The sequence below is a fragment of the Callospermophilus lateralis genome, chromosome 11 (assembly GCF_048772815.1).
Source record: "Callospermophilus lateralis isolate mCalLat2 chromosome 11, mCalLat2.hap1, whole genome shotgun sequence".
NCBI classification, from domain to species: domain Eukaryota; kingdom Metazoa; phylum Chordata; class Mammalia; order Rodentia; family Sciuridae; genus Callospermophilus; species Callospermophilus lateralis.
Genome location: NC_135315.1, coordinates 33,635,637 through 33,779,815, shown reverse-complemented (window position 1 = coordinate 33,779,815; position 144,179 = coordinate 33,635,637). Strand labels below are relative to the sequence as shown.

At 37.4% G+C, this 144,179-nt stretch overlaps 3 protein-coding genes and 2 non-coding genes across 11 annotated transcripts; 4 read left to right on the top strand and 1 right to left on the bottom strand.

Annotated features, from left to right (window-relative positions):
• Positions 1-23,771: 23,771 nt before the first annotated feature.
• Positions 23,772-23,964, top strand: LOC143411124 (U2 spliceosomal RNA). Its single transcript, XR_013092832.1, has one exon. It is a non-coding gene; the product is annotated as a U2 spliceosomal RNA (small nuclear RNA).
• Positions 23,965-58,372: 34,408 nt separating this feature from the next.
• Rnft1 (ring finger protein, transmembrane 1) lies at positions 58,373-73,064 on the top strand. Its single transcript, XM_076871091.1, has 9 exons — positions 58,373-58,851; positions 60,297-60,755; positions 60,964-61,040; positions 62,494-62,594; positions 63,903-64,056; positions 64,915-65,073; positions 65,782-65,847; positions 69,408-69,509; positions 70,175-73,064. The coding sequence occupies exons 2-9, from the start codon at positions 60,353-60,355 to the stop codon at positions 70,307-70,309; spliced, it is 1,197 nt and encodes a 398-aa protein (XP_076727206.1). The 5' UTR covers positions 58,373-58,851; positions 60,297-60,352; the 3' UTR covers positions 70,310-73,064.
• A 2,185-nt stretch (positions 73,065-75,249) lies between these two features.
• On the bottom strand, positions 75,250-122,156 carry Rps6kb1 (ribosomal protein S6 kinase B1). 4 transcript variants are annotated; one of them, XM_076871086.1, is made up of 15 exons: positions 121,937-122,156; positions 113,033-113,082; positions 111,000-111,120; positions 109,743-109,811; positions 96,726-96,873; positions 91,893-91,950; positions 90,352-90,452; positions 87,512-87,602; positions 87,241-87,331; positions 86,182-86,289; positions 85,290-85,352; positions 85,031-85,108; positions 80,765-80,872; positions 78,179-78,291; positions 75,250-76,896 (listed from the first exon to the last, which is right to left on the bottom strand). In XM_076871086.1, exons 1-15 carry the CDS (start codon positions 122,075-122,077, stop codon positions 76,659-76,661), a joined length of 1,578 nt encoding a protein of 525 aa, XP_076727201.1. In that variant the 5' UTR covers positions 122,078-122,156; the 3' UTR covers positions 75,250-76,658. The 4 variants fall into 4 exon arrangements, with proteins under 4 accessions (XP_076727201.1, XP_076727202.1, XP_076727204.1 ...); XM_076871087.1 differs by lacking the exon at positions 121,937-122,156 and adding an exon at positions 121,337-121,419; XM_076871089.1 differs by lacking the exon at positions 75,250-76,896 and adding an exon at positions 76,990-77,483.
• Positions 112,760-112,835, top strand: Trnam-cau (transfer RNA methionine (anticodon CAU)). The gene has a single exon. It is a non-coding gene; the product is annotated as a tRNA-Met (tRNA).
• A 67-nt stretch (positions 122,157-122,223) lies between the features above and the next one.
• Positions 122,224-143,641, top strand: Tubd1 (tubulin delta 1). 4 transcript variants are annotated; one of them, XM_076869529.1, is made up of 9 exons: positions 122,224-122,257; positions 123,593-123,809; positions 125,915-126,062; positions 126,850-127,066; positions 128,409-128,640; positions 132,330-132,494; positions 138,078-138,218; positions 141,487-141,670; positions 143,453-143,641. In XM_076869529.1, exons 2-9 carry the CDS (start codon positions 123,638-123,640, stop codon positions 143,553-143,555), a joined length of 1,362 nt encoding a protein of 453 aa, XP_076725644.1. In that variant the 5' UTR covers positions 122,224-122,257; positions 123,593-123,637; the 3' UTR covers positions 143,556-143,641. The 4 variants fall into 4 exon arrangements, with proteins under 4 accessions (XP_076725644.1, XP_076725643.1, XP_076725645.1 ...); XM_076869528.1 differs by lacking the exon at positions 122,224-122,257 and adding an exon at positions 122,304-122,692; XM_076869530.1 differs by lacking the exons at positions 122,224-122,257; positions 123,593-123,809 and adding an exon at positions 122,304-122,692.
• Positions 143,642-144,179: the final 538 nt, after the last annotated feature.

Sequence of the window (144,179 nt, the reverse complement as noted above, 5' to 3'; positions counted from 1 at the left end):
CTCTTTGCCTATCAATATAGATACCTTATTGCAAGTTTGCCTTTTCTGGAAAATGCAGAAATAATTTATCTGCTTTGTTCCCTTGGTGATCTATCTATCTATCTGTCTATCTATCATCTATCTTTCTAATCATCTATCCATCTACCTATCCATACATCCAACCATCTATCTGCCCATCCATTTATCTATATTTTTTTAACCAGAAGGAAACTTTGGGAAAAAAATCTAGTTCCATCTCTTCATTTGATGGTTTATTTAGAAAGTCAAGGTCCCATGAAGAAATGTACCCCCAAAAAATGAATTTGGTGAACCCATATTCTCAAAGCCATTACCATTTGGCAAGCAGGATTTTCCTTCGACAAGGTAATAATTTGACTCAGGGCTTAGAGAACATTGAAGGTGAATGAGAAACAATACTATTGTGTTCAAAAAAGAAGCTGAAACTATTGTGCTTGAACTCAACTGTTGCTGGTGGTGTTTTTTTTTTTTTTTTTTATGAAAACTGTGAGCTCCAGAGAGAAGAGTCCATGTCTTATATATCTTTGCTTTACATCACCTCTTACACATAACAGATGGATGGATGTTTGAATAAAGAAAGGAATGATTAAATAAATAAGATTACTTTTAGTGGGGTTATGTTCTTGGTCCTTATTTAGATATGTACAGTTTTTCTAGTCCAATACAAACTTTCTCAACTCTGATGCCTCCAACCAACATCTATATTTCCTTAATCCTAGTAATATTTTTTCATAATGTAATACTTCTGAAATCATGATGTGTTTCTTATGACTTGGATAATGTAGTGTTATCTTTCCTGAAAAGCTGTTATTAAATCAATGGTGCATCTTGCAATCATTGACATCTCAGAGCTGAGGAAATTAACTTGCCAATAATAGCTTGCTGTAGAAGTTTTGCATCATCAGAAAATGTTGAAGGTGTATGTATAAGTCATTTGAAATTATTAAACAAGCAAAAGGAAAGGCAGAACTATTTAACAGAGATAAATATAAGATCCTGAGTTGGAGTCTAAAAATCACCTGCACAGGTTCAAAGTGAGGGATATACAGCTCAATGGCAGTCCAAGGGCAACAGATTAGAGTTTCAGTGAACTTCATGCTTGGTAGGAATCAAGGATGTGATACAATTACGCAAAAAGCTATCTATGCGACTAGTTTCCTGCTCAAATTAAGACTGGGCTCCTCCCTTTTCTTTATCTCCTCCATAAGTGCTAGACTACTTCTGCCCAAGTATTTGAAGAGTGAAGTTGTGCCCACAAACAAGAAAATGAAAAACAAGTCAAAACTCTTATTATATAAAAATAGTCAAAGAAGTTTGAGTTGCTTGTCTCTCCAATTAATTAAAAGGTGACGTTTTCCCAAATATTTGAATGGTTGTCTTAAAGGGATTGAATTCAAACTGATGTATGGAAGTTACCAGAAATATTGCTCAGTATAAGTTAAATCATTTGCTCTTCAAAAGTGTGTTGGGCTTCCTTCAAACTAATTTCCCATTTCTGGAGGTGTTTATGCAAAAATTAGATGTTGTCTTGTAGCCAGTCTCCAAGATGGTCCAATGGTCTGTACCTCTTGGTACTCATGTCTTTGTATCATCCCCTTCTTTTTTCTTTCTTTCTTTCCTTCTTTCTTTCTTTTCTTTTTTTTTATTTTTTATTTTTTGGGTACTGGGGTGAACCCAGGGACATTTAACCTCTGAGCCACATCCCCAACCCTTTTTTATATTTTTATAGAGACAGGGTCTCACTGAGTTGCTTAGGTCCTTGCTAAGTTGCTGAGGCTAGCTTTGAACTCAGGATCCTCCTACCTCAGCCTCCCAAGATGCTGGGATTACAGGCATGAGCCACCATGCTACCATGCCCCATGTGTCATTCCCTTCTTTAATTGAAAAATGGAATAATGACTCACTCCTAATGAATAGAATAAGACAGAGTGCTGGGATATGACTTAGGACAGATCATTTAATGGCAAGGTGGCATTGTTCTCTTCACTTTGTATCTTTTGCTTCAGGGGAAGTTTAAAGGAGAGACCCTCAAGATAAAGAACTGATATCTCATTCCAAAAGCCCCATGAGTGAGCCTGAAGCAGATCTTCCAGACTTGGTCAAACCTGAAGCTGACCCAGGCAACCAGTTTGACTGTAATCTCATGACAGACCCTGAATGAGAGCTGCAGGATTCCTGACCCTCTTGAACTGTGTGAGATTATAATTGTCTTTTAAGTTGCTAAAGTTTGGGGCAATTTGTTACACAACAATAGACAACAAATGAGGGTTGTTGTGGATAGTTCAAGCAGCTTTTTGGACTATTGTCTTTTATGGTCCCTTTGGCTTTGAGAGCCTGCGATCAGGAATGAGATGATATATTTATCTACAAGATTATTCCCCAATGAGAGCTAATGCTAAGCAGATGAAAACTAATCACCTGTGATATGCATTATTTTTAGACTACAGACAGCTTTATTGCGCAAAAGTTTGCTTTAGATGTGGTAATAAAATTTTACCTCTATGGACTTGGTGTTAGCAAGAAGGTGTGACAAGAAAAGCTCCAGGCTCAGGAAGCTCCAGGATTCCAGGGGTGAGAAGCAACGCTGATGGGAAAATTTGGGCATGTAAAGAGCTATTCTGAGAATCCTGAGCATCCATTCCTATTCTCTGCCTGCTTCTTTTATGATCCTTCCTTTCCTGAATCCATTTCTGGTAACCTGGTCCAGACATTTTTATTTTCAGGTATTACTTAAGTCTTCCAACAACCCCTGGAGGTAGCTTTATTGATATCATCCTTTTTGCTGAGGGTAATTGATCCTGGCTTCATCTCTGCTTCCTCATCCCAGCTCTCTACCCACTCCTGACTACCATGTCCCTGCTCTTAGCATCCTTCCTAGAACCAGACCCACTGTCCAATTCAGCTCTACTATTTCTTTACTGTTGGTTCCACCTTCGCACCTCCATCTACCTGGGCCAGCTTGACTTCTCTGTGTTTGCTTAAAAGTAGGCTCTGCCCTACCCAGTACCTGTGAGGCCCATTCCTGATCTGCCAGATGCTGGGGATCATTATCCACTCCTAGCCATGTTCTAGGCCTCGCCAGTATTCCAGCCCAGCCTCTCTCTTCTTACTGTCCTGGTCACTTTGTCCTAGCACATGGGCTCTGACAAGCAAGAAGGTATCGGTAATTTAGTCATCTTTTGTAGGGCTTTAGTGTCATCCATATTTTTTTTTTAAGAGAGAGAGAGAATTTTTAAATATTTATTTATTTATTTATTTTAGTTTTCAGTGGACACAACATCTTTATTTTATTTTTATGTGGTGCTGAGGATCGAACCCAGCACCCCGCGGGTGCCAGGCAAGCACACTACTGCTTGAGCCATATCCCCAGCCCCATTTTTTTTTTAAATTTCTTTTTGTCATCCATATTTTGACCACTCTCAGGTAGGACAATCATCAAGGTGTGTTCTATCCTAGAAGCTTATGTTTTTGTGACTTCTTGTCTATTCCTTGTTGTATGTATTGGATCTTTCTTTTACTTAACATCTTTTTTTTTTTTTTAAATATTTATTTATTTATGTTATCGGCGGACACAACATCTTTTTTTTTTTTTTTTTTGTATGTGGTGCTGAGGATCGAACCCGGGCCGCACGCATACCAGGCAAGTGCGCTACCGCTTGAGCCACATCCCCAGCCCTTACTTAACATCTTAACTGATTATGCAAGATCTTCTCCTTCTTTTTTTTTTTTTTTTTGGTACCAGGGATTGAACTCAGGGACACTCACACTCGACTATTAATCCCCATCCCCAGCCCCATTTTATATTTTATTTAGAGACAGGGTCTCACTGAGTTGCTTAGTGCCTCGCCATTGCTGAGGCTGGCTTTGAACTTGTGATCCTCCTGTCTCAGCCTCCTGAGCTGCTGGGATTACAGGTGTGCGCCATTGAACCCAGCTCAAGGTTTTCTTTTTAACAGAGAAAGATTGGAACAATCTTTGAATATTCATTTTAACCATTCATTGATAAAACTTTAAAGATGCTATTTGAGGGGCTGGGGTTGTGGCTCAGTGGTAGAGTGCTTGTCTACCATGTGTGGGGCCCTGGGTTTGATCCTCAGTACCACATAAAAATACATAAATAAAATAAAGGTATTTTGTCCAACTACAACTAAAAAATAAGTATTTTTAAAAAAGGGGGTTGGGGTTATGGCTCAGTGGTAGAGTCCTTGCCTAGCACGTGTGAGGCACTAGATTAGATTCTCAGTACCACATATAATAAATAAGGTTCATTGACAATATATATATATATATATATATATATATATATATATATATATATTTTTTTTTTTTTTTTTTTTAAAGATGGTATTTGAGATATGGCACTAGGGATTTCCTCTAAGGTACATAAGTTTAAAAAAATAGTAATGTTCCTACGAGTAAAAAAAAAAAAAGTAGGCTGAGTCAGGCATAGTGGTGCACACCTGTAATTTCAGTGGCTTCCAAGGCTGAGGCAGGAGGATCGCAAGTTCAAAGCCAGTCTGAGCAACTTAGTGGGACCCTGTCTCAATATAAAACATAAAAAGGGCTGAGGATGTAGCTCAGTGGTTAAACACCTCTGGGTTCAGTCCCTGGTACAAAAAAAAAAAAAAAAAAAAAGGCAAAATAAGACCCAAAGAAATAGCTAGTAGCTACTTTTATAAACATGTTAAGATCTACTTGAAAGTAACTAATTCATGAATCTGTTTACTTTGGAAATGTCTACAGGATTCATGATTTCACTCCTACTAATTTTCTTTTGCACTCCAATATGAAGGTAAATCAAGCAAATTCATACTTGTTTTTCTGAAGACTCTTGAACAAACTTGTGTACAAACCAATGCCAACAGCTGTATTAAAAGTAGATGACAGACTTATTTTGGATGAGTTTAGCACCTATAAAATACTCAAGTATATTGTGACTATTACTTTCATTCAAATAGATGATCAAAGACATCCTCTCCTTTTGATCCTAGTTGTCCTGATTTCTTTTGCCTCCTCATCAGCAGAATTCACCAGGTCTGTAGATAAAATCTGTAGAAAGCTCAGTAATCAACAGGCAACTCCACCATCTTTCAACTACATTGCTCTCCCTCTTTTTAGCACCTTATATATCCCTACCATGACATTTCTGCATTGAAATCATTATGTAAAATGAAACGTGAAGGGAAGCAGTTGTCAACCTCAGAAAGATCTGAGTATTTACACACCTGGCTCTTTCCAGTGGGCAGTTCAAAGGCAAAGCCATCTAGTCACAGAGGGAGGAGAGTTAAACTGAAATTATGACTATTCAGTGTCTATTACTTTGAAGACCAAAGTGTGTTTGATCCTTGTTCTGATACTTGCTTCCTGGGAACACTGAATGGAGCGCATTTATGCTTCTCGGCCTCCGAGTGAGCATTTATATCTTATGCAGATTTCAAGAAGGAAATGCTATGTTTAACAAATACAAGTGACAGTGAGGCAAATAAATATTTACTTATAATTGTAGGATTTTTAATTCACTTTGATCAATAGATGGCCATTACAGAATATTTTGAAAGGGTCAAAACTAAGAAAAATTTTTAAAAACCACATCCATACACCCTCCCTCCAAAAAAATCATCATCATCATCATCAATAATGTTTCAGTGCATTTTCCTTTGGGCTTTTATTCAAGCACAGTTTTTTTTAAACAATGCTGTGATCATTCTAAATATATATATAGTACATACATACTTTTGTGCCCTATTTTCACTTCCAATTATAACACAAGCAAAAAAAAATGCATACTTTGAAAGTTGATGTAAGTTCAGGGTTTAGTAAAAATCTGTGTTTCATTTGAATTGGAAGTCAGATTATAACATACTTTGAATATCATACAGTGTATTTCCTCATCATCTACTACTTTCTTTTCCACGAGTGAAGTTGAACATTACATCTTTTCTAGATTTTAGAGAATGCTGTTTTTTGACCAGTGACTACAATTCCTAGCAGTTATTACATTTTATGACAAAAAAATTTTTGAATTGTTTTAAATCTGTTACTTTGCACTAGGTCTGACATTTATTATCAAGAAATAATGTTTATTAAATTCATTAGCATGTTCCCAAACATCTACCATTATCTTTGAAATGAAATTATTCTATTTCCTATAGTAATTGACTTTTGTAAAGCAATGATTTAAGACTCCATATTACAAATATTTATTAAACTCTTCAATGTTATATCAGTTTTCCTCCCACACACCCATACTGCAGTCCTGGTATGAGACACATAAGGAGGAGTAATCAAAAATTAAATTTTTCTTTTTAAAAACTGTCAAAAGCTTGCTACATCAGCATCCAGCGACAGGAGGAGAAATGTCTCCAGTCTACTACACTCCCCAGCGAGCCAGGTTTTAATTTGTGAAGAACAGGGGAAAAAAGCCTATAAAAATCTTGGCAAAATACAGAGCTGCTAATTTAATCAATTTTAGTAGTTAAAGCAGTGATTTCAAGTGCTAACACAATCTGTTGGAAGAACTAATTTCCAAGGTAGGGGAGATTCATTTATTTCTACTTTTTCTTCCCAGTTTTCCAATCTAAGGATATGTGGGAAGCCATCATGCACTCACTGAAAGATCTTCTCTCAAGACTTAGGCAGCAGGCTGTGACTCCAGCCCTGAAGGAAAAACAGACTCGAGTTTTCCTGGGTAGGAGAGAGGGTCTTCTGGGTGCAGATGAAGTAGATCTCAACTGATTAGTACCTGATGTGACAAGAGATTTGCTGGAGAATGCAGAAAGAAGTAAAATCAAGCTGAGCCACAAGGAAGGGAATGCATTGTCCTTGAGAGAGAAGAGGTGTCTGAAATCTGCCTGTTCTGATCACCTCTCATCATTGAATTTCTTTTACTGCAGTATAGTGGTACCATATTTTGAAAACCAACATATATTTCTTGGTACCGGAGATTGAACCCAGGGCCCCTCAACCACTGAGCCAAGTCCCCAACCCTTTTTTATATTTTATTTAGAGACAGGGTCTCGCTGATTTGCTAAGTGTCTTACTAATCTACTGAGGTTGGCTTTGAACTCGTGATCCTCCTGCCTCAGCTTCCCAAGTTGCTGGGATTACAGGCGTGTGCTTCCATGCCTATCATAACATATGTTTCTAATTCTTGGTACTTTCTTTATATAGGCACTTACACCTATACTCTGAGTGAGGCCTCCAACCTGAGAAAGGTTGCTACAGCAGAAAAGACTTTTTGTGCATGGTAAAACCCTGGAGATCTCAGAGGAGGAACAATTTAGAAGATCTCTGTACTACCTCTGAAACCAAATAAAGTTTACTTGGACCAGAAGAATAATAAGGGTATCAGAAGAAGAGAAGTTTAGCTGGGCATAGTGGTGTACACATGTAATCCCAGTGACTCAGGAAGCTGAGGCAGGAGGATCTCAAGTTCAAGGCCAGCCTCAGCAAATGAGCCAGACCCTGTCCCAAAATAAAAAATAAAAAGACTTGGGATGCAGTTCAGTGGTAGAGTGCCCCTGGGTTCAATCCCCAGTACCAAAAAAAGAAGAAAAAGGAGAGGAGTTTAGATACTAGTGTGTCCCTAAAGAAGTGTCTAGGGTCATTTCCCAGCTCCAAAAAGGAATCCAGAATGGAAGAATCTGTGATGCAGCTCCAGCAGAGAGCCCAGGGAGCTTTCAAAACACCAGAGTGTACACGTATAATCCCAGCTCACAACAGCATGGTGAGGAGGAAGTACCCGGGCTGCCTGCCTCTGCAGGTAGGACAGAAGCAGGCTCAAGCCATCTGCTTGGGCCTTATTGTGCTATGGGGAGAAGTAAAATGCTTTCCACACAACTGAGAGTAACACAGACCAGGGGTGGGGTTGGGTCCCCACCGGGTTTTCTGTAGTCCAGGGATGGTGAAGCAGGGAAGTGGGGAAAGAGATGTTCAAGAGAGACTCCAGTGTTTAGCTCAGTGGTACAGTGGTCACTGAGAGAGGAGGGAGGGAGACAGAGACAGAGACAGAGAGAGCGAGGGAGAGGGGGAGAGAGAGAATCTGCTGTGAGGAGAGACAATGAAACAGCCATCTGTACTGAAGGGGGAAATGGGATAGGATATGGTACATCTGGCAGAAGCTGGCACAGGTTGAGGAACGAAGACAAGACGCTACCCGTCCCCACCCCAATGATTTGGCACCATGTTCAGTCCCAGATCTCAGAGGAAAAGAGCGGTGGCAACCCTAAACTGACAAAGATTAAGTAATCTATCCTTGGCAGAATAACACTAAAAAAATACTCTGAATTGTAAAAATAAATAAATAAATAAATAAAAATTGATATGTATCATAAGATTTATGCCAGTTATGCATGCCCCACAGACACCAATAAATGTACACCACAGACATGACACTTGTCATACATATTAGACCTTGAATAAGAGTTGGACATCATGTAGGAGTGGGAAGAAAGGAACATCTTTGTTGTATTCCAATCAATATTATCTTCAGATTGGAATCACAGCTTTACTTCTTCAAGGGGTGTAGTAACTATTTTCCTTAGGGTTTTTTTTTTTTTTTTAAAAAGAACGAATTGACTGATTCATCAAGATTCTAGAAATAACTGAAGGATTGTATTATACCACCTGCTTTCGTTAACTGCTCAGTTGGTGGACTGACAGAGCACTGTAATAATTTCTTCTCAATTTCTGTGGTAAAATAATCCCAAGTGTCACCACCATCATTCACCTTTCTATCAACTTCTGTCTCTGCCTGGTCTGGAGGACCTGGGGCAAAGACAGTGAGTGAGGCAGGTGTTGTCAGAAAGGGTAGATAAGACAAACCAGAGGAAACTTCAGAAGAGCATTTATTTCAGATCTTCAAACTGGTCTGCCAAATCGTTGGAGAAGAATGATGGTCTCTTCTATTTTTAAAGATCATCAAAGAAGGCAATCTCTAATAACCTGATTCAATGTTCAAACTATGTTTTGAAAATGTTCTTCCTCTTAATCAAATATATACCCAAACCTGTCTTTGTTCTCTTCTTAGTGAATTGTGATTTTAAAAAAACAACAAAAAACACATTATACAATTCCATTTTGAAATCCTTTTTTTGGCTTAACTATTGGATTTTGGCTCAAAGATAGCATTTATTCTGCCAGCGATGTTGGACCTTTTTGAAAAGAGTCTCTGGCTTAACTGGAGATTTTATAAATTGCTCTTTCAGAAGCAGATTACCGATAACCAAAGTGGTGATTTTGTCAGTGTGAGAAAGAAGGTGCTGGGGTGGCTGGACTCTTCTCTGGCTTCTCGTCTGTCCCTCAGAAACTGCTGGGTGGAAAAACCCAGGAGAGGAGCAGAAAGAGCTGTGCAGTCCTGGCAGTTATAAGGAAGGAAGAAAGAAACAAGAAGCAGAATCTGAGGTGGGTCAACTCAGTGTCACCTGATGGGCAGTGGCTGTGACAGGGGAAGCCAGACAGAGATTTTGGGGGCAAAATATCTTGAAGTCTTCACATGAACCTTGGATGAGCATTACTCTGAGTCAAGGATTTAAGATGAATTAGAAAAGAGTATTGACCCATGGGATTTTGAGATCATTGATCCAGATGTCCCTATCCCAAATTTCAGGGTCCCATTTTTTTTTTCTCAGGGCCCTAACATTGCTATGGTAAACATGACATGATAGAAAATCCAACCTTCTTTGGAACTCTGCTACTTTTATAATTAAGTCCTGCTCCAGTTCCTCAGCATCTTCTGTCCCCGCTACCTCACCCCACCAAGGAGGGCCTATGGTTTTCATACTTCACTTAGAATAGGTGAGTAATGACCTCAGCCTTCCATTGTCTTTCTCAATTGCATCAAATGCCAGGGAAACAGCCATTCAATTCCCAAGCCCTTATATAATTACAATTTCCCTTGAAACTCTCAAATGCCCCAGCAACCCAACCCCTTCCACCAGTTTTCCATTCATATTTCCTACTGTTAGAAGTTTTAACAATTACAAAACAACCTCTTGCCAAGGATCAACATCCTGTACTAGCAATCAAGGCTTCATTGTAAGCCGAGAGCACGATCTTGGGTGAGACAGTTCTCTTCAGCTGCAGGTAATTCTTAGGTACTCACCTGAGAACCTCCATCTGTCCATATCCTCAGAAGACTAGGGAAGGAATGCCTGAGCACTGAAGGGGGAATCCTGACATAACCATTGCACCTGAAACAGAATCTTCATTTTAACAAGACCTTCACTTGATATTTATACATATTAAAATTTTAAAAGCATTGGCATATTAGTCAGTTTCTATCACTATAATGAAATACCTGAGATAATTAACATAAAGAAAAAAGGTTTGTTTTAGCTCACAGTTTTGGAGTTTCCAGTCCAAGATTGTTTGAACCCATTGCTTTTAGCCTTGAATGGGTATGCCAGAGGGCAATGTCAGAGAGCACATGGTCATGAAGCAAAAGGCCAAAAGAGGTGAGGGTTCCATAATTCCCTGTGGGGGCACACCCCCAGTGACCTAAGAACCTCTTATCAGGCCTTTCCTCTTAAAGGTCCATAGTACCTCCTAAAAGCCTGAAAGCACGACCCTGAGGACCAAGCCTTTTAGACCACTGGGGCTCATTCAATATCCAAACCATAGCACTGGGGGTATAGCTCAGTGGTAGAGCAGCTACCTCACATGTATGGGGCCCTGAGTTCAGGCCCCACCACTGCAAAAACAATAATATCCAAACTATAACAATTGGCTTGAGGCTAATTCTCAAACTTCTGCATATGCCAGGCATCACCCAGAGGACTTACTAGACCCCAGTTTCTGGATTCTACCACTGCAACTTATGACTCTGTAGGTCTAGAGTGGCATTGAAGAATTTACTTTTTTTTTTAGATAAGATCTCTCTGAGTTACCCATTCTGGCCTCGAACTTGTGATCCTCCTCCCTCAGCCTTCAGAGTTGGTGGAATTACAGGCATGCGCCACCACGTGCAGCTGATTTTTTGTCTCTTGTATATTGCATCACAAGGACCTAAAACAGTGCCAGATACACAATAGACCCTCGTTAAATGTGTGAGAAAGTACAAAATCCAAAAAGAATTATTAGCTTTATTCATATATTTAATTTTTTTGGTGCCGGGGATTGAGCCCAGTGCCTTGTGCATGCTAAGCACATACTGTACCATTGAGCTACACAGAGTCCCTAGATTTATTTTTAAAGGTAAGCATATGCATTGGAATTTTCCAAAGAAACAGAACCAATAGAGAAAAATTTTGAAGAATTGACCTGTGATTGTAGGGGGATGGCATGCTGGAAAATTCAGTAAAGAGTTAATGCTGCATTACAATCTTGAATCCAAATTCCTTAGGACAGTAGGCAGGAATCTTGGTAGGGCTTTGATGTTATGGTCTTAAGGAAAATTGCTTCCTCTTTGGAAACTTCAGCGCTTGCTCTTAGTGCCTTCAACTGATTAGATGGGGCCCATACACAGTGTAGAGAGTACTTGCCTTACTCAAAACCTACTAATTTTAAATCTTATATCTAAAAAAAAATACTTCTACACCAACATCTAGACTGGTATTTGGTCCAACAACTGGGCACCATAGGACAGATAATTTGAAACATAAAATTAACCATCACAGTATAAAAAGGAAAATGAAAAGCTACACAATCCCTATTCTTGATGAGTAATGGGAAAGGTGGGAAATAAAAAAAATGAACCAAATGCTATGTTATAGAGGCACAAAGAAAGTTCTGTGAAAGCATTTTTTTTGTTTTTGTTTTTGTTTCGTTTGGGGTAAGATATTGGGAGTTGAATCCAGGGGTGCTTTACTGCTGAAACACATTCCCCAGCCCTTTTTTATTTTTTATTTTGAGACAGGGTCCCACTAAGTTTCTGAGAGTCTTGCTAAATTGCCCAGGCTGGCCTTGACCTTGTGATCCTCCTGCCTCGGCCTCCCAAGTCACTGGGATTACAGGTGTGCACCACCATGTCTGACAAAAGCATCGAGCTTGTAGTGGGGGCCAGTTGGGAAGTGGTCTTTGAATTGTTTCACAAGATAAATAGAATTTTATAGGAGGAAAGGGCATTTTAAACTAAAGAAATATAGCGGTCTGGAAATGCTTGGTATATTTGGTTAATGGCCAAGAGAATCCAGGAAGCAAATGCTTGTTACCATAGCATCCACCTCCTGTACCTTCAATTCAGTGCTAACATTATGCTGCCTTAATTTGTCCATTGTATTTATTTTCCTATGTATAAGTTTTGTTTCCTCATTCTTGAGAGAAAGGCATGTTATGCTTCTTTGTATCAATCATAATTCACAGTTCACAGAAAGTACTTAAAATTGTGTCTAATTAAAACAGCTGCCTAAACTGGACTTACCTGTGCAGGATTTTGTCATGCGATCCTGTCATCTTTCTTTGAGAAACCTCCTTCCCCTGGTAAGTCTGTGTCATTTCAGGGTATTTGATCCTTCCCAGGATGAGGAATGGGCATGTGATATGACTTTGGCCAATCTCTCTGAGAAAGAGGACTCGGGTGGAGTGCCTGGGATAGAAAAGGATCAGAACTGTTTTTTGGTTTTTTTTTTTTCACAACAATTGACCCAAAGGAGTCTGCCACTAGATGCTCAGAGATGTCTTTTACAAAGTCAGTGTGTTCAACTTCTGTGAGTACATGAGCTACTCCACATCTTTCCAGTAAATTTCTTTCTTGTTTAATTTGGCCAGAAAAACCCTAACTACTACAGTCTTATCAATCCATGTAATTTTGCAAAACACCACCGTGTACATGATAGTGGCTAAATTTATATGGATAAAAAGTGTTCAAGAAGAAAATTAGGGGCTGGGGATGTGGCTCAAGCGGTGGCGCGCTCGCCTAGCATGCATACGGCCTGGGTTTGATCCTCAGCACCACATACAAACAAAGATGTTGTGTCTGCCGAAAACTAAAAAAAAATATATTAAAAAAAGAAGAAAATTAATCATAGCTTCTCAATTGAGGCATAATGTAAAAAGTTACTCATTGATAGAATGTGATATTGGGCTAATCTGTAAGTGATTGCATCTTGCTGTGTTTTGGGGAGATACAAATATAAGCAAGGTATAGTCTTTGCTGGCAGGAGTTCATAATCTAGTAGGAAAGAAAGGAGCCCCAAATCAAACAGTCACCAACTAAAGGGGCAAGCTCTTCTGTATTCCCGGCAAGTAGCAGCAACCAATTCACACCAGCTTAAGCAAAAAAGGGGATTTATGGGCTCACACAACTGGGAAGGATGTGGTAGGTGGACTGAGGGTCGAAATTGTTGGATTCTCTCACACACACCAAAAACAAAGCATCTCTAGGCTAATACCACATTAGTTTCTTTTTCTAGGGCTTCATGCATGCTAGCAGAGTCTGACTCAGAGAAGAGAGAATGTCTCCTCACTTCTATATATACCTATATAATTACAGATCCTAGAGAAAAACTCTGTTCTGAATTGGTCCCACGTCCTTGCCCCTTGCCAATCATTGAGGCTGCCACCGTAGAGTGTAATGTTTGGCAATGCTGGGTGTGTGTTATCCCTTGGCCAGTGTAATGGGGCACTGTGATTGAAATCCACACCAAATTTCATGGTCGGAGGGGAAAAAAGATGGAGGAAGTGGAAAGGAACATTGGGCATGTAAGACAAATGTCCAGTACTCTTGCTGGGAAAGTGGTTTCTAGTACTTGGGAGTTCAGAGCAGGGGGAGAGAGTTCACTTCTGGGGTCAGTGAAGGGACCTATAAGAGGGACCTTGGACCTGAGCAGTTAGATAGGATATTAGGAGGCAGAGATGATGAGGAGGTTTAGGTAAAGGAAGAACCATTTAAAAAGGCATTGCAAGAAAGCACAGGGCTGGCTTTGGATATGTTTCTATTTGGTGGGTTCTAGAGGGGTCACAAAAGAACTAAGGGATAGTAGGGTTCAACTTTGAGCCTAAACGGGGCCCAAGTAGGCTATTTCCAGAATTGGGGCAGGCCAGCCATCTACTTATATGAGACTGAGCAGCCTCTGAGAGAGAATTACCCTAACTCTAATAACCATGTCCTGGGGGATGGGGGGGATTTGAACTTTTTAAAATAATTAATTCCTTATTTTTAATTAGGGTTCTTTTTTTTTTTTTTTTTTTTTGGTACTGGGAATTGAACTCAGTAGTGCTCTACCACTAAGCCACAACACACCCCCCCTTTGTTTTTAGACAGGACCTCTCTAAGTTGTCCAGGCTGGCCTTAAACTTGTGATCCTCCTGCCTTAGCCTCCCAAGTAGCTGGGATTACAGGTGTGTGTCACCCCATTGGCTAACTAGATTTTTTTTAAAAAAATATTTTAGTTGTAGGTGGACACAATAACCTTTATTTTATTTTTATGTGGTGCTGAGAATCGAACCTAGTGCCTCACGCATGCTAGGCAAGCGCTCTACTGCTGAGCCACAACTGTAACCTCTAGATTTTTTTTTTTTAATTGGAAAAGGAAAACGTGTGTTTTAACAGTCCAAAGAAATATTCAACAACAACAAAAAAATTCTCCCTTCCATAGCAGTAGGGAGGGAATTGAGTTCTTTCTAGGGACCTCTGCTCACATTAGATCTTCCAGTGCCCCCATGGGCTTGTGTTCAGGTGCCAGGGAGCAAGAAGTGGTCTGAAGTTAAAAGTGAAAAATCTGTCTTTACTAAAACCTATGAAAGCCTCCAGAGAGAAGGTCCAAGGTGGCCTGATATGTGAGTGTAGATCAAAGGGTGAGAATGTATTCTGCTCCCCTTGGTAGGGACCCCACAGGTCTGCAACAATAGGAGGTTCAAGAGTGCAGAGGGAAGTTTGGATACACCACAGCTCCCAGCTGATAAGCGTCTCAAATGGTGCAGGTCCAGACCTGAGGCTCTGGTGACATCAGGAATCAGTGACTTCTAAACAGGAGGAACAGCACCACAGGTGGAAGCAAGAGATGGCAACTTGTGGACGTGGCAGCTGTAGAAGTCCTCATCCTCAGTGGTCAGAGTGACGTCAGAAGGTGTCCTCATACAGTGGCACTCAGGAGCATGGCTTCTGGACTTGGCTTTCCCTGGCTTTCTCCTAGCATTACTACTTACTAGCTCCTCCTGGTATCTTCTCCACAGGGCGCTGGAAGGATTTGCTCAGGTAACAATGCTCAGTTAAACCCAGCGTCTTGTTCATATTTATCTTTTAATATTCTTCTTATGAAGGGGCTCAGTAGGATGTGGAGGCTCAGCAGAAGACACTAGGGAAGGACAATAGCACTAAAGAAAAGAGAAAAGAGCCACAGAATGATTAGAAGTCTTTGCAGCAAAGAGGGGAGGAGGTGGGAGACTGTTGGGCTTTTTGGTGTGTGAGGGAATTCATCATTTTTACTCTCAGGCCTGTGAGACCTTTGGAGACATGAGCTATGTGGGCCAGACAGGAGGGAAGCTAGAATTCACAGTGGATTCTGAGCCTGAGCTGAGAAGGCTGGATTTCATTTAAGAGGGAACTGTATTAAGATTAATCCAGAGCTCTGTGCAAAGAAGTCAGAACAGGGAAAGCTTGGGGAAACACAGGCTGATGAAAAGATTACTGCCATAGACTGTGGGGGGAGGCATAGGAGCTGACAGAGGATGGTAGCACTGAGAATGGAAATAAGGGACAGATGTAAAAGAGACGCTTGGAGACAAACTAACCCAGGATGTATAAAGCATCTGCTTACCCACGTCTTCAGTGTGTTCCAGTCCAAATCCTAGCATTCTAGAAACTATGCAGACCAGCACCTTGCCATATGCAATCCAATAAGCTATTAGGTTTGGTGTTCATATACATTGTTTTAAACAATTAAGTAGCTTTCCCAGACCAAACTGTTAATTATTTCATTGAACGACACATTGAATGGTAATTCTATAGCACAAATATCTGAATTGCTTTCCTATCCCCAGATCATTTTACATGTGAGATCTCAAACTATTCCACCATCCGCTGATGCATTATAAATTCAATAAATTATTAATAAGGTATGTGATGAGCAGCAAATATACTTAACATCATTATTTCTGTACTGTTGCTAACAAATGCCCATTTCTCACATCAGTGGTTTATTTTCTTTTTCATATTGATTTAAAATATTTATTCTCCATACTAAGGAAAGCTAAATAAATGGAAGAAATCAGGAGGAAAAGAAATATGGCAAACAAATTTACTAACAAATTATACCCAGATCACCTGGATTTGAGAAAGGTATATTAACATTAATGGCTTCATTGTTGCCATTATTTGCCACTATCCTGGAATTCAGAATTGTGATATTAATTTCACAAGCAAGAGTTAAAACTGTAGTGTATGTGCAAATCTAAGGCTACAATTTGTCCAGTTATTCAAGAATGAAACTATTTAGTACTACTATGCAATATTAAGCTTGATTTTTTCCTCATTAGCCATGGGCAATAATACCTACCTCCCTACACTATCATGAGGATTAAATGAAGTGACTTCTTAAACTATGGACTGTGACACACATGTAAAATGTTATCTTTCTTGTGCCCTGAAACAGAGACTTGGGGTATTTTTAATTAACATTCACTCTCATCCACCAGGAAAATAATACACACAGAAGGCAGGGAGCAGGTGAACCACAAATACTTTACCACTGGCATCAGCAGGCTTACAGCACAAGGCAACTTTCTACACAACAGGCTCTTTCTTTACAGATATTCTATGGATCCATTAAAAAGCAGTATCAGGGGCTGGGATTGTGGCTCAGTGGTAGAGCGCTCGCCTAGCATGTGCGATGCCCTGGGTTCAATCCTCAGCACCACATAAAAAATAAAGATATTGTGTCCAACTACAACTAAAAAATAAATATTAAAAAAAAGCAGTATCAGGGCTGAACGTGGTGGAGCACTCCTGTAATCCCAGATACCCGGGAAGGCTGAGACAGGAAGATTGCAAGTTTGAGGCCAGCCTCAGCAATTTAGTAAGAATCTGTTTCAAAATAAAAAAATAAAGGGCTGGGGATATGGCTCAGTGGTAAAGTGCCTCTGGGTTAACCCCCTGGAAAGAAAGAAAAGAAAGAAAGAAACAAGCTGATTCCACACTGTATTGGGATGATGTGAGAAGATAGACACTTTTTTTATTTTTTTGGTACCAGGGATTGAACCCAGGGTGCTTAACCACTAAGCCACATCCCCAACCTTTTTTATTTTTCTGTTTTGAAAAGGGTCTCACTAAGTTGCTTAGGGCCTTGTTAAATTGCTGAGGCTTGCTTTGAACTTGTGATCCTCCTGCCTCAGCCTCCTAAGCTGCTGCTATTAGAGACATGCACTACCACACCTGGCTCTCATACACTTAAAAAGAAAAAAAAATATATATGTATATATATATTATATATATATATATAATATATATTTAGTTGTAGGTTGAAATAATACCTTTATTTTATTTTTATGCGGTCCTGAGGATCAAATCCAGTGCCTTACACATGCCAGGCAAGCGCTCTACCACTAAGCCACAACCCCAGCCCTCTCATACACTTTTGGAGGGAATGAAAACTGACATATCTTTATAGGCTAGGGCCATTAGGAAACATCTAGGATCTAGGAAGATTACACTTGCAAAAATCCATTTCTAGGAATTCATCTTGTAGATATACTTTCACTGTGCAATATAACATGTGTACATAGATATCCACCATAGTATTGTTTATCACAGCAAAGCACTGGAGATTGTTTAAATAAAATTACAGGTATTCTCTGGATCCATTAAAAAGCAGTATCAGGGGCTGGGATTGTGGCTCAGCGGTAGAGCACTTGCCTAGCATGTGATTACACTGTTCAAAAAACAGAATACTATCTACTGATTAAGAGAGAGAAGAGAGGGCTGGGGATGTGGCTCAAGCGGTAGCGCGCTCGCCTGGCATGCCTGCAGCCCCGCTTCGATCCTCAGCACCACATACCAATAAAGATGTTGTATTCACCGAAAACTAAAAAATAAATATGAAAGAAAAAAGAGAGGAAAGAGAGAAAGGCTCTCTATATACAAATGTTCCTGTTATCTATTGCTATATAATAACTTTCCTGATAATTCAGTCGATTAAAACAATTTTTATGCTCTCTCCTAGTTCTGTGGATTGGTTTGCTAGGCTGGGCAATTCTCTTCTGGAATCTTTCTGCCATATAATGGTGGCTGCGATAGGAGTCATTGGAAGGCTCTCTTGGGATGCATGTCCAAGAGGGCTTCTTCACTCAGGTTGTCTTGTGTGTTGGTTGGAGCACATGGAACAGCTGAGAACTAGCAAGAATCAATCTCTGTCTCTCTCCAGGCAACCTCTATGAGGCCTCTTCACAGTGTGGAGGACTTCTGATGCGGGTGACTAGGGGGTGACTAGATTCTCTCAGAATGTGCATTCCAAGAGAAATTCCAAGAGATTGGGAACAGAAGCTGCCAGTCCTTTTAAAGCTGGCACAGTGTTACTTTGCTACATTTGATTGTGTAAAGAGTCACAGGGCCATACAAATTCAGGAAGAGGAGAAATGAACTCTATGAGGAGAATGACCAGGATTTTTGCAGCCATCTTTAATTTACAACTAATATAATCACTTCCTAGGTATATAGGGAAAAAAGGGATAAGTAAAAGAATGTGTGTTTAGTAATGTATATTTGTAGAAAAAAAAGAATATTTTTAATGTCTTGGTATATGCATAGATAATATCCGCAGTGATACACATAAAACTGGGAATAGTGTTTTGAGGAAGGGGAATTATCTGACTGGGTGATAGAGCTGAAGCATGGAGACTTTTATTGTATACCATTTTGTTTTAATTTTTTATCATATGCATGCATTACCTCTTCAAATTCTAAATCCATGTTTTGGTACAATATTTGGTACAATTTTTGTTACAAGTGAAATAAATGTTGCTTGTGGTGAATAATCTGACAATACTTCATGTAGTCAATTTTTAAAAATAAGTATGTTACCAAATTTGCAACTTCTTGTTCTTCATTGTGAAAAGCCTGTCTAAAAAGTGATTCTGGGGCTGGGGATGTGGCTCAAGCGGTAGCGCACTCGCCTGGCATGCGTGCGGCCCAGGTTCGATCCTCAGCACCACATACAAACAAGGATGTTGTGTCCGCCAAAAACTAAAAAATAAATAATAAACTTCTCTCTCTCTCTCTCTCACTCTCTCACTCTCTCTTTAAAAAAAAAAAAAAAAAAGAAAAAAGAAAAAAAAATAAAATAAAATAAAATAAAAAGTGATTCTGTTTAAATGGAACCAGTGGTCAAAGCCGCTATAACTGCATAATAGAACATAAAACACAAACAAATGTTAGCTCTTCAAAGAGTAATAAAAGGATTAATCCACATTCTTTACATTTTTCATATGCATAGTAAATGATTACCAAAAACTTCTTCCAACAAGTCACATGAATTTTCATTAGAAATAGTGCAAAGATGTCATGGCCACAGTGATAGCACCAGAGATTTGGAAGACTGAGGTGATAGGAACTCTTGAGTCAAGAGGTTTGAGGTCAGCCTGGGCATCATAGTGAGACCTAGTAAGACCTGTCTCTAAAAAAAAAAAAAGTGCAAAATTTCGTGTTTAACTATTTAGTCAGAATTGGATGAGCAATGAGCAGGAGCGAGGAATGAAAGGACAGAAAAGGAGAAAAGAATGGGAAATCTTGTTCCTATCTCTGTGGAGTATTTAATGAAAATCCTGGAGTTACAAAACTAGGTGTTTGGGAGCTGGGAGTGTAGCTTAGTAGTAGGATGCACACACACACACACACACACATGATCTTTTACTTGGTGTGACTGTGAATAGTTTCTTCACAGATTTTGAGCAAGGATAAGGCTTATTTATAAATTATTGGCATCTCAACTAATATTGCTAATTTGGAAGGCATTTAAAAAATAAGTATTAATAATAATTTTCCCCGGGGCTGGAGATGTGGCTCAAGTGGTAGCGCGCTCGCCTGGCATGTGTGCGGCCCGGGTTCGATTCTCAGCACCACATACCAACAAAGATGTTGTTGGTATGTGGTGCTGAGAACTAAAAAATAAATATTAAAAAAAAATTCTCTCTCTCTCTCTCTCTCTCTCTCTCTCTCCCTCCCTCCCTCCCTCCTCTCTCACTCTCTCTTTAAAAATAATAATAATAATAATTTTCCCCAAATTGTCAGATAATTGCAATAGAACAATAATGAGATTGACCTCGTTTTTAAAAATGTACATTCATTTTTAACGATGACATCTTAGTCCCATCCTGTTGACAGGAAATAGTTCAACTTTTTATCTTTCAAGTAAATTAAGAAGTTGAATTCTTTGTGATTCTTTTTCCCTGAAATGCAATAAAAATGTCGCGTTAAAATACAAGATTGCCAGGACTGATACTGGCTTTTGAAAGAATACTAATAACTTTTTAGTTGCTAAGAGTTTCTTTTTATACATAGAAAATACTCTTGCTATCCTTAAGAAGTATTTTCAAGATCCAAAGAAAGAATTTTGATTGTAGCTTTTATACAATGTTGCCATTATTTTTCATGATGCTGTTGCCAAAAAGGAGGGTACAGCATATGAGTACTATAAGCAGCTTGTGAATATCTTTGCTTACAACAGAATTTAGAAAAAGAAATGATAAATGTGTGCCATTTAAAGTAAGGATATTGTGAAAGAAAATTGCAATGCTTTATGGCAAAATGGATTCACTAAAATAGAAGTTTTAAGTAAAATGCAAAAGTAACTCACAATGGCTTCTCTTAATTTGCCTTGATTCAGTAGAAATAAGGGGAAGTTGAATGTAATGGACATCTGTTGGGTTTTTTTGGCTGTCCAGCATCCTACTCTTCTTTCTTTTCTCTTGCTGTGTAGGTCCCCCAGCACACACGTCCCCATGCAGATACCCACAGAACCACAAAGTCTTCTAGCTGTCCTTTGGTACCTCTGCTGAATAGACACATGTCCTGACTTGGGCAATAAAATATCAGGATTTTGCATTTTGAATGAGTGACCCAAAGACTGGGGAAATCTGGGATTGGATTGCTCTCAGCAGCAATAGCATGGTGCTGAGACTACTCAATCTCTGGTATTTCACCTCTATGGCTACCTGAATCCAATTTTTTCCAAGCTCTCAAGCCATCTTTCATTTTGGTAAGTCCCTAATGCCTACTCACATATGGAGATATGGATGCAATTTTATGTAACAGAAACCAAAAATAATGGGAACTTAAACAAAGTACAAGTGTATGTCTCTTTCACACAATAGTTTGGTTAGAGGCTTTTATTATTTTTTTAATTTTTTTTTTTTTAAAGAGAGAGTGAGAGAGACAGGGGAAGAGAGAGAGAGAGAATATTTTTAATATTTATTTTTTAGTTTTCGGCAGACACAACATCTTTGTTTGTATGTGGTGCTGAGGATTGAACCCGGGCCGCACGCATGCCAGGTGATCGCGCTACTGCTTAAGCCACATCCCCAGCCCCAGTTAGAGGCTTTTATGATGCTATAGTGGCTCTTAGTCATTTGGAACCCAGATTTCTGTTTTGCCACCTTTAAAATTTAGACCAAGCTGTCATACATGTGATGGGATAAAAGGAAGAAGTGTATGCTTCTGTCCTTTAAGGATAAGTCCAGGAACTTGCACACACTACTTCCACTTACATTCCATTAATCAGAAATTAGTCACATGCTTGGACCTAGCTGCAAGGGAAGCTGAGAAATGTGGTCTTTACTCTCATAGATCATGTCCCAAGTGCTGTACTACTGGGTAAAAAGGAAAAAAAAAAAATAGAAATTAAATAATAATAAGCTCTCTCACCACACTTTCCATAATTACTTTTTTAAACTTATGATAGCCAGAGATGGTTTCTATCAATCAGAATCATGTCTGATTCAATGAGGAAACTCTAAATGGAAAAACTTAACAAGGCAGCATTGCATTGCAACCCCAGGCATCACCACATGGTGTCAAGGAGTAAATCTAAAATGGGGCGTTGAGCTGGGGTTGTGGCTCAGCGGTGGAGCACTCACCTAGCACGCACAAGGACCTGGGTTTAATCCTCAGCACTTCAAAAACATAAATAAATAAAATAAAGGTATTGTGTCTAACTACAACTAAAAAATAAATATTTAAAAATAAAAATAAACAAAATGGGGTGTCATCCTTATTATTTATTCTCCTTCCATATTCAATCAACTACCCAAGCATGTACTAGGCCCTGGATTCAATCCCCAGCACCATTAAAAACAAAACAAAACTCAGTTCTGCCCCTTCCACTTCATTCCTGCAGCGTTGCCTCAGACTGAATGTTTATCATTCTTCCTACTTCTGCCCCCTCATCCCTCCAATTCCACTGCTGTCCTGTGGAACACATTCTAAAATCTAAATCTGCATAATGTGTCTCCAATTTCCCTGCATAATATTTCAATTAATTTTTCTTAAGGATAAAACCCAAACTTTCTGGTGTGGTAGACAAGGCCCTTCACTGTTATGTCCCTTTGAGTCTTGTTTCTTGACATCCCCCATTGCCCATATCCCTGGTATCTTGGATATTTCCCCATCTTTCAAACAAACCTGCTTTGATAAGAACTCATCCCTGCTTGCACATACAAGTCAGGTAATCTGGAACAACAAATGGCTCAGTCTGGAAGGGAGAGAGACTGCGGAGCAGCATGCTGTCCAGACAGATAAGAGACTATATTACCCTCATTTAAGGAGTATTTTATGAATGGGAGATCCAGCATGGTGACAGGAATGTTTGTGCAGGTTTCTACCCTCAATCCTAAATATTGGGCCAGACTCCAGCTACCATTCAACATCAGTAAAATGAAAGGTCACTATTATCACGCAGACAACAGTGGGTAATGATTTTCTTTGATCTATGTACATTTCAACATTCTTGATAATTTACTCAATGTATGTCATTTGTATAAACTCAAATTACTATCATCTAATATGGTCAGAAATTACATATAAAGGCATGAAGGCCATGTTTTTGTTTTGTCAAAATTTTGCACCATTTATACATATCAATTAAATGAGCGATGTAATAGATAATCATTATACTCTGATAAAATAGAAAAAAACATAGTTAATATGTGCAAATAACATTTATGATGAATATAAAGTAATGTTTTTGGCAATCCTCCTGTCTTAGCTTCCCAAGTTATTGGGATTACAGGCATGTGCCACAGTGCCCAGCTGATACAAACATTTATTGAAACTCATTGAACAGTATACTTAAAATATGTGCATTTTATTGTATGTAAGTTATATCTCAATCAAGTTTATTTAAAAACATTTGGGCTGGTAGTTAGTGGCTATCCATGTAATCTCAGTGACTGGGGAAGCTGAGGAAAGAGGATTGCAACTACAAGGCCAGTCTCAGCAATTTAGCAAGGTTCTCAGCAACTTAGTGAGACTCTGTCTCAAAATAAAAAATAAAAAGGGCTGGGGATGTGGCTCAGTGGTAAAGCACCCCTAGGCTCAATCTCAGTAACATAAATAAATAATAAAAACATTTGGAAGCTGATGATGTAGTGGATATAAGGAAAATATTCATTAGGGTTAGGACAATTTACTAAATCATGTCAATGATAGTTTCTAAATCTTTTTGGTTTATTTACAGCAAACTTTATTTTAAATGGCAAAATGTTAAAAATATTCTCTTTATTTTAATTTTTTTCACATTTTTAAACTTGTGCAATATAGTTGAACATAATGATGGTATTTGTTGTTACGTATTCATATATGCACATAATATAATAATATAGTTTGGCCAATAGCTTCTCAGCCTTTTGGCTAAGATCATGTATACTATCTCTTAAGCAGTTTAACATCTGATACATCCTCCATCTGAGGACAATATATTAAGTGGATTTTTAGAGCAGAGGGATGGAATAAGGGCTTGATCCATCCACTCCACACCACACATCAACATGGTATTGCAGTATCTTAGGAATTGTGCAATCTATCCACTTAAAAAAAAAAAAAAAAAAAGTCATGTTTTTCTCATTGGAGTGATGGTAAAAGGAAATGATGAGCAGGGTGTGGTGATGTATGCCATAATCCTGGCGGCTCAGGAGGCTGAGGCAGGAGGACTGTGAGTTCAAAGCCAGTCTCAGCAATTTAGCAGGCCCTAAGCAACTCAGCGAAACCCTGTCTCTAAATAAAACACAAAATAGGGCTGGGAATGTGGCTTAGTGATTAAATGCCCCTGGGTTGAATCCTCGGTATCAATAAATAAATAAATAAATGATGACATAAGGACATTTATTGCATAAGCTTCCACAGTGGGATAAATTTCTGTATGTAGCAGAAAGTCAAATGAAATGGGATTAAACTGAAAGAAAACAGCAGAATCAGACATAGTAAAAAAAGTTTCTGGTGAAAGATCATTATAGAAAAGGATTACTGAACATGTTATAGACTCTCACTGGGATGGACAATTACCTGTCTAGGATGACTTAATTATGGTTTTTGCCTAGAGGCATGAGGCTGAGTTGATGACATCTGCACTAGGATTTTATAGTTCTATTGAAAAGAATATAAAACCTGCATAGTTTTAAATTTATTACAAGGCTTATGGTGGAATGCATTCACATAAAGATCAAAGTGTTGATTTACAGATAGGAAATCTATAACCTAGATTTTGTGGAATCCAGGTTCTAGACAACCTTCATAGTATATTTCTCTATAAAAAGTCTGATATAAAAAGAATCATAAATTTCATAGTTCTTAGTAATCCAATACTTTCCTTCATTTAAAAGTATATATTACATTGAAACAATATATTACATATAAAATACTTAGGTTGCTCTTGTATAACCAAATATAAAATTAATAATCTATAAATCTAGCTTTTTCTCCTATGCATGAGAGGAGTTAAAATCAGAACTCTTAGTCAGCTTGATGGTGCATGCTGTAATTCCATCAGTTCAGGAAGCTGAGGCAGGAGGATTGCAAGTTCAAGGTCAGCCTCAGCAACTTGGCAAGACCCTGTATCAAAAAAAAGAGGGATGGAGTGGGGGAATGTAACTCAGTGGAAAAGCATACCTGAGTTCAATCCCCAGTACCAATAAATAAAATCAGAACTCTTCATTGTTCATTTTACTTATATGATTGATACAGGCAAATGGGTAATCATTTGCAAGTCAGTTTTAGATGAAAACAAAAGATTCTTTAACCATTATATTGATATAAACAATGAAAAAGGAAAGAGGAGCTGGGGTGTGGCAGAGTGTTGCCTAGCAAGGACAAGTCCTGGGTTTGATTCCCAGCACCACAAAAAACAAACAAATAGCAGTCTGGTATGTTTCTTCCCAGTCTTTCATATTTGTAATATACATTTTTTTTAAGAGAGAGTGGGAGAGAGAGAGAGAGAATTTTTTAATATTTATTTTATTTTTTTTTTTAGTTCTTGGCAGACACAACATCTTTGTTTGTATGTGGTGCTGAGGATCGAACCTGGGCCGTACCCACACCAGGCGAGCGCGCTACCGCTTGAGCCACATCCCCAGCCCATGTAATATACATTTAAACAAATATCATTCTTGACTTTTTATCCTTAAGTGTTTGTTATATAATGTTAGACTTATAGAGAAGTTGCAAAATAGTACAAACAATTCTTTTCTACCCTTCACCCAGATTTCCTGAATATTAACATTTGATCACACTTGCTTTATCCTTCTGCTCTCTCTGTGAACCTTTTTAGAGTACCTTGACATATGATGATGCATGCCCCTTTACATCTCTTCAACCCTTCATTCTGTATTTCCTAAAAAGAAGAAATTGTTTTGCATTAACCACAGTACAATGATCAAAATCAGGAGATTAATATTGATACAAGACTATTATATAATTTTTGCCACATTTCACCAATTCTCGAAACAATGTCCTTCTTAACAAAAGAAAATCCTTGGTTATGCTTCATATTTGGTTGTATCTTTTTAATTTTCAGTCTTTCTTAGTGATTGTTTTTGAGATGGGGTCTTATGGTCTTACTATGTTGCCCAGCTGGATCTCCAACTCCTCCTGGGCTCAAGCAATCCTCCTGCTTCAGCCTCCCCAAACCCTGGGACTACAGGTGTGCACCACCCCACCCAGCAAGTATTTCTTAATATTGACCTATTTGAAGAATAAAGGCCACTTATTTTGCAGAATGTCCCTTAATTTGGAATTGTCTAATATTTTCTAATGACTATTCAAGTTATCTTTTTTTTTTTTTCCAAAAACACCTTAGAAATAATTCATTCTTCTCAGTGTATGTGTCTGGGAAGCACAAGATGGCAATTTGTCCCATTATGATGATGATAACTTTGACCACAAACAGTTTTGTATGCTACATTTTCATTTATGATAATATTAAAATTTATCATGTCCTTCAAAATTGTTGCAAACATCATGTTAGCATGTATAAAATATTTCATTTATGAATGTCATAATTTATTAACTGATCATATTTCTGTTTTATGTATCTTTGCATTGGTAAGAACTTCCAGAATAATGTCACATAACAATGGAGTCAGTAGACATTTTGTTGCACTCCTGATTTTAATGAAAATGTTTTCAGTATTTTAGCATTAAGTATTTTATTGACTGTTGATTTGAAATAAGTTTTTTGTAATGTTAGGGTGTGATTAAAACTAAAGAGCCAAGAAATCTCTAGTTGTTCAATTCATTTTTTCACTCATGACCATAAATCCTTTATTGCTCAACCCCACCCAGTATAAACATGTTGCACCTATGTGTTATATTTCTTGACTATGTATTTTTTCTTGCCCTCTGGAAATTGTGTCCTTTTTATACCTTTGGAATTTGTAATTCAAAAACTGCTCTCTACTCTCCTTAGAATAAATCTATTTCATCACCAATTTCAAGTTCTCCCCTCTCTCTTCTAGGCTTTGTATAGTTGCTGATCTTTACTGAGAGGTGAAAGAAGAGGATTGGTAGTTACCTTTATCTACTCAAGTATGGATTTAGGTTGCCTTCATTTCTCTGGTAAATATTACCTGGCCAAGGGTGCTCCGCCAATTCAAGTCCTCCAAGAGACAGATGCTGAGATGGAGTTAAGAGTCAAGGGGACTGGAGTTGTGGCTCAGAGGTAGGGCGCTCGCCTGGCATGCGTGAGGTACTGGTCGCCTAGCATGTGTGGGGTACTGGGTTCGATCCTCAGCACAAATGTAAAATAAAGACATTGTGTCCACCTGTAACTAAAAAATAAATATTAAAAAAAAAAGAGTCAAGAAGTTTGCATAGGCATAATACTTGCAAACAATAAAGGATAAGAGAATAAAAATCTAGCAGGGAGAACCTCAGCATATGATGCAGATCTGACAATGTCTTAGCCAACCCATGGGCAGCTGAGGAGCAAAGACTGCACATTACAGAAATCTTGCCTGGGGCTGAGATGCCAGGCCATCGTGTCCTGCTGTGTTCTGTCACTGACTGAGGACTACCCAAGAAAAGCATTCTGAGGAGCTGTACAAGAAGGCTTGTCACAGCTCACTGTACTCCCCACAGCTAAGGAGTTCTTTTATAAATAGTGATCTGGGCAGCTCACCAGCATGACCACCATAGGTATCTTCTGTGTGGAAGGTGCCCAATTGCCCTTTCCCTCCTGAGTCTACTGTGTGGTTTCTTTGGAGGGCCTGGTGGGGCTGTCATAACTCCTTTCCCAGTTTTGGGAAGTCTGGTTTTGGCTTTACTTCTTTCACATCTGCCCCCATCTCCCACAGCACTAATGGATCCCACAGACTTTTGGTATCAGGGAATCTTTAGTCAGGGGGTGGCTCTCTTGAATAAATAGCTGCTTTCTGCAGGCTGTCTCCCTACAACCCTTGGGAAATGCTTGCACCCCTGTCCTGATACAGGGCAATGCAGGCTGCTCCACCATAGCCTGTCTCTGCCTAGACATCTCTCTCCCATTAGCTCTTCTCTTGTATAGACAGGTACAGGCAGTAGGTCAGGTGTGCTGCTTAAGCTTATTAATACTAAATAAATATCAGTATTTAGAATACTGAAATGCCAATCACTCTTTCTTGCAGGCCCCTCCATAACCCAGTCTACAAGTGATCCTCTAAGCATCTTCCACTTTACTTGTCTTGCTATGGGGAAGTGGGGGACTCACCCTTCACCATGACCACTGTACTCCCCAGCAGGCCCATGATAATCAGAAGTTCAAAGATGTGCTTTCTTAAATGAGTGATAAAGGGGTAGAGTTCCTGAACACACTTCATGATTGCATGTATCCTAAGTTCAAATTTATATGAAAATTGATATATGATGATGCCATAGCAAGGGGGAAAAAAGAGTTGAAAGCTACTGTTGCAGAGACAAGAAATATACAGCAGAGAAATAAAAAGGAGTAAGGATCATAAGAACCCTCTTGAGACTTTTGGAAACAAATAGATAAGCAAACATGGGTAATTAGAATAGGGGACACTTGTATTTTTCTCTCAAGCCCTTATTATTCCTTCTCCAAGTCACAACTAGTGTCACTGTATACATTTGCACAAGTTGTAAAGTACACAAGGGATGCCACATACATTGCAAAGTGAATTGTGACCTTTGGAACTGAGCCATGCAATCTACACAACATTCACAGTAGACCTGGTTACAGTCCTAGTTTTCCTTTGTGATACCCAGCTCAGCTTCTCACAGCACTATCTGATAGGATGCTAGCCCCAGTCTTAGCACATAAATAGGTCTAATCCATCCCATTCCCATGGCCTTGGACTCATTAGCAGTCATATCAATTATATCATAGGATACTTGGTGAAATGTACAACCTTGTGACATAACTTCCCAGAAGAAAAACTGATTTTCTTTTTACACTAATGATACTTAACGAAGACAGCAACTATCAATTAAAAGTCTCAAAATAAAGGACTTGTTTTTTCCAAGCAATGGTGCTGGCATCTTGACTAACTTAGCCTCTCTCCTCTCTGGTATCTATTTTTTAAAATATTTTTTAGTTGTCAATGGACCTTTATTTTATTTATTTATTTATTTATATGTGGTGCTAAGAATCGAATCCAGTGCCTCACACGTGCTAGGCAAACATTCTACCACTGAGCCAAAACGCCAGCCCTCTGGTATCTCTTGTGTCCATTGGGTACCACTGAAATTAAGCTGAAAATAATGTAGTAAACATATTTTTAGAGGAAAGTTTTTCTCTGACCAAGATGGAGACTCAACAACAAGCACTGCTGTAATCTCTAATCAGTCAAGGCTAGAATAAAACAGACCATGGTGTATTGGAAGGTAGTGAGTCCCCATCGCTGCAGGTGATCAAACCCAGGCTGGGCAATTAATTGCTTATAAAGCCTGAAGTACAGGGGACTCATATGCCCACTGGGGGCTTAGACTGTTACATTGCCAAGGTGATGTCTTCCATGTGGGCTTTTAAAATAGTAAAGATATTCAAACATATGCACACAAACAGAAACATGATATTCCAAGAATTAAATAGATTGTGCTATAGATTTGCCTCCAAAATTTTTTGGAAGCATAAGAGTGTGAAGATTCTTTCCTTTGCAGGGTATCATTCAACTGAATTGTGATGCCAGTACGTCAAAATTATGAACCAGATTCTCGGGTGATTTTCTTTACAATTTTGTTGAGACGGTCTATTTCTTTGTGCATTATGTTATTTTTATGTCACTAATTTAAAATTTTATGAGGCCTCCTCCCATATATTTTCCCCATATAGCTATCTAAAAAGCACACACACAACACAGAGACTAATTTTTTTGTCATTTATGTCTTTTGCTTCACCAATTTATTTACAGATTTATGGTTCATTGGCTTTTGGTTTGAAAATTAATGCTAAATCAATACTTTGTATAAATTTATTATGATTTCACTGTAAATTATTTTGCAATAGATTGTTTGACTGATGTGGTGTAAAACTCTATTGTATATAAATGAAAACATTAAGCAAGTTGAAGGCATAAAATCAGCTAGCACCCTAATATAGCAGCTTTTGAGTGAGAAACTATATAGCATTTTTATGTAGCATATGGGAAAACTGTGCAGCATGGGAGTTTTTAGCATTAATTCTACAGTTGTACTAAATCTAACATGTCAGTCTCTATCTCCACTCCAGCCAGATTTAAAGTGCGAAGTTTTCACTGCTGCACGGAATGCTGAAATCTAACATGGCAGTGTTCGAGGAAGCCCATCTTCATAAAGCAAGTCTAGACTATTTAGCATCTATACGTGGAAATCATCTTAACCACTGGGTATTCTGAAATGTAATTTTCTTCCAAATTACGGAATATTTCCAAAATTGTTCTAATGTTTTGAGCACTCTATTATCTTTTAAGTAAAAGGAAATTATCACTACAATGTAGAGCAAGACATTTTAATTCTAATCACATTTTCAGGGCTTACCTTTTATTTCTGACATATCTTTCTGTTTTTGACAAATGAAAAACTGGAAACTGTGCAGTTGACTCGCATAAGGAAGAAAGCATGCATAATAGCTGCAGTATTTTTAAAGGCACATATGTCATAACTCAATTGATTTTCACAAAGTGAACACACCCGTATAATCAAGACACAGAATGTTACTAGCTTTCCAGAAGCTCCCCTCCCATTTGTCTGCAGTCACTAGCCACTCTCATAAGGTAATCCTGACTTCTGATGGAGAGATTACTTTTGCCTCTTTTATACTTTATACAACTGGAATAATACATTGGTGATTTTGAGAATGACCTCTTCCACTGGGTTTAGGTCTATGAAACATGGCCATGCTGTGGTCTATTCCTGCTCTTTGCCATATGCCATTCCATTATTGAAATGTTCTACAGTTTATCCTTTCCTCTGTTGGTGAGCATAGCTTCTACATTTTGTCCATTATAAACAGTATTGCTACATTCTAGAGCATGACTTTTAGTGAATAGAAAGAAGTAAATACTTTGTTGGATATAAATCAAATCACTATTTCTATAAATGTATGGTTAAAACATCTACCCCTTGTGCTCAGCCTTATGGACAACGGCATCTTTTTCTTTCTTTCCCCCACCCTCCACCCTCCAGATGCTGGGGATCAAACCCAGGGCTTTACACATGCTAGGTAAGTGCTCTACCACTGAGTTATTTCCCAGCCCTAAAGACATCTTTTTTCTAGTCATGATGTTAGGAAGGCAGCCTACAGTTTTTCTAATACAAAAAGGACATGACATTCAAAACATCCTGGTCCTTAAGGCATTTGGAACATATTTAGATCTTTACGGATTTAAAGCCTTAACTCAGCAGTATAAAAAATTAATTTTTATGTCATTGCACTTATTTTATATTTTAAGCCTACATTTTACCTGATGGCACAGATGATCACAGTGAATGTAAAATGCTCACCCTGCCTTTCCTCAGTTTCAGAGGCAAATATGATGCTGGCCATTTATTGTCATTTATTTAAACCAACATGTGCTGAGACACTGTCCTTCTTGCCTGTGATTTGCTGGGTATGCCGGCACCTTCCTGGTCCTGGCTACAAGCCTCTTCAGGTCTGCTGGCCATTTAGCCTACAGGGAGCAGGCGGCCTCTGGATACCCATACATACATTCATATGTACCCTTCTCTTGGGCCCATACCTTGCCAACCCATAGAAACTATTAGCCCAGAGTACAGTAGGTAGACTGGCTCTTCATCCAGCCTTCTATATCTGTTCATGGCATGAACTCTATTCCATGAATCTTCTGGACTTTTTGAAAATCAAAAGCCCAGGTTTGGGGTGGGAATGTAGCTCAGTGGTAGAATGCTTGCCTAGCATGCAAAAGGGTTTGACCCTCAGTACTGGTGTGGAGGGGAGCCCAGGTTTGTATACTTCAAAAGCTTTCCACCTGTATCACCCTTTGCTTGAGGCAGAGAATGGTGATGACCTGAGAGGAACAGAAGAAAAAAAGGTAGAAGGGAATATTGTTCCACCACTTAAACATATGTTTCAGGGAGTAGCTTAGTAGTAGAGCACTTGCCTACTATGCATGAGGCCCTGGGTTTGATCTGTGGTATAGAGAAAAATATGTGTGTGCGTGTGTGTGTTCCATTCTATCACTTCCTTGAACTCCCTTCATAACTTCTTGTGTGTGTGTGTGTGTGTGTGTGTGTTTGTGTGTGTGTGTTTGGGGGAGGGGTACTGAGGATTCAACCCAGGGGTATATTACCACTGAACCACATCCCCAGCCCTTTTATTTGTTTGTTTATTTTTTGGGTTTTGGTGCCAGGGATTGAAATCAAGGGCGCTCAAGTACTGAGCCATATTACCAGCCCTTTTAATTTTAAAATTTGGGGTGGGGGTACTGGGGATTGAACTCAGGGACACTTGGCCACTGAGTCACATCCCCAGCCCTATTTTGTATTTTATTTAGAGACAGTGTCTCACTGAGTTGCCTAGTGCCCACTTGTGCTGAGGCTGGCCTTGAATTTGTGATCCTCCTGCCTCAGCCTCCTGAGCCACTAGGATTACAGGCATGTGCCACCACAGCCTGCTCTTTTTATTTTTTATTTTTTAGACAGCATCTCACTAGGTTGCTTACAGCCTCTTTAAGTGGCTGAGACTGGCTTTGAACCTGCAATCTTCCTGCCTCAGCCTCCCAAGCTGTTGGGATTACAGGCATGAGCCACCCCTTTTATTTTATTTTGTTTTATTTATTTTGAGGCAAGTTCTGCCTAAGTTGCTTAGGGCCTCACTAATTTGCTGAGGCTGGCCTTGAACTTGTGATCCTCCCAAGCTGCTGGGATTATTGGCATGCACCACCATACCTGGCATAACTTCTGATTTAAAAAACAAATGAACAACAACAAAAAAAAAAACCTTTCACAATACCTTCAAGTTTACCATGATTACAATTAGACTTATATCAGATTGAATTCAGTATAGACTTTGAGAAGTTAATAGCTGTTTTTTGTTTCTGATAGTTTCACAATTCTGCAGAAAAGAAAATTCAATAATAGTGAATTACTATGAGCTACCATTTATTATTCCAGGTGTTTTGCTACAAACCCTATAAGTATTTCCTTAATTTTTATAGTAACTGCACGAAGGAGGGTATTATTTCTTCACTTTATGTATGAGCAAACTGAGGCATATGTAGGTGAACTAACTTGCTCAAAGTCACAAAACTAGTATTTGGGCCACTCAACCAAGTCAATGCAAAACAACCCCAAGTGCTACCATACTTGAGCAGATATCTTTAATGAAACTTCTGTTTAGTTAATGCTTTCAAAAATAAAAGCAGCTGGTTGTTTTAATACTATCAATGAGGAAGTTTTGATTTAAAAACATTGGGTGGGGCTGGGGATGTGGCTCAAGCGGTAGCGTGATCGCCTGGCATGCCTGCGGCCCAGGTTCGATCCTCAGCACCACATACAAACAAAAGATGTTGTGTCTGCCGAGAACTAAAAACAAATAAATATTAAAAATAAATTCTCTCTCTCTCTCTCTCTCTCTCTTAAAAAAAAATAAAAATAAAAAATAAAAACATTGGGTGAACTAAAAAAACCCACAAAAATTATTTTAAAAGCATTGGGTGGAATTAAAAGTCATTTTTATTTTAAAACAAACCCTCACATATTTACTTTTGCTTCTAACTAAAGAAAACCTTGCTCATTGTAAAAACATTCAATTTCCCCATAAAATTATTTCCCCAAAGATTATGGTTACCAATAATATCATATATATTTCTGTAGGTTTTTTTCCTATCCATATATGAAGTGGCTTCTATCTGTGGACATAGTTTTAAAAAACACAAGGGTTGGTTGGAGTGTAGCTAGTGGTATAGTGCATGTTTTAGTATGCATGAGACCCTGGATTCAATCCCCAGGACCAAAAATAAAATAATAATAATAATAATAAAATAAGCTGAGACTGGTGACACATGTCTACTTGGGAGGCTGATGCAGAAGGGTCATTTGAGCCCAAAAGTTCAAGACTAGCTTGACTAACAGAGCAAGACCCTGTCTCAAATAAATAAGAACAAAGTAGTGATATATTCTACAGTAAGGATGAAACTTGAAAACTTAATGCTAAGAGAAAGAAACCAATCACAATAGACAACATCACATCATCCAAGATTCCATTTGTATGAAATATCCTGGAATTATTCTGAGCATACCATCTGCTTTCTGGTGAGACCCTTACTAAACTAGATAGACAAGGCCCCTGCTATATTAGAGCTGTCATTTGAATGGTCAAAAAAAGAAAGAAAGAAAGAAACAAACAAACAAATAAACAAATAAGAATGTTGCAAGCAAAGAAAACAGAAGTACTATCCTGTTGTTCCAGACAGAAGCTTTTCATGTTGGCTGTGCAGAAAGACCGGTGTGACCAACATAGGATGACTCAGTAGAGTAAGTAAAAGAAGTGGATGACTCAGTAGAGTAAGTAATAAGAAGTGAGGACAAGTCCCATTTAATTGGAAGGTGGAGGCAGGAGGATCACTCAAGCCCAGGAGTTCAAGGCCAACATAGTAAGACCATCTCAAGCAAAAAAAAAAAAAAAAAAAGACAATAGCATACTGCTAAATTTTTTACTTGTCTGGTATATTTGGGTAAATATAAATAAAACAAAGATACCACTTTTAGTGTTTGTAATGTAACCTATCATTTTGCATTCTTGATTTTTATTTTTTTGCAGTCTTGATTTTTAAATCCCGTGCTTTTTATTACAGAATTGTCAATTACTTTTAGGACAGGAAATCTTTGACTCGTAAAATACAGATATATTTAGGCAATCAAATGTATGCCCATGTCTTGAACTGAAACATACACACACATAAGTCATTAATAAAAACAAAGCAGAACACAAGATTCCTATCACCTAGCCCCTCAAAGGAAAGATACTTTTCATTCACAGTTTTGTATTTTGTTTCATTATTTACTTTTTCTTCTTTTTGAAAATAAAATTTTATCTTTCCTAAGAGGAAAAAAACTCCTTTGAAAAAAGTAGAAATGTGTAACTGATCAGTGTATATTGATGTAATAAAGTAAATCTTCCTATGAATATGGTACTTTAAGTTGAAGAAAATTTGCCTGTAAAACAAAGATTGCTGTATATGAGCTTTTTTTTTTTTTTTTTTTTTTAAATTCTGCATTCTAAATGCTTACTGTAGCTTCTCTTTAATAAAATCTTTGTGGGTCTTTATGGGCCTCCTCTGGAAAATCTACAGGTAGTCCAGTAGCTTTATATTTATATGAAAGTCAAAGAATAAACTGAAGATATCAGAAATGGGGTAAAGATTAAAGATCATACCCAAAGAAATAAATTGAGAATCAGTTTTCGGTATAAATGAAGCATAATTAACATTTTTCTTTAATTTTTTTTTTTTTTGGTTGTTGATAGATCGTAATTATTTCTTAATGCTTTTTTTTTCCCTTTTTTCAAATGCTGGGGATCAGACCCAGGGCCACGTATGTGCCAGGCAACCACTGAGAGGCATTCCCAGCTCTCTCCCTCCATCTTATAAATGCTATCACCAAACTCATTTAAGATTGGAAATAAATTATGTCATGCTGTGGTAACAATTTTAAAGAGTGGCCAGAATGAGAGTCAAAATTCTATAGCATTTCTTCACTGACAAGGAATTGCTGTCCAATATTTTACAAATTGCTCAATTTATTATTTACTCTAAAGATTAGGTCAATGTGGAGTCATATCTCTTTGGACATTAATTTATTCATCTGTAAAATTATGGACTTCTTAAAAATTTAAGTTTGGACTTGTTATAAATCTAATTCCTAGCAGCAAATGTTCATGCATGCCCAGTTTCTGACTGATTAGAGCGCCCTCATGTGTATCTTTGTTGTAATGTTTTAGATATTGAGAAAGTAGTATTAATCTCAGTGACAGCAATACAATTAACAATGTATTTTTGCATTTATGATAGCTTCAAGTATCACTCAGCAAATGCTAGAGTGTGGCTAATTTTACTAAATTTCCCTATCAAACTTCCTCCATGCCAAATGTTATTCTAAAACAATGCAGTTACTCCTGTTGCTTTGGTTTAAATTTTAATTAAATGACTTAAAGTGTCTTTTTCCTTTAGACTTCCAAGATAAATTTTTCATTATAATATTACTTTATTATCAGGCCTAAAAGAAAACATACAGGCAGTAAGTCATTTTTATGTGATAGCTTGACATCATATTTTTAGGGATAGATAATAAATTTTTTAATACCTTTGTTTTATTTATTATTATGTGGTGCTGAGGATTGAACCCATTGCTTCACACATGCTAGGCAAGCACTCTACCACTGAGCTATGACCCTAGCCCCAATAATAAAAATTTACTTACGTAAATCACTGAAAAAAATTTTTGTCCTAATCAAAAAGAGTACATTGCAAGGCACCAAAACAAAATCTCAGGTTTTTGTTTTTTGTTTTTAACAGAATACTTTATTTTTTTTATTTTTATGCAGTGCTAAGGATCAAACCCAGTGCCTCACATGTGTGAGGCAAGCACTCTCTGGCTGAGCTACAGTCCCAGCCCAGAAATCTCAGTTTTTTAAAAAACACACACACAAAAAAAAATCAAAATCTCAAAAATCCATTCATATTTTAAATGAAATCAATTTAATAAATATTTATAAAGCATCCACTATGTTCCAGGATTGAAATGTCAAACTGTAGTTTCCACAGACACTAAAGCAAAAATGTAGTTCTTTTCCTCCTGTAGAATGACCTTGTAAGAATGGCCTTGCCTAATATCTGCTGTAAAGACTTAATAACATAACATATAAGCATATTTTAAAGAGTGAGGTGTTATTAAAATGTTTACAAGAGAAATCTTGGTGACTCTGAGCACTTATCTTAAGGATTACTTTGCATGTGGAAAATTCCTGAATGTGAGGTTCTTCTGATTTGTTATTTAATTTTTCTTCAAATTTTCCATGACAGGAGAGAAAGTAGGATGATAGGATTATGTCAACCTAAGAAGATCGATCTAAACTATTCTTTATCACCTCATACTCTTTCTCTTAGCAAGACATGGCATGGGTTGGTAGGAGATGGTAGCAGTTAAGACAAGAGGTCAGACTGGCTATGCTGGACTAGCTAGAATGAAGCAATGACTCCTCTGGCAGAAGCCAGAATTTTCACCTTCTAAAATTTCCTGAAACCAGATACCAGCAACCCTTGATATTCAAAAGAAAGCAGTATAAGAGTTGATATAAGTGGTTCTGTGATCCTAAGGAAAATTGATTAGAAATCCCCCCACTTTTTTTTTTTCCTGGTACTGGGGATCAAGAACTCAGGCCCTGTGCTTGCTAGGCAAGTGCCCTACCACTGTTCTACATCCCCAGTTTTTCTTGAGGTCTAATGAGAAAAATTCTAAGGACCCAGAGTTTGTGAAAAATCTTGGGCTGAGAACACAGGAAGACTAAGGGGACAATGACTAATCACAACCACCAACTACTTCACATCAAAATTAATCTCTGGAGCAATGTTATATCAGATCTCAGATCTCAGAGAAAGGAACATTTCTGCTCTGTTTCCTCAAGGTTACCAATCAAAAAAGGCTTTCCCAGGCCTGTTGACTCCTCTTAAGAGGAGTGATTAATACCATGGTCAGAGTCTAAGATATTCATTCGGCCTTATTTACTTTTTCGGACTCAGATATCATTTCTTTTCTACCTCTTAAAGATCTCCTCTATAGATTGCTTCGTGTTAGTTTCAGGGGGAAGAGAGAAAAAGTTTAATAAAACAGAGTTCTGTAGCAGGAGTTAATGAATTTTCATTCCCTGAATAGAGCTGCACATAGCTGCCTCAATCTGAATGTCCAAGGGAGCAGGGGATCCAGGCATTCTTTGTTCCCTGAATTAATACCATAATAATACTTCAGAACCTCAACTGAATCTTCTAATGTTTATTCTTTCCATAATGTAAAAAGATAACAAGAAAGTTCAAGATGCTTTTCTGTCATATCCAAACATGTGGGAAATGATCAGAGTTTTTCCAGGTTCATTTTCCTTATCTCACAATAGAAGAAAAAATACTGAATTCATAGGGAATTGGAAGTTATACATCTTGATGAAATCACCTATCACTCTAAGGAGACTAAATATTTGCTGTATTAGTTTTAAAACAGAAAAGTAAAAACCCAAACAGGACCCAAACATATGCTTAATTTAGTATATGATAAAAACTAGGATTCCAGGGCTGGGGATATAGGTCAGCTATAGAGAACTTGCTTATGTGAGGTCCTGGGTTTGATCCCCAGAGCTATAAAAACAAAACAACACCACCACCACAATACCTAGCATTTCAGATCAGTGGGAGAGAGATGGCTTATTCAATAAATGTATTGAGATAATTCGTTATATCTCTTTTTAAAAAGAAAGGTAAATAATTACTTTATGCCAAAATAAATTCCATATATATCAAAAATTAAAGATAAAATAAGAGACCATGAAAGTTCTAAGGGGAAACGTGGATGAATATTTCTGTGATATTGCAGTAAAAACAACAACAACAAAAAAGGCCTTTTTAAGCATGTATTACCAAATTCAGAAGCTATGAAGAAAATTTTTTTTTTGTCTATAGGAAAGAGACTAAAAGACACTAAAAAACAAAAACAAAAGCCTTTAGCCAAGTGCACCTGTAATCCCAGCAACTCAGGAGGCTGAGGTAGGAGGATTGCAATTTTAAAGTCAGCCTCAGCAACCTAGCAAGGCCCTGTCTCAAAATAAAAAAAAATTTTAAAAAGGGGCTGAGGATGTGGCTCAATGATTAAGCCTCCCTGGATTCAATCTCCAGTACCAAAATAAAAGGCTTTATAAAGTATGCATTACCAAACTCAGAAGATATGAAGAAATATTTTTTGTCTGTAGAAGAGATTAAAAAACATAAAATAATACCTTTAAAAAAGAGAAAAGAGGGGCTCGGGTTATGACTCAGCAGTAGAGTGCTTGCCTAGCACATGTGAGGTGCTGGGTTCAATCCTCAGCACCACATAAAAATAAATAAATAAAATAAAGGTATTGTGTCCAATTATAACTAAAAAAGTATATATATATATATATATATATATATATATATATATATATATATATATATATATATAATGGAAAAGACATATTATGTTCTTAAATTGGAATAATTAATATAAGAATGGCAATTCCTTCTAAATTAACAGGTATATGCAATTCCAATCAGAATTCCTTCATTTTTAAAAATCTGGATAGTAGCCAGACATGGTGGCACACACCTATAATCCCAGCCACTCTGGGAGGCTGAAACAGCAGGCTTGTAAGTTCCATCAGTCTCAGCAATTTAGTGAGACTCTGTCTCAAAATAAAACAAGAAAGGCTGGGGATGTGGCTCAGTAGTAGAGTACCCTGGGTTCAATATCCAATACAGGAGGAGGGTGGAGAGGTAAGGGAGAAGGAAGAAGAGTAGTACAAGGGAAGCAAGCAATAGAAAAATAGACAAAGGATACAAAAGGTAAATAGCAGGAGAGGAAATATTATGTAATCATTTAGGTAACATGTTAAGTGCTGAATTAGTAATGTGACTAAACTGAGAAGATTCAATATCCCTTCTACAGAGGTTTGTTGGTTCTTTCTTTCTCTTTTCTTTCCTTCCTCTCCTCCTCTCCTTTCCTTTCTCCTTTCTTTTCTCATAATTTTTGGCGTCGCTGAGAACTAAATCCAGGGGCACTTACCACTGAGCAACATCTCCAGCCATTTTTATTTTATTTTGAAACAGGATCTGGTATTTTGATCTCTCAAATATGTGATCCTCCTGCCTCAGCCTCTGGGGACATGTTTGCAACTGTATCCCCACAGTTGGTTAAAATGGAGCCATCTCTTTTCCCTCTCTTCTCCCTTCCCTTTTTCTCCTCTCCCACCCCCACCCCCTTTCTTTCTTTCCCTTCAGTGAATCAAAGGTTTCACCAGATTTGGACTTTTTTTTTTTCTCATTAGTTTTTTGGCTCAGAGTTCCCATCATTGGAATAATAAAACTCAACCATTCTCCCAGACATGGTTTGGATTCTAATTTCTCTAGGGTGATTATTTCCTCTTTGAGATCAGTCCAGTGTTGGAAAGCAGACTTACATTAGTCTCTAGGTAGAAAAGCCTCACTCTGGGTACCTGCTTTAAGGACCCAGTACGGAAAATTGTCAGACTTTAATAACCACTTTCCTTCAGTCTAGAAAATATTTTAACAGATTAAAGAAGAAGCCAGGCGTGGTGGCACATGCCTGTAATCCTAGTGTCTTGGGAGGCTGAAGCAGGAGAATTGCGAGTTCAAAGCCAGCCTCAGCAAAATTGAGGCACTAAACAACTTAGTGAGACCCTGTCTCTAAATAAAATACAAAATAGGGCTGGGGATGTGGCTAAGTAGTCATATGCCCCTGAGTTCAATCCCCAGGACCAAAAAAAAAATTATATATATATATGAAATGTGAGGGGCTGGGATTGCAGCTCAGTGGTGGAGCACTTTCCTAGCACAAGTCAGGCACTGACATAAAAATGACACCACATAAAAATGAATAAATAGAATGAAGGTGTTGTGTCCATCTACAACTAAAAACAAAAAAAAAAATCTTAAAAAAAAGAAGAAATGTGATCAATAAAAATATTTAGTTAAGAGTGCTTCCAAGTTTAGTTTATCTTCAGCTGAGACACCTCAGATATTGCTGATATACACAAAATACCAACAGTTAACTGATGTGGAAGCCCATGCCTGTAATCCCAATGATATGAGGTGGCTGATGCAGTAGGATCACAATTTCAAGGCCAGCCTCAGCAGTTTAGCAAGATCTTATCTCAGAAATAAAAGGTCTAGGAATGTGGCTCAGTGGTTGAGAGTTCCTGGGTTCAATTTTCAGTTAAAAATATTTTCAAAATTTCATGCCCTCATTAAATTAGGTCAAATCAGTCCAAATCTAGTCCACTAAAAAAATTATGAAAATATTTCCACCCCACTACTGGGCTTTATCTCAGGCACCTCCTGAATATGAGCAATTTTTCATTATATAAAAGACAAGGCTATTTTCACTCTTTACATAGATAAGGGATTCAGCACATTCATCTACATAGGAGTGTTTTTGTTGTTGTTTTAGTGCTAGGGACTGACCTCAGGGGTGCTTTACCACTGAGTATATCCCCAGCCCTTTTTATTTTTGTTTTAAGACAGGGTCTTGCGAAGTTGCTTAGGATCCCACTAGGTTGCTGAAGCTGGCATTGAAATTGCCATCCTCCTGCCTCAGCCTCCTGAGAGGCTGGGATTATAGGCATGCACCACTGCACCCAGCTATATAAAAGTATTTAAAATGTACAAGGGACTAGTTTCAACTCAGTATGGTAAAACAAGCAGACAAGAATACAATTGTCATGCAAAAAAGATTTAATACTCACAGATCCCTAGAATCAGGTTGTATGCCACATGACATAGGTCACAGGTGAAAATACAAGCATTTGGGGCAGAAGGAATGGGGTGGGGTGGGGTGGGTGGGAAACATGGCAAAAGTTTTATCATGGCTTGGTGGGGAAGAACAGGCAAAGCAGGGTAAATAGGCTTACTTTTGTCTAAATTGACTAATTTGGTGGGCTCTGGGGTATAAGGATTGTCTGTTACCTAGGGCAAGGGAACAGTGGTCTATAGTGTAAGAACTCAATAAAGGGGCTAGGGCTGTGGCTCAGTGGTAGAGCATTTGACTAGCACATGCGAAGCACTGGGTTTGATCCTCAGGACTACATAAAAATAAATTAAAAAATAAAGTTATTGTGTCCAACTACAACTAAAAAATAAATATATATTTTTTTAATTCAATAAAGGAAGAAGTTGGGGGACCCGGTCTTTGGTTTCCTTAGTTTACTGTCTCCAGGAATTAGCTTACTCTGGGAGGGGCAGCCCTTCCCCAATCAGGATGCCAGAGCATCAAGAGCAAGATAAAATACAGTTAGCCTGGCGAGGTGATGGTAATCCCAGCAGGAGGCTGCCAACAGTGAGGTGCTAAGCAACTCAAGAGACCCTGTCTCTAAATAAAATACAAAATAGGACTGGGGATGTGACTCAGTGGTCGACTGTCCTTGAATTCACTCCCCAGTACCAAAAAAAATAAAAAAGTGAATACATATACCAATAATGCTATAGTGAGTAAAAGGCAGAAAATGCATGCAATTAGGAGAGACACCACACATTCATATGATGTAAATTCAGGGAGCCAATAAACTGATAACTGAGATCCTGAAACTGGTCTTCAATAATTCAACTTCTATAAAAAATTAATTATAAATTTTTAAAAATTAAAAGGAGAAAAAAATTCTTTGTCAAAATGGCACAATCATCAGCTAATCATTCTCAAATAGAACATTTAACTCATGATGTAGCACAGCTAACTCCTGAGGCTAACAAATTCATATGGCTTGATGATCGTATTATATCAGTGGCCACTTATAACCAAATACTTTTCAAATTTTACTTTTTTCTCATCATTAATTGATGGCTAAAGTATTTCTCTGAAAAACTGTGACAAGTAAAATAAGTAAACAAAAATGTTTTAGAATCAGGATAAAAAATAAGTAGAAAATGCCAGGTTTTTTTATCTAATGAAATATAAATAAGTTAATAAAGTGACTATACGTAAGGTGTTTTATCTTTTTGTCAGTAGTTGTTCATATTAATACAAATAGAAAAGGCAGAAAAATGATGTAACTATAAATGTGGGTTTGTGAGTAAAATAATAATATTTTTAAATACATTTATTTATTTTTATGTGGTGCTGAGGATTGAACTCAGTGCCTCAAGCATGTTAGGCAAGCCCTCTACCACTGAGCTACAAACCCCAGCACAAAATAATAATCTTAAACAGCAATATAAGAAAAAAAAGATATCTTAAGTATGTCTGTGCCAATTTTGAACAATCATGAACTAGAGTGGACAACTAATTGTTTTGTTTTTAGTACTGAGGATTAAGTCCATGGTTGCTTTACCACTAAGGTACATCCCAGTCCTTTTTATTTTAAGACAAGGTCTTTCTAAGTTGCTGAGGCTACCCTCTCCTGAGTTGCTGGGATTTCAAGCATGCTTCACACAGGCTTTATTTTTTTTAATTTTATTCACTGTCCAACATCACTCTTCCTATTTGGGAAACGTCTTCCATTGAACATGCTCTAGTGAGAATTAAGTTCCAGCTTTCTATTATGAAAACCTATAAGACTAGATACTCCACCATTCCTTCCAGGACATGCCACAAATGTACAGGAATCTAATCTAGGTTTGACCAATCAGATTACATCACAAGGAATATGAAATGTTGAATGAAATTCACAATGACTCAAGGACAGTTGGAATTGTTTTGATGATGGCAGTAAGTGTCCAGATGCTGAGGTTGCACCAGGTTGTTAGGTGGCATACCCTCAGCTATGTCTTCTACAGTCTGGCCCCACTTAATTGTTGCATGTTTTCCAAGCCTGATTCTCTAGCTCTCCTGATAATTTTGTGAGTTCCCCAGTATCCTCTCAATAGATCCTTTCACTGTTTGTCCATAAGAATTTATCAAATCAACTCTTCTTTTAGCAACATGACAACAGAAATATTTCACCAAATTTTATTCTGATTTTACAGGAGTAATTGATTCCAAAACAATATTATTAGTATGTTCACCCAAAACCTTTCACATTACAGTTTCAACAAATTTAAAGAACAGACTGAAATTTTTCCAGAGTATGTAACAGTTTCTAAGATCATAGGTGAGAGGCTGGGGTTGTGGCTCAGTGGTAGAGCGCTCGCCTAGTGAGTCCGAGGCCCTGGGTTCAATCCTCAGCACCACATGAAAATAAATAAATAAAATAAAGGTATTAAAAAAAAAAAAGATCATAGGTGAGCCAGGTACAGTGACACACCCCTTTACCCCTGTAATCCCAGTGGCTCTGGAGGCTGAGGCAGGAAGATGGCAAGTTTAAGGCCAACCTCAGCAATCTGGCACCTCTGGGTTCAATCCTTGGTAAAAAAAAAAAAAAAATCATGGGTGAAAATAAAATTATTTATTCGCATATATGAACTGATATATAAAATCCTAATGAATCCATAAAAATATTTATACTAGAATTAATAAACCAGTGTGGCACAGTTGCAGGATACAAGATCAGTAAGTAAAAACCAGTGGCAGAACATTTGCCTAAGATGTGAGGTCCTGGACTCAATCCAAAGCACTGCCAAAGAGACAGATGAGAGAGACAGAGAGAGAGAGAGAGAGAATTTCAATACACTGGCAATGAATAATCCAACAATAAAATAAAGAAAATAGTTCCATTTATAATAGCATCAAATGAACTAAATATAATGAAAGAAGTATAAGATTTATATACTGAAAACTACAAAATACTACTGAAAGAAATTAAAGAAGACCTAAATAAATGGAAAGACAGTCCATGTTAAAGAGCCAGAAGACTTTTTTTTTTTTTTGAGAGAGAGAGAGAGAATTTTTAGTATTTATTTTTTTTAGTTTTTGGCGGACACAACATCTATGTCTATATGTGGTGCTGAGGATTGAACCCGGGCCGCATGCATGCCAGGCAAGGGCACTACCTCTTGAGCCACATCCCCAGCCCCGACTTAATATTCTTAACATGCTATTCCAGCCTCAAATTGATTTTCAGCTTCAAAGCAAGCCTATCAAAATCCCAGTACTGTTTCTTGAAGAAACTGTTAAATTGCCCCTATAAAATTCACATAAAGATACAAGGGAATCTAGTGCAATCACTGAAATTTTTTTAAAAATAAGTACAACCTGTACTGGTATATTAAGAAAAAGAGAGAAATGGATTCATATAAAATGCTCAATTAAAACCTGTAGGCAGAAAACAAGTGAAAAAAAATGCAAGGGACTCAAAATGGTCCAAAGAATCTTTTTTTCTTTCTTTTTTTTTTTTGGGGGGGGGGTGGGTGGTATACTGGGGATTTAACTCAGGGGCACTTAATCACTAAGCCACATCCCCAACCCCAGCTCTATTTTGAATTTTATTTAGAGACAGGGTCTCACTGAGTTGCTTACCACCCTGCTTTTCCTGAGGCAGAAATATTAAGTCTTCTGGGTATGGACTGTCTTTCCATTTATTTAGGTCTTCTTTAATTTCTTTCAAGAATCTTTTTATAGTTTTCAGTATATAAATCTTATACTCCATCCTCCTCCTCAGTCAGCCTCCTGAGCCACTGGGATTATATATAGGTGTGCACAACTGTGTCCAGCTGCCAAAACAACCTTGAAAAGGAGGAACATAGTTGAAAGATATTCTCAATTTCAAAACATATTACAAAGCTACAGTAATTAAAATAGCATGGCACTGGAATAAGAACATACATATAGGGCTGGGGATGTGGCTCAAGCAGTAGCGCACACATATAGATCAATGGAATAGAATTAGAGCCCTGAAATAAATGCTTATGTTTATGGTTGACTGATTTTTGACAAAGTTGCCAAAAAATTCAATGGGAAAGAGAAAGACTTTCAATAAATAGTATTAGGACAATTGGATTGCTATAAAATTTATCTGGGCTCTGACATTACACCATATGTAAAAATTAACTCATGCAGGTATAGTGGTGCATGCCTGAAATCTCAGCAGCTCAGGAGGCCGAAGCAGGAGGAGTGCTGTTCAAAGCCAGCCCTTGACAATTTAGTGAGACTCTGTCTCAAAATAAAAAAGGTTGGGGATGTGGCTCAGTGGTTAAGCATCCCTAAACACCCCTCCAAAAAAAAAAAAAAAAAAAAAAAAACGAAAAAGAAAGAAAAGAAAGGGGGGGAAAAAAGAAACCACCATCAAGAGGTGGCATTTGCCAGTAATCCCATTTACTCAGGCAGGAGGACTGATTGAGACCAGGAGTTCAAGGCCATCCTAGACAAATAGTAAGATATTGCTCAGGATAAAAAGAAAAAAAGAAATACCATCAAGAAAGTAAAAAGAAGGTTAAGAAAGGATAGTAGAATAAAACAGACATTATTACCCTTTGTACATATATAACTATATGACCAAAGGGATTCTACATCATGCATGACCAGAAAGAGGAGAAATTATACTCCATTATATACATTATATATGTATGATGTATCAAAGTGCATTCTACTGTCATGTATAACTAATTAAAATAAAAAATGAAAAAAAAGAAAGTGAAAAGTGGGGCTGAGGTAGAGTGCTTGCCTCACACATGTGAGGTCCTGGCTACAATCCTTAGCACCACATAAAAATAAATAAATAAAATAAAGATATTGTGTCCATCTACAATTAAAAAAAAAAAAGAAAAGAAAAAAGTGAAAAGGGGTTCAATCTCCAGTACTGAAAAAGAAAAAATAAAAGATAACCTATAGGCCAGGCATGGTGGCATATTCCTATAATCCTAAGGCTGAGGCAAAAGGATCACAAGTTCAAAGCCAGTCTCAACAATTCGGTGAGGCCCTAAGCAATTTAGTGAGCCCTGTCTTGAAAATAAAAAGGGCTGGGGATGTGGCTCAGTGGTAAAGCACTCCTGGCTTCAATCCCTATACCAATAAAAAAAAAAAAAAAAGAGATGTCTCCATAGATATACAAAAGGACAATAGGCACATGAAAACATGTTCAACATCAGCAGTAATTCCATTCCTAGGTATGTACTCAAGAGAAATGAAAACATGTCCATCCAAAGACTTGTATACAAATTTATTGTTCATAACAATCAACAAGCAAGAAACAATCCAAATGTCCACCATCTGATGAATGAATAAACAAAATGAAATATCCACACAATGGAACATTATTTGGCAAGAAAATGAACTACTGATATATGATTCAACAGGGATAAACTCAAAAACATATATAAAGTGAAAGAAGCCAGTCACAAAAAGGCCAAATATTTATGATTCCATTAGTACAAAAGATCCAGAATACACAAATCCATGGAAAATAGGTCAGTGGTTGCCAGTGCCTGGGGCAATGGGCAATGGAGAATGACTGCTAATGGATTCAGAGTTTCTTTTTTGAAGTGAAGAAAATGTTCTCAATTTGTAATGATGATGATTACACAACTCTGTGAACATACTAAATCCACTGAATTGTATACTTTAAAGGATGAATTTTATGCTATGTGAATAATAAAGTGTTAGTTAAAAAACACACTTGGGGGTTGCTGTCTGGTACACAGAGGTGACCTTCAGATTCGTGCTTGTAGCAAAAGAAGAAAAACAACTGCAAGTGCAGCAACTGCTGCTAAAGAAACACCAGCCGTTTCTAATTTTATACTGTCCTATATTTTGCTGTGAGTTTCGTCACTTTAGATAATGCTACACTAGAGGCCAAAACAGAAATGTCTTTTACATTTTATTATAACAGCTAAATTGGGAAATAAACTCACCAATTGCTTTTTAAAAAAGGAAATGAGCTAAAAACAACATAGAAGTAAGTGAGCTTAAATAAACCTTTGCTCAGTAAGATGAATGTGTCTCACAGGGGAGGAAGAGTTTGGTAGTAAAAATAGTTTAAAGTGTTACATTATTTTAAAAGACATTTTCTTTCATTTACTGCGGATGGCCAAACATCATTTTAAAACATATGGTAAATCTGTTGGATAGTAAAAAGAAATGACATCTTGTTTCCATTTTCCTATTTCTTCCATTTAATCTCTTTATTGCAAATCATTTTCCATTGTGGGAGGATATTAAATTTAAATCAAATAGATGGTAAAAAGCAGTGTCTATGTTTCCAAATTCATTTTTCTTAGTAGCACTGCCTCCTACAGCCATTTTATGAAGAATACTATAGCTGAGTAGTTAATATTTTTAAAGATTGTTCAAATTGGTCTGTTCTTCCTGGAAATCTACAAATTGAGGGTTTCTTTCTTGGCAAAAGTTCTTTTTGTAAGTTAAAAAAAAAACTATTTACAAAAAATTTATGGAGTTAAGATATCAACATTTTAAATAATTTTAATATTCTTTCCTGAGAAAAGATCTAAAACTGGTAAGCATTTAAGGAATGATATAAAGTTTTAATTGTAAAGATAAATAATAATTAACATGTATAGTGCTCACCATGTCTTTAATCTGTTCTAAATGTCAAACCCAAGAGTGTATACCCATACATAAACACATACTTAGGCATATGAATGTAGGGATGTGGCTCAGTGGCTTCCTGAACATGCATGAGGTCCTGGCTTCAAGCACTAGGAAAACACAAATAAATTAATAAATAAATATTCTTTACCATTACCCTACTAAGATATGGGAAACAAGATAAAGTGAGGTTAAATAATTTGTCCAGGCCAAACTCAAGGGAGTTTGGCTTCAGAGTCTATGCTTTTGATGATTACTCTATGTGAGTATCAAGAGCTCTAAGGGGAACATTAAACAGCCAGCAGTTACTTCCTATCTCTTGTTCAATATTGACAAGTATAAAATAGCTAGTGTTTCCTTTGAATACAGGATACATTTACCGCTTACTGTGAAGTTCTTTTACAGGAAAAGAGGTGACTAATTTCTGTTTTTCAACCCTCTTGATATATAATAAATTTTTGAGACTTAGTGACTCATTTTAAGATTCCAAATAATTTTTAGTCTATAGTATATTAATTTAGGATAAAATGAAAATACATTAAAATATATATATTGAGGGCTGGGTTGTAGCTTACTGGTAGGGCCCTGACCTAGCATGTGTCAGGCACTGGATTCGATTATCAGCACTACTTATAAACAAATAAAATAAAGGTCCATTGAGAAAAAAAAAAAAAAAAAACTATTTAGTAAATAGGGGCTGGGGATGTGGCTCAAGCGGTAGTGCACTTGCCTGGCATGCGCACAGTGCTGGGTTCGATCCTCAGCACCACATACAAATAAAGATGTTGTCTCTGCCGAAAACTAAAAAATAAATATTAAAAAAAAGAAGTAAATAAATCTATATACTTACATTTCAGAAGATTAATCACTGAGCTAAATGATACATACAAACTTTTATATAATAAAGGTATCTACTTTGATAATTTGCATGGATTTTTTTTAGCTTAAAAAGCAAAGAAAAACAAACTTCGTAATATTGTAAAAACAATCAACTCCATCCAACTAATTACTTTGGAACAATTCCCCAAAAACATTTTTATGTGAGGATAGAGACAAAAATTGCTCCCCTATACTCACATATACATTTCTAAGCCCATAAAATAATCTGATTGATTTTATTTAAAATATCGATTCTAGGGTTGGTGTTGTGGCTCACTGGTAGAGTGCTTGCCTAGAATGTGTGAGGCACTGGGTTCACCTCAGTACCACATAAAAAAATAAATAACTAAAATAAAGGTATTATGTCCATCTACAACTAAAAAATATATTAAAAAAATATCAACTCTAGAACCAGATTGGTCTATGACCAATCTTTATTCATTCAAAACTTTCATTTAAAACATTATCATTTTGTGCCAACTTCAACTGACTGGTAATAGAAGCCTAGAATTTTGTGCTAAGAGGAAATCTGAGGCTGTTCAGGCTGCACAAGAATGACTTTGAAATCAGCTGGCAATATCTGCCATTGGTATGAGTAGGTGGAATGGTAATATAAGGCTATATATTTACCATCCCTGAATTAGTGGATATAATTTCTATAAATAAAAAAGGATTAATTGTAGTTCCTACCCTAATGGGACTTAGATTAAAACTGGGAATATAAATATACCAAACCAATAAAGCCCATTTTTCAGTAAAAAATACTATCATTTTGTTATCTCCCCAAATGAGAAACTAACACTTCATGTTATTCCTCAGATATTTAGGGAACAAATATCTGAGCCATCAGCTGTGTCACATATGGGTAAGAGAAGAGAGTCAAGAAACAAATACTTGTGTGTTCAATGAAAGTGAAAGGCCAAGATATAAAGAAAGTAGGAGATATAACTGGGTAAGAGGAGAGGAAAAACATTCTATGATGGAAGGAAGATGGGTATGAAAAGCAGGGGGAGAGGGAGAAAATGAACATGAAATGTCTTACTATCTGGTGTAAAGAGTATTTAAAAACATCCAAAACTTGGAAATAAGAGAAAGAGATTACTGGGGTCTTTTCACTGGGATGCAGGATGTCATATAGATCCGCTGGGAATTATCTGAGTATGGAGGGGTGTGCATCTGAATTAGAGTTTCTATGAACTAGGCCATAACTTTACAGGGGTAGTGTTAACATGTTAAAAACTGATGAAAATACAAATAGTTCTTGTCAGAAAGCGATGCAAATGATTCTTGTCCTTAGCAAAACAAATGCAAATCAATTGTTTTGTATCTTGTAAAAGATGTCACTCCAGCTGGGTAAGGGAGCACCCACCTGTATTCCCAGCAACTCAGGAGGCTGAGGCAAGAGAATCATAAGTTTGAGGCCAGCCATAGCAACTCAGGAAGCCCTGTCTCAAAATAAAAGATTTTTTAAAAGCTAGGGATGTAACTCAGTGATAAAGCACCCTTGGGTTCAATCTCTAGAGCCACAAAACAAAAACATAAATCCAAATATTATGTCTCCCGCTTTGCAGGAATTTGAAATCTATTAGCAAATTTATTATAGCATTCCTTTGACTGACCATATAAATTCGGTCAAAAATTTCTTTAAAGAAAATTAATATCTTAATATCTTAATGTTCTTTAGTGAACTTAATAAGTAATTTAACTTTTAGAAATTATATTTTAGGGGCTGGGGATGTGGCTCAAGCGGTAGCGCTCTTGCCTGGCATGCGGGTTCGATCGTCAGCACCACATACAAACAAAGATGTGTCCGCTGAAAACTAAAAAAAAAAAAAAAAAAAATGTTAGAAATTATCTCTCTCTCTCTCTCCCTCTCTCTATCTCACTCTCTTAAAAAAAAAAAAAGAAATTATATTTTAGTAAGAGTTGTGTAGGAAAGTAACGATAGGCTAGAAAGTGGGAATAAAAGAGTTGTAGTGGACTTAGCTGACTTTGGATCCAATAATAGTGGGTAACAGAGGAACAGTAAAGGAGCAGCATCATGCAGTTAATATCTACTCTTTTTTAGGGTGATGATGGTGAGAGAGCATTTATTACTCTATTGAAAATGAACACAGCCTCAGGAACCTGTGGGACAGTATCAGACTGACTTAGCATTCATGTCACTGGAGTTCAAGGAGAAATATATTTTTTTCCTGTGAACACTGTCAAATTATGACAAACTTTATGGATTAAAATAACAGGAATTTATTCTCTCAGTTCTGGAATCCAGATATCTGAAATTAAAGAAAGATCAGCAGGACTACATTCCTTCTGAGGCTCTACGGGAAAACCCACTCCTTGCCTTTTTTAGGCTGTCAGCATCTTGGCTTATGACCATATCTGTCTTTCAAAGAAGGTACACAAATGATTAACAACTCCATGAAAAGATGTTTATCACTAGTTATTAGGGAACTGCTAATCAAAACCAACAAGATATCAAGTCACTCCCATTGGGATGGATGACTACTATCAAACATCCAGAAAATACTGGGTACTGGCAAAGATGTGGAGAAATTGGAACTGTTGTGCAGTTATAGGCTATTTCTAAAAATGGTATAAACATACCAATTAAAAGCAGAAATTGTCAGATTGTATTTAAAGCAACCCATAAGCAGGTTAGGAGTAAAATTATTTTTTAAAATTATTTAAAATTATGAAAAAACTAATCAAAAGAAATAGAGTTGCTATATAAGGACAGGGATAAAAAGAGTATTTATGTAATGTTAAATGATCAAATTTCCACAATGACATAATAATTATAAATGGGTAAGGACCTAACAACAGATCCTCAAAAACATATGAGGCAAAAACTGATAGTACTAAAATTCTAAAGAAAAATATATGAATTCATAATTATACATGGAGATTTCAATACTTCTCTCTCAGGAACTGAGAAGAAGCAGACAAAATCAGCAAAGACTCGGCAGACCTAAAAATACACCACCAATCAACTTGACCTAATAGACATTTGTAAAATACATTACCCGACAACAGCAGAATGCACATTCTTTTCAAGTACACCTAGAACTTTACCAAGACACATGATATTCTAAATCACAAAACAAATTTTAAAGTATACATAGTAAAAAGTATACATATCTCTACATATATCAGAATTAAATGAGAAACCAATGATAGGAAAGTCAGGAGATCCCCAGATACTCAGAAATGAATTTTTTATTTTATTTTTTTTTGTACCAGGGATTGAATCCAGGAGCACTTAACCAATGAACCACATCCCCAGCCCTTTTATTTTTATTTATTTATTTATTTATTTGAGACAGCATCTTGCTAAGTTGTGTAGGGCCTCACTAAACTGCTGAAAATGGCTTTGAACTTGTGATCCTCCTGCCTCAGCCTCCTAAGCTGATAGGATTACAGGTGTGTGACACCACGCCTGATTAGACAACATATTTCTAAATGACACAGGAATCAAAAAAGAAACTATAAGGGAAATTAGAAACTATTTTGAACTGAACAAAAATTCAAATACAACATATCAAACTTATGATATTCTGCTAAAACAACGCTTAGTGAGAAATCTATAAAAATATGTTTATATCAAAAAAGAAAAAGATCTTTCTAAATGCAGCAGTGCATACTTATAATCCCACAGACTTAGGAGGATGAAGTAGGAAGATCACGGGTCCAAAACCAATCACAGCAACTTAGTGAGACTTTGTTTCAAAATGAAGAGGGCTGGGGATGTAACTTGGTGGTAAAGCACCCTGAGTTTAATGCTCAGTATTACCAAAAATAATAAAATAAAGTAAAATTAAAAAGAAGTTAACTTATAAAATTCAACATCAATAAGACTAAAGAAATAAAATCATGTGATTTTCAATAAAGACAGAAAAAGCATTTGCCAAAATTTAACATCCATTCATAATAAAAATTCTCATTTGCCTAGCATGGTGGTGCATGCCTGTAATTCGAACAGCTCAGGTTGGAGGCAGGAGGATCCCAAGTTCAAAGTCTGCTTCAGCAACTTAGTGAGACCCCGAATATTAAAAGAAGGGCTGGGAACATAGCTTAGTGGTAAAGTGTCCCTGGATTCAATACCCTGTACCAGACACACACAAAAAAAGTTAAAAAAAAAATCTCAGCTGTGCTAGTCTGCTGTCATTGTGACAAAATGCCTGAGATAATCTACTTAATAAAGAAAAAGGTTTGCCTTAGCTCATTGTTTCAGAGGTTTCAGTTCATGGTCTCTTGGCTCTATTACTTTGGGCCTGTGGCAGCACCATGTATCCTGGTAGGAATGTTTGGCAGAGAAAACTTGTGACTTCATGACAGCCAGGAAGAAAGAAAGAAAAATGGGATCGGGTCCCAAAATCTTTTTCTAGGGCATGTTTCCAGTGATAGCTTCTTCTCACTAGGCCCCACTTCTTATTTGTTTGTTTGTTATTTTTAGTTGTAAATGGACACCTTTATTTGTTTGTTTATTTATTTATTTTATGTGATACTGAGGATTGAATCCAGAGCCTCACACAGTTGGCAAATGCTTTACCAATGAGCTGCAAACCTAGCTTTAGGCCCAACTTCTTAAAGGTTCTATCCTCTCCCTTCAGAGCCACAGGCTAGGGACTAAGCCTTTAATACATGGACTTCTGGGTACAGTTATCCAAACAGTAGCATTAGCAATGTAGGAATAGAAGGGAGTTTATTTAATCTGACATAGGACACCTATAAAAACAATTTCCAGTTAACATACTTAATGGTGAAAGACTGAATGTTTTTCCCTTAAAATCAGGAACATGGCAAGGATGTCTACTCTTACCAATCTTACTCAGCAGAGTACTGGCAGTTCTAGTTAATATAATAAAGCAAGAAGTAAAAGGCATATGGATCAGAAAGAAAGGAGAAGACTATTCCTAGACAACAAAGTCTATGACAATCTACAAAAAAAAAAAAAAAAATCTGAAAACAAATAAACATGAAATGGTTACTGTCACTTAAAAACCAGTTTTTACTCTGAATTTTCTACCTCTAGATCCTTACATCAAACTTCCAACTGGATATCTTTACCTATTTGTCCGAGGAACTCCTAAGGCTCAGATTTCTGAAGCTGATTTATTATTCTCTCTCCACATTTGGCCTTTAAAAAACAATTCCCTCCTCAATTTGGTAATATATCCAATTTACTTACTCTAATTTTTATAGATTTCCAATATTTATTTATCTATCCACCTAAGCTATAAAAATATTCATCACAGACTCCCTTCTTTCTCACCCTCTAATTGGTCACTTAGAGTATCAGTTAATATGTTATGAAACAAGCTGCCCCAAGTCTAGGGGCTTAAAATTAAAAAAAAAAAAAAAAAATGGAGGTGGGGTGAGTACCAGGTATTGAACTCAGGGCACTCAACCACAAAGCCACTCCCCAGACCTATTTTGTATTTTATTTGGAGACAAGGTCTCACTGAGTTGCTTAGTGCCTCACTTTTTTGCTGAGGCTGGTTTTGAACTTGGGATTCTCCTTTCTCAGCTTCCTGAGCCATGGGGATTACAGGCGTGTGCCACTATGCCCTGCCAAAATATATTGAATGTTTTGTCTTTGTGTTGCCTCATTGACCCTTCTTGTCTGAACCATGTCAGTTGGAGCTGGATTGTCTAGGATGGCCTCATACATGTTTTGGGGTCCTCAACTGGGAAGACAAGAGAGCTGAGACCGGGCCTCACTACAAATGATCCCTTATCTTCTAGGAGGCTAGCCCTAAGTTGCTCGCATGGTTGCCAGCAATAAGTGTTAAGTCTCAATGTGCAAGAATTTTTCAAGCCTCTACTAACATAACAATTACTATTACTCTGGCAAAAGGAAGTCATGTAAATTATTCTAAAAAGAGACTATTCAAGGGCTGGGGTTGTGGCTCAGTGGTAGAGCACTTGCCTAGCAAGTGTGAGGCCCTAGGTTCAATTCTCAGCACTGCATATAAATAAATAAAAAAATATAAGGATCTATTGACAACTAAAAAGGAAATTAAAAAATTAAATCCAAGGGTATGGATACAGGTTGGTGTGAAAAATTGGTGTGGGAAGTGAGAGGAGGTGAGGGGCATAACTGCAACAATCCACCACACTTAATCCTATTGATTCTTTCTCCTTTAAACTTCTCCAATCTCATACTTCCTTTTGAATTCTACTTGACTGACAAGTTCAAGACCTTATCTAACTGAACTACTTATAAAAGTCTCCTAATTCAGCTTGCATTGTTACACTGTTAGCATATGAGTTTTCTAGAAAACAAATCTGGTCACAGATAACTGGTGTTTAAAACTCAGTATTTCAGCAGGACACAGTAATTGTTATGTTGCAGATGGCTATAACCCAGTGATTTGGGAGGCTGAGGCAGGAGGATCACAAGTTCAAAGATAGCCTCAGCAATTTAGCAAGACCCTGTCTCAAAATAAAAACTAAAAAGGACTGAGAATGTGGCTTGGTGGTTAAGGACCCCTAAGCTCAATCCCCAGTATGAAAAATAAATAGATCGATAATAAATAAAACCCCACAATATCTTCCCTTTGGCCACTAGAATTAGCTAGATAATAAACTTCTCCATGAAGCTCTTGAAATCTTTTATTTTCTAGCCCCCACTTTCCAAAGTTGAAAGCTTAGTCCTTAAAGGGCCATGGTATTTTGCTATTCTTTTTGGTACTGGGGACTGAACCCAAGGGCACTTCACCACTGAGCACATCCTTATTCCTTTTTTGTATTTTATATATAGAGAGGTCTGAGTTGCTTAGGGCCTTGCTAAATTGCTGAGACTGGCTTTGAACCTCCTGCCTCAGTCTCCTGAGCATCTGGGACTACAGGCATTTACTACTTTGCCCTTCGGGCCACAGTATTTCAATACCATCACTCTCCACTTAATGTTGTTTCTTATCAAGAATGCCCAGCTCATGGGGCTGGGGTTGTGGCTCAGCTTGCCTAGCACATATGAGGCCCTGGGTTCTCTCCTCAGCACCATATAAAAAATAAGTAAAAAAGATATTTTTTTAAAAAAAGAAACTATGATTTTTTTAAAAATGCCCAACTCAGAGGCACACACCTGTAACATCAGTGACTCAGGAGGCTGAGGCAAAAGAATGGCAAGTTCAAAACCAGCCTCAGCAACTTAGGCCCTAAGCTACTTAGTAAGATCATGTCTCAGAATAAAAAATAAATAAAAGAGTTGGGGATGTGGCTCAGTAGTAAAGGGTTCTCTGGGTTCAATCCCCAATACCAAAAAAAAAAAAAAAAAAAAGCCCATCATTGCTTGCATCCTGGCAAATTTCAAAGTTTTCCTCAATCTTTCTCTCCAATGCCATAAATTTAATGAAGTGTTTCTTGTTTGACAAAGTTATAGGATCCCACCTTTTACTTCCATTGCATTTCACACAACCTTCAACAATTATATTGTTTACTTTAATACAATGTAATTATTTGTTTGTATGTCTAACCACTTGTTTTACTGTGGGATAGGGACGTCTTTTTTATTATCTGTTTCTCCCATGCCTAGTACAATTCTTGGCAGTAAGTTGCAGCAAGTGCTTTTTTTTTTTTTTTTTTGTAATGTTTTATTTTTTAGTTTTAGGTGGACACAATATCTTTATTTTATTTTTATGTGGTGCTGAGGATCGAACCCAGTGCCTCATGGGTCCTAGGCGAGCATTCTACCACTTAGCTACAACTCCAGCTCACAAGTGCTTTTTGAATTAATCAAAATCAAATGCCCATTCCAGCACTCCAAATGCCAGTGGAAAGAAAATTTATCAAATATCTGTGGGCCACTAAGTAGTATCTCAACTTGGTGCTCTTCTTCAAATACTACCTTTTAGTTGTTATTGAAATGCAGTACCAAATGCGCTAATAAAGCTTCAATATTCACTGACATGCCTTCAGTGTGTTATGTTAAAATGAGAATGCTAAATTTACTAATGTGCCAAATATTCCAAAACTACTAATGTACTGACGGTATACTGGTTCTCCATTATGGCTGAGGCTAGACTGGGAGAGATTGCTTTATTAATTTTTTTCCTGTTTACTAAATCCTCACACATTTTCATGTTTAAAATAAAAATATTCAGGGTTGGGGATGTAGCTCAGTGGTGCAGTACTTGCCTAGTATGCACCGGCCCTGGATTGGACCCCCAGTACTGCAATAAATAATATGATAAAAATAAAAATATCCGTGTAGTTGGGATGGTAGACTATACGTAAATAAATTTTCCAAGAAAATTTACTACAGTTCAGAGCCTGGCCCTCAGGTTTACTGACCCTAAAATCTAATTTGACAAGAAGCTCAGTGAAGCTTGGAGACTTAAGCACAAAAGGGGCGGGGACTAGAAAGAAAGCAGCAGCTGCAGTGGTTAATGTCTTAATCGACAGTGAGAGGCGGATTGGTTTTGAATTTTTTTTAAACATGCTTTTCTACTCATGGCAAATGATCTGGTAATAGAACTCATATGATTTAAGCACAGCCTCAAAGTAGATAATTGAGGTTAAACAGAGAATTCAATTGTACTGGAAGAAAATAAGGTACAGTTTCATGATTGAAAGTCACACAGCAGCAACTTTGGCAAGTGAATGGTTTTAAAGCAGGTAGTGACCAATAAAACAAAACATTTTCATTAGACATTCAGTGATAGCATGTATGGGTATGTAAATTTATCTACTATAGTGAGGAAAGACTGACCTGGCTCCCATTCTTCAGTCCACCTCACAAGGAATATTTAATTTCAAGAAATATGGAAGGCTTTTATTTATTTGACAGCAACTCTAGAAATGCCAGGTAATGCTTGGCGTGGTGGTGCACTCTTTTAATCCAAGCAGCTCAGGAGGCTAAGGCAGAAGGATCCCAAATTCGAGGCCAGCCTCCGCAATTTAGCGAGATTCTATCTCAAAATAAATTAAAAGGGTTAGGGAAGTAGCTCAGTGATTAAGTGCCCCTGGGTGCAATCCCCAGGCCAAAAGTAAAAATAAATAAATAAATAGCAAATAGAAGTACCAGCTATACACAAAATGTAGAGAGCAGCAGTTCGGAATGGAAAGGCTATATTGGCGGCTGTGGAGGACACGCGTGGAATACATTCAGAACCACTTAAACTACATCTCCGTTTTTCTTCCTGTTAACCGCCCCGCCCCCGCGCCCTTAGTAACCTTTCCACTTAGAACAACAGTGGATTAAGAGAATTACAGGAGGGCAGAAACGCTCTCCACACTCCGCGGAAGGCGGCTTTCTCAGTCTCTTCGGTCCCCAGCAAAACCCTCCAGCACTTCAGATCCCGCGGGACCTGGTTCGCTCGCCGCAACTAGGGCCTGAGAGAAAACCCAGTTTGGTTAAACTTCGCCGCCAGCCACAAGTGGGTCAGGAGCGTCGGTCGCGAAACCCGAACCCGGAAACCCCAGCGCTCCCGCCCCGCCCAGCGCCGCTCTTCCGGAGACGCGCCGAGCCCCGCCAACGTGGCTGCCCTGCTTGGGTTGAGGCAGGCGAGACGCCTCGGGAAGGGCGGGGGAGGCTGGGACAGCCCTCAGCGTCAGGCCCCGCCTCCGAAGGCAGGTTCCTGGAGCCTGCGCGCTTTTAACCTCAAAACGTCCAGCACCTCGGAGCCGTGTGCCGTGCTAGACTGGCAGCATAGACTCAAGACGTGAGGGAACGAACTGTTAAGGGCACGCGTCCGCGGGCCGTCCTCAGGCGCAGCCCCTGGCAGCAGCGTGCTTCAGCCGCTCGCCTATCCTCGGCGCGGCGCAGCGCAGGCGGGGGCGGGCCGCGCGCCCGAGGACGTCCGGGGAGCGCGCGCGCCGCCGCAGAGCCGGGCCCGAGTTGCTGGCTGTGGAGCTTGAGCGTGATGGCTCTGACTCTAGGGCTGGGGGCGGCGTGCGCTGCTGTTCCTGCCGTCGCTGCCGAGGCCTCCGTCCGCTCCTGGTCATGAGAGGTCAGGCCTGGGGGAGGCGGGGGCAAGGGGCTCCAGGGAGAATAACCGGGGCGCCGGAGGCTCGGACGTGGGTGGAGACCTGTGCTCGGGGATTCCGGAAGAGTTGTTGATGTTCACTTTGATTCCTTTTCTCTCCTCTTTTTTATCTGTGCGTGGAGGAGAGTGGGAGGGGCCTGTTTTTATTTATAGAAAACACATAAACCATCCTGTCCAAAGTCGCTCTTGAGATTTGAGGAAATAAAGCGCACCGTGGCATCGGAGCCTGGATGCGAAGCCTTCCGCGAAAAGCATCAAAACCCAAACCGCCACAGGGTAACTGCACAGCGTTGAAGCCAAGGCATAAGACAGAATGACACAGAACATGCCCTGTCGTTAACTCTAGCTTCCTCCTAGAGAAACGGGAAAAGCAGACAGTCTGGGATAGGGTTTGCGTTTTGTCAGCTGGCATTGCGATTCGGGCATCGAGCTGCTAGGAGATCACGCTGGGTCATTTAGGAACCTCCCTGCCAACGACCTCATTTCCGATACCCTCACCCCACCTCCCGCAACACACACACCACCGATGGTGGCATTTTTATTCCATACACTGTGACTATCTTCATTCAGACTGAAGTATCACCTAGCATTACATGTGACTCCCCAACTTATCCCTATTTTGAAGATATTTAGGAAACATTCTTTTAGGAGGGGAAGTCGTATTCTTAGTAGCACCATTAATATATTCGCTTTGGGGAAGCTCTTTCAGCATAAGAAAAAATTTATAGTTCATCTAAGTGAAACGTTTTATCTATAATGATATTTAAAGCATTGAAGTTTAATGGAGTTTTTTCTTTCTTCCTAGCATTTCCAAGTATTAAAAAATACTGAATCAGAGCTGGGGTTGTGGCTCAGTGGTAGAGCACATGCCTCTCATGCATGGAGCGCTGGGTTTGATCCTCAGCACCACATAAATAAACATAAACTATCGTGTTCATCTACAAATAAGAACTTTTAAATATTAGAAAAAAATACTGAATCACTCTTCATTATGAAACTTCTTTGATGTAGAATCTACTCAGATGAAACTGCTCCAGTTGGGTGCTGAGTGAATGTGCCAAACTATTAAATATGAACACTAGTATTATATTAACATCTTCTGGACCCCCCATACATCATGACTATTTTGCCAGTGTGTTCTGGCATTAGAGAAGTGGAGTCATCTGAAACTCGTCTTTTTCTTTTGTTAGTAATATGTTTCCTGAAATGATAATTTTTAAGCAGATTCTTGGCATTAAGGGAGTTGTTTAGAAATAAGTGCGATAATCTGAAAATTCATATGCTGTGACTATCAGCAACTCCTTTTATAAAGTGAATAAAGAACAATTGATGAGCTGTGTACTTACTTGTATTTAACTATTCCCTTGGAACATTTTCTGCTCTTGGATAATTTGTTTATTTATTTTTAGGAGACAAAACCTCCAAGCAAAGAAATCTGGATTAGAGAAAAAGTATTTTAAGGGCCATGCAAGCCAACTGTAACCAACTGCACAGTCCTCCAGGAACTGCAAGTGGTGAGGATGCCTCAGCCTCCCAGTGTACCCATACAAGATTGACAGGAGAAGGTTCTTGTCTTCATTCTGGAGATGTTCATATCCAGATTAACCCCATATCTAAAGAATATGCTGAAAATCCAGGCTCCAGAAATATAAGGTCAGCTGTCCATAGCTGTACCCATGGATGTGCACATAGTCGTTTCCGGAGTCACTCCCACAGTGAAGCAAGGCAGCCTGAGGATACTGCCACTGAGTCTGGAGAACATGGAAGTAGCACCTTCTCAGAATTCCGCTATCTTTTCAAGTGGCTGCAGAAAAGTCTTCCATATATTTTGATTCTGGGTGTCAAACTTGTTATGCAGCATATAACAGGTAGGGGATAATAAAACAATGATTTGCTTAATTGGTAAATTCAGTTATTTTTCTTTATTGGAATTCTATTTTTACCTATGTATTTCAGTTACTTATTTTTCTGTTGGCTTTTAAAATTGTATGTTTTCTTTTAATTCATATTATTAGCTTATATTGTCCTCTTTGTTTTTTTTTTTCTTTCAATTAACTGGAACTTATTTTCTAACAGGCATTTCTCTTGGAATTGGGCTGCTAACAACTTTTATGTATGCAAACAAAAGCATTGTAAATCAGGTTTTTCTAAGAGTAAGTATAACAAGCAACTAAAAAATTCTTAACTGTTTTCTCTCTATAGAATTATAGAGAAATAATTTTGTGAGAAATAGGAATAGCTTTTGAGAGAAGTAGGAAATCAAATATGTTGATCCATGACATTTTATTTTGTTATCTAAATTATCTGTCCTAATACTGATTGCTTCACCTTATTCTATTTATATATTTGGTTTCTAATAAGAAAAGGCCAGGCACAACCATGCATGCCTGAAATCCCAGCAACTTGCGGGGGCTGAGGCAAGAGGTTCACAAGTCTGAGGCCAGCCTCAGCAATTTAGCAAGACCCTATCTCAAAATAAAAAAAGTGCTGAGGATGTAGGGAAGTAGACAAAGGACTACACTATTTGATCTGGTTTGGCAAGTACCTTTTTATTTTGTGAGCTAATTTAAACATAATCTCATTAAAATTTCAACTGATGGACTGACTATAATAAGATTTAAAATAACTAAATAAATTATGGAGCATTGAATAAATAGGTATTGAACTGTTTAGCTCTCTTATTTAAAGGAAATTTAATTCAAGAAGTTTTTCTATAATGTAAAAGTCCTAGTCATAAAAATCATGTGAAAAAATAGGAAAAAGTTCATGAAATTTCACCATAAGGCCATATTAAAGGAAGGTATCATACATTCTGACCTGGAAATTTATAGTAGAACCTGTAAACTAAAAAAACTTTAATTCATGGTTTCAAAGTAGTACAGATTGAGTATTCTTTATTCCAAAATGCTTGAAACCAAACTGTTTCAGATATGGGGGGATTTGGGAATATTTGTACATACATAACGAGATATCTTCGGAATGGGAACTCAAGTCTAAACAGAATTCATTTCTATTTTATATACAACTCATGGCCCAATTGTAATTTTATACAGTAATTTTAGTGTATCTGTGTTTTAATTTTAACAGGAGATCAGGTTTAAGAATTGTCCACTTGGGGCTTCACGTTGGTGCACAAAAAGTTTTGGATTTTAGAGCATTTCAAATGCTAACTTTCAGATTAGGATGCTTAACCTATAAAACATTTAATTAAACGTAATTAAAACTTAACCTTAGATTAAAAATAAATTATTGAATATCTGTGAACCCTGATATACTTAAATGAATTTTTGAAATTTGTCTTGTGGAAGATGCACACAAAAGGGAACTGAACAGCTAAAGATTGTTTTGGGTAGGTCCTTTATGTCAACTTTTAGATGATTTGGTTTCTTTGAAACATCTTATTTTTCATACAGTGAAGAAATTGTATTTTTATAACTTGTTTCAAATTTTGTTCACCAAAGAAATAAAACAATATGGTATACAATTTAATAGATTAAGGTTAATCTAGAAAGTTAATGTTAATAAGCCATCAAATTTAAAGTTTAATAATATTTGAAATTCTGGCATAATTCAAAGTAACAAATTATAAAATTGTTTATTTTTCAGGAAAGATCTTCAAAGATTCAATGTGCTTGGTTACTGATATTCTTAGCAGGATCATCTGTTCTTCTGTATTATACCTTTCATTCTCAATCACTTTATTACAGGTAATTACTAGTTCTAGTATACTTTTTAAAATGTAATCATATGTTCCGCAGCACTCTGCATATATCTTACTTACACATAATACTTATTGTAGTTCAATTTTTACCTGTCTTCTTTAGAGAGCTTTGAGTGACTTATTCAGACTTGTATCCTTAGTTCCTTGGCACATAGCAGGTGCTCAATAAATATTTATTTTTTTTGATAACTGCATTTTTGTTTAATCAGTACTTATTAAGTACCAGTAGGTGGGTATTGTTGTCTTTTTCAGTTTCTAGAAATAAGGCAAAGATTCATTAAAAGACAATAGGTAACAAGTTTTTCTGAATTTTCAGCTTTAGTCAGAAAATAATTATGGACAAATGTGGGATATAGTTTAGAAGTAGAGCCAGTACATTGATATGGATAGGGAGGGCTGTGTGGGTGAATAGGTAGGGAAAGCAAGAAAGACTTTGATGATGGTGTCATTTTATTGTGCTGGGGAAGGAACTAGATTTGAGAAGAAAATCAGTAATTTTGTTTTTAACATATTAAGCATGAGAAGTCAAGTAGAATTGTTAAGAAAGCAGTTCTAGATATATCATGAGCTCAGGGTAGAGGTTAGAGCTATAAATTTTGGTATGTTAGCAAAGTAATCAGCATTTAAATATGACTGATATTTTAAAACCACAGGACTGAACAGGACTAGCCTGGGAAATACAAATAACTATGTGGTAATACAAAGAAAATACAAAGAGGGCCCAGTCCTGGACAAGACCCATCATCAGAGTAGCAGCCACAAAGGAGATATATGAGAACAACCAGGAGAGAAAAAAGAAGTTTAGAAAGAACAAGCTACAGGTGCAGCTCAGTGCCTATCATGAATGAGGTCCTGGGTTCAATCCCCAACACCACAGAGGAAAAAAGGTCTACAAAGAAAATAATTTAGGATGAGTAAATGGAAAGAGAAGTGACCTTTAGGTCTAGTGATATAAAGAACAAAAGTAATTCAGTGGAAAAGAGGGGATGGAATCCTGATAGGAAATCGTTAGGAAGATAATGGCAGAAGTCTAGTATACAGGTTTTAGAGTTTATAGGCTACAAAGGTGTCAACATAATAAGCCAGGAAGACCTTTTTCTATATCATATAAAAAAGTCCCTTTAAAATAATAAAAAAAAATTATCCTTCATTCCATTTATATGAACTCTGATGTTATCTTGCCAAACTCATTTCTACATATCAAATTAAAATATTTGTAGCAAATTTAAAACCCTTTTCAATATTTTACCTTTGTACGTTGCTCTAGTAAATTTTGATGATTTTCTCTTGGTAGTTTAATTTTCTTAAATCCTACACTGGATCACTTGAGCTTCTGGGAAGTACTTTGGATTGTTGGAATTACGGACTTCATTCTAAAATTCCTCTTCATGGGCTTAAAATGCCTTGTTTTATTGGTGCCTCCTTTCATCATGCCTTTTAAGTCAAAGGTAAGAAACTAACTGATGCATTACTGGAATGATGTTGGCAAACACATAATACTGTTTATAATCTTTGCTTAAAGATTTTGTAATTTTTTCGTTTGCTAAATAATCTAGTTTTAATTATCTTCATTATCGCTTGGCAACATTTGTTCAAGGACTTGAACCAAAATATTAACCTATTTGGATAAAATGAGAATTACATTTGTTTCGGGGAGGGGAAGAATACAAGTTCAGTAGATTAGACAAGGGGGAATGAAGGGAGTGGAGGGGGGACAGGAATAGGAAAAGAGTAGAATGACTCTGAGATAACTTTCCTATGTACATACATGAATACACCAGTGATTCTCTACATCATGAGACTGGGGTACTAGTTAGAATAAAATGTACTCCATGTTTGTATAAATAAGTCAAATTAAACTGTACTGTCATGTATAACTAAAAAGAACAACAACAAACATTTGCTTCAGAAGAACTGAAAAATCAGTCTCCACATCAAACAGGAGAAACTATTAATTTGTACTTCTGTTCTCCAACAGGGTACTATCAATTGATAATTGACTATATGCAGTTATTTAGTGGCTTCCCATATTCAATAAAAACAAATTTTTATAATCGGCAAAAACACAGTACATATAAAACATTTTACTATTTCATTCTGAGGAATACTTTAAAAGCACACTATGCAGTGACTGTAACATGGAAGAATCAGGTTGAAATTGTCAGTCATAATGAAGACTAATTTCACAGTTACTTATATTATTGCATCATGTACTCATGATGTTTTCAGTCCAATATTAAGGATTTTTGCTATGTGTTTAAGTGGCTTGGGTAGTTCTATTTATTTTCTTTTTCCTTTCTTTTTAGGGTTACTGGTATATGCTTTTAGAAGAATTGTGTCAGTATTACCGAACTTTTGTTCCCATACCAGTTTGGTTTCGTTACCTTATAAGTTATGGGGAGTTTGGTAATGGTACTAGATGGAGTCTTGGGATATTGCTGGCTTTACTCTACCTCATATTAAAAGTAAGTAACATTATAAATCTTGCCATTGTATAATGATTCATGTAATTATTGATTTTATATACTACTACTTTTCTCCTTAACTGTCTTAAGGCTTATCTTCATATCAGTAGTTTGAAGTAACCGCAGGTTCCTTATCAGTTTGTGGTGGCATGTAACTGTAATCTCAGCTACTTGGGAGGCTGAGACAGGATTCTGAGTTTGAAGCCAACCTGGGTAACGTATAAGACCCTGTCTCAGAAAGAGAGAGAAAGTGGAGTTCCACATAACATGGATTATCTAAGGGGATAAACAAGTGAAAAAAAACATACCCATCCTCAACAGCAAAGTTTGTTGTACACATAACTCTTAAAACTAGTAGAGTGTCTTGTTCTGCTCCCTTTCTGTCTGATCATTTCAAATTAATAATCACTTTGAGACTTTAAAAATCAAAATGTTAATATATGAATCAGATGTAGTTGCTTTGTCTTTGACAGGTTTTATCTTGAACAAACTATAACTCTAGATTTTTAAATGTACTTCTTGTTGGCTCAACCCCATAAATATTCATTAATTAGGCTTGAAATATATTTAGAATGAAATGATTATCTCTGAATGCAGTGAGCATTAGGGTAATATGGGAATTGAATATTGTAAGATTTCAGCTTTTGTCTTTGGGTTTAGCAGATAGGACTCTTGAATTAATAAATTATCTCTTATTTCCTCTTTCAGCTTTTGGACTTCTTTGGACATCTGAAAACTTTCAGACAGGTTTTGCGAATATTTTTTACACGACCAGTAAGTACTTTCTTGTTTTTTAAGGAAAAACACTTCTACCTTTCATTATCAAATGGTCTTTTTAGATTATTTGCTAGTACTCTGGCATTAGGAGTTTTAGTTCTATGTTCAGCTCATTACCAAAAATCATGTCCCTTGCAATTTTATCACTGGGGGAAATGTCTCCATTACACAGTTCTAAATATACAAATAATTTTCAGCATGGAATTTAATGATTGAGACTTCACTATCAATTATAAACTTGTTATTATGTGATTCTGTGGATGTTACAGAATACAGAGAAAGGGTATCATACAGAAGGGTAATTCATATTTAGTAGCCTCAAAGATTCCCAATACCTAGGTGTGGTCACCAAATTTCAAAGCTGATCTTCAGCTTTTTAGTCCATTAGGTCCTTAAACAGTTAATGGGACTGACTTACAAGAATGCCAACCTAATAATGTACTGTTAAAAGTAAATAGGAGCCATACATAATGGTGCTTGCATGTAATCCCAGCAACTCAGGATGCTAAGACAGGAAGATGGCAAATTTGAAGCCAGCCCCAGCAACTTAATGAGACCTTGTCTCAAAATAAAAAATAAAAAGGGCTGGGGGATGGGGCTTAGTGGTATAGTGCCCCTGAGGTCAATCCATAGTATCCAAACAAAAAAGGATTGTCTAAAAAACTGTTCAGACTTACTAGCCAAGGTACCTTTTCTCTAAGAGCAATATGGAAACAAGTTTTGCTACATCTTATGCACACTTTTCTTCTGGAGAAGATACAGTATATTCAGAGAGTCTGGTTTTGTCCAGGTTAATACAGTTGATTATATGAGAATTAGCCATTTTCCCATAATTGATCTAGTCAGGTTTGTGCTGAAATACCTTTAAGAAAATCTCCTGTGGGTTAGGGGTGTAGCTTAGCGGTAAAAGGTTTGCCTACCATATGTGAGGCCCTGTGATCCAGATCCAGCATCATAAAACCCAATCAACACTTGAGATTCTTCTCTGTGAGACAAAGAAAGCACAGAGAATCAGTCATTGACACTTTTACTCCTGTCTCCCTGATATCCTGAACATGTACATACATGTTCTTTATCATGGAAATGACAGTTGCCATCAGGATGTCTTCATCTAAAGGAAGTCTCCAAAATGCCAGACAAAAGTGATGTTTTAAAAGCTTGTCAACATAAATATTTGTAATAGACTCCTTTATTGAAGGGAAACTGGCACCAAGATCATTTAACACTGTCCTGACTGACTTCTGAAATCCTTAGCATCACCAGTCTCAAAAAAAAAAAAAAAACACACCTTAATTTTTAACATTTTTGTCAGGGCTGGGATAGTGGCTCAGTGGTATGGAAGAGTGCTGACCTTGCATACAAGGGGCACTGGGTTCGATCCTCAGCGCCATATAGGTGGACTCCACCTAAAACTGAAAGATAAATTAATTTTTTGACCTTTGAGTTTTGTTAGCCCTAAACATTTAAGTACAGGAAGTTTAGATCATAATCAAATGTGTTTAAGTAAGTCACTCCTTACCTAACTTCCCATGACTACTACACTTAGGTGTTCTTATCCACCCTTGCCACCATCATTTCTACAGAAAGCTCATCTCATTTGTAACATTTTGATTCTTTCAAATTTTGCTAAAGAGTCTTAATTGTCACATCTAGTTTATGACTAAGTCCTGCTGAATTTGATGAGGAAGTTAAGATATTAAAGAGATCAGAAACTTTTTTTTAGGACATTAGAATAAAGGGATATTCAGAGAATTGCACTATTGTTCATTCAGTTAGTTTTGACAGTTATCCCATCCCAGTGACATTTTACAGTTATTTTCTTTGTAAAATTTGGTTTATCATTCTTTCAAAGTACTAAATGCTCTGACTTTATGATAATAAGAGGTAATTAAAAATTATTTTTAGTTTAGTGATGAGAAACTGAAACCTCCTTCATGTTGAACTTACCTTGAAGATCTTTCAAAAAAAGATTCCTGAGTCATATTTCAGTGTCTGGGCCTACTGAAACTCCAGTGTAGAACCAGAGATTTTTTCTTTTTTCCCTCTACATGCTGGGCCTCATACCATACCCCCAGCCAAATATTCTCTGTATGTGTGTGGTACTAAAAATTAGTTTAAAACTAAGGACCTTGTGCATGCTAGGCCAGTGCTCTATCACTGAACTACATTTCTAACCCCAGATACATACACACATACATACACCCACACACACACACAATTTTTTTTTGTACCAGGGATTGAATCCAGGGGAAGTTAACCACTGAACCACATCCCCAGCCCTCTTTTTATATTTTATTTAGAAACAGGGTCCTTTTTAAATTTATTTTTATGTGGTGCTAAGGATTGAAACCAGTGCCTCATGCATGCTAGGCAAGTGCCCTTTCACTGAGTCATAACCCCGGCCCCGCTAGAGACAGGGTCTTGCTAAGTTGCTTAGTGCCTCACTGTTGTTGAGGCTGGCTTTGAAGTCCCGATCATCCTGTCTCAGCCTCCTGAGCTGCTGGGATTATAGCATGTGCCACCACGCCTGGCCCAGATATATATACTTTTTTTCTTTTTTTTTTTTTAGAGAGAGGGAATATTTATTTTTTAGTTTTCGGCGGACACAACATCTTTGTTTGTATGTGGTACTGAGGATTGAACCCGGGCACGCATGCCAGGCGAGCGCGCTACTGCTTGAGCCACATCCCCAGCCCCTATATACTTTTTTTTTTTTTTTTAATTTTTATTTAGTGCCGAGGGCCTCACACATGCAAGGCGAGCACTCCACCACTGAGCCACAACCCCAGCCCTCCTCTTTCTTTACTCCCCAGAAGGTTTGAATATCTGAACTATCATAGATGATAGATAAATCCATTAGGAAGGAAAGTCTTTTTTTTTTTTTTTTTTAAAGAGAGAGAGAATTTTAATATTTATTTTTTAGTTATCGGTGGGCACAACATCTTTGTTTGTATGTGGTGCTGAGGATCGAACCTGGGCCGCATGCATTCCAGGCGCGCTACCGCTTGAGCCACATCCCCAGCCCCCCTATATACTTTTTTTTAAAAAAATAACTTTTTTATTTCTATGTGGTTCTGAGGATTGAACCCAGCACCTCAACATGTTAGGTGAGCCTTCTACCACTGAGCCACAACCCCAGCCCCCAGATACATATACTTTTAAAGTAAGCTCTCCACATGAATTACATTTAACTAGCAAAGTGCTAGATTGACTGCTTAATTTGGCAATCCTGGGCAACACTATACCCAGGAAGTATTTGTAAATATTTTTATAAATATTTAGTTATATTTCGAATTGTTTAGGTACTTATAGCTATTTGTGTTGAATTTGAAAACTATTACCATTTGGGAATCCAGTGGATTTAACAATCTTCCATGATCCTGTTATTTACTATTTAATAATTTCACACTCATGTAGTCAAGATGTAGCTATGAAATGTATCCTATGGGAAAGTTTTGAAATGCCTGATTCCTGGGAGATTTGAGAAGTACAGTATCACCTATGTGTTCAACAAACAGGAAAAGAAATTTGTAATTGCAAATAATTTACCTTCACAGAGTTATGGTGTAGCTGCCAGCAAGAGACAGTGTTCAGATGTGGATGATATTTGTTCAATATGTCAAGCTGAATTTCAGAAGCCAATTCTTCTCATCTGTCAGGTAATTGTATTTTTAAGCAAACTGAACACAGTACTTTTCTGTGAATTACAAGTAATATTTATGTTTGTTGAATGGCAAAAAATAATCTACACTGTTTAGTGGAAAGTAGCAGAGTACACACTAGTAATTTATTTATGATTAGGAGTTTAGTAGATTGGCTAAATCTTATCCTTTATGTTCTGATGATTTTTATGCAGGAATATATAAAAGGGGAAAGATAATTCAACTGGCAGATTGGATGCCAAAATGATTAGAAAACAATCTATTTTTTATAATTAGATACTAGTATTCAAAATAGTACCAACAATGTTATGGAAGTATATATGGCTTTTTCTTAGACTTTACAGAAGTTACTACTAACTCAAAGATTTATTAAGCTCTTAAGTCACCATAATTAAGAACCTTAAAGATATCACCTAGGGATACCCACATTTTGTTAAAAAAAAGGCTAAATGGATAGTAAAGTCAGAAGAATACTAGTGGCTCTACCATTAAAATCACTCTGTCTTCTTGAATACATAGTACTTTCTCCATTTTCTCATTTGTAAAATGTGGGAATTAGTGTTTCCAAAATCCCTTTCAGCTCTAAAGAATAGGATTATCTACAATATGATGAATGTAAAGTGTTTGCTAATATAAAATCTAGTTCTTAATTCCCTCTACAGCATATATTTTGTGAAGAATGCATTACCTTATGGTTCAACAGAGAGAAAACATGTCCATTATGCAGAACTGTGATTTCAGATCGTATAAACAAATGGAATGATGGAGCCACTTCATCACACCTTCAAATATATTAAGTTGTACAACTGTTAAGGCCACAAACACTAATTTCATTTGGTAAAAAGTGACTATTGATAAAGGCATTTGAACAGATTTTCAGGGCTGGAAGAAAACTGTTTCCAAGTGGTTTTAGAATATAATTTACATGTGTAGTCTGGTTTATCAAGATCAAATGAAAAACCCCTGTGTTTTAAAAAGTATATAATATTCAACCTAAAGAATATACAACATTTGTTCTATCCTAATTATCTGACAGATAATTGCAGTGTTAAATTGTAAATGTGTTCTCTTGTTGATGTTACCAAAACAGAAATTATAAACCGTAACTAGTAGTTTCAAAGGAATGCAGGTGGGTTGGGGATACTGCCCCAGTGGTAGAGTGCTGGTCTAGCACATGTAAGGCCCTGGATTCGTTCCCTACCCCAGAAAGGAAAAGAAGAAAATAGTAATAATAATAATAATTCAGGTATTCTTTCCTGACATTACAGTATATTTTTCACAGTATTTTAAGATACATATTATTTGAAACAATTTTCTTCAGCATTGACTTTTATAATTCCCATTCTAAAAATGCTTAAAATTTTTCACAAAATTTGTATTTTTCAATTAAATTTCTAAATGCTATATTTTACCTGTAAAAATTACATTTTCTAGATGAAGATTAATTTACTGAGGATGATATATTTTAATATTGTATTATTCTCTATAGTATAAGAAATCAGCAAGAATAAATTATTTAAATTCATTATTTGTGGCCTCATACATGCTTCCTACCATCAGCTTTAATGTTCACAATCTTGCTTTTTGTATAGTGCTATTAAGTATCTCAAAGTAACTATTAAAATAATTCATGCACTGCTGGAGGTGAAACAGCACTTGCCTGGCATGTGAGAGGTTCTGGATTCAATCCCCAGCATCAAGCAGGGGAAAAAAAGCTTGTACTCAGGGGTGGTCATAGCTTTGGATAGTGTGGTTTGCCTGCCTCTAGGTAATTTGTTCAGGGTCGTGGAAAAGAAAATAAGGCACTTTGTCTCTCCACTTGATACCTAAACATTATCAACAGAACAATAAAGGGCTGCTACTGGTTACATCTACAATTAGAGTACAAGGCTTCTGCCTATTTCTTTATTACTATCAATTTGTACACAAAGAAAGGATGGTGGGAAGCAAAAGTTAGGAGAAAGCTGAAAACATATTGTAGTATTGGTAAGACAAAGCCTAGACCAGAACATGCATTAATAAAGATAGCAGCCAAGTGATAATGCCTGGAGAACTACTCAAACTGACAAAGGTAACCTTTTACCCTAGGTAAACACTGCCAGGTTATAAGAGTAACTGTTTTCTGTCTATTTAGTCACAATATATTTAATTCTCTTTTTTACTTTGAGAATTACCACAAATATTTGAGCAAGTTTATTTGGCCTTAAATCACCTTCCTGGCTTTGAGACAAAGCTCAGTTGTATTGTTTAGGTATATGGCAGGGAATGGGTGAGAAAAGGAATTTAGGATTAAAATTTGGCTGTGAAAAACAGCTGAAACGACTTCTAGTTCAGAACACAAGAATAGCATTCAGCCCTATTTACAAAACCATTTAACCACACCTACTCCCCTAGTGGTTATTCAAACGGTTTGTATTGACTAAATAACAACAGAAGTTTGGACAGTGGTGGGGTTTTACTACAATGAACTGAAAACTGGGAAGATGTAATAGGAGAGCTATGCCATCTATTAAGACAGATGATGAACTAGAAGCATTTTGCTACTACTTTTTAGTCCTTTACCTCAAAGGGAACAGAGCTCCAAAAACCCAATTATTCCATGAATTCAGATCACAATCTCCAAAAGTTAAACAGTACCAGCATTAAGAGATGCTACCATCTTTTATAAAAAAATCAACATGAGTGAAAACTTTCTGTAGAGGTATTACCTAGGCAAGAGTGATATAAATGTTCATAGAAGAGATGTGGTTTGTACAAAATGGCCATTTTAGAGTAGATGTGAGACAATTAAAACAGTCTGTGGGGCTGGAGATGTAGTTCAATGAGAGAGTGCTTGCCTAGCATATCTAAGGCCCTGGGTTCAATCTCTAGCAAAGAAAAATTAAAAAACAGATTTGTGCACATCAAACTATCAAATGTAGCCCAGTTGGACTGAGGATGTGGCTCAGTAATGGAGTGCTTGCCTAGCATGCAACAGGCCCTGGGCTTGATTCCAGCACTGCAAAAGAACAATCAAATGTTGCCAAGAAGCTGGGTGCAGTGGCACATGCCAGTAATCCCAGCTACTGAGGTAGCTAAGGCAGGAGGACTGCAAGCTGGAGACCAGCTGGGGGCAACACAGATTCTGTCTCCAAAAGATAAATATGGCTAAACAAAGAAGATATTTTGTTTTGGGGAAAAAAATGAAACTTGTTGCATGAATTTTTTAAAAAAGCAAACAATTCAAGTTCTTCTACTTGATACAATTTGAAAATAAAAGATGTGTAACATCCAGTATATAAAATCAATACTAAAGCTTGTTATATATTTAAATAGCTTCTATTCTCGGCAGAAACAGTTTTACAACTGTTATTCCTTACGTACATTAATAATTTATTAAATATGAGAACATGAATATATCTGACTTGTTAATGAGAAAAAAACTATATAACTGATATGTACACGGTTGTTTCAACTTCCTCTGTTTAGGTAATAAAAAAAGTCACTTCTATTTTATGTTCATTCAAATTTGCATTTAATTTCTATTTACATTCATTCGATCTGAAACCAAATATCTTAATACAGTAAACTAAATACAAGATGAAAAGCAGAAAAGGTGTTACCCTCATAGCACTCCTAATAAGGCAGCTGAAGAGTTTATTTAATAGATGCAAAGCCAACTTGGGATAATAGAAACATAATAGTTTAAAGAGCAAACACAGAGATGAACCCATCTTTTAGATGTTACTTCAGATATCAACTGAGATAATACTTGTGCTGTAGTGTTAAGAATCACACAAGAAAAGTACTGTATTAATCAGCAACAGACCACAGGTCATGTGTGACAAATACTTTTATGATAGTTTTGTCCAGCTTGCTAGTGTCTACTCCTATGAAAAAAGGCAGATGTTTGGATATTGACATTTTTATTTGAGAAGTTAACCATTTTCAAAGTTTCAAAGTCCATTCTTCATAAATTCAACATTTTTCATGGGGATAATCTTAGATCAAGCCCTTGTAAATTAGGAACCATATGACTAGTTGAATATTCAGAAAAGTAAGGTCCTATATTAAATATGAAATCCAAGGCTTAGAATATTAATACTATCTAAGATGCATCTTGTTTATAATCATTTATTACCTATAGGAAAGAATGTTGAATTTATGGAGTCTCAAACATGCATCCTTCTCCCCTACCCGTCAAATTATCTTCTATCTTGAAAACAGTATGGAAAAATCCTTGAAAGATTCAAATTATTTAAGACCATAAAGGGGAAAAAGAAATAAATAACATAATTTTCCTAAAAATCTGGTTCAAGTTCAATAATTAATACTTTACATTGTTAATCACAGCTGGTTTACAAATCCCAGTTTAGTTATTCTGTAATGCTACAAACCTTATAAAATCAAATTAGTAAACTTCAGTTCAGTGATTACATTTTAATTAAAAAACTGCATGTATAAAATAAAAAAATATCCCATAATAGCTGATTGTAAAGAAAATAATCAAGTGATGAAAGAAAAGCACTTAATCATTTTTATACACTTACCTGGAATAACCATAAAGAACCATCTTAGAAACTCAAGACTAGTAATATTGACATCATATATTTTAAACTATGCTTAAATTTTTACAAATAAATATAGGGTACGCCATATTGCATAGGTGTGTGCTTTCTGTCTGTGGCACTAAGGTGACACTTGACATGTTTTCACAGTCATAGTAGGGGTATCCACTTATGAAACACAATTTCTCAATAAACTTGACACAACATGGGAAATTAATTTCACTTAATAAATGTTAAGTTAGAAAAACGAAATATCTGGGTGGATGGTTAGTGTGCAATTAATGCTTTTTATGCAAAAAAGTTGCAGTGTTCGCCCCTATTGCTGGCACTACTAATTATGAAAACAGATTAACTATAGGGTGTTATAGCCAGCCAATCACAGTGCACATGTTACTAGCAGATAGGACTGAGGAGGAATATTTTGGTGTAAAAGTTTCACTGGAATTTGGTCAGGCAGTCAACACTACAGTTAGTAAACACATTTGAAAACAAGTTATCAGGGTAGCACAAGCATTTACAGTCTGAAATAATACCTATACATGTCACCATAGCTTTTTGGATTTGTTTTTTCCAGACATCACAATTGTCAGAAAACAAAGATCTGCACTTTTTAAGTATAATTTCTGCCCTTAATCATCATGTAGCTTCTGATTTACCAGTTACAATTATAAAATTCTTAGTAGGCTGCTGCAGTAAGAGGGTGGGGTACAGGGATTTTTTTGTTTGTTTGTTTTAATGATTTTCTGTCCAAAGATGAACTTTTATCAGTTCTTTCATTATTGCCACAATTGAAAGGTATATTTCCAATCATTTTTCATGGTTCTCTTTTGCTTACTGTCATCACATCTCACTTGAGTTGCAATTTAAATAAGCAAACTTTTTCTCTTTCTGACTGAATTCAACACACATAAAGAATTTTATGGCTTGGATCCTATGGCTCAAAAAGGTTTGGAGAACATAGCAAGCAGCATCTATTTAAAAAAATTCTAGGGTTGCAAACTATTACAAATTGACTTTGACACTCAGACTGAATACATTATAAAAGACAAACAAAAAAGAAGTGGTAAGACTCAACTGCATGATCATCTACTTATACCAGTATGCGCTGAAATATATTTTTATAAAGCTCTGCAGATATTAAACCCTTTGACCAGCTAAAGTCATGGAAATGCTCTCTTTAAGGCAGGAAGTATTTAAGAAAGGTAAAGTCACCTTTATTTATTCTTTGTACCTGTAAATCACTTATGTAGATTTTGTTACAATTCAAAAACAGTGTCCTGTTAACATGTTGCCTAAATTAAGCCACTAAGTTTTCTTATTCACTGTGGAAGACATTCATCAAAAGGCCATCAAGTATTTTTACAATCAAAAAAGGTAGCCCCAGGATAGGAGAAAAAAATTAGACCTTTTTTCCTTTTTAAAACTGTTAAGGAAAAAAATGTTAAAGAAGGTAGACAGCAAAAACAGTAAAACGAAGTAAAACTTAAAATTTTACCAATTTGCCATAAAGAGATTAGACAGAGAGTGGACCATGGCAACACCCTCTTCCCCTGGATATTCCTATCTTCCCCATTTTGCTGCCCTCAGTATGCATTTTATCCTGACTCTCTTCCATCCTTCCTCAGCCATGGGCTGAACACATTTGGTGTCTTGAACCAAATACTGGTATAAGAACAGGTGGTGACTTTTTTCCAGTGCAATGCAGGCCCAGTACAAGGATGAAATGTAGGACATACAATTTATGCCCATTCCAAGGCTTCCAGTTAAGCTTAGCACATAGCAGTACTGCAAGTAGAAATGATTAAATAGATTGTTGCTGTTTTTTTTCCTAGTATTACAGACAGGTATTGCAGCTGGGTTACTAAAAATAAACCCCAGGTCCACCCCAAGCCCTCAAAGGAGCCACAGCTGTGGTTAACAATGATTCATTTGCATTTTTTTTATTTCATCAAGAGAAGAAACAAGCTGTCTGGCTTTCTTCACACCACCAATAATTTCGCATTTTAAAGTTTGGGATGTTTTCCATAATGAGCTGAATCAAAAATCTATTTGAAAAATATATATTTATATAAAAAAAAGATTCAGGTTGTTTGCACGTAAAACATCAATTGATAAGTTTGTCTTTGATTCCATGTTGCTGGAAAAAGTTTGACCAAGCTTGCATGCTAATTTGTCCTTAGTTGCAAGTATTATAGGCAATTTCATACTTTGCCTAATGAAAGGAAAACCCTTCTCCGACACAATCAGAATTTGACAGTGATTCAGAAGCAACATCCTATTCTTAATACTGTCAGTTTCCAGCCATCAACCTGAAAATCCTTGATAAGGTTGAGATGTTGCTAGGAACCAATTAATTGATGTGCCTAAGAGTTCTGAAATACTATTTTGCTCAAGTTTTTTTGTTTTGTTTTTTGCACCATTGATTGATTTTTAAAAATCCATGTTTGTTTTTCCTTTGTCCAAAGCATTCCAGGAAATGACACTGACTCTTTGAGACTGTCATTTTTAATTCTTCTTGTTTCATCTTGCAGGATGCTCACACATCCCTTTTCCCCTGCTTTTTTTGTTTTTGCCTCAAATTAATTAAAGCATTGCTTTGTCATAGATTCATTCGCAGGTGCTCTGGCCGTTTGGAGATCATGGGAAAAGCTTGTTTTTTGTATGGTCCGGAGTTCGGCTGTCGAATTGGAAGTGGTGCTGACGCTTCCCCACTCATTGTCACATCCATCTGCTCTATTCCACTTGTTTCCATTGGGTATTCCACAGGCGTCTGAGGATTTGCTGTGCTGGCTGAAGCACCTCTTGCCCAGAAATCCCCAGGAGAAAATTTGACGGGGCTTTAAGACAAGGAAGAGCTATCATTCATTTGTCTCAAGGATCATCTCAACAAGAAGTATTTCCCTTAGATTTAAAGGGAGAGGCACATATAACACTTTTTCATTTAAATTTATTTTTGTGTGGATTAGCAATGAAGGCAAAAATTTTGGTTGTACCATCTCTTCCCTAGACTAATTCCTGGAGTGTTCTAACTGGTCTCTAAGTCCCTGAGTGATAAACAGATATGCAGGTTTTTTTGTTTGTTTTTGCAGTGGTCAGGATCGAACCCACAGTCTCATGCAGGCTAGGCAAGCACTCTACCACTGAGCCACATCTCCAGACCTTATTTTTAAAACAATTTTACTCCCTTACTTCAAACAGCTTCCCAATGCATTTAAAATTAAAACACTTTTCCAAATTTCTGCCATTTTCCTCCTCACTCACCACACTCCAGAACACCAAGAAAAGGCCAAGTTTTTTTTCTCCCTCAGGGCTTGTTCACTTGCTGTTCTTTTGCCTGCAACATTTTGTACCTCCTATTTTTGCATAGCTGGCTCTTGCTCTTTATTCCTAGATGTTACTTCACCAGGAGGCCATTCTCTTATTCCTATAAGTAGAAGTCTCCTTGTTGTCTCCTGTTTGCTACTGCCTTTTTTTTTTTTTTTTTTTTTTGAGGGGTAGGTAACAAGGATTGAACCCAGGGTCATTTTATCACTGAGCTACATTCTCAGCCACCATCCCCCACCCTTTTAAACTTTGAGACAGTCTCCCCAGGTTGCTGAGGCTGGCTTCAAACTTGTGATCCTCTGCCTTGAAAGTTGCTGGGATTACAGGAATGCACCATTGTACCCAGCTTTTTTTTTTTTTTTTTTTAATATCACTTGGCACTAGTGATAGTTACATATTTTTGTATGTATTTCCATCTTTGTTACTGTGACTCTCACTAAATTGTAAGCGCCATCAGGGCAGGGACAATTCCCATGTTATATGTACTATAAAAACATATAACATGCAGCCCAGCTTCTGGTGCACAATAAATGTTGAGTGAATGGAGTAAGAGGGTATTTGCCAGCATAGCAGCTTACTTTCAGGAGGGAAATGTAAACTAGTGTGTGACTGATCTATCGTTAGGCTAGTCCTTTGCAATTTGAGATGACATAGATGCTATGATTACATTAACCAAAGAGAATATGACAAACTTTCATTTATTTTACTTGACATAAGTTTCTTAAGCAATGCTCTTCTAGGTTTAAGGAAAAAAACAAACGAACAAAAAAACCTGAGAATAACAGTCTGAAATACCTGACAGGTGTTCGTGGGCTGCCAATAAATCTTCGTGGTGATCGAATTTTTGGTTCAAAGGAAAACTTTTCTTTCACACTTTCAAGTACAGATGGAGCCACATATGTAAAACCCTGAAAGACAGTTAACAGTGAGCTACAGAATGGCATTTTGACACATATATCAAGAAAATGGGTGTCCAGGGCCAGGGTTGTAGCTCAGTGGGAGAGTGCTTGCCTACCATGTGTGAGGCACTAGGTTCTATCCTCAGCACCACATAAAAATAATAAATAAAAAAAATAAAGGTATTGTGTCCATCTACAACTAAAAAAAATATTGAAAAAAAAAAGGAAAGAAAAGAAAATGGGTGTCTAGTCTCTGACACACCAACACAATGATGCACAACTAAAATCACCAATGCTGGGCTAGTTGTGCACTCTCAAGAGTGCCTGCCTCACATGGGCAAGGCCTTGGATTCAATCCCTAGCACTGCAAAAAATATAAGTGTATTTTTAAAGAATATTTAGTTTTTAGTTGTAGGTGGACACAATATCTTTATTTTTTTATTTTTATGTGGCGCTGAGGATCGAATCCAGTGTTTCATGCATGCTAAGACAGTGGTCTACCACTGAGTAACAACTCCAGCCCAGGTGTATTTTTTAAAGTAAGGAAAATCCAGCAAACAAAACTCTACTTGGGGCTGGGATTGTGGCTCAGCGGTAGAGTGCTCGCCTAGCATGGGCGGGGGTGGGACCTGGGTTAGATTCTCAGCACCACATAAAAATAAAAAACTCTACCGTATTGTTAGGAGTAGGAAAAATATAGGTTCCACATTAAGATATTATAAACTGAAAGAAATGCAAAGAAAATGCATGTTTCCAGACATATGCATATAAGCAACCAAGATTATCACTCCCAAAATAATTTCTCTTCATTAGACCACAGTAAAACTAAAATCTTCAGACATGGCATGAGTGATTGTTCTGGTTTTGCACCAATGATTAGAAAGATTTTTTTTCCTTGTGGTACTAGGGATTAAACCCACAGGGCCTCATGCATGCTAGGCAAGCACTCCAACATTCCTACATACCATGCCCTAGATTTTTTTTTTTTTTTTTTTTTTTTGGTGAACAAGTATAGACATTACAAAACCCCTCAACTGTAAAGGGCAAAAATGCAATTTTATTAGCTTTAATTCTGTCTTGAACCTTGCTATTGGGCTACCAGCTGCCACTGTCCTTGTTGTGAACGTTCAATCTCTTACAATCAGTTTCAGGCCTATCTTTTCTCCTATTTATAATGAGTGAGAATATACATTACAGTAGGCTTAACAGGCTCTAGGTGAAGTCCTAAAGAGTAAGGTATGATTCTGCAATGAATATGCTTTGCGACTTCAGAGGTCATTTCTCTATATGTTCTAGTACAAAGTTGTAACTACCAAGAAGCCCCACTGCATCTTAATTATCTTTGAATTTCTTTTAATTCTATGATGGACTCTTACAATCGAATTTAAATTTTGATGACCTGCAGTTGCTAGAAACAAAATCTTCAGGTAGGTGGGATATCAATTTTTTATCCCCCTGGCAGTGCTGGAGATTGAACACAGAGCCTCACACGTTACCCACAGACTACCTCTGAGTATACCTGCAGGCCCTATTTTTAAATTAATTTTTAAAGAGATCTTGGGAAGGATGGATAAGGGAAGATCAATGTATTAAGGACGTAGGGTGGGAGAGTGAGGGAGGTGGGAGGGATCAGGACTGAAGGAGTGGGTCAGATTCCATGCATATATGATTTTTGTCAGGATAAGCTCAGCTACTATTTATACTATAATGCTCTAATTAAAAGAGAGAGAGATGTGTATGTGTGTATCCTAGAAGTCAGGCATGGTAGCACAAAACTATTCCCAGAAACTCAGAAGGCTAAGGCAGGAGAATTTGAGGCCAGCCTAAGCAACTCAGTGAGACCCTGTCTCGAAATAAAAACATAAAAAAGGGTGGGGATGAAGTTCAGTGATAAAGCATCCCTGGGTTTAATCCCCAGTACTGGAAAAATGAATAATAACGTAAACAGATCTTGTGGTTGGGGGCATAGCACATTTAAGTACTTCTACATGAAAGAATAATTATTACCACAAATGATCACTCTATTCTGATGTCAAACATTCACAGTTGACATTATGGATCCCCTATAGACTTAGTTAAGACTACCAGCAATCTACTGCTGTTCTGGAAAAAATTAAAAGCTTTTCTCCCATTTGCAATGGCTGTGTGGTTTTGGGTTGCAGTGCCAAGCCAAATATCATTTTAAGTCAGTTGCTCAACCAAAAAAGAAATCATACATTGAAAAGAATCACAATTCACACTTTAATTGCTAAAATGGAGTGTTAGCTTATCAAAATAAATTTTGTAGGTACCAATGTTATTGTGGCTCAGCATTTGCCTAGTATGTATGAGGCACTGGGTTTGACTCTCAGCACTGCATATAAATAAATAAGTAAGCAAATAAATAAATAATAAAGGTCCATCAACAACTTGAAAAAAAAACAAAAAAACCCATCCTTGTATTTAAATTTCCCATGGCCACATGGAAATTTTTTTTACTTACCAGAAAGACCTGGTTGGCACTTTCACTGAGAGTTGAGTCATCTGGGCTGTCAACAGGTGTCTGACGTGTAAACTTTGAATCAAACTGACTCACATCCTCTTCGGATTGCTTTATGAAAACAAAAGAATTAGAAAATGATGAACAGTATATTACATATGTCAACCAACTGTGTTTGTTGCAAGCTGTACAAAAAGCTCTTTTCGCAGGGGTTGACTGTAATAAAATATCAGAATAGTTTTTGGCACAGACTAAAGGAAAAAATGCAGTTGGAAAGTATGAATAGTCAAATTACATCTTCACATTCTACATATGCATTGAAATAGATTCTAATATATAGTTATCATTCCTATTAAATATGTAAATATTAATTTTTCCCTTTCCCTCTTAGAAATCTTCAATTCTGTCTAGTCCACTGGCTAAATCCCTGTTGAGACTCAGAAAATTTGCTTAGCTGACTATGGCAGGTTTGTAACAAATCTAAAGACTTTTTTTTTTTTTTTTTTGGTGGTGCTGGGGGCCTTGTAAATGCTAGGGAGGCACTCTACCAACTGAGCTATATCCCCAGCCCCTAAAAGACTATTAGAGAAGAGTAAAGCCACACCTGTAAGATGCTCCAGTTAGGGGCTGAGGACGGAGTTTAATAGTAGAGTGCTTGCTTAGCATACTAGAGGCCCTAGATTCAATCTCTAGCACTACAAAACATAAATAAATAAATAAATAGATAGATAGATAGGTAGATAAATAAATAAATAATAAAGTTTCCTTTCACAGCTTATTTCACTCCTTTATAGTTTTCAAGAAGCAAAAATAAGAGTCTACACAGCATGAGAATATTTTCTCATGAAAGAATAGTATCACCTATGTGCTAACCATCAGATATATTTCTTTAATTCATTCTCTCTTTCCTAATATAGTTAGACTTTTACAATAGACTGAACATTCAATCTCTTAGACTCAGGCCTATCTTTTCTATTTATCATTGGCAATTAGTGAGAATATACATTACAGCAGGCTTAATAGGCTCTAGGTGAAGTCCTAAAAAGTAAGGTATGATCTACAATGAATATGCTTTGTGACTTCAGAAGTCATTTCTCCATATGTTCTAGTACACCAAAGTTGTAACTACCAAGAAGCCCTGCTGCATCTTAATTATCTTTGAATTTCTTTTAATTCTATGATGGTCTCTTACAAAGAAAATAAATATCAATTCAAAAATTTGATTTAATACTAAAAGATTACAACAATAACCTTATTCACAAAATGTATTTCTAAAGAAAGACATCAAGACATAGTAACAATGATCAATCCAGTAATATTGAGAACTCTTAGAGCCCAATGTCTCCACTTTCCACTAGGAGGAAGAATGAGCACTCCTTGGAGAAATAGCTAATTCCAGGTGTAGGGAAGAAAATGTACAAGATATACACAGAATATCAATTTCCTTGTTTTGCTCTCTAGAGCAATAGCAGAGAATGTAGTCATATCAAATAAAAATTGGAAAAAGTTAGCATCAATAAACTACAATATATTGAAATGCAAATATATTAAAATGCATGGATTCATGATACTATTTTTTTTTTTTTTTTAATTCAAGTCAAGTTCAGGAAGATGCTAGGGAACTAATTTATTATTTTGAAAACTGGGAAAGAATCAATCCTGTCTCTCCTGTATGAACTGCACCTTGGGTTACCAAACAAGTGATGAGAGTCTCTTTTTATTGAAAAATTCCAATATATAAATACATGACCAGTGTAACTCCACATCACATACAACCACAAGAATGTGATACCAATTGGAATGGGTTGTAACTCCATGTATGCATAATGTCAAAATACACATTACTGTCATGTATACCTAAAAACAACAAATTAAAAAAAAAAAAAAGAAAGAAAGAAAAATTCCAGCCAGGTGATGTGGTGCACATCTGTAATCCCAGTAGCTTGGGAGGCTGAAGCCGGAGGATCACAAGTTCAAAGCCATCCTCAGCAATGGTGAGTCACTAAGCAACTCAGTAATATACTGTTTCTAAATAAAATACAAAATAGGGCTGGAGATGGGGCCCAGTGGTTGAGTGCTCCTGAGTTCAATCCCCACAATCCGCTCACCCCCAAAAAGAAAAATTCCAGGGAATAAAAAATAAACATAAAAGAACAGACCATTTTGCAAACCATTAATGTAATCATGGAACTATGCTAGATTTTTCTCAATATCAACACTATTGACATTTTGGGCTTGAAAAATCTTTGTTATAGGGGGCTGTCCTATTCTAGCCCCCATGTACTAGTTATCCTCTCCTTCAAACTGTGACAAACAAAATGTTTCTAGACATTGCCAAATTGCCACTGGCATGGGAATGGTGGTGCACGCCTGTATTCCCAATGACTCTGGAGGCTGATGTAGGAGAATTTCAAATTCAAGGTCAAACTTGGTAACTTAGCAAACCCTGTCTCAAAATAAATAAAAAGGGTATGGAGTGTAGCTCAGGGGTAGAGTACACTGGGTTCTATCCCAAGTACCCATCACCAAAAATTACCCTTGGTTAAGAAATAATGACATAGGCATTGATCAAAGATCACTGGAAAAAATACAACTACACATTAGGCCTCCTTATCAAAGCATATAATACCAAGAGTTTAATCTAAATCAGATCAAGCACCTAAATCTAACAATCAGTTTTTGAAAATACAGGAAACTGGGCTGGGGCTGGGGCTCAGTGGTAGAGTGCTCGCCTAGCATTCGTGAGGCACTGGGTTCAATCCTCAGCACCACATAAATAAATAAAATAAAGGTATTGTGTCCATTTATAACTAAAAAATATATATATATATAGGAAACATGAACATGGTCAATGATGCCATGAGGATGAAGAGTTTCTTCAATAAATCCCCAAGGGAAGATTGGAAAGGGGCTATCTATAAAAGAAACATAGCAAACTATGCATAGACTATGATTGAAACTTTATTAAAGAAGCCAATAGGATTAAAAAAATAAAAGGAAAAAACTGGGGAAATTATCAACTTTTTAGGTGTGATGATAGCATAGTAGTCATGTTCATGTTTATGCTTAAACAAACTGAACACTTTGATTCTGGGTAGGAAGCATGTTAGTTGATTTTTCTCCTTACAATTGTATATGCCAACATTTTAAAGCAGGTCAACTTGTACTTTATAACCAAATCATCATTATCATCATCATCATCATCATCATCATCATCATTATTATCTTCCTCCTCTTCCTTCACCTACATCCCAAGAAACAGAAAAAGAAACTATATCATTTTTTTCAGGTTCTGAGGTAGGAGGAAAGAACAAATACTCATTTATATATCAGCATATTTTTATCAATTGAATTGTGTACTATCCCTAAATTCATATGCTGAAGTTCTAACCCCCAGTTCTTCAGAATGTGACCTTGTCTGATAAGGGTTGTTGTAGAATATGATCAGTAAAGATGAGGAAGGGACCCTAATCCAATATGATTGCTGTCCTTATAAAAAAAGAGAAATCTAGGCACAGATATGCACACAGGTAGAACATCATTTGATTACATAGACAAATAAATCCAGGTGATGTGCCTAAAAGTCAAACAATGACAAAGATTGCCAGCATAGGGAGACAAGGAACAGTCTTGCTCATAATGAGCCAATCCTGCCAACTTGATCTCAGACTTGTGGCTTCCAGATCAACAGAAAAATAAATTTCTGTCAAACCACCCACTTTGTGGCACTTTTTTTATGGTAAGGTTAGAAAAATAATTCATACATATTCTATATTTTGAAGAAAATGTTCCCAGAGAATCATATTTAAAATGGGGTTGAATTAAGCAAAACCAAATAAAGCAAAAAAAGGAAAAATTAAAAAGTCCCAACCTTTTTTTTTTTTTTTTTTTGGTACTGGGGATTGAACATAGGGGTGCTTTACCTCTGAGCAACATCCCCAGCCCTTTTGATAAAAACCAGGGCCTTGCTAAGTTACTGAGGCTGGTCTCAAACTTGACCAAGCCACTGAGATTACAGGTGTGTGCTACCATGCCCAGCAATCCCATCATCTTGAAATATTAAAATCAACTTTAAAATAACTAATAAAGTCATTGAATGCCAACTGGCATTAATTCTTGAAAAGATAATACAAAAATTCTAAAAAGAGAGGACAGATCAATGTGCCTTTGAAATTTAATAAATGTAATGTTTCTGACTGTTCTGAAATTTTTTTCTTACCCTAAAAAAGTACCAGATCCCTCAAAGTATATGCTTTCATATATACATACCAACAGAGGTTTAAAGGGAGGCTCCACCTTCCGAGCCAAAAGTTCTTCCCAATTAATATGTCGGAAGAATGGATGAGCCTAGGAAAAAAGAACAGAAAAAGTCAAGGGGATTAGACTTTACAGAAATGACAAATAAACCACCTTTTTGAAGTTATAAATCACAAAATAAGCTAAACTGATAAGCAACTACATTCAACCTCACACATAAATAAAATCAGGCATCATCTTCTCCCAAAACATCAAACATGCCAATCCCTACTTGAACTTCTCCAGCGTCCCCAGGACCAGCTCCAAGTCGAGAAGCAGCATTTCTTTTCAGCAGCTTTAGGGAGAAAAAAAGTACTAATGAAGAAACTTACTTAAATTGAATGCTTTTTTCTTTTTAGAATTTGTTTTCTATTTTGCCTTGAGCAAATGTAATTTATTCATAACTAACAAATATTCTTTGAGAACAAAAATAAAATCTTTAAATTTGTTCTTTTTATTTTCAAAAACTTCAGGCTTTTTGGTTCAATATTTATGTATGATTTTTTATTCAAAATATGTGACAAATCCTAACTAGTTAACTACAATTCTAGTTATTGAGGTTTATAGTTTGCCTTTTTAAGAACTCTACCCATGGGGCTGGGGATGTGGCTCAAGTGGTAGCGCGCTCGCCTGGCATGCGTGCGGCCCGGGTTCGATTCTCAGCGCCACGTACGGACGAAGATGTTGTGTCCGCCGATAACTAAAAAATAAATATTAAGATTCTCTCTCTCTCTCTCCCTCTCTCCTCTCTCACTCTCTCTTTAAAAAAAAAAAAAAATTTAAAAAGAAAAAAAAAGAACTCTACCCATGATAGGAAGGGCAGCAGAATAAAATAGACATTATTATTGCTGTATGTATATAGGTGACTGTATGACCAATGTGATTCTGCAACTTGTACAATCAGAAAAATGAGAAATTATATCCCATTTGATTCAAATGTATGAACTGACAAGATCATTGTACTGTCATGTGTAACTAATTAAAAAAAAAAAAAAAAAAAAAAAAGAACTCTACCCATGGATTAGGGATATGATATAGTTTAGTGGTACAGCATTGCCCAGCATGTGTGAGGCCCTAGGTTTTATTCCCAGCATTACAAAATAATAAAATAAAAAGAACCCTACCTTTTTAAGCAAATCTCTGGCTTCTTGTGTGAGGTAGGGAGGCAAATTGAGTTTACATTTGAGGATTTTGTCAATTGTTTTCTTTCTATTCTCCCCAGTGAATGGAGGCTAAAGATAGAAAAGAGTGAGAAAAATTAGCATACAAAAAATATTAAATGATATTATGCATTTCTTGAATTAATCAATCATTTGTAGCGATCAAAAATATATGTTGTGAAATGAGCTAACTACTAAAGACCTGTAGTTTTAAAGTAATGGTATAGAAGAAATATCAATGCCCAGTAAGGAAGACTGGGTTTCTTCTGTTAACTTGCCATGTGATTAGCAATGAGGCATGGAATTTTATGCTTTCATTCCTCCTTTTCTAAAATAACTCATTAGATAATCTCACATCTATTTCACGGGATCGCCATGACATAGATCATTTAAATAAAAATGTTTTTTAAAAAGTGTGGAATCCAGTAGGGCATGGTAGAGCATGCTGTAATCCCTAGCAACTCAGGAGGCTGAGGCAGGAGGATCACAGTTTCAAAGCCAGCCTCAGCAACTTAGCGAGGCTATAAGCAACCTAGTGAGATCCTGTCTTGAAGTAAAAAATTTTAAAAAGGGGCTGAGGATATGACTCAGTGGTTAAGCACCCTTGGGTTCAATCCCTGGTACCAAAAAAAAAAAAAAAAAGGCATGAAATCCTGATGGGTTCAGTGGTGCATGCTTGTAATCCCAGCAACTTGGGAGCCTGCCAAGCAACTTAACATGAACCTCAGAAACTTGGTGAGAACCTGTCTCAAAATAAAATAAAAAACAATAAAAGAACTGAGAGTGTAGCTCAGTGGTAAAACACCCCTGAGTTCAATTCCCAGTACCAAAAAAAAAAAAAAAAGAATCCTATATAATCATAAAACATTACAAGTGTTAAACTGCTGATAAACAAATCTTTGGGTTTGAAAATAACTTTACTTGTGACATTTTCTGTAAGTAAAGGGAAGGTCTCTTGCTGTAGTGGTTTAATAACTATTTGACACAGATCATAATACATGCAACTTTTAACTGTGCACCTACTGCTCCAGTCAGCATGTCATACATTAATGCTCCCAAACTCCACCAATCCACAGCACGATTGTGGCCACTTCTCATCAAGATTTCAGGGGCCCTATAATGAGAAAAACAAAAGCCTAAAAATTCACCCATTTGCGTATTATCTGAATTACAATTTTAAAAACAATATAAAAGTCAATGATACTATAGAAAACTAACACACTATTACTTAAATCATGTAAAAGTTAGATATTACCCCCAAACCAGTTATATTTTCTTTTAACATGCAGCTCACATGTATTCTATTGTTCCACAAAATGTGTGTGTGACTGTTCCATCATGAATAGATTCTTTGCATAGTCCAAAGTCTGTTAATTTCACATGACCTACAATAAAAGATTAAAACATGATTATTCTGAGAGCTTTAAGTATATGCAGTGTTTGAACATATCATACAAGACAAGAAAATCTATCCATTTAACTTTTCCTTGCCTTCACCTTGACAGTATCAAGAACAAATTAGGTGCTACTCATAAGATGGAGTGCTAATTCTTTAAGGTTAGGACAGAGTCGGTTTTTTTGCCAATGATATAATCTAGCAAAGATAAAACAGAAGAAGTGGAACAGCTTGTCTAAGGTTCTACCTTTACCTATATGTAGAGTCCTTTTCCATTATGAAAAAAGGAAAGTATTAGGAAAGCCTCTTTCTGAAGTCTAGTTTAAGTACACAGAACCTAACAAACATATTCTGTACCTTTTAAATGAAAGTTGTGGGTGGAGCTGTCAAGTTCATTGTGATAAAGTGTTAAAGCTATATCACAATGAACTTGAGAGTTCTTAAAATGATCTCAAAAAGTCATTATAACATAATTTCTCTGCCAAATGCTTCCAGTTAAAGAAATGAAATGACTTACTGTCAAATTACTAGTAGTTAGGGGGAAGAATTAAAATTGGCATGGGAGGGCTGGAGTTGTGGCTCAGAGGTAGAGGGGTCTCCTACCATGCGTGAGGCACTGGGTTCAATCCTCAGCACCACATAAAAATAAAATAAAGATATTGCATCCACCTATAACTAAAAACTATAAATAAATAAATTTGGCATGGATAATCGTCTCTGCTCTAGAAAGTGCAGTTCCACCTTTCACAAAGATCATTTTAGTTCAAGTTTAGCTTTACTGAAATGTCATTTGATCAACACCAGGGGCCCTGATATTCTAGGTTCATTTCAGAGAAAAGAAAAGGTAGTAGCCTATTAATTCCAAAGTAGATATATACTATATAATGATATAGAGGAGAATTCTGGACTTTATTTTCATAGAACCACCTGATGTACTCCAACTCATGGATCAAAGAATTTTACCATTTCATCACTTCCCTATTTTATCCTTTGCCTTAGAATTATAGAATCAGAATCCAATTTGGGGGATAGGAGCTGATGGGAAGTGGGAGAAAGGTAAAGATACTGATTCTCATGATGTCTCATGATGTGCTTAGTTAACTATCATTTCTGTTTAAAAAAAAAAAAAAAGCAGCACTATTTGGAACATTTATATTGACCCCAGTTGTCCATGCACCATTTTGTGCCCAAAAATCTGAAACAGTTAACTATCTCATGGATAATTTTGTAGACATTTTAGATCAGAAGTTTCTGCCAGCTCCCTTAGGTACTCTGGTCTGCTGCTTCCTCCTTTGGAGTGTGAGTGAACTGCCAAGTCTACCCAACCCAGATGACTACAGAATAAATTGAGCTATCTATAGTATCATGCAGTTGTAGTCAAGGATCACTTTGATATGCCTACAGCTGTAAAGAATATTAGTCTCATGTTTATATTTGTTGTAACAAAACAACAAGAATTAACTGATGCTTACTAAACATTTTATTTCCAAGGCTCTATCACATACTTTGGTTCAATTTCAATTCTTTCTTTTTTCCAGCATTAGAAAAAATTATCATAAAAATGTTACTTCCAGCTGAGCACGGTGGTACACACCTATAAACTCGGCAACTCAGGAGCCTGAGGCAGAAGGACTACAAGTTCAATGCCAGCCTCAACAATTTACTAAGACCTGGCTCAAAATAAAAATAAACAGTGGGCTGGGGTTGTGGCTTAGTTGTGGAGCACTTCCCTAGCATGTGTGATGCACTGGGTTCAATTCTCATTGTATAAACAAATAAATAAATTAAAAAACAATTAAATGAATTAAACAATTCTCATGTATAAACAAATAAAATAAAGGTCCTTCAATAGCTAAAAAAAATATATTTAAAAAATTTTTTTTAAAAATAATTAACAATGGTTGGGAGTCCTGTATGGTGGCACACATCAGTAATCCCAACAACTCAGGAGGCTAAGGCAAGAGGATCTCAAGTTCCAGGTCAGCCTCAGCTACTTAGCAAGACTCTCAGAAACTTAGTGAAACCCTGTCTCAAATTAAAAAAATAAAAAAAGGTAAAATGCCCTTGGGTTAAATCCTCAGTACTAAAATAAATAAATAAAGGCTGGGGGTGTAGCTCAGTGGTGGAGTGCCCTTAGATTCAATCCCTAGTACCACTACACCAAAAACAAAAGTATTGCTTCTAATATTATTTTTACAACACAACATACAGATTTAAAAAGAAAAGCTATAAAAAGTAGCTCCTTGGCTGGGAATGTGGCTTAGTGGTTAAGTACCCCTGTATTCAATCCCTATACCCCCCACCCCCACCCCCCCAAAAAAAGAAAGAAAAGAGTAGCTCTTGTCAGGCATGGTGGCAATAATCCCATGTCAGGCAATAATCCCAGGGACTCTGAAGGTTGAGTCAGGAGGATTGCAAGTTTGAGGCCAGCCTCAACAATTTACCAAAAAACTGTGCCCCAAACATAAAAAAGGCTGAGAATGTAGCTTGGTTGTAGGATACCTTGAATTCAATCCCCATGTGCCACCAAAAAAGAGGGGTTATTAGCTTCAACTTCTTTTACTCACATCTACCCTAACTACCTAAATACTTAAATATCAACTATGATTATGCCACAAATTCCAAGGAAGGAAATGCATAATAAAAGATGATATTGGGACTTTGAAAATGGACATGACCCATGTGGGAGAATTTTAAGATGATTATTTACTGCAGAACTATTTATAATATATCTCCACCTTGGTGATTAAGCATGATGTTCTCCGGCTTCAGGTCTCTGTAGATGATTCCCTTTTGATGTAAATGCCCCAAAGCCATGGAGATTTCTGCCAAGTAAAAGCTGGAAACAAAAGTGATTTAATAAAATTAAAAGAGTAATCTACCCAATGCAGTTTATGTATGGAGCAAAATTCCTTGAAAGAAACAGACATGCACCAAAGACCAAATTAGAGGGGTGAGGGGATGTATGTGGAAAAGAGATGGCATAGGATGCTGCCAAAGGCATGGGACATTTATGTTTCACTCATTTTAGTGAAATTATAAAACTTTTTATTTTGCCATTAGAATATACTGCTAAAAATGCAAAAATATTCAGGATATGCTAAACTGTCACTGATCATGTTCTGTGTAGGAATTAGGTCAACAGTCATTCAGATCAAAGCAAATTCCTCCCACCCACCCTCAACTTTAAAATCCCACAGGAAACAGGAACTTTTTTCTCAGAGATCAAGTCTTGATTTTAAAAGTTACCTTATAATCTGACCCTTAAAACCCATTCATCCCTTATTTAATACAACTGTATATTTATAGACAGATGCCCACAGTACCTGCCCTCCCTCTTGCCAGCCAGCCCACAACTATAAACTGTGTTACACTCAAATTTATCTACCTCAAAAGAATAAAGGGCTGAATCAACCCTGTCTGGATTCGAAAAGCACAAGGCACTGCAATACTGGCTGCATAACAAGGTTGCAATCCTGCAGATTACTCCAGGATGGAGAGGGTGTGTCCTAGAGGACTGAGGCAGTTTCACAGCCAGCACGACCACAAATATAGCCTCCAACATGGCTCAGAGAGCCTCCTCCAAAAAAGGGCACTTCATCCCTAAGGCTCTTAAATGCAGCTTCTGTGTTAGAAAAGGCCTGAAATTAAACAATGGAATGCAGTTTGGTAATTAAGGTAAAAAAAAACATTTAAGTGTTGTTTTCTATTCAATTAATGTGTAGGATAAACTGATTTATTGTTACCCAATACTGTCGCTTCACAAAAGGATGTGTATATTTTTAATTTGAAGCAGATGCCATCTTACGAATAGGAGGGTAGATCCCATTCTGGCTACATAACCAATCCACAGATGATATGTGCAGGCTTATCACCTCCCTAAGATTGCACCTTGGGAACTGGAAAGTCTAAAAAAAAGAGGAGATGATTTCTGATACTTTCCACTGTTCCACACATAAAGTTTCACTGGAAAACCACACTCACCCACAGCCAAGGCAGGCAGCTTACCAATTCAAGGAAAGAAAGTCGCAATGAGAATGATTCTGTTAGGAACAACTGGTGTGAAGAGCCGTCCACCCAAGGCCTGGGGGCAAAGGAATGATGTGACCTCCAATAGCTGCCAGGTCCCAGAGCTAGTTCTCCCCCTTGAGGTTCTGAGTTACTGACTGGCTCCAGATCAATTTATTGAATCATGTGGCTGCCCACAGGAGGAATGGGGCTTTGCTTTTAATGATGTGAATCATCATCTAAATCCATGCAATCACAAAATTTCACTTACCAAGCTGTGTCTTCCATAAATATTCCCTCTCTTTCTAACTGCATAAATAGTTCTCCTCCTGTGAAGGAAAGGTAAAGACATTAGAAACAAAACCATCTTTAATTCCAATCCACTACTAATGAGAAAGTTTTTGCTTTCCTTTTAACCATGATTAAAAATAAAATCTTTAAAAATAAAACACAGAACCTAAAAATTATAGGTTTTAAAATAAAGTCTGCAGGATTCTATTTCTGGCAGTATTCATATTCCTCTATGAAACATATAAGGTTTTTTTTTATTTTTTTAAATTTTTTTAGTTGTTGGTAGACACTATATTTTTATTTATTTATTTTTTTTAATGTGGTGCTGAGGATTGAACTCAGTGCCTAACCTGTGCTGGTGAGTGCTCTATCACTAAGCCACAACCCCAGCCCTGAAACATGAAACATGTAAGTTTAAAAGTAGAATATACTTAGAATTCTACATTTTACATATACGAACTTCCAAATATATGTTGATATCAGACTTGAGAAAAAAAAAGAATCTTGATTAAATCCTCTTCAACATTTTATCCATAAGTAGAAAAACATTAGTATACTATTAAGCTACTCTCATTTATTTTAGGGAATAGTAGTAGTATTCCATATTTTCAGAACACTTAAATAAACTGAAACAACACTGCAGTGGCCTTGTAAAATATGGCAAAATTTGAGTATGAAAAGAAATAATAAAGGACTATATTCTACCAAATAATCTTAAAATCCATGAGACCGTAGTGAGGTAAATAAATAATAAAATTTTATTACAGTAGGATGCCAAATAATAAATAAAAGAGACATGGAAAAAAATCACTTGGTAAACATTACAATTAATTATTACAGGCAAAAATCAATGGATGGCTAGGTGCAGAGGTGCATGCCTGTAATCTCAGCAACCCAGGAGACTAAAGGAAGAGGATCACAAATCTGAGACCAGCCTAGCAATGTAGCAAGACCCTGTCTCGAAAAACATCTGTGGATGTAACTTAATGGTAAACACCCCTGGGTTTAATTCCCATTACCACCCCCATCCCAATCAACAGATGAGAAAAGTGAACATGAAAACTCGATGAGAGATGTAAATTTAAATAATTTCAAAGTATGTCCTTAAAAGATACTTATCCAGAGACTCAGGAGGATGAGGCAAGAGGATAGAAAGTTCCAGGCCAACCTCTGCAATTTAGTGAGATCCTGCCTCAAAATAAAATAAAGGACTAGGGATGTGGTAAAGTGCCCCTGGGTTCAATATCCAGTACCAAAACAAAAACAAAAACAAAACAACAGAAACCATCTTACATGTATGACCAAAGTGAACAAAATTATTAGTAGTGGGGCAAAGATATAAACATCAGGGCTGGAGTTTTGGCTCAGTAGCAGAGCACTTGCCCAGCAGGTGCGCGGCCCTGGGTTCAATCCTCAGTATCACATAAAAATAAATCAAAAAAATAAGGTATTATGTCCAACTACAACTAAAAAACAAATATTAAAAAAAAAAGATATAAATATCTGATGCACTGAGAAAGACATGATATCACTCTAATGGTCCTGCCCAAAATGCATAACATAGCCAGACATGGTAGTGCACACATGTAATCCCATCAATCCCTCAAGTTTGAGGCTGAAGATTGATAGTTCAAAATCAGCCTCAGGGGCTGGGGATGTGGCTCAAGCGGTGGCGCGCTCGCCTGGCGTGTGTGCGGCCTGGGTTCGATCCTCAGCACCACATACAAACAAAGATGTTGTATCCGCCGATAACTAAAAAATAAATATTAAAATTCTCTCTCTCTCTCCCCTCTCTCACTCTCTCTTTAAAAAAAAGAAAAAATCAGCCTCAGTAACTTAGTAGGGCTCTAAACAACTCAGTGAAACCCTGTCTCAAAATAAAAAAAGAGGGAGCCAGGTGCAGTGGTGCATACCTGTAATCCCAGCAGCTCGGGAGGCTGAGGCAGGGAAGATTTTTGAGTTCAAAGCCAGACTCAGCAATTTAGTAAGTGAGACCAACTCAGTGAGACCCTGTCGCTAAATAAAATATTTAAAAGGGCTGGGGATGTGGCTCAGTGGTTAAGTGCCTCTGGGTTCAATCCCTACTATCAAAAAAAAAAATTAATTAATTAATTAATTAATCCTACAGAAACATCAAATAAACCCAAATTGAGGGCTGGATAGCTCAGTGGGAGAGTGCTTGCCTGGCATGTGTGAGGCACTGGATTTGATCCTCTTAGTACCACATAAAATAAAGTTATTTTGTCCATCAACAACTACAAACAACAACAACAACAACAACAAAAAACTAAATTGACCCATTCTACAAAGTAACTGGCCTATATGCTTAAAAACTGTAAACATCGGGCTGGGACTGTAGCTCACTGACAGAGCACTTGCCTTGCACATGTGAGGCACTGGGTTCAATCCTCAGCACCACATAAAATAAACAAATAAGGGCTGGGGATGTGGCTCAAGCGGTAGCGCGATCGCCTGGCATGCGTGCGGCCCGGGTTCAATCCTCAACACCACATACAAACAAAGATGTTGTGTCCGCCGAAAACTAAAAAATAAATATTAAAATTCTCTCTCTCTTGCAAAAAAAATAAAAATAAACAAATAAAATAAAGGTATGCTGTCCATCTACAACTACAAATTTTTTTTAATGTAAATATCATGAGAGACAAAGAAAGACTGAATAACTATTCTAACTTAGACTACTAAAGAGAGAGATTATATATCCATTTTAATTTCCTATTTTTTGATAATTTTAATATAGTCATGTAAGACACTGTTCTTGATTTTAGAAAATAAACACTGAAGTTTTAGGGGTAAAGGGAAATCATGTCTACGATATCCTTAAACAGTTCAAAACTTATGTAACTAGTGCTGGGGATGTGGTTCAGTGGTAGAGTGCTTGCTTGGTATGCGAAAGGCCCTGAATTTGCCTTGCCTGGGGGCACACACATATAACCCCAGTGGCTGGGGAGGATGAGGCAAGAGTATCAGGAGTTCAAAGCCAGCCACAGGCCGGGCAAGGTGGCTCATGCCTGTAATCCCAGAGGCTTGGGAGGCTGAGGCAGGAGGATCTTGAATTCAAAGCTAGCCTCAGCAATTTAGCAAGGCCCTAAGCAACACAGTGAGACCTTGTCTTAAATAAAATACAAAATAGGGTTGGAGATGTGGCTCAGTAGTAGAGTGCCTCTGGGTTCAAGGTCAGGTGCCCCTCCCCCTCCAAAAATAGCCAGCCTCAGCAACTTATCAAGGCCCTAAGCCATTTACTGGGACCCTGTCTCTAAACAGAAAAATACAAAAAGGACTGGGGATGTGGTTCAGTAGCTAAGTGCCCCTGGATTCAATCCCAGGTACTAAAATAATAATAATAATAATAATAATAATAATACCCTGTGTTTGATCCCCAGCACCACAAAAAGAAAAAAATTATGTAAGTGCATATGAGTGTGTATGTATACATACATAGAGGAAGATGAAACAAAGAGTGGTAAAAATCTGATATCATCTGGAGAATCTAGGTGAGGGGTATATGAGAGTTTTTTGTACTATTGAGACTCTTTTTTTTCTTTTTTAAGTTGTAGATGGACACAATTTCTTTATTTATTTTATGTGGTGCTCGGGTTAGAACCCAGGGCCTCACACATGCAAGGAAAGCGCTCTACCACTACGGTAAAACCCCAGCCCCTATTGAGACTTTTTTTTAAATATGGGTTTGAAATTATGTGAAAATAAAGCTACAGGAAAAAATGGCAATAGTCATAAAAATGTTGCTAAATTCTTCAGCTTTCTCTCCAAGTTATAAGCTATTGCAAAATCTCTGTTTCTCAGAATATTATTTTCTACCAAATATTATTTGTTGGAAATAAGATACCTCTGATCTAGAAGTGATATGGGGAACAATGAGTTCCCAGCAGATGGTAGGCCCTGAAAAATGTGGATAATTCACACTGCAAACTGTATATCCCATCACCAACGATGCATCAACCAAACTTTTAAAAATATAATACAATAGTATACACTATCTCCCCCAACCCCCCACCAGTTCTGGGGATTGAACTGAGGTATGCTTTTCCATTGAGGTACATCCCAACCCTTTTTTTATTTGTTTGTTTTCATCATGAGACAGTTTCTCACTAAATTGTCCAGGTTGGCCTTGATCTTGAGATCCTCTTGCCTCAGCCTCTGGAGTTACTGGGATTAAAGCCATGTGCCACTGCCACTGGCAAGAATGAAGTATCTTAATACTTTCAGTAAGTTTTTTCAGTTCAGTTTATAAAGGACTATTTTAATGGTTTGTTTGAATTATAATATCTCAATTCTAGCACAATTTGATGGATCTGCATTGAGTAGGTATTTGCATTTTTATAGTAATGAGGATTGAACCCAGGGATTCTTTATCACTGAGCTACATCCCCAGCCCTTTTTTAATTTTTATTTTGAGACAGGGTTTTGTTAAATTGCCCAGGCTGGCCTAGAACTTGTGATCCTCTTGCCTCAGCTTCCCAAGCTGCTGGGATTACAGGTGTGAGCCACCAGGACCCAACATGTTGTCTATTATTATTTTTTTTAATGATTAACTATGAAAGGCTTAAGACAAAATTTTACATATTGGGGAAAAAATGTAAACTTCAAAGATTTTTTTCATATTTGTCTACAAATAGAAACATTTGCTTATATCTGAATTCCTTACTTTGATGTACTCATCAATTTTGAAAATTATTTGATAATGATAGGGAAAAGTATATTTTCCAGTAGAAAATAATGTTTTAGCCCAGTTTCTAGAGCAAATGCAAACAATTACACCAAACTGTGTACTGACCACTGAGATACTCAAGGATGAGGTAGAGTTTTCCACCGGTCTGAAAGGCATAAATTAAATCCACAATGAAGGGATGCTTTACTTCCTCCAGAATATTCCGTTCTGCTTTTGTATGAGCTGTATCTTTAGCATTTCTTACTATCATTGCCTAAAGGAAAAGAGATGAACTATAAGAACAAAATAGTGAACATTTTTACTCTATAGTAACTGGAAATCTATTTTGTGCTTTTCTAACCAACATGGTATGGTTCCTACTAGAAACTGAGATGGGGTAATAAAACACATTCACTTCTACACATTTGAACTAGTTAGGGTTTTTTGCAGTAAACATGTAAATGAAACCTAGAGACACATTTTCTAAAAAAAATTTTAAAAAAAACCTATAAACAAGATTAAGTCTACTCATATATTCACTAACTGTTACTACTGTTTACTATGCAGCAGGCTCTGTGCCAAGAAAGCAGAACTAACAGAAGGAGTGCCCTATCCACAGGAGCCCAGAGAATCAGGGAGGAAAGTGAATTCATTGGACATAAACATACAGCATTATTGGTGAACAGGGCAACAGCATCTGACCTGGCAAGAAGTCTTTTTGGAAGTTACAATACCTAAACTATACTTTGAAAAGTTATTAAGATAAAATATAGGGGCTGGGGTTGTGGCTCAGCGGTAAAGTGTTCGCCTAATTTGATCCTTAGCACCACACAAAATAAAAATAAAATTATATCCAACTACAATTAAGAAATAAATATTTTTTTAAAATGTGGAAGGTGAAAAAAGCATTCCAGCCAGGTGCGGTGGAGCACACCTATAATCCCAGCAGCTTGGGAGGCTGACATAAGACAATCATGAGTTCAAAACCAGCCTCAGTAACTGTGAGGAGCTAAGCAACTCAGTGAGACTCTGCCTCTAAATAAAATATAAAATAGGGCTGGGGATGTGACTCAGTGGTCAAGTATCCCTGAGTTCAATCCCTGGTACCCACCCCCGCAAAGGCATTCTAGTGCAAAAGAGGCTTGACAGGACAGAATGTGCCTGAGGAATCTATAAATATTTCTGTATGGTAACAAGTGGTTAGAGATTAGGCTGGAGAAGTAGGCAGAGGCCAGAAAATGGCTTTGGCATCTAAGCAAAAGTATTGGAATCTTATTTTAGAGTCAAAGAAGATATGTTAAGATGAGTTAAATAATGTAATGTTTGGCTTTAAGAAAGTGCTAGTAGTGGCTGGGCACAGTGGTGAACACCTGTAATCCCAGCAGCTCAGGAAGCTGAGGCAGGAGGATCACAAGTTCAAAGTCAGCCTCAGCAACTTAGTGAGGCCCTGTCTCTAAATAAAAATATAAAAAGGGGCTGGGGATGTGGCCCAGTGCTTACGGACCCCCGGTGAAGGAAAAAAAAAAAAAGGTGCTAATAATGGTATGGAGTTTTAGTGAAGAAATGAGACTAGTTAGAACTTATAGTACAGGAAACTAAGAAGATGAGTAACTAAGAAAATCAAAGTAGAAAAAGAAAAAAAGAAAGGCTAAAGGTATATCAATTGTATTTTCTGAATAATTAGATAAAAACAATGATAGCCTAGTTTCTGTTTAAATGATAGAAAATGGTATCAGTCAATAACAGGAAACGGAAGCGGGGCAAAAAAAGTTTTGGGAAAATAATGTACTGTTTGGACACACTAAGTTGAAGTTCTAGTACCCTAATGGTACACCTCTAGTAAGATGGGAAGTAAATACACAAGGTTATTAGTTGCAACATTACTTGTAACAGTGAAACACTACAAACTTATTCTTAAATTTATATTCGTAAGCCCATTCTTAAGATATTGGTTGAAAACCTATAGTATCTACACAAGGTATTCTTCAAAAGCTATAAAAAGAATAAGGAACACTCTATTATAGCAAGATACAAAAGAGTATATGAGCTGGGTATGGTGGCACATGCCTATAATCCCAGATACTAAGGAAGCTAAGGCAGGAGGATCACAAGTTTGAGATCACCCAGAGCAACTCAGAGAAAGACTGGCTCAAAAAGAAAAAAAAAAAAGCGGGGTGGGGACTGACAATGTAGCTCAATGGTAAAGCACCCCTGGGTTCAATTCCTAGTACCCAAACAAAAAAAAGTAGAGAGCACCTGTATGAGTGTGTATGTATAATGCTGTCCTTTCATGCAAGAAAGGGAAAATAAGAATCAGATATGTATCTGCTTACACCTGTAAAAGTGAACATAACAAAGACATACCCGAAGCTAGTAAGAGTGGTAGGTCAGGAAAGAGACTAAGACTTTTGAGTATCCATTTTTCCTGACAAAATCAAATATTATAATTATAGACATCGTGATTTCTGAAACATATTAATGTTTTACACATTCCTAGAATAAAATATCAACAAGGATGGAAATGGAAAATAAAACTGAATGTGACAGAAATGCATACATTTAATTGAATATTATGCTGATAACTTTACTTAAGAAAAAGAAACTTAACACTAGGCTGCACACACTTGATAATATGTGAATACAAAAAACATTACAAAGAAATCTTAAACCATACTTAGTATGCTTATAGCTTAGTAACAATATCGGTATTGCAATTCTCTTTTGTGTGTGTATGTGTGTGCATGCAGTGGTGGGAATTGAACCCACAGTCTCTCACATGAGGGGCAAATGCTCTACCACTGAGTTGTATAATAACTGTATTATGTAACTGAACAAATGAGTACTTTTATTGATGTTGTTACCAAGGATGGGGATGTAGCTCAGTGCTAGAGTGCCTGCTTAGCATGTGTGAGACACTGGCTTCAATTTCCACACTTAACAAAAAAGGACTAAGGGAAGAATAACTCTATAAAACTGGACTCGAATTAGGGTGGCAATATGAAGATATGGTTTTAAAAACAAAACAAAACAAAAAACAATTTCCTAGCTCTGTCTACTAAAAGAGTCACTTTAGTAGCAAGAAACATAGCTAACATGCAGATATTGGTTTGTAAATATCATTCTTTGCCAAAAGAAACCAGAGACCTTGGAGAAATGGATGATTTTAGGCTGGAGTCATGAAAAAGTTCAAGGAAAATCTAAAGAACTCTATTATACCAGAAAGTAAGGTACTGCTCAAAAATTGATGTGGATATAGTAAAAGCACAGAGAAGCCCTTTGAAAAGGGATCTCATTAGTGAAATTTAGGACAATTTGAGAACCAAAAATAATGATGACAAAAATAGGTAACACATTGAGATGGAAATACAAGTCCAAGTCCAGACTGATTCTCTCTCTCTCTCTCTTTTTTTTTTTTTTTTTTAAGACCAGGTCTTGCTGTTACAAAGGCTTGTCTTCAATTCTTGGCCTCAAGTGATCCTCCTACCTCAGCCTATCGAGTCACTGAGACTACAGTTGCACACCACTGTACCTGGCTTTGAGTCTTAAAAAAACAAAGGGAAAAGTACTTCTTAACAGACAAATCACAAAATAGAAAACTATAAAAATAGAAAAGTCTCTCACCAGGCACAGTGGCCCATGCCTGTAATCCCAGTGACTTGGGAGGCTAAAGCAGGAGGATTGCAAGTTTGAGCAAGGCCAGCCATTGAATTTAGTGAGACCCTATCTCAAAATAAAAAATAAAAAGGGCTGGGGATGTAGCACAGTGGTAAAGTGTCCTTGGATTCACCCTGCCCCCCAGTACTGGGGGGAAAAAAAGAAAAGAAAAAATTTTTAAAAAAATCTTCATCTTATAGTCACTACAGTAATATTTGAGTTGGGCAAGAAACAAATGATTATAAAATCACTAGGTAAAAGATTATTAGGGGCCAGGTCTGGTGGTAATCCCAGCAACTCTGGAAGCTAAAGGAGAAAGACTGCAAGGTGGAGGCCAGTCTCAGCAACTTAGTAAGACCCAGTCTCAAAATTAAAAATAAAAGGCCTGGGGATGTAGCTCAGTGGTAAAGTGCCTCTGGGTTCAATCCCCAGTAATTCCTCCCCCCATAAAAGAGTATCAGGGGACAGGAAATTCACATTATCTTTAACAATCATCCCATAGAGCACTTACTAGTTGCAAAAGGAAAAAACTATTTGTACAATGAAAAATCAAATGAACACTGTCTTAACCAAGTGATCAAACTTAGCTTAATCAAATAATAGAACAGACTGACATAATGTGCCTCCTAAGTCCATGCATGAAAACACAACGGAACCTATGTAACAATCTTCCAAGAGGTGATTAACCAATTTAAAATGTTATTTTCATGAGGAAATGATAACTCTAAGTTAAGGGATATTCTGTAAAATAACAGGCCTGGATTCTTAAAAAAAAAAAAATGTCAGTTATAAAAGATTAAAAAAAAAGTGGGGGTGAGAAGTGACACAACTAAGAGGGAGGGAGGAAGGGAGGAAGGGAGGGAGGGAGGGAGGGAGGAAGGAAGGAAGGAAGGAAGGAAGGAAGGAAGGTAGGTTGAGAGCTAGGTGTGGTGGCACATGCCTGTAATCTCAGCTCTCCGGAGATTGATGCAGGAGGATAGCAACTTCAAGGCCTATCTCAACAACTTATTGAGACCCCATCTCAAAATTATATTTATAAAAGGTCTGCAGATGTAGCTTAATGGTAGAGTGCTTGCCTTGTGTTGAATACCAAGAACTGGAGAAAAAACAAAAGGATGAGAAATGACTCCAAAGTAAATTAAAGAAGAGAGGATAATTCAATATAATGTGTGAGGCTTGATTAAATCATGGATATTAAAAACAAAACAGTTATAAATTATGTCAGTGAGACAACTGGGTAAGTTTGAATATGGACCAGATATTAGAAAACAAATTGTATATCAATGTTAAATTTTTCAAGTGTGATAATTGTAATGTGGTATCAAAATGCCCTTACTTTTAGCAGATACATATCAAAGAATTCAGGGATGAAATGCTCTGATGTCTTCAAACAGCTCTCAAAATTATACAACAAAAATTAATTAAACTTAAAAACTTAAATAATCATAAATACTTACACATGTGTGGGGGCAGGGAATCAAGGAGGGACAGCTGACTATGAAAATATGACAAAACACAACTGTGATCACTGCACTATTCTTGGACTCTTTAGAAAGTATGAAAATTCTCAAAGATACATTATTTTTGAACTGCTTAGAAGGTTTCAATTTTTTAAATAAGCAATTACAGAAATGAGAAGCCAGGGAGTAAGATGCAAAAGTAGCAAAGTAGAATCACAGCAGTCAAGGGAGCTGACTTTAAAATGCTGTGCTCGGGCTGGGGTTGTAGTTCAGCAGCAGAGCGCTTGCCTCACACATCTGAGGCACTGGGTTCGATCCTCAGCACCACATAAAAATTTTTAAAAATATAATAAAGGTATTGTGTTCATCTACAACTAAAAAAATATTGGGAAATAAATAAATAGATAGACAGACAGATAGATACTGTGCTCTAAAGCTTCAATGCAACACAGCAATAAATTAAAGATGAACCAACTAAAGACCACTGGACTCAGCAATGGGGAAGTCAGTGATGACACAGGGGATAAAAGTTTAACTGAAATAGTAGAGTTATAAGTCACAATACAGTGAGTTTAAAAAAAAAAAAAAAAAGCAGGGGCTGGGGATGTGGCTCAACAAAATAGTGAAGACTCCCAGTATGATAAGATGTGGATTTTGAAGAAAGGAATTAGGAGGGGACTTAACTATGAAGTCAAACCTTCATGAAAACAAAACATGGAGATGGTAGATAAACAGAGAAAGAGAGTGGTATAGGCTTAAATCTCAAAGGAGAAAGGGTTTTGACCAAAGGGCAGATGAGCAATTTTAAGTAAAAATTTGAGAATGTGGTTCAGTGGAGCACTTGCCTAGCATGCAATAGGCCCTAGTTTGATCCCTAGCACAAAATGGAACAGAACAAAACAAAGTGTATCCATTCTTCCCTTGAATTACATTGTAAGTAAAGTAAGAGGCAGAACTACATGTCTCAAATGGAAAATCCTAATATCTAGTATATATCCTGGAATATAGAAGGTTCTTAATTAGTTCAATAAAGAATGGGAGAAGAATGGCTATTCACTTTTTAAAATATTTTTTTAGTTGTGGATGGACCTTTATTTTATTTATTTATATGCAGTGCTGAGAATCGAACCCAGTGCCTCATACATGCTAGGCAAGTGCTCTATCACTGAGCTACAACCCCAGCTCAGAATGGCCATTCTTGGGAACCACAAACGTTTGGTCAAAGGTTCTAAAATTAATAATGCTTGTATTATATATTTTGCTTCCAGAATATATTTTTGTTTCAATCAGGAGGGTAGTGACATGGTTGTTTGTAGCCCTTTCCTCAACATTCTACCATGAGCAAATATCCAAATAAGACCGTTCCTGTAAGAAGTAAACAATTTGATTAAACCAAGCAGAATGTCCAGTTGCAAGCAACTCAGTTAATATAACAGGACATATGGTTCTTCTCTGATCATCCTTAAGGCTAGGAAGAGGACTTACAACATATGCAGGTCAGGGAGGTTAGTACTATCTCCAGAATAATAATAAAATGGGAAGGAAAAACCTCAAAAGGAGTCTACAGTCATCTAATCTAGGGATTTAGATATAAAAGCTCTGGACTTATAACCCTAAGTAACCTCTTCACTTTCATTATTTTTGCTGTGAGCTTGTTTTCAAGGACAACCAACAAGGAAGGAGATGATATCTGATCCTCTAGACATGCTTGGGGGAAGAAACCCTAGGAGTGGGAAGGAATAATAACCAAGTAGGAGGGGTGAGAAGCTTATATCTAGATACCTGTGCCCCAAATTCAGATTTTCCAATATGCTACCAACACCATCACTGGGAAAAAAACCAAAATATTTTCTTCTTTTCAATAAGATACTTCTTCGAGAAACATATTTCATTCATGTATAATTATGTCTAATATGGACAGCCCTGTTTATCATATATGAACAAGTAATATATCAAAAGGAATGGATTAAAAAAGAAAGAGAAAAGGAATAGATTACTTAAGAATCTTAATGGGGGATGGGGAAGAATGACAGAACTTTGGATTGTGCAGAAGGGAGTGAGGGGAAAGGAGGGGGTGTGGGATAGAAAGGACTGTGGAATGAGATGGACATTATTACCCTAAATACACATATGATTACACTACTGGGGTGATTCTACACCATGTTCAGCTAGAGGAAGGAGAAGTTGTGTTCCATGTGTATAATATGTGAAATTGCATTCTACTGTCATGTATAACTAATTAGAACAAATAAAAAAATCTTAACCAATACTTCCTCCAACACTTCTAAAACATTATTATTCTGTATCTAATATGTTTTACAGATTAAAATTCACTAAACTCAAATAATTCCAATATGAATGCCATATAGCACCTACTTCAAATTGAGGATTCATTTACATAGCTTAAATGAAAATCAGGAAGGAAGAAAAAAAAGACCAAAATAATACAAATTCTGTAATTTGTTTTTTAAAAGTCTATGATTTTTTTGTGGGAGTAGAGGAGTGCTGGGGATGACACCAAGGGACTCAAGCATACCAGGCATGCATGCGCTCTACCTCTAAGCAACACACTCCCAGCACACTGATTGTCTTCCCCATTCCCCATACTGAGGATCAAATAAAGGACTTCTCATGCACTAGGCAAGTACTCTACCATTGAGCTACATATCCAGTCCTTTTTTCCTTTTTGTTTAAAAAAAATTTTTAAGTTGTTAATGGACCTTTTTAACTTTTTTTTTTTTTAAACATGTAGTGCTGAGAACCCAACTCCATGCTTCACACACTATGCAAATGCTCTACCACTGTGTTATGATCCTAGCCCCCCCCCACATTTTTTTTTTTTTTACTTTGAGACAAGATCTGGCTAATTTGCCCAGGCTGCCTTCAAACTTGCAATCCTCTTGCTTCAGAATCTGAAGTAGATGGGATTATAGGCCTGCCCCACTGAGCCCAGTGCATTGACTGTCTTGAGGCTTTTATTTTAAGATAATAGACACTTTTTAGAAATCAGTCCCATACAAAAAGAACAAGAAACTGAACATAATTATTCCATCTGAAGTTAAACTAGGAGACACAAAGACCCTATGTCTCAAAAAGTAATGACAGAGTATGGATAAAACAATGGTCTGTGACTGAGTAGACTGGGGTAAGATCAAACCTAAGTACCTGTAAAGAACAAGATACAAAAAAGTTGATTCCATCTATAAAAACTTAAAAAGTTTCAAAAAATAGAGGCAAAAATATTTTTAAAAATTAGAGGCCAGGCTCAGTGGCACATGCCTGTATACACAGCAATACCGGAGGCTAAGGCAGGAGGATCACAAGTTTGAGTCTAGCCTCAACAACTTAGCAAGACCCTCAACAAGTTAATGAGACTATGTCTGAAAATAAAATATAAAAAGGGCTGGGTGTCGGAGGATGGGGCTATAGCTCAGTGAAAGAGCTCTTGCATAGCACGTGTGAGGCCCTAAGTTTGATCCTTGGCACCACATAAAAATAAAAACAAATAAAATAAAGGCATGCTATCCATCTACAACTACAAAAAAAATTTTTTTTTTTTTTTAAAAAGGACTGGGGCAGGGCTGGGGTTGTAGCTCAGTGGTGGAATGCTTGCCTCATATGTGTGAGGCACTAGGTTCAATCCTCAGTACCAAATGAAAATAAATAACATAAAGGTATTGTGTCTGTGTACAACTAAAAAAAAAAGGCGGGGGTCGCCAGGGATGTAGCTCAGTGTAAAATGCCCCTGGGTTCAATCCTCAGTACAAGAGGAAAAAACATTAAGGGTATTAAAGACAACAGAAAGCCAAAAGTAGAAAGCTAAAAATCTGAAAGTCTGTATAAGGAACAGATAAAGCAAAAAGATTCGCATCCCTGCACTAAACAGGGAGCTAGTTCTAGGAAAGTATGCTCTCCAGGGAAAAAAAAAAAAGAGTAAAGAATAAGATATAGAGTGAGATACTAAAGTAAAAGGTGAATTTAGTCAAAGTCTACAAGTCGAAAGGTGAGCTCTCCATCTCTTCTCTCACCCAGTTCCAGAAAACTTTATAAAGACAAAAAGAATGGAGGACTTTCCCCAACTGATATGCCTCAGAAAAAAAGACTTAAAGGCATTATTGCTTGGAGGTTCTTAGTTAATTAACAGCTAACTATTTTTTTTTTAACAGTTAACTATTTGAATTCCCTACAATGAAGCCTACACATAGAACTTCAGATCAGCTTTTCAGAGTGCCACTCTTTTTTTTTTTTTTAAGAGAGAGTGGGAGAGAGAGAGAGAGAGAGAGAGAGAGAATTTTTTAATATTTATTCTTTAATTCTCGGCGGACACAACATCTTTGTCTGTATGTGGTGCTGAGGATTGAACCCGGGCCACACGCACGCCAGGCGAGCGCGCTACTGCTTGAGCCACATCCCCAGCCCCAGAGTGCCACTCTTAAACAGGAACAATCAGTGAAGGATACCAGGCATCTAAAGAAAGCCTCTAACACGGACATGACAGATAAACCAAAGTCAAAACAGAAACTCAGAAAAGACACAACACATGGAAGAAAAGACAACTTAAAAAATTATATGTGACTCAGTGGTAGAGTGTCTGCCTGGTATGTATAAGGTCCTGCGTTCAATCCACAGCACTACAAAATAAATAAATAAATAAAACCTCAGCTGGGTGTGGTATGGCACACCTGTAATTCCAATGGCTCAGAAGGCTGAGGTAGAAGGATTGCAAGTTCAAGGCTCACCTGAGCAATTTAGCGAGACTCTAAGCAACTTAATAAGACCCTGCCTCAAAATATAAAGCAAAAAGGGCTGGAGATGTGGCTCAGTAGTAAAGCACCAGCTATGGGTTCAATCCCTGGCACCATAAACACAACAACAACAAAATAAAAACAAAAACCTCAGAAGGGGCTGCAGATGAAATGCAGTGATAGAACACTTGCCTACAATATGGGAGGATCTGGGTTCAATCTCAAAAGAAAAAACAAATAAAAACCCTCCTCAGGGGGATAAGAGAAAATAATGTTTTCATAAAACAGTTTTCTATAAACAGAAAGCAACAAGGACTGAGTGTGCTGGTGCATGCCTATAATCCTCAGCAAGAGACTGAGGCAAGAGGATTCCAAGTTCAAGGCTGGCCTGGGGAACTTAAAAGACCCTGTATCAAAATAAAAGGGTCTGAGATACAGCTCAGTGGTAGAGTATTCCTGGGTTCAATCCCTAGTACCATACCCACATACACACACAACACAATCAGTGCTAAGATTGATCTCGCAATAGTTTAGAGTAGAATGATGATTAACAGAGACTACAGAGAGTAGGATGGAGGGAGGGATAGGGAAAAGTTGATTAAATGGTATTTACTCATTTACAGATATAGGAGCAAGAAGTTCTGGTGTACTACTGCACAATAAGGTAAATATAGGTAACAATAATATATTATACATTTCAAAAAGTTAGAAGAGCCAGGGGTGGTAATATATAGCTATAGATCCAGCTACTTGAGAGGATGAAGCAAGATTATTTGATCACAACTGAGCCCAAGAGTTTAATCACCCCACCACCACCACTGCCACCACCACCACCAAAAAAAAAAAGAGTTAACAGAACTTTTGAGTTTTCACCACAAAGAAATAACAAATGTTTGAAGAGATAAATATGTTATCTGGATTTAAATATTATGCAGGGGTGGGAATGTAGCTCAGTGGTAGAGTGCTTGCCTAGCATGCACGAGGCCCCGAGTTCCATCCCCAGTCCCACACATATAGACACACAAGTACAAAGGTATAATAAAGAAATTCTCGAACATTCAATATTCTTTTAAATATTTTTTTAGTTGTAGATGGATGCAATACTTTTTTTTATGTGATGCTGAGGATCGAACATGTGCTAGGCAAGCACATGAGCTACAACAGCAGCTCCAAACATGCAATATTTTTTTTAATGTTTACCATCATATACCCTTTTTCAAGGTGCTAGTAGCAGAAGGAAACAAGGCATAACTAAGAAAAAGAATCATATGGGATCCAGAAAACAGGATCCAATATTGAAGGAGCCAACAATCAATTCTAAGGACCATAATGAAGAGACAGTAATAACAGGTCTATCCAGAGACCTACCAGTCCAGATGAAAACAGGGGAATAGAAGGTTTCTAAAGAGAGGTCTTTAAGAAAATAAATGGAACTGATAGATTATCTAATAAATCAGCCCAAATCCAAGACTTCAGGTGTTTCAAAGAGTTGTTGAAAGGTGTGAGAAGACATTAGTAAAATCAAAGCAAATGGAAATCACCAAAATGGCTAAGTGACTAGACTGCTACCACACAATGAATTCATGATAACTAGCCAAAACTCTACTTTTAAGTCTAGTAAATCTTCACCACTTGGTTTATTTGTAAAGAGTATATTTACAGTAATATACTGACATTGACTCTTTCTTTTTATTCAAACCCCATGGCGGGGGTGGGTGAGGGGTGAGGCTGAATATTTATTTATTTATTTTGTGTGAACCTGGGACCTTGCGCAAGCCAGCAGAGCACTCTACCACTGAGAGTCCCCAGCCCCTAACATTGACTCTTACAAAATTATTTCTCTAGGCTAATGCCAATCATTGATGTTCTTATTTCAATTCCCTAAGCCTTTTCACATTATTCTACTCAACTAAAAACACTTTCTAATATCAGGCATTTAAAAATAAAAAAAGTTACACACACACACACAGTCAAAGAAAATGAACCAAAATGAGAGGATATGAAAAAGGGAGTGAGGAAAAAAAGAAATTAAGATCCTTAGTTATTATTATTTTTTTAAATCTTTATTTTTTAGATGAAGGTGGACACACAACATCTTTATTTCATTTTTTCGTGGTGCTGAGGATCGAACCCAGTGCCTCACGCATGCTAAGCGCATACTCTACCACTGAGCCACAACCCCAGCCCCAAGATCCTTAATTATTATAATAGGAAGTCAACACATAATTCTAAAACTGAACTAAGAAATAGCAGTATATGCTTATTACTTAACAATATGGACACTAGTCATGTGTGATGGCACACACCTATAAACCCAGCTACTCACTGAGTAGATGGATTTTAAGTTTGAGGCCAGTTTGAGCAATTTAGTGAGACCCAGTTTTAAAATATTTAAAAGGGGACCAGCAGGACTGGGGCTGTGGCTCAATGGTAGCTCACTTGCCTGGCATGTGTGAGGCACTGGGTTCAATTCTCAGCACCACATATAAATAAATAAAATAAAGGTCTATCAACAACTAAAAAAATATTTTAAAAGGGGGGGCGGCACTAGGGCTCGGTGTAGTGGTGTACACCTTTAATCCCACCTGAGACAGAAGAATCTTGAGTTCAAAGCCAGCCTCAGCAACTCAGTGAGGCCCTAAGAAACTCAGCAAGACCCTGTCTCTGAATAAAATATAAAAAAGGGCTGAGGATGTAGCTCAGTGGTTAAGCATCCCTGGGTTCAATCCCCAGTATCAAAAAACAAAAGGGGATGGGGTGGGCTTGGGATGTAGCTCCATTGCAGAATGTTAGCCTAGACCTGAGTTTAATACCTAGCACACACACCCCCCACCAAAAAAAAAAAGAAAAAGAAAAAAAGAGACCAAAAACAGCTAGATTTACTTCAGAGAACTGAAAGTGCTCTCCTTTCCACACTCACCAGGCAGAAATAAAACAGGAATAAAAGTAACAAAACAGACCTCACTTTCCAAGAGGATAATTATTAGAAATAATTCCTCCCATCCTTTGGTGCTAGAGATTAAACCTAGGGCCTCATGCAAGCTAAGCACATGCTCTGCCACTGAGCTACAACTTGAGCCTCCAGAAACACATTTGCTTTTTTTCTTTTTTGGTGGTACTAGGGATTGAACCCAGGGCTCCCTACATCCCAGGCAAGTCATCTACCACTGAACTATCTTTTCAGTCCTTAGAAATACATTTTTCTGACTGAGAATTCAAAGTCAAACTTTTATAGCAATAAAAAACATTGTGTGGAGGGAAAAAAAGTAGGAGGAGGGAATCACCTTTTTAAGCACCTTCATGGCAAATATTTTCCCAGTATTCGCTCCTGTTACTTTTCGTACTTGAAAAACCTGAATAAAGAAATAAAAATTTGTGTTATTAAAAGCCAAATTATGTGAGTCATGCTCCCTTACTTGCTATTTATATGAAACAATTAACACAATAGTTTATATTGTAAAACTTAGCACCATGAAGTAGTATGGGCAAAAATGATCAGCTGGAATAGACCATATTTTAAATTTTACTAGTGAAATCTGTTAAACATGGAACTTTCTTGTTTGTTCTGCTGCCATCTGTTGGCAATGATAGAAAGTGACCATCTAGTGATGAGAACTCTGTGCGACTTTAATACACAAAATCCCAGTTTACTTAGAATAAATTATAGTCAGAGTTTCCAAAAGCATAACAAACTCAAAAATTATAAAATACTTCATAAATATATTCCAGAGATGCCACTGTTCTTGTTTCATATAAAACTATTTAATAATAGTTGATATGGAATTGCCATTTACCCATTCCATTAAAAAATAGGTAGCTATAAAACATTTTCATGCAACAGTTAAAATATATGAATTTGAAGTGCATGTGCTACACATTCAGAATGGTCAAAACATATGATATGTCCTTAAGCTAAAGAATAAACTACACATGTCACATTTGGCAAAAATTAATACTTTATAATAATATAAATAATTATTAAAACCTAATCCTAACCAAGATGTTACCTAAATTCTGTCTCTTGAAATAAAATGACTGGATGTAAGTTTTATTGGACAGAACACCTAAAGGTGAGGTCTTGCCTACGGCAAAACTATTATAGTAAAATTTCGTCTGCTTTCTTATTTTTTCAGTTTCCCTAACTTGATTTCTCCAGGTAACTGCAAATCAAAGAAAATCAATTGAGATTAAGAGATCAATAACAGATAACTTAATGGGCATGCCTTTTGAAAGTAAGCAGTAGTTTGTAAAGGATACTTATACAAGGTATCATTTAACTAAAGGAAAGAATCCATCTTCTAATACTAGACTTTGCCTGGCACAGTGCCTACTTATTTAACAAATACTAAGCATCTATTATGTGGCAGATTTTTACCTGTGTGGTAGTAGCAAGAAAGAAAATGGAACTATTTACATCCCTCAAGTCAAACCATATTCTTTGCTAATGGCTAACAAAGATTAAAGATAACTGCTAGAACAAGGGTATAAAAAGCAATCTAACCGACACAGACAACAGCTCTCATTTCAAAAATACTTCCTACCTTTCCATAGCCCCCTTTACCAAGTACCCGAAGTAGCTCAAAACATTCTGGTCTGATTTTTTCTGGCCCTCTGTTCACACTAGTTTCTGAGATTTCAAATTTCTCACAATGTTCCATGCCACTGGGAAGAAAAGCACAACCAAAAGTAAATTTGCAAAAAGTTAAATTATCTTCGTCACATTGTTAGCAAGCAATAAGAGAAATGGAATCCAATTAAGTAAAAGGAAAAAAGTACACAACAATAAAACTAGTTATCTGTGCTCTAAGAAAATTGATGATTTAATGACATGGCAGGTCATTATCAGGGCGGGCTGATAATTGTCTATCTGCTTGTTCACAGAATGCGCCATCACTTATTTTCATACCATGAAGCACCTCCAAACTAAGAGAAATTAGAATAAGTTTATTAAGGTGACAAAGGAAAAAATTTTCTAGTTATTCAAATTTAGTTAAATACTTATTCACATTTAGATTTCCTAGGATCTTTCAAAACCTATTCAATTCAAAATGTCCATGAGAAAAGGTATTATATAACACCATTTGTCAACTTCAGCCGAAATCAAAGATCTTTCAAAATTTAAGGGCTGGGGATGTGGCTCAAGCGGTAGCGCGCTCGCCTAGCATGCATGCGGCCCGGGTTCGATCCTCAGCACCACATACAAAAAATGATGTTGTGTCCGCCGAAAAACTAAAAGAAATAAATAAATATTAAAATTCTTTCTCTCTCTTTTTTAAAAAAAAAAAAAAGAAATTTAAAATTAGTTCATCCTTAGGCTACAAAAATTCTTGCTAATAAAATTTATCCATGGCCAGGCATGGTGGCACACACCTGTAATCCCTACAGTATGGGAGGCTGAGGAAGGATAATCACAGGTTTGAGACTATCTTGGGCAACTTGATGAGATTCTGACTCAAAATAAAAAATTTAGCCAGCATGGGAGCACACAACTAATCCCAGCGGCTCAAGGCTGATGCAGGATGATCACAAGTTCAAAGCCAGCCTCAGCAACTTAGGGAGACCCTAAGCAACTCAGAAAGGTCCTATCTCTTAAAAAATATATATAAAACAAGGATTGGGAGCCCAGCACAATGGCACACACTTGTAATCCCAGCTGCTCCGAAGGCTGAGGCAGGAGGATCACAAGTTCAAAGCCAGACTCAGCAAAAGTAAGGCACTAAGCAACTCAGTAAGACCCTGTCTCTAAATAAAATTAAAAAAAATAGGGCTGGGGATGTGGCTCAGTAGTTAAGTACTCCTGAGCTCAATCCCTGGGAACCCCCCGCCTCACCACAAAAAAGGGCTGGGGATATGGTTCAGTGTTTAAGTGCCTCTGGGTTCAATCCTTGGTACCAAAAAAAAAAAAAAAAAAAGAGCTGGGGATGTAGCTCAGTGGTAGAGCACCCCTTGGTTCAATCCCCAGTACTGGCACAAATAAATACTCCAAAAGAGGTGGCAATTGTGTCTGTCATTTATGTTTCCTATATGAGTGATCTATATTCTCAATCTCCTATCATACCAAAGCTTTTTACCTGAGGGTCTGGTGCAGATCAGATTAATAACCATACTCACTGAATACAGCTTGTTTAAAATGATTTAAGACTGCATGAATATGTTTGAATGATGTATTAAAAAAAACTAGACACGTTTGATTTTTTTATACAAATTTTTCAGTGAAAAAATTTAGATTCACTCCATACACCATGAATTTGAATAAATAGCTTTTTATAAAAAGTTATACATAATATTAAAACTCTGGGGGGCTGGGGATATAGCTCAGTTGGTAGAGTGCTTGCCTCATGAGTGCAAGGCCCTGGGTTCAATCCCCAGCCCCAGCACCTGGAAAAAAAAAAAAAACAACTCTAGGTATGTTATTATATTGATCAGATTTTGGTGCCAAACTCAATAAACCAAGTCTATAAGAATGACTAGATATTTAATAACAAGTTACTGGAATCACTTGATGGCTATGAACTAGAACTAATATAACCTACTTGAAGGAAAGCACAATGAAAATCTTTTCATATAAACTTACAGTTCATATGGTCCAACTCCCCCATGGTCCATGCTTTCATTTAACTGACCCTGAAAAATATGTTAAAAATTTTAGAAGTAAATAATCACATACACATAAAATTAAAAAGTTTAATGTTTTATCTTATAACTGAAAAAGAATTAAGTAACTAAACCATCTTAAAATTTTTCTATACTTTAATAATCAGCAAATATGGTGGTGAACAAAATAAAGTACACAATACTATGGGGGCTTCACTTTCAGTTTTTTTTCTCTTTTAATTTCTTCCTCCCCTCCACATTTTTCACTTTTCACATTACAACTATACTACAGAGTCCACTCAGTCATTATTTCAAAACAAAATCAATTAGCATTTCCTTCAAAAATGACATATATCGGTCTGGGGATGTGGCTCGAGCGGTAGTGCGCTCGTCTGGCATGCGTGCGGCCCGGGTTTGATCCTCAGCACCACATACCAACAAAGATGTTGTGTCTGCCGATAACTAAAAAAATAAATAAATACTTTAAAAAAAAAAATGACATATATCTATTAAAAATATATTCGTGTGCATGATGAAACTGAAGGCATTACATTCTGAGTTATTAAATCAAATTATTCACACAAAGTGCTATTCTGCTATGCTTCTGTCAGGAAGACTAACACAATGCTCTGAACTAAGTCTAAGATAATCACAACTAGTCTAAGATATGTAATGTACAATAGAGCTAATCAGGGAAAAATAATTAAGCAATGTACTCAAATATTTAGGATTCATGCTGGCCATTCTGACTACAGAGTAAATGAGTATAAAAATTTAATTAACCTTATATGCACTAGTAATGAACAATCCCCAAATGAAATTAGGAAAACTTCATTCACAATTGCATCTATAAGAATAGCTTAGAAGCCTGGTGTGGTGATGCACACCTGTCATTTCAGTTACTTGGAAGAATGAGACAGGAGGATCACAAGTTTCAGGCCAGCCCTGGCAATTTAGCAACACCCTGTCTCAAAAAATAAATAAAAGGGTTGGGAATGAAGCTCAGTGATAGAGCACTCCTGGGTTCAATCCCTAGTATCCCTGCTCCCCAAAAATAATAGCTTAGCGGCTATCTCAGTCGAAGAGGGCTTGCCTAGCATGTGTGAGGCACTGGGTTAGATCCTCAGCACCACATAAATATAAATTAATAAAATAAAGGTATTGTGTCCATCTACAATGAAAAATATTTTTAAAATAGCTTAGAAAAAAATGTGTCAAAAGTGGCAAGACTAGAACAGTGAAAAGTATAATATAGCTGGGCACAGTGGCACACATCTGTAATCCCAGTGACTTGGGAGGTTAAGACAGGGGATTGCAAGTTTGAGGCCAGCCTCTCAAAATAAAAAAATAAAAAGGGGTTGAGATGTAGCTCAGTGGTAAAGTGCCCCTGTGTTCAATCCCCAGTATCCCCCCCCCAAAAAAAAAAAATTATAAAACATCACTGAGAAAATTTTTTAAAGATTTAAATATTCCCTGGGGTGATGTATGCCTATAATCCCAGCATCTTGGGAGGCTGAGGCAAGAGGATTTTGAGTTCAAAGCCAGACTCCAAAATGGCAAGGAGCTAAGCAACTCAGCAAGATCCTGTCTCTAAAAAAATACAAAATAGGGCTGGGGATGTGACTCAGTGGTTGAGTGCCCCTGAGTTCAATCCCCAGTACCAAAAACCGAAAAGAAAAAAAAAAAAAATCTAAATATTCCTGTTTAGGTTCCTTGTTTATAGATTAGAAGACATAACATTGTCAAGTCACAATACTAACCAAGATGGTCTACAGAATAGATTAAATCCTATCAAAATCTGAGGTTCCATTCTTGAGGATGTAGACAAGTTGATTCTAAAAATCATATAGAAATGCAGGGAACCGGGCTAGGGTTGTAGCTCAGTGGTAGAGCACTTGCCTGGCCCATGTGTGGAACACTGGGTTTGATTCTCAGCACCAAATATAAATAAAAAATAAAGGGCTGGGGTTGTGGCTCAAAGGTACAGTGCTCGCCTAGCACATGCGAGGCCCTGAGATTGATCCTCAGCACCACATCAAATTAACTGAATAAAATAAAGGTATTGTGTCCAACTACAACTAAAAAATATTTTTAAAAAATAAAGATTTTCCAACAACTAAAAAAAATGTATAATGTTATATATATACATACACATAAATATAAAATATTATATATTAACGAAATGCGAGAGACCCCCAAAAGCCAATACAATCTTGAAAAAGAACAATGTTGGAGGACTAACACTTCTCAATCTGAAAACTTAGATGGGTGTGGTGGTGCATGCCTGTAATTCCAGCAATTTGGGAAGCTGAGGCAGGAGTATTCCAAGTTCCAGGCCAGTCTCAGCAAGTTGGTAAGGCCCTAAGCAACTCAGGGAGAACCTGTCTCCAAAAAAAAAAAAAAAGGTGGGGGTGGTGGTGTTGGGAATGTGGTTCAGTGATTAAGTGCCCCGGGGTTCAATCCCCAGTATCAAAAAACAAAACAAAACTTAATACACAGCTACAGCAATCAAGATAGTAGAGGCAAAGGACAGACATATGGATCAATGAAGTAGAATTGAGAACCCAGATATAAATCCTTTCATTTACAGTCATTGATTTCGACAAAGATGCCAAGAATATTCAGTTTGTTTTTCAATAAATGGTGCTGGGATAACTAGATATTCACATGAAAAAAAATAATTTGTATCCTTACTTTACAACATACATAAAAATTAACTCAAGATAGGTATGAAGGCACATACTTATAATCCCAGTCATGTGGGAAGCTGAAGCAGGAGCATTGCAAGTTGGAGGCCAGTCTCAGCAATTTAGTGAGGCCTTAAACAACTTAGTGGACACTGTCTCAAGAAAATAAAAAATAAAAAGGGTTGGGGATGTAGCTCAGTACTCAAGTGCCTCTGGGTTCAGTTCTCAGTAACAACAATAACAACAACAATAACAAAAACTCTCAAAATGGATCAAAGATTTAAACATAAGAGATAAAATGCAGAATAAACACAGATGATGATGAAGTAGGTAATGATTTCTTAGATCCATCACTAAAAACACAAATGATTAAAGAAAAAGAACTGATCATCTAGATTCAATGAAAATTAAAAATCTTGGCCTTCAAAAAATACCATTAAGGGCTGGGGTTGTGGCTTAATGGTAGAGCACTTGCCTAGCATTGTGAGGCATTGGGTTTGATTCTCAGTATCAAATAAAATAAAGTAAAAAAGGTCCATCAACAACTAAAAATATTTTTAAAAAAATACCATTAAGAAAGTGGAAAAAGTCAGGCACAGTAGTCCACACCTATAATTCCAGCGACTCCAGAGGCTGAGGCAAGAGGATTGTGAGTTTGAAGCTAGCTTTGGCAATTCAGCAAGACCTATCTCAAAATTAAAAAAAAAAAAAAAAAAAAAAAAAAATGGGGGTTGGGGGTACTGGGGATTTAATCCAGGAGCAATTTACAACTAAGCTACATCCCCAGTCCTATTCATTTTTTGAGATAGGGTCTCATTAACATGCTTAGGGCCTCACTAAATTGCTGAGGCTGGCCTTGAACTTAGGATCCTCCTGTCTCTCAGCCTCCTGAGCCACTGGGATTATAGGTGTACATCACTGCGCCTGGCTCAAAATTAAAAAATTTAAAAAGGAAAGGGGGACTGGAGATATATAGTTCAGCGGTAGAGCACCTCTGAATTCAATCCCCCAGCACCAAAATAATAATAACAAAATTAGCAGCAGGAATTCAGTTATTGGTATAAAATACAGTTTTAAAATGAAAATTACTGAATAGTCATTTTACACAAAAGAGTTATCACTTTAGAAAAGGCTCTAAAAAATCAGAAGTCTTCAAGTTAAAATTTTAGAACAATTCCAAAGACATTTAGGCTAATATATCTTTAAAGTTATCAGTATACAGCCAAGATACAGTTATCAGTATACAATGAAACTGGTAGTATTCTTAAAGAATAGACATTCAAAAGCCTAAAAACACAAAATTTAGTCATAACTTGTTCATGGCGTAAACTTACTATCTTAGTCATAATTTGCTCATGTGTGAACAACTCAGGATGAAGTGTAAAACCAGGATGTATATGTTTCATGACTGAACTGATGCAGTTATTTCTATCAAGTTGAAAAATAATTCTCACAGTTTCAAATGTATACAATTTTCGAACAGAAGTGATATGAATGGCTATGGTTAGTTTCTTTGGTCGCTGTTGCTCCATATAATCACCTCTGATGGCTTAAAGACAAAAGACTAACTTCTCCTAGATGTGATAAAAGTGGTATTACATAATTGTTTTTTTTTAATGTCCATTTTACTTAATTCTAAATTAAAGACCACAGAGTAGTTAACACAGAACCATTACTTTGAAGCCACCTCATAAGATATGCCCTTTGGCTATGTTTCATTTCCGGAGCTGGCCAGGCCTGTAACACCACCTGCATCTTTGCCTATAACTTCTACCCGTTACCTTCTAGGGCAAAGGCACAAAAGGTGTAATTCTTTCTGCTCCTCCTTTAGAAAAGTCTCACACCAGAACAATGAAGCTAACACTATATAATACACACTAAAGACATTCTTTCACAAGAAACTATTCAGAATTTTTTCTGCTCTCTTAAGCTTTATGATTCATCCAATACTTTTTCTGTGTGCCACTATGATTCACAAAAAAGGTACTATACAAGATACACTGTTTCAAACTACCCCACCAGAATGACTATTTACAAAGTTTTAAATTAAAAATGTATACAAATTCAAATTAATATGCCTATACCCAATGAAAGAGAGTAGATTTTATAAAAGTTTAAATAAATTATCCTTAGTCCAGATATTTGTTAAATCAATTATCCATGGTTGGGATATAGCTCAGTGGTTAAGCACTTGGCCTAGCATGGGCAAACCAGGGGTTTGATTACCAGTGCACACAGGCACACACACTCTACAAAAGATTTTTAGGAAATCAATTATCTACTTGTCTGAATGTACACATATACTTATGAGATTCAGTAATCCAGATGAACCGGGAGAAAGGGATAAACCTTGCCCAAAATCTCAGGTTATTTAAAAATAGTTGCTGCTTTATGTTAATTACGTATTACAAGACAAGACAATTACTGATGAGATTTTTTTCTATAATTTTCAAAATCATGAATATTTAAATATATACTACCTAGTACTTAGTTTTTCAAAAATATTAAACATTCTACTCAATAAAAATATGATATCCCAATCTGAAACTTGTATAGTAAGCCTCTATGATTATTATAATCCCTGGTACCTAAAAAAAAAAAAAAAAAAGAAAGAAAAAAAGGGCTGGGGATATGGCTCAGTTGGTAGAGTGCTTGCCTTGCTTGCACAAGGCCCTAGGTTCGATGCTCAGCATCACACCCAAAAAATAATAATAATCCCCCATCAAAACTCTAACCCATTGGTTTTAATATACACTATTACATTCCTCTGGGTGTTCAATCAGGGTTTGTTTTGTGTTTAATTAGATAACAGACATTCTTCTACTTTATCCATAAATGCATCAATTCAATCTCTTCATCATTTAGTCTCTGAAAATTTAATTAAGCATGTAAAAACCTATACTTACAGATTCACTCAGTGTAACATATCTACAAAGGCATATAGGATCAATGATTAAAAGAAAAAAAAAAACCTGATGTTACAGTTCTAAAAATACTATAACTGCATTTATAATTAAGTTTCTAGGTATGAATGAGGGTAAACTTGAATGATTAGTTCATTGCCAAGGAAATGAATAGTACCTGTCAGTACTGCCATGAATCAGCTAACCTTTTAATATACCAGGATATTTTGAGAATATTTAACATTTTTTTCATGTAACCCTCATTTTACAGAAAGGTGTCAAAGATTAGACAACTTACTCGAGGTCACATTATCAATGAGTATGGCCAAAATTCACTTTTGACATACCACAAAGAGGCAAAATATAACAAGACTAATAAATGCAATGAAAAATCTGTGCAATGAAATTTGCTGAATGGAGTGAGAATACACCACTATATGATTGTAGGCAATCATCTCTCTAGTCTATGCCTCCATTTCCTTACTACAAAATGAAGAAGTGAGGCTACTCTGATACCAAGGTTAAAAGGTTTGCATAATAAACCAAAAGGAAATATTTGAAGATTTTCTAAGAATCTAAACTCTACCCATATTTCAGGTTAAAAAAAAAAAAACCCTTTCATTTTAAATTTCAGAGTACTCTGTATGCCACTGAATCTCTTTGGGTTACCAACCCAATCCCACTCCAACTCTCTTCCCTTGTCCAACTTGAGGAGCCCCTAAAGCAAAACAAACTCTTAGTGAGGGGTGGTGGTACATGCCTGTAATCCCAGCAACTCAAGAAACTGAGGCAGGAGGACTGCAAGTTCGAAATAGCCTTGGCAATTTACCAAACAACTTAGTGAGACCCTGTCTCAAAAAAAAAAAAAAAAGAAAGAAAGAATAACACTCAAAAGAAACATTTTCAACTCCAAAAGCACTGCTAAGAAGTTAGCCAATCCCAAAAAACCAAATGCTGAATGTTTTCTTTGATATAAGGAAGCTGATTCATAGTGGGATAGGGAGCGGGAGCATGGAGGAACAAGCGAAATCTAGATAGGGCAGAGGGGTTGGAGGGGAAGAGAGGGGGCATGGGGTTATTAATCATGGTGAAATGTGATGATCATTATTATCCAAAGTACAGGTATGAAGACACAAATTGGTGTGAATATACTATGCATACAACCAGAGAAATGAAAAATTGTGTTCTATATGTATAATAAGAATTGCAATGGGGATTGGGGTTCTGGCTCAGTGGTGGAGCACTTGCCTAGCCCTGGGTTTGATCCTCAACACCACGTAAAAATAAATAAATAAAATAAAGGTAATGAGTTCAACTACAACTAAAAAATGAATACTTAAAAAAAATAACTGCAATGCTTTCTGCTGTCATATATTAAAATAAATAAGCAGCACTGCTAAGTAAGATATTTTACTGAAGGCTCTCTCTCAAAATCTTTTGCTCTTAATTACCTTTGCTTTTTTTTTGAAACTTCCTCTTCCTAAAGTAATGGCCACATTTCTTGGCTTTTCCATTTTTTCTGGTCCCCTCTACCATAACCTATCAGAATCTTATAGTCCCCCTCCACCACATCCTATCAGAATTTTGCTATGCTCATCAAAACAAAAGCCCAGGAGTAAAGCTAACCTGTAACACTTAGTGTTTCTGAAACACATTTAGAATGTGAGAAGAAAAACAAAGTCCCCGTTCATATAGGGAATCTTAATACAATAGTGTACTTTCAAAGGAGGATAAACCTGTAGTCTGGAAAATCGGTTCAACTAACAAAGACATAACACATTCTTTCTATCTAGTTTTCTCCCCTGCCCTACTCCACAGCCACTTCCATATGGAACCAATACAACAGAGTATATTAAACATAGAAAGTAATCTTGTATTTGTTTCAAGCTGTATTTAGTGTTCACTATGTCCAATTAAGAGGCTAATTAGAATTCCATACAAAATATATCAGTTTAAAAAAAATTTCTCAATACCCACCTTCTAAACTGTGTGACTTCGATTGAAACTCATTTGATTATGAAAAGAACAGTATTATTTTAGCCCACTTAGTTTCATGAAGTGTTCAAAGTTCTTTACATATAGCATCTCAATCTTTGATCAGCAGTAGGACACAATTTACTTGCCAGAGGAGGAAAATTGGGGGTGAGAAAAGAGAAAGGAAGCCCCTTATGCGGTTACAGCAAACATCTGACAGCAGTCATAAGTTACATATACACAATGGAATTTGGGACCTAAATTGTCATGAGGTTAACTTTGAAGACCGTTTGTCCATAATCAGTAATAAACTACATCATTTTTGCACTGCAGGTGCAATTTGCTTTTTCCCCATAAGTATCTTAGAAAAATTTATATTTCATAAAGAATAACCAATAGTATCACAGCAAAGGTAAAATTGAGACGTGCATTAGGAAAAACAACTCTAAATTTAGCACCCTAAATTACAGCAAGGAAAGTCCTCACACCACTATTCACAAGTCTCAGTTCAAGCAATTTATTTTTGGCAAGCCAAATCACAGCTGTCAACACTGGTTTTTTCCCACCCCAAAATTACATAAATTATTCTGAAAAAAAAAAATACAGACATCTTCAACTAGGAGGAAATTAAGTTACAAATGCCGTGTGTCATTATAGATACTTTAAAAAAAAAAGTCACACGGAAGGGGGTTTAAAAAAAAAAAAGGCAAACAAACAAACCCTGGAAGATGCAGCAGAGCCCCCTTGCTCCCGAAATAAAACTCCTGGTGGCTGTAACAGCAGCGGCAGTGCTACTCCCGACAGAAGTTTTCAGCTGTCACTTCTAACAGCTGAGCGCTTCCTAGGAGAGAAGCGACAGGCCGAGAAGAGAGGTGGTTGTGGGAGGTCTGAAGATTTAATACTTGAAATCTTACACTCCGAGGGAAACCCTTCCGCGCTTCACCTGCACTTACGGGACATTTAGCACCCCCATCCCCCAAACACACGCTCACACCACCCGTGCCCCGCCACACTCAAGTTCAACAGCTCCAGAAATCGACCACGCGCCCTTTTCTCCACCTCTCTACAGACAGATTGCTGGGGGCTCCGCTGATCTAGGGATAAGGGCGCGACCTGCACCTGCGAGCCCCGCAGAGGCCTCATACCTAGGGCCAGATCCTCCCCGCCAGGTCCCCTGCGCGGCCGCGCGGCGCCTCAGCTAGTCCAGGAGACTACTCGCGCCCCCCAGGGTCTCCGTGCTCTAGGACACGCCAGGCTTCCTGGGCCCGCGCCGCCGCCCTGGCCCTGTCACCTCGGGCCCCCCGGGACCCCGGGCCTCACCCCCTCCTCCAGCTCATCCTCAGAGCCTGCGTCCTCTGGCTGGTCCAGGTCTATGTCAAACACTCCTGCCATGTCCTCAGCTTCCCTGTCTCGGAAGTCAGGCGCTGGGTAAAAGCCGTCCCGCCTCCGTCGTCGCCTCATGGGCCCGGACCCGCCGCAGCCACAGCCGCCGCTGCCGCCATCACCGGCTGCTTAGGCTTAGTGCGTCTGCGCCTAGGCCCCAGACTGGCTCTTCAAGTTCAGCGCTAGAGCATGCGCATAGAGTTCCATGAAGTCAAACTGTGGGCAGTGAACATGCGTAGAACTATCTCCAGGATCCAGGTACTGGCAAAAACATGCGCAAAACTCCACCCGAAGCCTCGCTGGGAGACTAAAGCATGCGCATCGTCAGCCAAAGAATTTGATGGACAATGAGCATGCGTAACATATCTGAAGTTGATAAATTGAAATCGAACATGCGTAATTAACCTTTCTGAATAGAAACGGCGGGGAGTACAGCGAAATTCTTCGTTTAAGAAACATACGCTTTAGTTCTCTGTGGCTTTTTAGTTCCGGAAAGGAGCATGCGCATAGTGAGAGGGTTGATCCTGAAGTTTGAACTCGACGGAAACCGCGGCGGAGTGGAGGGCTGTCAGTGAGTGGCGGTAGCCCGGAGCTCCGCCGGTGGGAAAAGATAGAGTCTTGGCTTTGCCACTTACTAGTTTGATGGCCTTGAGAAAGTCACACAACATTTCAGAGCACCAGTTTTTCTTATCGGTAAAATGAGAATAATATTACTTACTCTGAAGATTTGAAATTATGGGTACATGAGCTGGCTCAGAACTCCTCCCCCCCGCAGCCCCCGCTCATTTCCAGTGTTGCATGGACTTGATGTTAGTCTTTACCAAAATTGTCTTCATTAAAAATAATGAAGATCTAGCTGGGCTCGATGTTGCACCCTCTAATCCAGCGACTGGGGAGGCGGAGGCAGAAGGATCAAAAATTTGAGGCCGACCTTTGGCAATTTATCGAAATCCTATCTCAAAAAATAAAAAGGGGTGGGGGTGTAGCTAGGTGGTTAGAGAGCCCCTGTGTTCAATTTCTAAATGATCTTTACTATATTATATGATCTTATTTCTCCAAATTCCATTTTTGCTGTATTACTTGAGCTAAACACAAAGACTTTCTTTAAAGTGTTAATTATAGTTTCCAGGCCAGAAGGGTGGTTGGTGGAAAGAGATTAAGTTTTTATTTTACCAGAGATAAAATTAACGTTAATTGAACTACGATTGTTGAGCCAACTTCTAGTGTCCGTGTGTTGTGAAGTGTTTGTTACTAATTCCTTCAATTCGCATTTCTTTTGATTTGTTTGCTTTGTTTTATTTTAAATGCATACATAGGAAAAAAAGTGAGTACAAATCAGATTTTTGAAACCATTAAGCTGTGTGTGAATGCATTTGGGAACAGAAAAATCCCAAATCCTAAAACTAACTAGAGAAGAGAAAAACTTCCTGAATGACTGGCTCTTTAGACAATAGACCTATTTTGTTTCACATATAATACCATATACATATAGGCATTTTTTAAAATTACTTTTTATTGATTTACAGTTAATGCACATGGCATCTCACTTTTTCTTATTAATAATGTAGTGATTCTGTATTTTTTCTGTTACAGGTTGCTCACTTTTTTTGAAGAAACAGGACTAGTTCATGGCTCAGCATGTCAATAGTAACAGTGCAGCTTGGTCAGTGTGGCAACCAGATTGGTTTTGAAGTGTTTGATACTTTATTTAGTGACTCACATGATTTCCAAGGACTCTGCTCTAAAAAAGAAAATGAGGCATATCAAGCATCTTGCCAAGAAAGATTCTTCAGGGAGGAAGAAAATGGAGGCATGTGTAGTCCATAGTCCTTTTCTTTACTCTGACTTAAATTGCTTAATTTAAGGTGTCTGTACCTGGTGCCTTCCAGTTTCACTAGGGAATAACTATGATTTTGGCCCTTTGTTTCTGTGTTAGCAATCTTTGTCTCTCCAGGACATCTTTCCTCCAGCAGGTAAGTATGCTTAGACTTTATGAATCTGAAACCACCCAAATGGGTTGGGATGTAGTGCTGAGGTGGATAGTTTACCTAGCATATGTGAGGCCTTGAGTTCAGTCCCCAACACCATAAAAAAATAAAAAATGAAACCAAACAACACTTATCTCTTGACTATACCTTTCTTATTCCTTCTTATGTCTTAGCATTTCCAACCAAGATTTCCAAAGGAGAGTCATGCTTAACCAACTGCAATCCTGCTTCTGCCCCACAACACACTGAAGCTGCTCAAAGAAGAGTTTCCAATGACTTCCTCATTACTGTTTTACTTTTCCTTCTTTCTTTTTTAAATTTTTATTAATTTATTTATTTTGGTACTGGAGATTGAACCCAGGGCCTTGCATATTCTAGGCAAATACTCCACCACTGAGCTACATTCTATGTAAATCTTATTTTTGAGACAGGGTCTTGCTAAGTGGCTGACACTGGCCTCAATCTTGCAATCTTCCTGCATCAGCCTCCTGAGTAGCTGGAACTGACAGTCCTGTACCACCACCACACCCAGCTGCATGATTTTCTTTTCTTCAGTTAACTTCTCTACTGGATTTGATAACATTAACTACAAAACTGCCTCTTTGAAATTCCTCCTTCTTAGTCTCTGAACTCTTCTTATGAAGTAGTTTTTTTTCCCTCAGAATCTCCTCTTCTCCCACAGGTATATTTCCAAGTGATTTAAGTCACTATAATGTGCTATATTTTTTGTACCACTGACTCTCAAACCTCTACCCCAGCCTCTCTTTCCAGCTGTAGATTGATTAGTGGACATCTCCTGTTGCATCTCCCATGTGAACCTCAAATGCAACATCTCCATACCCATGGCATTCATTATCTTGCCTTTAAAACTTACACTTACCAAAATCTGCTAATTTTGCCTCCCATATATCTCTGGAAGCTGTTCTGCCCTTCTCATCTCCACTGTCATTGACTTGGTTCTGGCTCTTTTCCTCTCTTGCCTAGAGTGTTTCAAGACACTCTTTCTAGGTTTCCTTGCTTAGAATTTTGTATCTGTCTCATCTGTACTCCACTCTGCTGTATTAAAAAAGACATCCAATTTTCCTCACCTGCTTGAAAATGCTAGGTGGTTTATCATTGTCTAAAAGATCAAATTCAAGCTTTGTAGCATTGCCTACAAGAATTTCCAAAATCTGATCCCTGTCTGCTTTCCGTTCCTGTCCTTCACTTCTGCCCCCTCCTCCATCCTCTGCTTTAACAATTTTGAGCTGCCTCTTGCACCAATGGTATTTTGTACCTTTGAATATGCTGCTCCTTTGGCATGGATTCATTGTGGGTCATATGGTGCACTCTGATTAAGTTGTTGTTGTGTTTCATCTCTCCCAGGAGTCCTTCTAGGATTGGTTTGATGTTGCTTCATCTCTGTATTCCCAGTACAGTAGATAGCACATTATAAGCATTCAACAGGTATTGCAGACCTGACCAAAATGCCTTTTTTGTGTGTATGTGGTACTGGGGATAGAACCCTGGGCCACATATTCTAGGCAAACACTGTATTACTGAGCCATATCCTTGCCCTTTCATTTTTCTTATTTTGAAACAGAGTCTAGCTAAGTTGCTTGGTCTATCCTCAAACCTGCAAACCTGCCTCAACCCCCTGAGTAGCTGGGATTATAGGCAGGTGCCACCACACCCAGCTAAAGTGACCATTTTATCCCACGCTGATTCATCCCGCTTACAGAACTCTGGGCTTAATGTCTACATTTACCTGTTGCTGCAGTATTTCTATGCATTATGACAAATCTTTCTTTTCCCAATCTCTGATTTTTTTACCCCCTCTGGACCTAAGGCAGGAGATGTAACTCGATGACCTAGAAGTTTATGCTTTTAAGTTACCCAAATAAGACATATGAAATATTTTTTCTGTTGATTTTTTTCCCCTGTCTAGTTCCAGTTGCCCGGGCTGTGCTTATTGACATGGAACCTAAGGTTATCAATCAAACTCTGACAAAGGCTTCTCAGTCTGGCCGATGGAAATATGGTCAGCATGCATGCTTCTGTCAAAAACAAGGTTCTGGAAACAACTGGGCATATGGGTAAGAATAATTCCTCATGATTTTCAGTTTGGTTACAGCTAATAGTTAGTTAATAGACCCTGAAATTACAACTGCACAGTTGATATGTGGAGCACACAATCTTGAAATTGTTGTTTTAAAATTGAGAATTTGACTTCACTGAGAAGAAATTTTCATTCTCTCTCTGCCTCAGATACAAGTACGGATGAAACCAAAGATCTTTTATAGCAGGGTTTTCCATCATCACTGACCTGCTGCAAACTAACTTGTCAATGCAATATCCTTATTTGGCAGGAATATTAGTTCTAGAGAACACTACAAGGCAGTAGTTCCAAACTTTACTGCAGTTTACATTAGAATTTCCTGGGGGTCTTGGGAAAATACTGCTATCTAGGGCTCACTTCTAGAGATTATGGTTTAATTGGTTTGGGGTGAAGCTCAAGTATTGAGATGTTCAAAGCTCCCATAACTCCCAACGTGCAGCAGAGTTTGAGAACCACTACTGTAGGCCTGTTGTTATATATATAAAATATTATGTTCTACCATAAACTACCCGGTAATTGAAAGCTCTACCTCAATGAATGGCCTATAAATGAGAACTTTCAGGATCCTGTAAATGCACTCTGCTAATAGTCATAATCACCTGTTAAATGTGTTTGACTAGTGTATTTTAGATTTTGTCCATTAGGGACCTGAACCTTTCATGAGAGTTACTTCACTTTCAAAGCTTTGAAAAGACTTCTTTGTTCTGCATTGCATCTCTGTTTAAATTGAAAAGTGTTTGTGTTTGTTTCTTTTGGCATTGCAGTTACTCTGTACATGGACCTAGGCATGAAGAATCTATCATGAACCTAATCCAGAAGGAAGTGGAGAAATGTGACTCCTTGAGTGGTTTTTTCATCATAATGAGTATAGCTGGGGGCACAGGATCTGGGCTGGGAGCCTTCATTACACAGGATTTACAAGATCAGTACTCAAACTCTTTAAGAATGAATCAGATTATATGGCCCTATGGAACTGGTGAGGTATGAACATAATTAATGGAAAAGTTTATGTTTTCTATTCTTTGTAATTAAAATGAATGTGAGTAAAAGATGGCTCTCACCCTTTCTTTGAAAATGTTAAGGGACTGGGGTGGTGGCTCAGTGGTAGAGCACTTGCCTACCATGTGTGAGGCACTGGGTTCAATTCTCAGCACCGAATATAAATAAATAAAAAATAAAGGTCCATTGAGAACAAAAAAATATTAAAAAAAAAAAAGAAAACATTAAGTTACAGCATCATGAGTGATTACACAATACGGTACTTTTATGAACAATTCCTGTAACTTTGCTTAAACATTTCTATACAATTGAGTTTTTCTTATTTTTGTAACTTCCAAAGATGAAGACTGGGGATATAGCTTAGTTGTAGAGCATGTGCTTAGCATGCACAAGGCTCTGGGTTCAGTCCCAAGCACTGAATGAACAAAATTCCTAAGATGACTGTGCTTCTTCTCTGAGAAACCCATTTATGAGATAATCCCTCTGGCTATTGTATATAAAGCAGGGGCCTTGATCGCATGTTGGGGCCATTGCCAGCCTTCAAATATATAGATTTTTTTAATACCGGTGATTGAACTCAGGGATACTTGACTACTGAGCTATATCCCCAGCCCTATTTTGTATTTTATTAGAGACAGGGTCTCACTGAGTTGCTTAGCACCTCGCTAAATTGTTGAGGCTGGCTTTGAACTCAAGATCCTCCTGCCTCAGCCTCCTGAACTTCTGCATTTGCAGGCATGTGCCACCATGCCTAGCTCAAATAATTTTTTTCCATTGGGAGGAAATTTTCTATGCAGGCCAATTTCCTGTGATCAGCCTAGTAGTAAGATAAGTCATTCTAGGAAATGATGTAGGAAGGAGGCATAATAGTAATAGCTCATATTTGTCATGCCCTTACTGTGTACAAGGCATGATTCTAAGTGCTTTACTTGCATTATATTATATCATTAATCTTTAGAACTCTAGGATGCTAGTGTAATTATTTTATTTTTATTTTTTTTTTAAACTAAATCTTTTTTTTTTAAATACCTTTATTCTATTTATTCATTTGTATGTGGTGCTGAGGATTGAACCCAGGGCCTCACATGTGCTAGGCAAGCACTCTACCGCTGAGCTATAGCCCCAGCCCTGGTGCTAGTGTAATTATTATCCCCATTTTTCAAATGAGGAAACTGAGGCATAAGGACATTACAAACTTGCCCGAAGTCATGCAGCTAGAAAATCACAGAGCCAGGATATGAACCTAGACTTGTTACCCTTTGAATCTCTGCTCTTAACTACTATTCTCTCCTGTCTTTCTTGTTTCTGACCTTTTCCTCCTCAGGTTATTGTTCAGAACTACAACTCCATTATGACTCTTTCTCACCTGTACCGATCTTCAGATGCCCTCCTTGTTCACGAGAACGATGCTGTCCATAAAATCTGTGCAAAGCTCATGAATATCAAGCAGATATCCTTTAGTGATTTAAATCAAGTCCTTGCACATCAGCTGGGAAGTGTGTTTCAGCCTACTTATTCTGAAGAAGGCGCTTTTCACTACAGAAGAAACCCACTAGGTATTTATCCCTCTGTGTGCTATTTGTATGAAAGTCTCCTGCTCTGAAACCCTCAAAGTTATTTTTTTACTGTCTCCTCTCCTCCACCTGAAGATACACTCAAGTCTCCCTCATCTCAAAAACCTTCTCTCAGGCCTGCTTTTATCTCTGAACTGCTGTACTGAAATTCTAGAGAAGTTGCTAAATTTCTCAAGAGTGGTAGATCCTATACACTAACTGTGAATCATTCAGGATCCTTTCTTCTTTTTTTTCTTTCTTTTTTTTTTTTTTTTTTTTTGTTATTGTTTTGGGAGGTGGTTCTGGGAATCAAACCCAGGGCCTTGTGCATGCAAAATAAACACTCTATCCCTATTTATATTTTATTTTCAAAACACGGTCTCACTATGTTACTGAGGTTGGCCTTGAACTTGTGATCCCCCCTGCTGCATGGGCCTCCCGAGAGTAACTGGAATTACAGGCATGCACCACCTCACCTAGCTGTGTGTTCTGTATATAGTCTGGATGTAAGTCCCTTATCTAGAATATTGATTTGGGTTTCTAGATGATATATTTCCCTTTTTAATTTCTTGCCACTGGCCTTCTCTCTTTCTGTCCCTTGTACCACTGTAACTGCCTATTCCCCAAATTCAGTAGATCTGTCTTAGCCTGAGTTTTTGGCAGCATTTTATACTTGACAGCTCCCTTCTTGACCTTCCTTCCTGCACCTGTCAGCTTGAGGACTTCACTCTCCTTCTTCTTCTTCCTTCCTAATTGCTCTTGTATTTTCTGACCATTTTTACATCTCCCACCATTCTTTCTTCTTCAGTTCTTCTTCAAGTGGTACCTTATCAATTCAGATCATCTAAATGTAATTAACTCTGTTATCTCTACCTCCATTTTTTTTTTTTTTTTTTAAGAGAGAGAGAGAGAATTTTAATATTTATTTTTTTAGTTTTCGGCAGACACAACATCTTTGTTTGTATGTGGTGCTGAGGATCGAACCCGGGCTGCACACATGCCAGGCGAGCGCGCTACTGCTTGAGCCACATCCCCAGCCCTACCTCCATTTCTGATCTCTCCAAAAGTTGTATGTCCCAGTTTTCTTTCCTCTCTTTCTTTTCTCTTTTTGAGCTGCAAATGAAACCCAGGGCCTCACACTGAGCTGTATTCTTGCCTTCTACTTCTTAAAATTTAGCATGTGTATTTTCTTTTTTTAAATTTTCTTTTCCTTTTTTGTTTTGAGACTATCTTGTCCCATGTTGCTGAGGCTGACCTTGAACTCCTGGTCTTAAGTTTTCATCTTGCCTCAGCCTCCCGAGTAGCTGGGACCACAAGCATGGGCCACTGAGTTGTGCTAAAATCAGGATTTTTAAAAAACTTTTTTATTTGTTCTTTTTAGTTACACATGAAAGTAGACTATACTTTGACATATTTTATACATAAATTATAAAATAAATTTTATATGAGGTTAATTTTATTATATATGTATATATATATATATATATATATATATATGGGGTGGGCGGGAGAGGGAGAGAGAGTGTGAGAGAGTGTGTGTGTGTGTGTATCTTCCCATTCTGGTTGTACATGATGTGGAATTACATTGATCATGTAAATATGACCAATTACATTGGTCATATATGAACATACGAAAGTAATGTCTATAAAGTGAGAATTTTTGTTTAGTTTGTTTACCACTCTGTCTCAGTGCTTGAACAGTTTGTGGCAAATAGTAAACACTCAAGAAAATACTTGTTGGGTGGGGAGTATATGTATCTGAAGTTCATAAGTAGCGTGGACCTAAGTCATAAATCGGTGTTATGTTTGAGAATTGAGAACTTAAGGGGGGTCCCAATCTGCCATGTGGTCTGATTTTCTTCAGTTGTGCTCTGACTGAGAATGTGAGGAGAGGGACTGATCCAAGACTGGGAGTTTGCCAGAAAGAAGAAGTCTGATGATGGGAAGAGGTTGGTGGATTAGGCTCTTAGTGAGGTCCAAAAATGGGTAAGGTGACAGCAGTTGAACAAGAAAGCTGGAGAGGAGGGCTGGGGATGTGGCTCAGTGCAGGAGTGATTGCCTTGTAAGTCGAAAGCTCTGGGCTTAATTCCCAGGACTGCCAAAGAAAAAAAATCCATGTGTTATTTGGTGATTGTGTTACTTTTTTTTTTTAGTTGTAGATGGACATATTATCTTTATTTTTATTTATTTATTTAAATATTTTTTTTAATTGTAGTTAAACACAATACCTTTATTTTATTTATTTTTACATGGTGCTAAGGATCAAACCCAGGACCCTGCACGTGCTAGGCAAGCGCTCTACCGCTGAGCCACAACTCCAACTCTATGTGTTACTTTTACTCTAGACTTTGACTCTAGGTGTTTTATAGAAAAGGATTCTTATGTTTAGAGGAAACTCCACTAGTGTAAACCCACTTTTGCAGCATTTTGTAGATGTTTGTGTCAAAATTTTTCTTTTCACTAGGACATAGGACATGAGTATTCACTCAAAATGTCATAAAATTTACATTTTATATTATGGCAATACATTCTTCTCTCTCTGCTGTAGGTATTTTCTATAAATAAATAAAACAACTGTCAATGTAAAACAAATTAGCCTTTCTCCTTAATTCAATTTCATTACAAATATAAGTTTCTAAAAATAGGCACATTTCTGTCTCAAGGACTTTATTAATTTTGTCTTCTTTCCAAGTAGGGTTTCATGTTAGCAGGCTTTTTTCTTTCTCTTTTCTTTTCTTTTTTTTTTTTTTTTAATTTTTTTTAATTCCAGTGCTGGGGATCAAACTCCAGCACACCTCTACTCCCCCACCCACCCACAGCCACTCACATTTGTTTCCTTCCTTTCTCTCCAAACAGTTGAGCACGGCTCTAACACTGAGCTACATCCCTAGACTGCCTGATTTTGGGAGGTGGCAGGGTTGGGAGATACTGGGGATTGAACTCAGGGGGGCACTTAACCACTGAGCCAGACCTCCAGCCCTATTTTGTATTTTATTTAGAGACAGGGTCTCACTCAGTTGCTTAGTACCTCGCTTTTGCTGAGGCTGGCTTTGAACTCACAATCCTCCTGCCTCAGCATCCTGAGCTGCTGGGATTACAGGCATGTGCCACTGCACTCTGCACCTGCCTAATTTTGATTATCATTTAACCAGATAAATAGAAGAACTAGAGGGATGGGGTTGTGGCTCAGGGTTGGGATGCTTGCCTAGCACATGTGAGGCACTGGGTTCAATTCTCAGCGCCATATAAAAATAAGTAAATAAAGGTATCATGTTCATCTACAACTAAATTTTTTTTTAATTTTAAATCTAGAAAATTTTCTAACAAAATATTTAGTGAACACAGAAAGACAAGAAAAGTATATTAGCCCTCATGCTTTCTTTGTTTTCCTGGGATCTAGCTAAATATTCATTCACATTTTTCAGTTACTTGGCTTCTTAATTCTTGTTTCCTTTTTGGCAAACTGTATTTTCTCACCTGTGCTAAAATGGATGCCAGAATGAACCAGAGATGTGGTCTGTATTAGACATTTTCTCTGAATTTTTATTATTTTAAAGTTTAACCAATTCTGGCCTTTGAGAAAGCATTTGACCCAGAAAAACAAATCATGATTGTATATAGGCCAATGTCAACAGTCTAGAATTTAAAAAAATTTACTTCAAATCTTTTTTTTTATTATTTTTTCTTTATAGGAGACTTAATGGAGAATTTAGTTCCCCATCCTGAATTCAAGATGCTGGGTATTCGTAACATTCCTCAAATGTCTGAGAATTCACTGGCATATAGCACGTTTACTTGGACTGGCCTCCTCAAACATTTAAGACAGATGCTCATTTCTAATGCGAAAATGGAAGAAGGTAAAGGGTTTTTTAAAATACACAGTCCACAAGCTGAGAAAAGTGCCTGTCCTAGAGCTCTGAGTATAAACTGGGTTGGGCCAGTTGATATAAACATTCCTTCATCTTGCCAGGGAGGCTACTGCCGAAACTCACCAGGACATCACAGGAGGGCTGCTGCTGCTTTTTCATTTCTTTCCCACCTCTCAGCTCTGTCTTCCTGGGCTGGGGACTGACCCCAAGGCGTGGTGCATGGTAGGCATGTGCTCTCCACTAAGCTCCATACCCAGACCCACATGAAATCTTCTTTTTCTTCTTTTTTTGAGACAGGGTCTTGCTAAGTTGCAGAAACTGGCACAAGCCACCAAGGCCTACAAGAAACCTTAATCATTTCACCGTTTTGACATCACCAAAGAACATTTCGGATGAGTGCCATATCTTTTTGCAAATTTTTATTTTCTTTTAATTAAAGCAATATATGAATATAGTTTTTTTTAACTATTTTTTAGTTGTAGCCAGACAGAATACCTTTATTTTATTTATTTATTTTTATGTGATGCTGAGAATTGAACCTAGGGCCTCACATGTGGCAGGCGAGTAGAGTATTCTACCACTGAACAACAACCTCAGCCCTGAATATAGTTTTCAAATCAAGTAGTTAAAACTCATTTAAGGACTAGTGGGTAGTTTAGTGGTAGAGTGCATGCTTTGTATACATGCACGCACGCACAAGATCCTGGATACCCCAATACCACAAACAAACAAAAAAATCATTTTGTTTAAGAGTTTGAGTGTGCACTTAAGCTGGGTGCACTGGCACATGCATGTAACCCCAGTGACTCTGGAAGCTGAGGCAGGAGGATTGTAAAGTTCAAGGCCAGCCTCCACAATTTAGTGAGACCCTGTCACAAAATAAAAAATAAAAAGGGGGGGCTGGGGATGTGGTTCAAGAGGTAGCATGCTCGCCTGGCATGCGTGCGGCCCGGGTTCGATCCTCAGCACCACATACAAAAAAGATGTTGTGTCTGCCAAAAACTAAAAAAAATAAATATTTAAAAAAAATTAAAAAATTAAATAAAAAGGGCTGGGGACATAGCTCAATGGTAAAGTGCCCCTGGTGCAAATTCTAACACCAGAAAAAATAAACAAACAAACAAAAAAATCACAACTAAACATATACCTACAGTTATACATTGCAGTGTATATAAATTACATATCAATTTTTTAAAGTGGAGTAATTTTTCAGTATGAATTTATAATATCAAGAACAGTAGTCCCCTATCTTACAACTGCTCTTTGCTCAGATGAAACTGCTTTGTCTTTAGCTGTTTCTTCTGAAATTTGCTCCCAGATTTTTAAAATATCTTGCTTCTACCCTTTTTTGTCTTATTTTCTTGTTTTGGATATTCACCATTGTCTTCCTAACGTTTCATGTAGAATTTATTTTTTCCTTTTAGAGTTGTTAATAATTTTATTTATTTGGTCAGTATTCACTGTACCTATCACCGATCTACCTGACACTTTTCCATAAAAATGATTCCCTTCTTGGGCTGGGGCTGGGGCTAAGTGGGAGAGCGCTTGCCAGGCACTGGGTTTCATCTCCAGCACCACATTTTTAAAAAAAAAGGTAAATAAACAAAATAAAGGTATTGTGTCCATCTACAAAAAAAATGAATCCTTCTCAACATGTTAAGCCCTCAGGAACAGTTTACTTTCACTATCTGCTTGGGGATGTGTCTTTGGAAAGCCCTCCTCCTCCTCTTTCGGTTGGGATTGGTTGCTCTACAGGTTAATAAACAGCCAGCAGGTGTCTCCATTTGCCTCATACTATATTATAGCCCCAGCTTATTGGATTTCAGATCCTCCTCTTTCTTGGTTTATTCCCTCATGTTGGTAGACCATACCCTCTAGGAGCTTCCTAAAAAAGAGTACTTGGAAGGTAAAGAATTTGAGGCTATAAATGTCATTATTCAGCCTTCCATTTGACCAGGCATAGGCTCTGAGGTTATGAATCATTTTCACTCAGTATTTTAGAGACAAAGGGGTTTTTGTTTGTTTGTTTTTGGTACTGGGGGTGAACTCAGGGGTGCTTTGCCACTGAGCTACATATCCAGCACTTTTTGTTTTTTATTTTGAGACAGGTTCTCCCTAAATTCCTGAGGGCCTCACTTAGTTGCTGAGGCTGGCCTCAAATTTGTAATCCTTCTGCTTCAGCCTCCTGAGTCACTGAGATTACAGGCCTGCACTACCACATCCAACTTAATCCTTTTTTTTTTTTTTTTTTTGTACTAGGATTGAACCTAGGAACACTTAACCACTGAGCCACATCCCCAGCCCCGCCCCACCCCACTTTTTTTTTTTTTTTTTTTTTGGTATTTTATTTAGAGATAGGGTCTCATTGAGTTGCTTAGGGCCTCACTAAATTGTTAAGGCTGGCTTTGAACTCACCATTTTCCTGTCTCAGCCTCCGGAGCTGTTGGGATTACAGGCGTGCACCACGGCACCCAGCTTCAAGTCAATTTTGATACACCACAGAGAGGTACTATATGAACAAGATTAATGAATGCAATCAAGAATCTGTATAGTACTCCCAGCAGCCCAGGAGGCTGAGGAAGCAGGATCATAAGGTCAAAGCCAGCCTCAGCAATTTAGCAAGGCCCTAAGCAACTCAGTGAGACCCTGTCTCTAAATAAAACACAAAAAAAAGGGGGGACATGGGCGGGCTGGGGTTGTGGCTCAGTGGTAGAGTGCCTGCCTAGCATGTGTGAGGCACTGGTTTCAATTCTCAGCACTGCATATAAATAAATAAGATAAAGGTCCATCAACAACTAAATATATACATATATATATATATATATATATATATATATATTTTTTTTTTTTTTTTTTTTTTTTTTTTTTTTTTTAATGTATGGGGATGTTGCTCAGTGGTTAAGCGCCTTAGGTTCATCTGTGTAGTACTGTACATAGTGGCACGTGATTATCATCTCAGAGCCTTGGGAGGCTGAGGCAGGTAGATCTCAAGTTTAGCCTTAGCAATTTAGAGAGACCCTATTTTAAAATACAAAATAGGAAGTAGTGGGAACTGGCTCAGTGGTAAAGTGTGCCTGAGTTGAATCCCCAGTACCTGGAGAAGAAGAAACTGGGAATCTGTGCAGTGAGAAGTTGTAGTGGTGCTCACCTGTAATCCCAGCTGTTCAGGAGGTTGAGGCAAAAGGATGGTAAATTCAAGGCCAAGCTCAGCAACTCAGCAAGGCCCTGTCTCAAAATTTTTTTAAAAATTCAAAAGAGTAAAAAAGAACTGGGATGTAACTTTGTGAAAGAAGTATTAAAAAAAAATAGAAAAAGAAAAAATCCCTGTCCTCAAGAGTCCTGCATTCTTCTGAGATGGATGAAGGACCTATACCGAGTAATTTCAGAATGTCTGGGACAGAGAGAACCTTCTAAAGGCTTCTAGAGAGAATAAGACAGGATTAGAAATCAGAATAATATGGGAGGGGCTGGGGCTGTAGCTCAGTGATAGAGCATGTGCTTAGCTGTGCATGAGGTCCTAGGTGTGAACCACTAACCCTGGCTGCCAGTCTCTTCAGTACTGGTTCAGAAGAGCTTCTCCTTAGAGACCCCGTTTTTGGTAAGGTTCACAGCATGGCTGTGCCCAGAGTCACTGAGGCTAGGGCCTCTGCTTTAACCTTTTCAGAGCAGAAACCTAGGATAGAGGAAGGTACTCCCTCTGCTGAAAGAAGTAGGAAGGAGCAAGGACTATTACTGCTTCTCATAAAGATTTTTTTTTTTTTTTTAAAGAGAGAGAGAGAGAGAATTTTTAATATTTATTTTTTAGTTTTTGGCGGACACAACATCTTTGTTTGTATGTGGTGCTGAGGATCGAACCCAGGCCGCACGCATGCCAGGCGAGCGCGCCACCGCTTGAGCCACATCCCCAGCCCCCTCATAAAGATTTTTAACTAATCCTCTTGTTGGTCCACTTTTAGAAATGCCTAGCCTGCTTCTAGGACCCCAACAGTGCATGGGAAGAAGTCCTGGCTTTCCTAGTTGCTTACATTCAGTAGCCAGTGGTTCATCTGCTGACCCTGCTTCCAAAATTTTGTTGATGTTATCTTCTCTCCTCTTATTCTTTTTTTTTCCCCTCTTATTTATGCATTTAAAGAAAGTCCCTATTGGGTCAGGGATGTTGCTTAGTGGTGGAGCACATGCCTATCATGTGGGAGGCCCTGTGTTTGATCTGTAGCACTGAAAACAAAAAGAAAAGGAAAAAAAATATATATATATATATATATATTTATATTCCACTTTTGTGGAATTTGAAAAGAGAGAGGCAGTAAACTGGTATATGTTCAGTATTTCCTGTTTAACTAGAAATCACTATGTATTATTTTAGAAGCATATATTATATTGGAAAGTAAGATAACAGGTTTAAATACTATGAAAGTGGATTTTCTCTACATTTGCTTGTATTAGCATATAGATTTTTAGATTATAGTGCCAGAGGTTTGAAGATAAATAAAAAGTCCACATCTTAAAGTAGCACTTCCCGAAGTTTTTGGCCACAATACTTGTTTTTCTAGCAATACCTGTTAGTATCTCAAGGAACACAATGTTCCTTAGGGTAGTTTGAGACATTCCGCTCCAACCTGTCTTAAGTCAATAAACCACAGTTTGCTTAGTCATTTTCCCATGTGGGACTTTAGGGTGTCAACAGTTTTTCACAATTATAGATAGAGTTTGAACATATAAATGTGTTTTTTGTTATTGTTTTGTGGTTGTGGGATTGAACCCAAGGCCTCACACATGCTAAGTAAGCATTCTACTGCTGAGCTACACTCCTGGCCCCTGAATCTTTTCTTTTTTTAAATATATGAATATGTATAGGAATAAATATATTTATGGCACAGATCAGGTTGTAGGATCTAGTTTTATAACTGTTTCTATGTTATCAAATTCCTCTAAAGATTGACCTTTTTTTTTTTTTTTAATTGCTACTTGGAATTGGACCTACGACCCAGGGACACTTTAGCACAGAGCTATATCTCCAGCCCTTTTTACTTTCTATTCTGAGACTGGCGTCTCATAAGTTACTGAGGGTCCCGATAAATGGCTAAGGCTGGCCTCCAACTTGTGATCCTCCTGCCTCAGCCTCAGAAGTCTCTGGAATTACAGGCATATACCACCATGCCTGATTTTCAATGATGAATATTTCAGCCTATTTTTTTTAGGACTCAGCAGTTTGAATAATTCAACCAGATGAGAATTTTTAAATTCTAAAGGAAAAACACAAAGCTAGGCTCTGTGGCACATGCCTGGAATTCTAGCAGCTCAGGAGACTGAGACAGGAGGATTGCAAGTTCAAAGTCAGCCTCAGCAAAAGCAAGGAACTAAGCAACTCAGTGAGATCCTGTCTCTAAATAAAATACAAAACAGGGCTGGGGAGGTGGCTCAGTGATTAAGTTTCCCTGAGTTAAATTTCTTGTACCAAAAAAAAAAAAAAAGAAAAGAAAAGAAAGAAAGAAAAATCAACTTTTACATAGCTAATAAAAATTTATGTAAAATATATATGTCACAAGACATTTTTTCCCCTTCTTGTGGTAGGGATTGATTGGCAGATACGACCTCCCATATCCGGACTTCCAGCTATTGGGAAAATGAGTCTCAAGAAGGAGCTGTATTTTAACACTTCCATTGCTAATTTGGTCATCCTTCGTGGGAAAGAGGTACAAAATGCAGATCTCGGTAAGCAGAAGTTAAGGTGAAAATTAAGGTGTACAATTCACATCCTGCAAGTGGTTGAAAAAGAAGTCCCACTGGGTATGCATGCCTGTAATCCCAGCAACTCAGGAAGCTGAGGCAGTAGGATTCCAAGTTGGAGGCCAGCGTCACTGTCTCAAAAAATAAAAAGTTGGGGATGTGAATCAGTGGTAAAGCACCCTGGTTCAATCCCAGGTATCAACAAGAAAAAAAACAATCCCACTTGTATATTTATTCTTAGAGAAAGAAACACACGATAAAAACTATGGAAAAAAAAAGAAAGAAAAAAAAACAATTAAAAAATGGAGGAAAAAGATAATAAAAAAATGAAAAAAATCACCAATAAAAATATGGAGGGCTGGGGTTGTAGTTCAGTGATTGAGTGCTTGCCTCACATGTATGAGGCACTGGGTTTGATCCTCGGCACTACATACAAAAATAAATAAATAAAACAAAGATATTATGTCCATCTACAACTAAAAAAAAAAGTTGAAAAAAATATGGAAAAAGAAAAGAAAGTAATAACTGTGTTTTAACATCAAACTGGAACTGTTGTAACAGTTTGTATATTACTGGACACCAAAATAGAAGTGGTTAAAACAAGATAAAAGTTTAATTCTTTTCTTCCAAGCATCTGGTTGTTCTGCCGACCTTCCCTTGGGGCTCCACATACATAGTCATGACACCTGCCAGAGCTTTGGCCATCAGATCACATAGGAATGGGCTGGCAGAGTAACTCAGTGCCAGAGTGCTTTCCCAGCATGCACGAAGACCTGGATTCAATCCCCAGCACCATACACACACAAAATCACATAGGAATGAGCAAAGAAAGGCATTCCTCCCCACTCTGAAAGTTGCACATCACCCTTCCATTTCTGTTTCATTATCTGGGATTGAGTCATGTGCCACACCTAACTGTAAAGGTGGCTATGAGAAGAGTTAAAATTTGGGGGTCTCCAGCAATTCAGGAGGCTGGGGCAGGAGGATTGCAAGTTTGAGACTAGACTCTACAATTAGCAAGGCCCTAAGTAATTTAGTGAGACCTTGTTTCAAATTTTTTTAAAAAGGACTGGGGATGTGGCTCAGTGGTTAAATGCCCCTGGGTTCAGTCCCTAGTAGAAAAAAAAAGAGAGAGAGGGAGGGAGGGAGGGAGGGAGAAGAAGGAGAGAGGAAGGCAGGAAAAAGAAAAGAAAGAAAAATAAATTGAGAGGTTAAAGGACTGGGGGTGTACCTCTGTGGTTTAAGTATCTGCCTAGCATGTATAGGCACTGGGTTCAGCCTGAGCACTGGGAAAAAAAACTAAGAGTCCTGCAACTAGGGAAGAAGGGGAAAATAGGAATCGTTGGACAATCAATGATCTCTATGACAAACTTTCTTTCCCCCAATACTGGGGATTGAACCCACAGGCACTTTACCACTGAGCTACATCCCTAGCCCTTTTATTTTGAGACAGGGTCTCGCTAAGTTGCTGAACTTGAACTGTGATCCTCCTGCCTTGGCCTCCTGAATCACTGGGAATATAAGTGCTTGCCACTGCCCAGCAAGGGTTTGACTAGCACTTTGTTGCAGTTTTTTCTAGAAGTTGAAAGAGCAGTACTCTTATTAGTTTTTATCTGTGATTGGTTTCTAGATTTATTTTATCCTTATAATATAAACTGACTTCAGCAGTGTCAAACCTGCTATTTCTTATTACGTACAAAAAAAAAAAAAACCATGCAAGCTGGGTGTGATGGTGCAGGCCTGTAGTCCCAAGAGGCTGAGGTAAGATGATCACAGGCTCCCAGTGAGCCTCAGCAATTTGGCAAGACCCTGTCTCAATATAAAAATAAGAAGGCCTGAAGATGTTGTTCAGTGGTAAGGTGCCCCTGCGTTCAATTTGCCCCTACAAAAAAAGAAGAAAGAAAGGGAAGAAAACAATTTGTCCTTATAATATTTGCTTTTTTTTTTTTTTTCTTTTTTGGTACCAGCGATTGAACCCAGGGACACTTAACCACTGAGCCACAGCCACGGCTCTTTTTATTTTTTTGAGCCAGGGTCTCACTAAATTGCTTAGATCTTTTCTAACTTGCAATCCTCCCGCCTCAGCATCCTGAGCTGCTGGGATCACAGGTGTGCGCCACCACACCCAGCTAATATTTGCCACTTAAACAAAGAACTCGTAATGTATAAAGGATCATTTCAAGTCAATTGGATGATATGCCCACTTCATAGTCTTTTTTTTTTTTTTTTGTACCCGGGGGCACTTGACCACGGAGCCACATCCCTAGCCTTTTTTTACATTTTATTTAGAGACAGGGTCTCACTGGGTTGCTTAGTGCCTCGCTGTTGCTGAGGCTGGCTTTGATTGTGAGCCTCTGCCTCAGCCTCCCAAACTGCTGGGATTACAGGCATGTACCACTATACCCGGCAATAGTTTTCATTTTAGATTAAAAAAAAAAATTTTAAACTATGCCTAAAATAATTTAATTTCTAAAAATTTAGCCATAGCAAATGACACAAGAGATGTTCAGTATAAAATTTTTTACAAAATGGGAATATTCTAAATGGCCAATGCTAGGAAATTTCTTAAATTTTGGCATGTTCATCTAAGAAGCCTTTAAACATAAGTGATCCTTGATATGCAAACAAATTCACAACACATCAATGAAGAAAATACAGAATATGGATGAACCTGTGTGTAAAACTGAGCACACAGCGGGGTCCATAAAAGGTTCATAGCCATTATCTCTAAGTGGGGACATTTCAGCTGTCCTGGTGAATTTCTTCTTCTTCTTCTTTTTTTTTTTTTTTTTTTGTGGTGCTGGGGATTGAACCCAGGGCCTTGTGCATGTGAGATAAGCACTGTACCAACTGAGCTATATCCCTAACTCTGTCCTAGTGATTTTTAAATTTTCTTTTTAATACTTTTCTGAATGGTGTGAATTATTACTACTTATTTTTGGAACAACGAATGTAGATCATTTATCCAAAAGCCATATAAAGCTACATTTATGAGGCAAAGTGGAGCTGGGGTATTAGCACTATTAGTGGTAGAACACTTGCCTAGCATGTGCCAGGCCCCAGTTTAAATCCCTAGCACTGCAAAAAATGAATAAATAACCCCACCCCCCAGCAAATAATAGAGTAAAAAATTAATAAATAAAAGGCAATTTCTGATGAAATGGATGAGAAAATGTTTATTCCTTTATTTTTACAATTAATAATCTAGGCTGTAAAAAATAGCTCATGTCTTTTTTTTTTTTTTTTACTCTAGAGGGATTTAAAGATCCAGCTCTCTACACTTCCTGGTTACAGCCTGACATTGCCTTCAATGTGTGGAAAACCCAGCGAGCCTTTAACAGATATGAGAAGTCTGCAGCGCTCGTCAGCAATAGCCAATTCATAGTAAAGCCTCTTGATATGATTGTGGGCAAAGCGTGGAATATGTTTGCTTCAAAGTAAGTAAGAAAGAAATCTATAGACCTTCTCACCTTAGACACATAACAGTGTTAGAGCATGATCCATGAAGGATCTGGAATAAGCCCAGATGCTACTTTATGGGTGGGAAGCCCTGGGCATGTAACTTCTGTGGCTCATCTGCACTGTGGGTTTTAACTGAGAAACTCTGGTGAGGACTAAATGAGATAATCATGTAAAACACCTGGAACACTGTCCCACTAGTAAATGCTCAATAATTGCTCTACACTATTATCATTATATTGATATTGTTATTGTTGACTAAATGGGTACTTTCTAAGCCAAATGAAATTAGAGTAGACATGAAATTAAAGTAGAAATTCCACCATAAGGCAGGGACGATAAGATAGTTTTTAAATATAAGACCCTTGGGAGAGTAGCCGGGTGCAGTGCCACACGCCTATAATCCCAGGGGCTTGGGAGGCTGAGGCAGGAAGATCATGAGTTCAAAGCCAGCCTCAGCAATGGTGAGGTCTAAGCAACTCAGTGAGAGGCTGTCTCTAAATAAAATACAAGAAAATGGGCCGGGGATGTGGCTCAGTGATCGAGTGCCCCAGAGTTCAATCCCTGGTACCCCAACCGCACCCCCTGCCCCCCAAAAAAGATGCTTATGAGAGTAAAAGAGATTCATATCTTCCTCAGTAATGTATATGGGAAGTTCAACTCTGCTTGACACTAAAGAATGTTCTAGCAGGTTCTTGATCTCTACCAATTGACAATTACTTACTGTTAAAGTAAAATTCCTCAAATGACTGAACATATTCATATTCATGAGTTAGAAGTGGTCTATTTATTGTTTGTATATTGTTTGATTTCATTTGCCTGATTAGCTAGGATTAGCTAGGATTCATTAGCCAGGATTCCCAAGTGCCTGGTCATCCTGCACGTGGCCATTCCATAAGCCCTCACTCTTCTGATGTGAACGTTCTATCCTCTTCTGGCCTCTTTCTTTCATTGACTCTTAATAAGAGGCAGCAGCCATTATTATGTCAACTAATGTCTGCCCTTGATAGTCTTTTTCTGGACATGACTCTGTCTTAGAACATTGAGGTGGGGGAGAGACTGAGAAGACACCCTAGTATAGGTTCAAATTAAATGTTCTCTTAAAAGCACTTTGGGAGGCTTCACTACAGTCCTAAAAACAGATTGATGTATTTTTAACTTCAAGCCTTAGATGAAATTTCTCAGACACTTTTTAGAGTTCATATTGAACCCAGTCGTCTCCCATAGAGTATGCTGGGTAGATGTCCAAACCTGAATATGCTTCTTTTTCTTCTTTTTCCTTTGTGCCTCTCTCTCTCCCTCCCTGTCTTTCTCTTCTTTCTCTCTCTCTCCCCGCTCCTCTCTTTGTACTGGGGATAAACCCAGGGGTGGTTAATCACTGAGTTACATTCCCAGCCCTTTTTATTTTTCAGTTTGAGACAGAGGCTCACTAAGTTGCTGAGGGCCTCCCTAAATTGCTGTGGTTGGCCTTTGGCCTTGACTTTGCCGTCCTCCTTCTGAGCAGCTGGGAGTACAGGTGTGTGCCAGAGCACCCAGCCCTTGTGTGCCTCTTCTTCTCATTCTGTTGGACGGTAAAAGGTCAGAAACTTGACAAGGTGGAAGTTCACGAATCTTTGAAGTAAACAATCAAATATAAGATTTCTAAGAGATTCTGTGATTTTTGAATATTCATGAGATAGAAGCGGTCTATTTATTGTTTGTATATTGTTTGATTTTGTTTGCCTGAAGTTTTTTATTTGTCAACTTCTTTTTTTCACTAGAGCCTACGTTCATCAGTATACAAAATTTGGAATCGAAGAAGAGGACTTTTTGGACAGTTTCACATTGTTAGAACAAGTTGTTTCGAGTTACTCTAACATCTGATTTTGAAAACCTTAGGAATGTTTGGACTGAAATATTTTCAATACTACTGTTTTTAAAGTTTGATCTATTAAACTAACAAGATAAAATGCTGATTCCATTCACATGTCATACCCACAGAAATGAAGAAAAAAATTTTTTTTTGGTAATAGGTATTGAATCCAGGGTGTTCTACCACTGAACTATATCCCCAGACCTTTTTCTTTCTTTTTTTGGACCTGTGGATTTAACCCAGGGGTACTTAACCACTGAGCTATATCCTCAGCTTTTTTTATTTTTTATTTTGAGACAAGTTGCTTAGGGCCTCACTAAGTTGCCCAGAGCTATCCTTGAACTTGGAATCCTCCTGCCTCAGCCTCTGGAGTTGCTGGGATTACGGGGGTGCATCATCATACCACAGAAAATTTTAAAATGGGGAATAACAAGTCCTCAATGAAATCATCTACTTAGTAATTCAAGAGACGAAAAAAATGTTACTCCTATAGAGAACTTTTGTTGAGACAGAGTCTTGCCATGTTGCCCACGCTGCTCTATGAGGCTGAACTACTAGGCCCATGGCATCCTGCTGCCTCAGCCTCCCAAGCAGCTAGGACTGCAGGCACATGCCATAGTGCCCAATTTAAAAGA

Coding starts and splice junctions, on each gene's coding strand:
- Rps6kb1 (XM_076871086.1), bottom strand. CDS start 122,077: ATGAGGCGACGACGGAGGCGGGACGGCTTTTACCCAGCGCCTGACTTC. Junction 96,874..109,742: donor CCATGAAGGTGCTTAAAAAG/GTGATTCCCTCC, acceptor CTTTTCCTTTAG/GCAATGATAGTAAGAAATGC. Junction 87,603..90,351: donor CATCATGCTTAATCACCAAG/GTGGAGATATAT, acceptor CTTTTATTGTAG/GTCATGTGAAATTAACAGAC.
- Rnft1 (XM_076871091.1), top strand. CDS start 60,353: ATGCAAGCCAACTGTAACCAACTGCACAGTCCTCCAGGAACTGCAAGT. Junction 61,041..62,493: donor TAAATCAGGTTTTTCTAAGA/GTAAGTATAACA, acceptor TTTATTTTTCAG/GAAAGATCTTCAAAGATTCA. Junction 65,074..65,781: donor TACTCTACCTCATATTAAAA/GTAAGTAACATT, acceptor TTCCTCTTTCAG/CTTTTGGACTTCTTTGGACA.
- Tubd1 (XM_076869529.1), top strand. CDS start 123,638: ATGTCAATAGTAACAGTGCAGCTTGGTCAGTGTGGCAACCAGATTGGT. Junction 127,067..128,408: donor GGCCCTATGGAACTGGTGAG/GTATGAACATAA, acceptor TTTCCTCCTCAG/GTTATTGTTCAGAACTACAA. Junction 138,219..141,486: donor GGTACAAAATGCAGATCTCG/GTAAGCAGAAGT, acceptor TTTTTACTCTAG/AGGGATTTAAAGATCCAGCT.